Here is a 144,179-nt window from a genome sequence, read left to right on the forward strand (position 1 = left end):
AGTAAACATGACTATGTGAATAAAGTTTCCTAGATTTATCAGACACAGGGTTTTACTGATATGATAATCTACAACAAGAGTTTACTTGCATTTGGAGAAGTGCTATGTTCTTTCCAGAGCATTGGTTAAAGTAAAGCTCAGGTTGGATGCATGGAGTATGCATCGGAAGGGACCGATATTGAACTTTGACTTAGATTTGTTAAACTTACCGTAATATCTATTCAAGTCAATATCGCCTAGTTGATCCTAGATCAAATGATCTTAATCCTGTTATGATTAGGCTCAATCTTGAAAGGCTATTCGTGTTCTTTGATTTGTTAGTTAAGCCTACTTTTAGGTCAGGGTGATACGTACATTTTGGGAACACGGTAGTTCAATTGAGTGGGAGCGCTATCATAAACATGGAATCTATAGCTTCTATCTGGCGAATAGTAAGCAAAGGATGATCTCCTTCGAGCTTGACCAAACGAACATAAATGGTGGAGTACTCATTTCACATAAGCTGAAATATCATTTACACGGGGTCAAGTGTTTTAAGGAATAAATACATTGTAGGGTGTAACGGTAATTTAATCCCTTTACAGTGTAGATCATTCATATAGAGGATCATTGATCAAATTAGGATTATAACAATGGATAACTAATGATGTGTCTATATGGTGGAACATATAGAGCATTCTATATACTGAGAGTGCAATTCTAAGTTCTATGCGTGGATTCAACGAAGAATTAATAAGTTAGTAAATTTTAGTGTTAAATTCTTGATCTACTTATTGGAAGCTCGGTTATATAGACCCATGGTCCCCCCACTAGTTGAGATAATATTGCTTGCAAGACTCATGTAATTGGTTTTGATTAATCAATTATAATTCTCAAATTAGACTATGTCTATTTGTGAATTTTTCACTAAGTAAGGGCGAAATTGTAAAGAAAGAGTTTATAGGGGCATATTTGTTAATTATGATACTTTGTATGGTTCAATTAATAAATATGATAAATGACAATATTATTTAATAATTACTTATAGTTATTAAATAGTTAGAATTGGCATTTAAATGGTTGAATTAGGAAATTGGCATTTTTGAGAAAATCAGATACAAAAGGTGTTAAAATTGCAAAATTGCAAAAAGCAAGGCCCAATCCACTAAGTGTAGGGCCAGCCACTTTTGTAGGAAATTTAAGCTGATTTTTTTTCATTATTTTAATGCCATATAATTCAAATCTAACACTAGTAGGAATGCTATAAATAGATAGTGAAGGCTTCAGGAAAATTACACTTTTCTTCTGACTTTTTCTGATTCAGAAAAACTGAGCCTTCTCTCTCCCTATCTTTAGCTGACCACTCTCTCTCTTCTTCCTTGATAATTTCGAAATCCTTAGTGTATGAGTAGTGCCCACACACATCAAGTGATACCTCAATCATAGTGAGGAAGATCGTGAAGAAAGATCATCAAGAAAGGAGTTTCAAAGATCAAAGATTCGTAGAGAAGAGATCCAGGTTCAGATATTGATAATGCTCTGCTACAGAAAGGAATCAAGGGCTAGATATCTGAATGGAGGGAGTCATTATATTCCGCTGCACCCAATGTAAGGTTTCTTAAACTTTATATGTGTTTATTTCATCGTTTTAGAAAGTTCATATTTAGGATGTTAATAAACATACTTGTGAGTAGATCTAAGATCCTGGTAAAATAATTTCCAACAACTGGTATCAGAGCCATGGTAATTGATTTACTTACATGTAATTTGGACTTTAAAACGATTGTTTGTATGTTCTTTGGATGGTATCATGTTGTATTGAGTGTTATTTGATGATTGATTGATGTTTGTGAAATTTTCGTGAAAAATAATTGTGATTTCGTTTCTGGAATTATTTTTATTGGATAGTATGGAAAAAATTAAGCAAGTTAGCCTTTTACAGAACTCAATTTGGATTTTATTTGAATTAGTTATAATTTTTTGAAGATTTGACAAAATCGGAAATATCTTGATAGTTTTCTGCGATCGCAGAACTGTCCGTACAGTTTCGAATTTTTCCTATTTTCTTCAATTTTTCATACTTTTTCATGGAATTAGCTTCCAATTTTTTGTATGGTTTTGTATATATAATATTATTATTCCTAATTCAATTCTAATTATCATTTTGAATTAATTTAAATTTTTTTTAATTTAAATCAAGATATTAGTGTAATTTGAATTTGAATAGAATTAGTATTTATCTTTTTGCTTAAAAATCTATCTTATTTTTAAATTTGATTATATTTTTTTTTAAATTTAAGGTCAGATATTTTAAGATATTTATAATATCTTTTAAGATATTTAAAAATATCTTATGTTTTAAGATATTTATAATATCTTTTAAAGATATTTATAATATCTTTTAAGATATTTTAAAAATATCTTATCTTTTAAGATTTTTTAATTAAATATTTTTAGATATTTTGACCTTATTTAAATTTAAAATAAGATATTTATAATCATGTAATTTTAAATAGATGTAAGATATTTTGCTAATTTTTTTTTAAATTTTGTTATTTTATTTATTTAAATTACATTTAAAATTTGAAAAAGATATTTATTTATCTTTTCTAATTTTTTATTTAATTTTTATTTATAAAATAATATTTAAAATTTAAAAGTAGTTAGCAAATTTTTGAAATGATATTTAGGTTGGTTGAAACCTAATTTTTCAAAATTGTAGGTTTAATTTTAAATTTAAATATTTAATTAATTTTCGAATTTTTTTTAAAATTTTTTTTATTTTTTTTCGAAAATCTTTTTTAATAATATTTCGAAATTAATTATTTAATTTAAAATTAAATAAATCCTACATCCAACTATCCAGCTAACCCTGTTGCAGGAGTATGTGTTTTAGCTTGTTTGTAAGTTTTTAAAACCTATTATTACTTGATTGCAAATAGCCATGGTTACCTTTTGCCAGATCTAATGATCTGATGGCTCCCTTGGTCAAGATAATAATTTGTAACAGGTATATTTACAATCTTCTTTCATCTGTGTATGACCTAGCAACATGATGTGACCCATCCAAAGTGTGCCTGTGTGAGCCTATGTGTTTAATTTTATTATAGATGCATATAGGTTAATGTTGCTAAAATAAATTATCATAGTTATTGATAGAATTTATTTAGGCCCATTTAGTTTTTGGGCCTATTCAATTAATAACGCTTGTTCTTATTAAGGTTAAATTCCTCTCTTTTGGGCCTTGTGTGAGAGTTGGGAGCCATAGAAGTGGGTACGACATACCGAACCCAAGACACCCCCTCACACAAACCACCCCAATTGTGAAGGCCCATTTGCTCGATTTGAACAACTGTACTAGGTTAATTACACTAGTTTAACCTAATAAAATTGATTAGCAACATAATTAATTTCATTTATTTTGAAATTAATTTAAGAAAAATATAGTTTAAAGAATTTTTTTATTCTAAGCTAAACTATATGTATTTTCTTGTATTTAATTAAATATAGAATTATAACCATCTAGATTCTTTCTGGAGCTTAATTTAAATTTTTCATTAAATATTCCTATTTAAGTTGATATTTAGTTATCTACAACTAACCAACTTAAATCTGAATATCTTTTGAATTCAAAATTTCAAAATTAAGTTGAGGAATTTTAGGCATTGGTTATTAAGATTCTTTAGATATTTTTTAAGTTAATATCTTTTCGAATATTAACTTAAAATGGAATATTTTCAAATTAAGTGGTTACAACTTAATTTTTGATATTTAATTAAATTTAAATTTGAAAAATATTTAAGTTCTAGATTTTTTTCTAATACAACTTAAATTAGATATTTTTTCAAATTTTGTGGAAAAGATACTTAGTCAAATAAGATATTTTCTAGATAGTTATTTCTAGACTACTTATTATTTCTAATATTAAATAGGAAAATATTATACATTGTGAAATTAATTATTTAAATAATTAATTTTGGTACAATTTATTTTAAGTATATTTTTTCCTAGTATTAAACTAGAGATTAATAATTAAGCCTTCTCTACACTTAATTATTTATTTCTTGAATTTAATACATTTAATTAATTTGAAAATTAAATATCTAAGTTGATTTTTATCATCATACTTAAATATTTCTTTTTCATGACATTTAATTAAATAGAAAATTATTTTTAGTTGAAATTTATTTTTTCAACTAAATTTAAATAATTTTCAAAATATATTTTTTCTTTATTTTATTAATCAATTTTCGAAATTGCATTTCTTAAATGCTAGAATTTCGAATTTTATCTTGAAAAATAGATTAAGTTGTAAATTAATTATTTTAATTAATTCTTGGATCAACTTAAATCAATGATTTTTTCATTTATTGATTAATTTAAAATAAATTGAATTAAAGTATATTATTAGAAATAGAATTAATTAGTCAAAGGAAAATCTAGATAGGTGATATTTTTGCTTGAAGTATTTTTCTAGTGTATTTAATTAAATAGAAAATTAATATTTAAGTTGATTTTCATCATCATACTTAAATATTTGTAATTTTTCTTATATATTTAATTAAATAGGAAAATTATATTTTTTGTTGTAAATTAATTTTATTAATTAATTTTGGGCCAACATTAAATTAGAATAATTTTTTCCAGGATTTATTTTTTATTTTAATATGCATTTTTCGAAAATTGTATTCTTAAATACTTTAATTTTTCGAAATGCAATATATATATTTATAGAAAATTAAATTTGAGTTGTAAATTAATTTAAATTAATTTTGTAACAACTTAAATTGAATATTTTTCTAAATATTTATTGGAAATTATTACTAAGATGGAAATAATTCATGTTATTTTCATATCCATCTAAGTAAAATTTATAAATATTAAATTAAAATTTATATTTTGAATTTTGCATTCTAAATTGGAAATTTTAATTAAATAAATATATATTTAAAATAAATAGAATAAATAAAGAGAATCAAAGAAAATACAACTCACTTTAAATAATGAGCTTGATTATTATTAAGATATTCGATCTCCATTGTTGGTCTTACAAAAGTTAAATGTTTTCAATATAACCTCGAGACGCTAGACTTCGTCCCCCTATGGATGGTTATTCGTTGAACGCATTTAACACCGTAAGATTTCATTTGATAAGTGTTTTGTAAGTTTTCGTCTCTATTAGACTCTCCCCTACGGTGACTACTTAGAGATAAACTTATGAAACATGAAACAATGGTAGAGGCTCATAAAATGAGAATAACCTTGACTCTCGCCTACCGGGACAACGTTGGATTCTTATTTTGATCGAATAAAAGGTTGCTAGAATGGTTTCTATTTTAGATGAGCTGACAACTCTATTCAATAAATGATGCTTTGACTCTCGCCTACCGAGACACTGTATCAGTTTGTTGAAAACCTTGGAAATTATTTAGGATTGTATGTTTTAGTATTTTCACTAGTCATTCCTACTTGCTATATGCTTATAATTTCTGAATTGTGTATGAATTTATATTGAACCATGTTATTTTCTGTTATTAAGTTGTAGTTTAATTTCGAATCTTCATTGTTGGTCTAACATGTTTGTTTTTCTAATGAGATAAATCCCTAATGGATTTTCACCATTAGACATACATAATAGTGTAAGATCTCGAAAGATAAGTATTGTATATGCGACATCTAACTGTTCATCAATTGATGACACCTTAGACTAGTATTTTTACAATATGAAACAAGAAGATTACATAAATAAGATTACTTTGTCTTTCGCTAATCGAAGCATCGTTGGATTCTTATTTATAAACGAAATTATCCTAATTCCTCTTAGCTTATTCATTTCGAATTAGCTTCAAAACATATCATTGGATGAATGGTCTATAAATCATTTCATGTTATTCTATATTTTCTCTTAAGAAATTAGATGACGCATATGATTATAATCCCGAAATTCTATTCCCAATTGATATAAATCCTCAATCTTAGAAATCTCCTACTTGTATGGGCAAATCTGACTTAGAGTTTGTATTAGTAGTGGTGGTCCAAGAAAGAATTACTCATTATATTTGGTTGAATTTAAGTCTTTGACTTCAATTTTAGAATCCAAACAGAAATTTTCTTATATTTCTAACTCCAGATACAATACAGTTACACTTTCTCAAGTGTTTAAATGTCCATCTTTTATTAATGGATTCAAACTGTATGGAATATGAGTTAGGTATCCTGTGACCAGGATCCACTTGCACTATTCTAAGAACTCTTTGATGTAACTAAACCTATGTCATCAAAAGACACTACCACATTTTTTTTAATCGATGGCATTTGTATCTTGTTCATAGTGAATTTGACATGATCAATCTCTGCAAAGAGATAATATGCCTATATCCACTGAAAGTAGTTCATCTCATTCGCAGATGGATGTACATTCAGGGGTGGATATGAGTTTTTCGTTGTATTCTTAAGACGATAACTCTAGATTATACCTTTTAGCAAAGAAATTTGAAATGTTTGAAAAATTTCATTAATTTCTAGCAATGGTTAAAACCATTAAGGTAAGTGGTTAAAGATCTTGCGAACTGATAGGGGTGGAGAAATAGTTAGTAGATATGCAGTTCAAAGATCATTAAATTGATTTTTGAATTATATCCAAACTTACCTCCCCAGAAATTTCGATTTGCATATTGATGATTAGTTACTAGTCGTTGCCTAAGTCCTTCTATGGTAATACAATTTCAGAATGATGTAATGGTTGTATACTTAATGTAAATCATTACTAGATTCATGGATGACCTAATCAAAATCTTAAGAAAGGCTAGAACTGTTAACCATGGTTTGTTAGCTTTTCTAAGTGATTAGGGGTGGACCATCCCATTGTCAATAGATAAGAAAGTGTTTGTTCAAACAAATACTACTTTTCTAAGAAAATGACTAAGTCTGAAAAACAAGTAGCAAATAAAGGAGATATTTAATTCTTGATTCCAAAAGTGTTCTATCATCTTATATAACATATGATGATCCCACTGCCTCTGTTGTCTTGTCACAACCGAAGAGATCAATACCATTTAGTTTTCTTCGACATAATTCACGGTGCCTTGTTGTAGTGGGAGAGTTTCTAGGAACTCACCTTCTTATGACTTGGGAGACACTAGTGATTAAAATCCATTGTGAGTTTAAACAAGTAATGGATTGTCAAGATAAGAAACTAAGAAGAAAGCCAATAGAACTATGGTTTAATCCGTTCACATGGAATAACCTAAAGTTTTCTATTACAAGGACATAAAAGGAAATTTTCGTTTATAAGTCCATTCAATTGACTTAACAAAACTTCCTGTTCCTAGTATTATAGGTTTGAGTTTATCTAAACCTATGGCTTGTGGTATACCTGGTAATTACTTACTCTAATGCAAGCAACTTAAGTAAGATGCTGAAGCATTTTCTTTCTAATGGCAATCTATAGAAGCTTCACAACTTCTTAGGCATAGATTTTATTTATCTAAGGAAAAGTCTTAACTATTCCAGAAAAGATAAAGCCATGAAAGAATTTCTTACATCAACAGTGAGAGGTCTTAGATATGCTTTTGTATGCCTTAGACCAGACACCTGCTGTTGAGTGGGAGTAATGAGTAGGTATCAGATTAATCCAGGAGAAGAACATTGGAAGACAATCAAGTAAATCTTAAGATAAAGAAGAGGAACTATATGTTAGTCTATAAGAGTGTGTTTAAAAACTCTTAGACTACACCATATCAGATTTCGAAATTTGCCTTAGTGCTAGAAAATCTTTCTGATAAGATGGTGGTTACTCTGGGGTGGAATAGTGATTTTGGAGAAGTTTAAAAACCTATCTGAAGTCTCTAGGTCTACCAGAGAGAGACTGAATGTTAAAGCTGCAGGAAAGGTACTTATTCAGTCTAAGGAAAGTTCTATACATCTTTGGCACCATTCCAAATTGCCTTAAACTACTAGTGTTAATTTCCTGATTAACCAAAAGTAGTTGCCAAAGGTATAGAATCCAGTATCCCAAGAGAGTAGACATATAGAGAGGAGTTTCACATTATCAATGATTTTGTGATTAAGGAAGAGTAATGGTGGAGAAAAGGTTGTGGTTAATTCAACCTTTCAGATCCTATTACGAGGAGTTTACTACTACTACACTTGATTTGTATATCAAGGTGTTGAGATTATTTGAAACGCACTTTTTGTTTTATATTAGTGCAAGTGGGAGTTTGTTGGGTTTTATGCCCTAAATAAAACTCATTTCAATATAATCAGATTTACTTATTAATATAGATCAGAAATAACATTTAATGTTGCATGGTTCACATGATTTATTTCATGATTATATGTACATAATGTATAAATTCATCTGAAACCCTTTTCACATACTTGATCCTGTTTATTGTGCCGTCAACACATTGGAAAGTAAACATGACTATGTGAATAAAGTTTCCTAGATTTATCAGACACAGGGTTTTACTGATATGATAATCTACAACAAGAGTTTACTTGCATTTGGAGAAGTGCTATGTTCTTTCCAGAGCATTGGTTAAAGTAAAGCTCAGGTTGGATGCATGGAGTATGCATCGAAGGGACCGATATTGAACTTTGACTTAGATTTATTAAACTTACCGTAATATCTATTCAAGTCAATATCGCCTAGTTGATCCTAGATCAAATGATCTTAATCCTGTTATGATTAGGCTCAATCTTGAAAGGCTATTCGTGTTCTTTGATTTGTTAGTTAAGCCTACTTTTAGGTCAGGGTGATACGTACATTTTGGGAACACGGTAGTTCAATTGAGTGGGAGCGCTATCATAAACATGGAATCTATAGCTTCTATCTGGCGAATAGTAAGCAAAGGATGATCTCCTTCGAGCTTGACCAAACGAACATAAATGGTGGAGTACTCATTTCACATAAGCTGAAATATCATTTATACGGGGTCAAGTGTTTTAAGGAATAAATACATTGTAGGGTGTAACGGTAATTTAATCCCTTTACAGTGTAGATCATTCATATAGAGGATCATTGATCAAATTAGGATTATAACAATGGATAACTAATGATGTGTCTATATGGTGGAACATATAGAGCATTCTATATACTGAGAGTGCAATTCTAAGTTCTATGCGTGGATTCAACGAAGAATTAATAAGTTAGTGAATTTTAGTGTTAAATTCTTGATCTACTTATTGGAAGCTCGGTTATATAGACCCATGGTCCCCCCACTAGTTGAGATAATATTGCTTGCAAGACTCATGTAATTGGTTTTGATTAATCAATTATAATTCTCAAATTAGACTATGTCTATTTGTGAATTTTTCACTAAGTAAGGGCGAAATTGTAAAGAAAGAGTTTATAGGGGCATATTTGTTAATTATGATACTTTGTATGGTTCAATTAATAAATATGATAAATGACAATATTATTTAATAATTACTTATAGTTATTAAATAGTTAGAATTGGCATTTAAATGGTTGAATTAGGAAATTGGCATTTTTGAGAAAATCAGATACAAAAGGTGTTAAAATTGCAAAATTGCAAAAAGCAAGGCCCAATCCACTAAGTGTAGGGCCAGCCACTTTTGTAGGAAATTTAAACTGATTTTTTTTTATTATTTTAATGCCATATAATTCAAATCTAACCCTAGTAGGAATGCTATAAATAGATAGTGAAGGCTTCAGGAAAATTACACTTTTTTTCTGACTTTTTCTGATTCAGAAAAACTGAGCCTTCTCTCTCCCTATCTTTAGCTGACCACTCTCTCTCTTCTTCCTTGATAATTTCGAAATCCTTAGTGTATGAGTAGTGCCCACACACATCAAGTGATACCTCAATCATAGTGAGGAAGATCGTGAAGAAAGATCATCAGCAAAGGAGTTTCAGCATCAAAGATTCAGAGAAAGAGATCCAGGTTCAGATATTGATAATGCTCGCTACGTAAAAGGAATCAAGGGCTAGATATCTGAACGGAAGGAGTCATTATATTCCGCTGCACCCAATGTAAGGTTTCTTAAACTTTATATGTGTTTATTTCATCGTTTTAGAAAGTTCATATTTAGGATGTTAATAAACATACTTGTGAGTAGATCTAAGATCCTGGTAAAATAATTTCCAACAATAGGCGAAAAAATTATCTACCTTCGGGATATTTTTTTGTTTTAAAATATTTTTTTTAATTTATTTATATATTATTATTATTATTATTTTTAGGGAAATATATGCAAAATTTATTCTTATTCAAAATAGAAATTAAAGATAATAATTTTAGTTTTTAAAAATAATAATATCAGCACCATGTGGAAATATATACAAAAAAATAATTTATGTATAAAAAATAATTAATACATTAAAAATTTTTAAAAGTTCAAAAAAAAAAAATCAACATTGAACACCCAAATATATAAATAAAACAAAACTTTTACTTATTCAAAAAGAAACACTTTTTTTTTTTAATTTTATAATTATATGCCTTATAATTTTATTTTACTATTTACTTGCAATATTACTATTTCTTAAAGTTTAATTTTTTAATTATGTCATAATATTGCATTTAATATTTTTAACTTATACTATTATCAAATATTTATATTTGTAACAATATACCTTTAATTTTATTAATCTTACAATATTATAGAATTAAACAGTATAAATACCACAATTAACAATATCAATCCAACAACATATATGACAGGAAAGCAAAAGTGATAGCTAATTATAAGTCATTGATACATACAAGTCCATCCAAGCGTAAAAATAATTATGTTTTTTAGTGTAAGATTATATGCTCAAATAAATGACAACACTAAAAGCGTATAATTTAATATAATATACTTATTTCAGCATATAATCTTATAATTTATTTATTTGTAAAAACTATGTGTAATATAAAGTAAAATAACTTTTAAGATCTAATGTAATATAAATAATAGATTATTCTAAAGAGGTAACATTTCAAACTATATACTTATTTATTTATATAGTAATATCATCATTAATTGAAGACTAAAACTAACTTTTATAATTTATTTCTCTGAAAAAGATTAAATATATTGAAAGTATTTCTAATAAATTGTCAACTAAGTGTTGGATACTACAAATTTATGTTGATCAAAAGAAGATAAAAACTCAAAGATATATAAGAATTTTAATATATATTCTATTGAAGAAATAAAACAAGAAGAAATTGCTAAATTTTTATCTTAAATTATACATTGCATATAAGTAATAATTTAAAAATTATAATAAAAAACTTATCCTGTGTAATATTTTTTAAATGGGTAAACATCTTATCTTACAAAATATTTAATAAAATTTATAAATAATATTCTATTATTAAATTAAATATTTTACAAAAAAAAATCAAAAAAAAAAATATCAAAAACAAAATAACACGTGCCTCGCACGTAGTTGCCGCCTAGTTAGACATTAATACCCTAAATTTCTCTTATAAAAATGATCAGAATGTATATACAAAACAAAATATATTATAAATTTCTGTTATAATAATGATGACAATGTACATACAAAATAAATATATTATAAATTACCTTTATAATAATGATTACAATGTACATACAAAACAAATAAATTACAGATAATAAAAAATTGTGGAATTGATGTTCGAAGTTGAAAAAATGAATTAATATAGAAGTATAGAAATGGAATGTCAGGGACTACTGCTAAACCAAGAATCATAAAAGGGAGGCTGTTCATCATCATCGTCGTCCTCGTATTCTTCTTCATCATCATCACCATCATCATTATCACCATCGTCGACGTGTTCAGAGTCTTCACCATCACCATCACCATCACTATCACCATCACCATGATCTTCATCAGCGTCAATATCATTGTGATTTATTTGTTGATCACTTTCTTGGTGATCTTCTGAGAGAAGAAAGGGATGGTTTAGTAACATGTGAGCAGAAGGTCTATTATTAGGGTTCCTAGTAAAGCACTTGAACAAGAAATCCCAAGCATTCTTGGAAAGCCAATCCGAAGGTAAACCACTACATGGAGTGTCTATACTAATTATACTGGAAAGCTGATTTTCAGTGGGGTTATCATACCACGGCAGCACTAGTCCAGTCAACATTTGCAAAACCACACACCCAACTGCCCAAATATCACTCGCCTCTTCTTGAGTATTTTCTAATAAAGCTTCGGGAGAAAGATAATACAGAGTTCCTCCAACCTTTGACCTCCTCATGCACTCATCATCACCATTATTACTACCAACACTACTAGTCTTAGCCATACCAAAATCAGCAATCTTCGCCACAAAACCATCGACGCTATAAGGACTATTATCATCATCATCAGCCACCAGTATAATGTTTGCGGGTTTCAAATCACAATGCACCAAACCCTTTCCATGAATAAACTCAAGCCCTTTAAGAATGGAGCAAGTGTGTGCCTTCACTTCCCACTCACTCAATCCATCTCCATTATTCTTACTCTCGATCGCACTAGCCAAGGACCCACCTGATGCATACTCCATCGCCATATTTACCTCCCATTTATTATAATTATCTAATTGACCGTAGCACTTAACAATAAAAGGACTGGAACCAAGAGACTCATACACTTTCATCTCCCTAACTAGATCCTTTGAACAAGTATTATTTAGTGCAGATTTTACTGCCAAAAGCTCAGGCAAATCTTTATAGTGCGGTGGTCGAGGTTCTTTAAACTTAACCAAGTTAACACATCCAAAACCTCCCCTTCCGAGTAACTTTTCCTTCACCCATCCACCATACTTGCTACGTTTATTATTTCTAGAATCTTCATCTTCTCTTTGTCTCTTATTATATTTGATTACAAAAGTACCCTTCTCTTGACGATATTCGATCACCATTCTCATCATCTTCATATTTTATTAATTTGTTTCTTAGAAGAAACAATAATTTATTAAGAAAAACTAATGAATGCGTACAACTAAAACTAAGGTTGATATAGCCCCACTAAACTAAAGTCTAATTACTAATTATTTGTTTAAAAATATTCTCTCTCGTGACTAGTGACTAGTAGCTATATATAGATGTATATGTAACCTATTACTATTAGGATTAGGATTATAGTTATGTAATTTTGATTTTAAAAATGATTATGTTTTATTTTTTAATTAAATGATAGATACTTTTATTGGGATAATTTAATTATTTGTAGTTTTCGTGTTTTATGTATAAGATTTTTGTTTTTGAAATGATCATATTAGTATTAGGATTATAATAATTAATTCTGTAATTTTGATTTAAAAAATAATTAATATCTATCTTTTTGGACTAGACTACGACTGACCTGTGTTTTGACTTGGGCTTCGTCTTCGACTTTCTTCCAATCATAAGCTTCGTCTTTCTTCTTCCGATCATAATCTTCATTTTCATTGAAAAGTATAACAACCATTTTATTTACTTGAAAGAAAGAGGAATTGTAAAGATATTTTTTCTATTATAAACTTAAAATGTAATAAATTTACATTTATGACCTTAAAAAAGGAAATAAACAAAAATAGAATCTATAAAGTTGTTAATTACAAAAATGCCGGCCAAGCAAAACAGAACACCATCTTCTTCGTGACCCAGCCGCACCCTTCTTCGTGACCCAGCGATCCAACCCCAACAACCCAATCTCAACCATCTTTCTTCCAAAACCAGCAAAATCAAAATCTAAAAAAATGTAGAACTCCTAGGAAACAAGCTGAATCCCGAAAATCCAAAATCAAAAACGAAAAGGAAAAAAAAAACCAGGAAACCTCCATTGATGTACAAAAAAACTCAAAAACAACAATCATTGAACAAAGAAATCGCGATCAGAGGAGAAGAACCGAGTAGAAGGAGAGCTGGAAATCAAAGAAACTCACCCATGATTGAATCAGAAGGAGAATTGAAGGTAAACAAATTTTTTCAAGAACGTGAAAACATCTTTTAGTGTAGATGAATAGTAATTTGATATTAATTGATGAAAACCGGATTAAATTGAAATAATAATGAAATATTGATGAAGCTGAGAAAAAAACAACAACGGTTTGCATGAAAATAAACATTAACGCATATAAATAATTGCTACAGTGTTTTATTCTGAAAACTGTTGTTTACAAGTTGTTTTACAGTGGAATAATAGTTGTTTGGGATCTACAAACTACAAAATATGAATCTATTGTTATTAATTACTGATTGCTTTTAAAATAGCTGTTTGATAGTTGATTTAAGCTATATAAATAGTCGGCCAGCTGAAAGTGTTAGATGCATAAGTTATTGCTGGAAAGAGTTGTTTATTGGTTGTTTTGACAGATTAAAATAGTTGTTTGCAACTACAAAAACTGAACCAAGTAAATAATTTACATTATTTCAGGAAACAGAACCATTACAAATATTGGTGCAGAGCAATGGGCATTGGGATGACAACAAAAACTATGTTGATTATGAATCAAGTGGAGAATTAATTTCGACCAAGTGCACTTTTGAGGAACTAATGAGAATAATGATGGAAGAACTCCAATGCAACCATGAATCAACACAACTACAACTGAAATATCAACTGAAGGAAGGAGGCCAACCACTACAAATCAAGGATGACAAAAGTCTGTTGTTCTACATAAAGCTATTAACGAAGGAGGTTGATTTCACAAGGTACCCATTGTGTGTGAACAAAACCAGTAACACGGCACCACCTAACCAAAGAATGGTGTGGAACAATATGATCATGGAATCGTATGAGAACAACGCAGCACAGGAAGACTTGCAGCAACCTGGAAACAACACGGCAACAACTTCCAAGCAACAACTATCTGCGCAGACGATGGGATCTGGTGAAGTTGATACATTTTTCCTAGAAACAGGAACAGTGTCATCAGAATCAACCATACAACAACCAGAAAACAACAGAGAAAAAACTACAGCAGTAGATGAAGATTTCGACTTCACCGACTATGCAAAGCTTGTGGCTGCAGAAATGGTACAGCAACTCGAAAACAACCAGGAAGAAGAAGAGGAAGTGGACAACACAGAAATGATGATCATCAATGACAAACGACATGAAACAATAGAGAAGGGGCAAATTTACAAGGACAAAGAAACATTGATAAGTACACTATGCTACTTTGCAATCAAGAAGACATTTCAATACAAAGTAGTGAAATCTTGCACAAAAGAATACAACATAGTGTGTTTGGACACAAACTGCAAATGGAGTTTAAAGGCTACAAAAAATGGAAACACAGAAACATTCATAATAAGGAGCTACGAAGAAGAACACACATGTGCAGTTACAATAAGATTTGGAGATCAACGACAAGCTACATCAAAGTTGATAGCAGATTTTGTAAAACCAAAATTCTTGAACCTGAAAACAAAGTGCAGCCCTGCAGACATAAAGACAGAAATGAAAGACAAATACGGAATAAAGATGAATTACATGAAAGCATGGCGTAGTAAAGAGCGAGCACAAACCCAGCTACATGGAAATGCTAAAGAGTCGTACAATCTCTTGCCAAGATACCTGTACATGCTACAGAAAACAAATCCAGGTAAAAAAAATTTAAAAATTTTACTTTGAAAATATTTGTGAAAAAACAGTTGTTTTTGCGTTGTTATTTCGTTGAGTACATGTTGTTTGACAAAATCCTGTTTGATTAAAATTCAGGAACATTAATAGACATAGAGAAAGATAAAATTAATGATATGTTCACCTATTTAGAGCGTTGTATTTGCGTTGTTTTTGCGTTGCGTTTGAGTTTTTTTTCAAAAGTAGAACTATGACAGAAACTGTCCAAATTATAGGTACTCTACCATGACATCAAACATAGCTGAGGCACTGAACTCAGCAAATTTAGCAGCAAGGGAAACACCAGTGACAACATTAATGGAGTGCTTGAGGGCACAAATGCAAGAGTGGACATACAATAATAGAAAGGAGGCACAAAAATGCACAACAAGGCTGACACCATCATCTGAGAAAAAACTCATAGGGAACTATGTACAGTCATTGCGACTAACAGTAAGTTCAGATTATCGTTCGCATAAAGTAAAATAAAAACAGTTGTTTTTGCATAGTTTTTTGGTTGTTTTAAAGTTGGTTTAAAACATGCAGGTGAAACCAGCAAACCGTAACCCGTTTCGAGGTGATAGATGAAGACAGAACAAGAATAGTAAACTTGAAGGAGAAGACGTGCACATGCAATAGATTTCAAAAAGATGAAATGCCATGTAACCATGCAGTCGCCGTCATGAAGGACTTGAACATAAACACATACAACTACTGTGCACAATACTACACATCAAAAGCATGGCTGCAAACATATGAAGAAACAGTATACCCAGTTGGAAACGTAAGAGAATGGGAACTTCCAGAATTTTTTGAAGAAATCATAGTGTTGCCTCCAAAGGAGAGAATCAAGTCTGGAAGGCCGAGGAAAAGAAGAATGGCAGCAGCTTGGGAAACAAAGAAACAAAACAAGTGTGGCAAGTGTGGACAAAAGGGACATAACAAAAAGACCTGCAGAAGAATTACAGCATAGAAGTGGAAACAACTACACATCAACCAAAAAACAACTATATTAAAACATTTAGAAAACACATACTGCATATTACGATTGGTTGTTACATACATTTTATTATTGTGATTTTTTATGTGGAGAGATATTGATAATAGGGAATTGGTATTATTATCATTAATATACAAAAGAACATCAAATATTATAGTTAAATAATTAAATGAGTGGAAGAAGGTTGAAATTAATAAGAAGGAAAAATAAACTACATAAAGTGATTACAAATGCAATTTAGTTGTTTGTCAGATGGTTGTAATAAGGTTGTTAATAGTATGCTGTCATGACCAAGATGTGGTTCCACGCCAAAACGAAAAAGGGGGAACAATCTTATCCTTACCCTTCAAGTAAACCTTCTCCTTGTCATGCCTAACATTTTAAAAAAAAAATGAAACATAAATAGTAAAGTAAAAAACAAAAAATACAAAAACACAACAAAAATGCTGAAAATAAACACTTACGGATCTTTCTTCGATCGACGTCCTTCACCAAGCCACAAGTCAAAATCAATCTCGTCTTTATGTTCTACATCTTCACCAATCTTATCATCGAGAGGACACAACCCAGCCACATACTTAACAACTCCATAACCAGAACCATCTTTAGAACTAGAAATGGAAGAGTCATACTCCATAAACGGAGACGTCAGCGCTATGGGTTTCTTAGATTTCCTCTTGTCAACAAGAGGAGTTTCTTCAACGGGAATTGGGTCATCTTCAAGTTCAATGTTAGAATCAACATTGAGACCTGTTGGACCCATCTAATATATTTTTTCCACAAAAATGAAAGAAAATAGACAGTGTTAAACACAAAAAGTATGAAGAAACTAAAAAATAACCAAAAAAAAAAAATATACCTCAAAACAAACAAGACGACGATCCGTAACCTCAACATTTTCAGAAACTGAAATCTGTTTACAAGGATCACCACCAATTCCATCTGAAGACATCTGTTTATATATGGTATTAAAAAGGAATTAGAGCATGGTTAAAAAATAACAACCTTTACACAACCAAAAAACAACACAAAAGCAAAATTACCATAATCTCAACTGCTTTTACACCGGACTGAACAGTAGCCTCAACATCTATTTGAGTAGGGCCGTCATTGAAATCAACGAAATTCTTGATACAGAAAATAAAGGAAAAAGAAAATGGAAAAAAAGTGAAGTTATTTTTTGTGAAAGACTTCAACAACTAAAAAAAAACTACATAACAACTTAAAAACAAAATAAAAACAACAAGTAAAATAAGAAAACCAACAATAAATTGCGAACAACATAATCTACAAACACAGCCATATAAATAACATAATAAATACAAATAAATAGTCTGAAAAATAGTTGCAAATTTTTTTTTAAAAAAAAAAATAAAACATAACAAGAGACATAACAAGAACATAGAATTACAAGACCACTACCTAAAACGGACTTCACAAGAATTGCTCATATTTCAGGATTTTCCAAGCAAGCAATGCCTTTCAAATACTTGGGAATTCCAATATGTTATAAAAGAATATCTAAAGCAGATTGTCAATTGCTGGTGCAAAAAATGACAGCAAGGATCAAGCAATGGAGTTCAAGGAACATTTCTTATGCAGGGAGAATGGTATTGATCAATTCTGTACTCTTATCCTTTCATACTTATTGGAGCCAGATGCTTGTGTTACCAAAGAAAGTCATCTCAGAAATAGAAAGTATATGTCGAAGCTTTCTTTGGAAAGGGACTTGCTACTCAACAGGTCCTGGAAATGTGGCCTGGGAAACTCTCTGTAAACCAAAGAAAGCAGGAGGTTTAGGCTTCTTGAAGATCTCTGATTGGAATACAGCAGCTCTCATCAAACATGTATGGGCAATTGCTTCAAAGAAAGACAACCTATTGGTCAAATGGATTCATAATGTTTATATTAAGCATAAAAACTGGTGGGAATATAAGGGGAATTGCCAAGGGAGTTGGTATTGGAGGAAATTAGTAGAAATCAAAGAGAAGCTCAAGAACCGAATTGATACAACACAATTCAGCAAGCTGCAATATACTATAGCAGCTGGATATAACATGTTGCAGCAGCAGGAGCAAACTTGCCACTGGAGTAAAGAAGCTTGGGGGAGATTAAATGTTCCTAAACATAGTTTTATGTTATGGATTGCAATGTTAGACAGGTTGAAAACAAAGGAAAGACTTCACAGGTTTCAATTGGTGAATGATGATGAGTGTGTGCTGTGCAGAACAACCACGGAAACATCTCAGCATTTATTTTTTTCCTGCAATTTTTCAGAGCAGGGACTTCAGCAGGTTAAGAGATGGCTGGGGTGGAACATTGATTAGTGGTCAAAAATATCATTTTATTGATGTTAAAGTTTAAATTAAATTAAGTTTTGATTAATATTTTCATGAAATTAATATGATATGTTATATAATTGAAAATATTATTTTAAATTTAGTTTATGTTCATTTTGCAAGAAAGAAAATGATTTTTGGTAAAGTTGACAAAAGGAGAAGCCCAATAGCATAAACCCATGAGAAAATCTAAGATTGATTTTATTCTCTCTAGTTTGTACAACTCAATAGCAGTTGTAAAATTGGATCACATTCAAAGAGGATTAACAATTTTGATTGATTCCATTTCCCTATGAGTACGACATGTGGCAAGGAAGTTGGGGATTGTAATTTAATGGCCACGTTCAAGATTATCTTCTTTCTGATTTGGCTTAATCAAATTGTATATTTTCAATTTGATTAGTTGTTGCTGACAAGGAACGTCTTAAGCATGCCTCAATTGTGCGCTTTAAATTTCTAATCCCAAAAATTAAGCTATTTTCAATTTAAATTTATTCAAATTTTCCTTTTTAATTCTATGCATGGATTTTATTTCACATTTGTGTCTCCAAAAACACTATATAAAGGAGACCTCTTGTACACATTTGGTGTGTAATTTTTCATTGGCAAAAACTATAGTAAATTTTAGTTTTATTTTATCTATGTCTTCTCATATTTTCTTTTTAGATTATTGTGAGAATGACTAGCATTTTTGGCTAGTTTCCTAGATAAGGTAAAGGATGATCTTATATGTGAGGTAATATTTACTTGTGTTTTGATTCACCAAGTGCTTAAAGTTTATACATTTGAGTAGTATATTTTTCTTCTTTTTTTTTATCTCTATATTAATATATTTATCTATCTAGTATTATATAGAAATAGTCATGCTTTTTCTATGTGAATATGATTAGGATAAATATACATTAATATTATAATTTTATGATTAATCTCTTATTGCATTATTACCAAACAAAAGGTATATTGTCATTCTTAGATTTTTCATAAGATTATTTTCTACAATCTTAATGTGAGAGTTCTATATTACTCAAATACATTTTTTTTATTATATGTTCTTCAAGTTTTATCTTCCGATTAAATTATTGGGAAGTGAATAATTTAATTGTGTTATATGTGTGAATCAAAACCCAAATAAATGAGCCAAACATATAGGTGATTCTTGAAACCTTATCATTTTTTTTATTATAATTTTCTACCAATTTTATTTGCTTTAAATTTATTTTCAAAATTTTCTCAAAAACCACCAACGATTTATTTACTTTTTGCGCTTAAAGTTCTACTAATCACTTTTTGATAAGATATCTCTCTGTGGACACGACCGCCCATGCTACACTACAACAACCGCTTTGTGAAGACAAGTTTGGGCGTAATCAAATTTTGGCGCCGTTGCCGGGGAGATTGAAATCAAAACTTAGTGGACTTTTCAGCCAAGAGGTAAGTCATTCTATAATGTGTATATATAACACTTGTATTTTTTTTTTTAATTATTAATTTTTCTCTTTGTGTCTAATAACTTAAAAAAAAATTGTCATATTTATTATACGCTTATATATTTATATACATATATTTTTATTTTCTCTTTTCGTTCAATTATATATGTGGTATTAGTTATATATAATATATATATATTAGTCATTAATTTGTTTTTACATATTTTTCTTTTCTTTTCTACATTTATTGTGTTCAAATTATCATTCATTGTTAATTTTGTAATTATTTGTCATTTATTATTTTTTTCTTTAGCTTTAAATTTATAGATTTCAAATTATTAGGTTTAGTCCCTTAATTTGTGTAACCTTAGGTTTTAGATTAGCTTTAATTTAGGTTCCACCTCTTTATTTTTTTTTTTTAAAAAAAAAAAAATTCATAAAATTCTAAAATAAAATTATTCATAAAACTTTATAGTATTAGGAACAAAGTGTAATGCAACAAGTGGTAAAAACTGAGAGTATTCTGTCTAGAAAGATTGGCTTTTAAGGCTTGTGATAGAGTACCCTCTACACTTTCCTGGGAACCTTGGTTCTGTCTAGGAAAGTGTGGGACGAAGCGGTACCTTGGCAACCTTCCCAATCTACTCGGGAATATTTCTTGTGTATGCCCTTGTCTTATTACATTTTTGGACTTATTACTATTTAAAAAAAAAAACCAAGCTTGTTCCTTCAAAATAAGTAATTTATTTTACTTATTGGTCATTTGGTTAGAAATATTTGAATTGTGATTTTTCATACTCACTTAGTACCCCGGGGAGTCTGGTGAGGCATGTAAGATCATTTCAAATTGTCCAAATTTACCAAGAAACAAGTTCAACAAAAAAATAAAAAATAAAAAAAATAAAAAAAAATTTAAGTGAATGAATCGTCATAGAGATGAACTAGGGAGATTTGTAAGGAGACCCAACACCCCTAGTGATAACTCTTCCGATACATCAAGCATTGCCTCTCCCACCTCAACAATTGCTCATAATCCATTCGCCATGGCCCATCATGATGAAATTCAGCAGAGAAGTCTTAATGACTATCTCCATCCTACTCGCACTCCTACCCCTTCTTGTATCCTCTTTCCACCTAATATGCCCAATTTTGAATTCAAACCTGGCATGATTCAACTCTTGCCAAATTTCCATGGTTTAGAAAATGAAAATCCTTATGTGCATATTAGGGAATTCGACAATGTGGTAGCTACTTTTTATAACCAAGCTAATATCGCGGATACTGTGCGATTAAAGTTTTTTCCCTTCTCTTTGAAGGATAAAGCTAAAAGCTGGTTATACTCTCTGAGACCAAGGTCTATTGGAACATGGGAAGAAATGACATCATCATTCTTTCACAAATACTTCCCTAACCACAAGACCAATGGTTTAAAAAGGCAGATTTCTACCTTTTCCCAAAAAGACAATGAAACTCTTTATCAAGTCTGGGAAAGGTTTAAAGAACTGTTAACTCTTTGTCCCCACCATGGTTATGAAAAATGGCGCCTAGTTAGTTATTTCTATGAAGGCCTCACTAGTCGTGAACGCCAGTTTATAGAAATGATGTGCAATGGTGAATTCCTCCAAAAAGATCCTGAAGAAGCCTTTGAATATCTCAATGAGCTTGCAGAAAAATCTCATACTTGGACTGGTCCAAGTGCTACTGAAAGCACTAACAGAAATCGACCAGCAGGAATTTACCAACTAAGGGAGGAGGACAGTCTCAAAGCCCAAGTTGAGTCCTTAACAAAGCAACTTGAGGCCTTTAAAAAAAAAGTGGGCAAGGACTGAATATGGTTGCCAAAGCAGAAATACATGAGCCATGTTTTGTGTGTGGAGAATCGGATCATTTAGCTAAGGATTGTTTAGCCTTTAGAGAAATGAAGGGGGTTTATGAAGAGCAATGCAATGCCTTAGGGACCTACAATAAGCCATTCTCTAATACGTACAACCCTGGTTGGAGAAACCACCCAAATTTCAGTTGGAAAGATCCCAACCAAGCACAATCTTCCGGAGGGCAATGGAGAAATGAGCACCAAAATCAACCATCAAAAGCTCAGCCTGCTCCTCAATACAATTCTCCACCTCAAAGGAGTTCTCTTGAGAACACCGTTCAATCATTCATGGAGGAGCAAACTAAAATAAATCGCCAAATGATGGAAGAAATCAAAGAAATGAAGAGTCAATTTTCAAAATTGACTGGGTCCTTGGCTATTTCTGAAAGAGGCAAACTTCCTTCTCAGCCTCAATTCAATGCACAAGGGCAACATATGGCTCAAACCTCCAGCTCTAACGATCAAATAGTTAAGGAGGCTAATGCCATCACAACTAGAAGTGGTAAAACTTTGGAAGATCAACCAATAACAGCTACCACTTCAAAATCTCCACATGTTGTCCATAAAAGTGTGCCATCCAATGCTTCTGCAAAAGTTCCATTTCCTGTGCTTTGAGACCTGCTGGGAAAAATCTTGAAAATCGAGGAGAAATCCTTGAGCACTTGACACAAGTGAAGATTAATCTTCCTTTGCTTCACGTCATCAAACAAGTGCCAACCTATGCTAAAATCATCAAGGATCTTTGCACTGTAAAAAGGAAGCATCATGTCAAAAAGACTGCTTTCGACCGAGCAAGTTAGTGCGGTAATTGAACAAAAGACACCGCCGAAATACAAAGATCCCGGGCTGTCCCACCATTTCTTGTCAAATCGGGACTCATGAATTTAGTCAAGCTTTGCTAGACTTAGGAGCGAGTGTTAATCTCATGCCTTATTCTGTCTACTCGCAACTTAGTCTTGGTGAAATCAAGCCTACTTCTGTTGTCTTACGGCTTGGTCGATCGTTCTATCAAGAAGCCTCGGGGAATTGTTGAGGATGTTCTTGTTCAAGTTGACAAATTCTATTACCCCGTGGACTTTCTTATCCCGGATACTCAATCTCGTGGTTAACATGGAATCCAAAATCCCTATCATACTTGGAAGACCTTTCCTCGCTATGCCTAATGCCCTTATTAACTCGTAGGAATGGTCTAATGAAAATATCTTTTGGGAATATGACTCTTGAGGTCAATATTTTTCATGTTGCAAAGCAACCACATGACGATGATGAGTGTTATCAGACATTTTTGATTGACACGCTCATTTCTGAGGAGATTCAATTGCAAAAAAATTCTGATGATCTTGATGAACTCTTCACAAGCTTCGAAAGTTCCGGTTTTAATGAGTCAATTAATGAAATTTCTTGTTATAAAGACTCACAAAACGGAAGAGCAAAGTTTTGGCAGCCTCGATTTGAAGAGCTACCTGGTGAAAGGGAAAAGCCAAAACCTTCTACTGAAGAGGTTCCCACTGTTAAGCTAGCCCAACTACCTGAGGGTTTAAAACATGTTTTCTTGGGAGATGGTGATACCTTTCCTGTTATCATCTCGTCCAAACTTGATCCTTCACAGGAAATGCAATTAGTCAAGCTACTAAAGAAGCATAAACCTGCAATAGGTTGGACGTTTGCTGATATTAAAGGTATTAGCCCTTTAATTTGCTCCCATAGAATCAAGTTGGAGGAGGGAGCAATCCCTCGAAGAGATCCTCAAAGAAGACTGAACCCCACCATGAAAGAAGTTGTGAAAACTGAAGTGTTGAAACTTTTGGATGCTAACATCGCTTATCCAGTGGCTGATAGCAAATGGGTCAGTCCAATTCAGGTAGTACCTAAGAAATCGGGTGTAACTGTTATTGAAAATGATAAAGGGGCCCTTGTTCCCACAAGGACTGTGACGGGTTGGCGCATGTGCATTGATTATCGAAAGTTGAATGCTGCCACCCGTAAGGATCATTTCCCACTTCCATTTATCGACCAAATCCTTGAACGTGTGGCTGGGCATCCTTTTTATTGCTTTCTTGATGGCTATTCAGGCTATTATCAAATCGAGATTGCATTGGAGGATCAAGATAAGACCACTTTTACATGTCCTTTCGGTACTTATGCTTTTCGGCGTATGCCATTTGACCGTGTAATGCACCACCACCTTCCAAAGGTGCATGATGAGCATTTTCGTTGACATGGTTGAAAAATGTATGGAAGTATTTATGGATGATCTAACGCCTTTGGAAGTTCTTTTGAAACATGCCTTCTTAATTTAGAAGCTGTTTTAACACGATGTATTGAGAAAGGTCTTGTACTCAATTGGGAGAAATGCCATTTCATGGTATCTTCAGGCATAGTCTTGGGACACATTGTCTCCGAAAGAGGGATTGAGGTAGATCAGTCTAAGATTGATCTCATTTCTAATTTGCCCACTCCAAAGACTGTCAAAGATGTTAGATCTTTTCTTGGGCATGCTGGTTTTTATAGGAGGTTCATCCAAAACTTTTCAATGATTTCTCGTCCACTGTGCAACCTCCTCGCCAAAGATGCTAATTTTGAGTGGACACAAAAGTGTGAGGATGCATTCCGAACACTTGTTGCAAAATTAACGTCCGCTCCCATCATACAGTCACCTGATTGGAATTTGCCTTTTGAAATCATGTGTGATGCAAGTAATTTTGCTGTTGGAGCTGTTTTGGGACAACGAAGGGAGGGGAAACCTTTTGTTGTCTATTATGCAAGTCGAACTCTTAATAGTGCTCAAATGAACTATTCCACTACTGAAAAAGAGTTGCTTGCTGTTGTCTTTGCTCTTGACAAATTTCGAGCTTACTTGATTGGTTCACCTATTACGATCTTCACAGATCATTCTGCCCTTAAGTACCTCCTTTCCAAAAAGGATACTAAGGCGCGCTTAATACGGTGGATCCTTCTATTGCAAGAATTTGACATCACAATCAAAGACAAGAAAGGTGTTGAGAATGTCGTCGCAGATCACTTGTCTCGACTTGAATTTAGTGATTCTGCTGATGATCCACCTATTCGTGATGATTTCCCCGATGAGCAACTGCTTGCTGTGACTAAGTTACCGTGGTATGCACACATAGTTAACTACTTAGTAACAGGTGAACTTCCTTCTGAGTGGAGTTCACAAGATAGACGCAAGTTTCTGGTCGAGGTGCGCAATTTCTATTGGGATGATCCATACTTGTTCAAGTATTGCCCCGATCAGATCATACGAAGATGCATCCCTGATGATGAGGTGTCTAGTGTTTTGAACTTTTGTCACAATGATGCATGTGGTGGTCACTTCTCTGTGAAGAAAACTACTGCAAAAATCTTACAGTGTGGCCTTTATTGGCCCACTTTGTTCAAAGACACCAACGAATTTTGTCGTTCATGTGTGAGGTGCCAAAAGTTAGGCTCTCTATCTCGTCGTCACATGATGCCCTTGAACCCTATTCTTGTGATTGAGATATTTGATTGTTGGGGTATAGATTTCATGGGACCATTTCCATCATCTTCTGGTTACCTTTACATTCTCCTTGCTGTGGATTATGTTTCTAAATGGGTTGAGGCTGTACCTTGTCGAACCAATGATAATGCAACAGTTACCAAGTTCTTGAAGGAAAACATTTTGTCAAGGTTCGGTACGCCTCGTGCTATCATTAGTGATCAAGGCACACACTTTTGCAACAAGTCTTTTGAGGCTCTCATGCGGAAGTACGGTGTGCTCCATAAGGTTGCTAATTCTTACCATCCGCAGACCAATGGGCAAGCGGAGTTAGCCAATAGGGAGATAAAACAAATTCTGGAAAAAACGGTAAATCCTGCGAAAAGATTGGTCTTCTCGTCTTCGACGCTCGGGCATACCGTACTGCTTTCAAATCCCCTCTTGGGATGTCTCCCTATCGGCTTGTTTATGGGAAAGCTTGTCATTTGCCTGTTGAACTTGAGCATAAGGCATATTGGGCTGTCAAAGCCTTTAATTTTGATCTTAATGCTGCAGGCATTAATCGCAAACTCCAAATTTCGTCTCGAAATTGAGGAGTTGAGAAATGAGGCATATGATAATTCCAGGATCTACAAGGAAAAAATGAAAGCTGCTCATGATAAACAGATCCTGCGAAAGAATTTTGAGGTGAATCAAAAGGTGCATCTTTATGATTCTCGGTTGCATTTCCACCCAGGTAAGTTGAGATCACGGTGGACTGGCCCATTTGTGGTGAAAAAGGTTTTTCCGAATGGTTCTGTTGAAGTTGAGGACCCAACTGATGGGAGAATTTTTAGAGTCAATGGCCAGAGATTGAAGCATTACATCGAGAGTGTGAGTCATGTTGAAGAGGTCCTTCTTAAGGACCCTATCTATACACTCTGAGTTGTTCATTTCTTTTACATGTTTTATTTTATTTTATATATATATTTTTTTTTTACTTTTCTATTAGTTTTGTGTGTTTTTCGTTTTCGTTTTTGTTTGTTTTGGGTTTGTTTTGTGTTATCAGGTTGTTTCAATTACCGCCCCATGGATATTGTCATCTTCCAGGTGTTCTCTTTCCCCTATCTTTTTCATTGCATATTTATTTTGACATTGAGGACACTGTCTGATTTTCGGTTGGGGGTGGTAAGTTCTGGTGAGCTTTCATTTGGAGAATTACATTGTTGTGTTGAACTTTTAAGTCAAATTTTCTCAAAATTTTCTAAGCATGATTGAAATATTTTGTTTGAGTTGGATTTTGCTATGTTTAGCTATTAAGGAGTGATTTTCAGAGTTCTTTAATGCACTTTCCAAACATGTGGTAAGATGGTCGTTAACACAAATAGTTGAGAAAATTTTCAAGCTTAAAGTTTTCCATTTTTTCGGTGAGTTGTGAGAGTTGAGAAAACGACTTTTTGAACTTTTATTGATCATTTGAGTTGGTCAAATTAGATTTTTGGAATTTAAACATATGACATATACTGGAGGGATAATTTCATGTGTTAAAAGAGCCTTTGTTGTAATGTTATTTTTTTTCTTTTTATTCATGTATTTTTTATGTTGCCTTTTGTAAAAAAAAAAAACAAACAAAAAAATAAAAAAAAATATTAAGAAAAATAAGAAAAAAAAAATAGAACAAGAGCAATATTTCGTTATTGTGTTTTCTTTTTACAAAAAAAAAAAAAAAAAAAAAAAAAAAAATTGTTCCATATAAAAAATTGAATGAAAGAAACATCACTTCATGTGTTTCTTAAAAAAAAAAAAAAAGTGTTCCTTTCTAATATTTACAATTTTCTTTTAGTTGGCTCTTTATTCTTCAAGTCTCTTGTAAATCCCAAAGGTTGTTTGTCATTTAAATTCTAATTATTTGATTTTCCTATCTTATGATCAATATTTGTTCAAATTGTTTGTCCTAAAAAGTTTGTCTTCTCTCATTTGAGCGTTAATTGTTACAATTCCAACTCCAAGAGTGTCATCTCTCCCATAAAAAAAAATACTTTCAATGCCTGTGAGGAAATTGGAGTTGAGACCTTTACGCTTTTGAGATTTTTCGATGCTATTTGTGTTATGGCTTGTGGTAAGAAATGGATATGGTTTGGTGCACACACCCACAACTCTGGGGTTACAACTAAGTAGTTTGCTTAGCAATTTCTGATTTCTTGATGATATTTTAAAATGCATGGTTGGTTTTGATTGGTGTGACTTGATTATTCAGCTTGATAATTTTCTTCTCCGCTTGAATTGCTAGAGACTAGCAATAAGCTAGTTGGGGGTTGTGATTAGTGGTCAAAAATATCATTTTATTGATGTTAAAGTTTAAATTAAATTAAGTTTTGATTAATATTTTCATGAAATTAATATGATATATTATATAATTGAAAATATTATTTTAAATTTAGTTTATGTTCATTTTTGCAGGAAAGAAAATGATTTTTGGTAAAGTTGACAAAAGGAGAAGCCCAATAGCATAAACCCATGAGAAAATCTAAGATTGATTTTATTCTCTCTAGTTTGTACAACTCAATAGCAGTTGTAAAATTGGATCACATTCAAAGAGGATTAACAATTTTGATTGATTCCATTTCCCTATGAGTACGACATGTGGCAAGGAAGTTGGGGATTGTAATTTAATGGCCACGTTCAAGATTATCTTCTTTCTGATTTGGCTTAATCAAATTGTATATTTTCAATTTGATTAGTTGTTGCTGACAAGGAACGTCTTAAGCATGCCTCAATTGTGCGCTTTAAATTTCTAATCCCAAAAATTAAGCTATTTTCAATTTAAATTTATTCAGCTTTCCTTTTTAATTCTATGCATGGATTTTATTTCACATTTGTGTCTCCAAAAACACTATATAAAGGAGACCTCTTGTACACATTTGGTGTGTAATTTTTCATTGGCAAAAACTATAGTAAATTTTAGTTTTATTTTATCTATCTCTTCTCATATTTTCTTTTTAGATTATTGTGAGAATGACTAGCATTTTTGGCTAGTTTCCTAGATAAGGTAAAGGATGATCTTATATGTGAGGTAATATTTACTTGTGTTTTGATTCACCAAGTGCTTAAAGTTTATACATTTGAGTAGTATATTTTTCTTTTTTTTATCTCTATATTAATATATTTATCTATCTAGTATTATATAGAAATAGTCATGCTTTTTCTATGTGAATATGATTAGGATAAATATACATTAATATTATAATTTTATGATTAATCTCTTATTGCATTATTACCAAACAAAAGGTATATTGTCATTCTTAGATTTTTCATAAGATTATTTTCTACAATCTTAATGTGAGAGTTCTATATTACTCAAATACATTTTTTTTATTATATGTTCTTCAAGTTTTATCTTCCGATTAAATTATTGGGAAGTGAATAATTTAATTGTGTTATATGTGTGAATCAAAACCCAAATAAATGAGCCAAACATATAGGTGATTCTTGAAACCTTATCATTTTTTTTATTATAATTTTCTACCAATTTTATTTGCTTTAAATTTATTTTCAAAATTTTCTCAAAAACCACCAACGATTTATTTACTTTTTGCGCTTAAAGTTCTACTAATCACTTTTTGATAAGATATCTCTCTGTGGACACGACCGCCCATGCTACACTACAACAACCGCTTTGTGAAGACAAGTTTGGGCGTAATCAAACATGGTTTCCTTCTCCTTGAAGAACATTATCAGGTGGATTGAAAGGGCAAAAATAGGCAAATTCAAGAAAGCAGTATATTCAGCAGCTATTGCGGGATTGGTTTACATGATTTGGAAGAGCAGAAATGAAAAAATATGGAATGATAAAATAGTTCCAGTCGACACAAGTGTACAGCAACTTCAAATAGCAGTAAAGAATAGAATTACATGTGTAAAGCCAAAGAAGATACAGCAAAAAGATTTACAATGGTTTGATGCTTTGTAACTAATAGCATGTAGTTGAATACTCAGATGCTCTAGCAATTAAAATATACTGTAAATAGATTTGAGGCCTTGCTATATCAGGTGCTCTTAGATTGTACAAATTGTTTTTAGTAATGCACTTCATGACTGATTTACCAAAAAAAAAAAAAAAAAAACGGACTTACAACAAAATAAACCACACAAAGTAACTAAAACCTAGTTACATTGTCTACTTATCTACCTTCTCCTCACTATCAGTGGATTCATCATCACTGCCCTTATCATTTTTTTCTTTTGAGTCAGAATCTTCATCAGCTTGACCATCCTTCTCTTCACCTTCACTACCCTCACCTTCTTCATCACCCATAACATTCTCTTCTTCATTGTCATCAGTTTCTTCAGATTCATTTAAATCAAAATCTGCTTCATCACCACTTCCATCATCATCATTGGAAGAGTCACTGCCTTTGTCCTATATTGAAATTTCAAATTAAATTAGTATAAAACAACTTAAAAAAAACCGAAAAACAACTATTGAAAAACTAAAATACCTTGGCATAGGAATCGGCAAAAACAGTAGAAAACTGTGTCTGCATTGAAGCCATCTGAGCACCAAAAGAAACAAACTGTGCAGACACAAACTCTTTCAACTCAACCAAATCTGATGAAATCTTCTGTTGGGAAGTATGCAACAAATCGATCTTGACCTCCAACCCATCAAATTTCTCAGAAAAATCATCAAGCTTGACAGAAATGTCACTCTGAGCAACAGTTGGCTCTTCGGGAACAGGAAGACTCTTGTAAGAGTTGTAGTCAGTGTCAAACTTGAAACTGCTCAGTTTCAAAGCTTTGAACTCACCAGCCGTGGGCCTCATATTTGAAAGTTGCAGCTGATCAAAAAACAACAAAATGAAAATTTCAATTATGAAGATTATTAATAATGAAAAACAACATAAAAACAACTACTGAAAAACCAAATTACAACAAACAGATATACCTTATCTTTGGAAACATCAAAAATAGTAGTCTTCAAAACTTTGAAAGTAGGCTGACTATTGCATGTCCACTGAGTGATCCTTGGAATACGAGAGTTTTCCTTTTGGCAGTACTTACCTTTCATGTACTTACAACACTCGTAGAACCAAATTTGAAGAACATGAGGACAACCAATCAAAGTGTAAAAAATACTCGGCCTCTTTCCCGAACTCCTTGCCTTCCTAACACCCTCAACCCAACTATCAAGCTTACCCTTCAATGAGGAAATAGTCAATTCAAAAGAACTCCGGCCCCAAGCAAATTCATTGTACCTCCCACTATCTACAACATCTAAAATAGACTTAGGTACATTTTTATGCTTAGTGCCACTAAGCAAGAACCACTCCACAAAATACAAAACTGCCAACTTCACAGCATCCTCATCAGAATCACCCCACCTCTTGGTGGTAAAACATTCCCTAACAGATTCCTTAGTGATAGAGGACGAAGTTGGCCAATATTTTTCACAAAGACTATTAACGTCTTGCTTAAAATCTAAAACACTACAGTCACAGTCACAGTCTAACCCAGTAATCAAAGCAAACTCCTCAATGCTAAACCTAAGCCTAACACCGCGTATCATTACCCACAACTCAGCATCATTAGGTTGTTGAACCTCCCGGAGCAACAACCCGTGAAACACTTGGGGATGAACTTTAAAATCAGGAAGGTTAAGGAAATGTCCAAAACAGGTTTTGGAAAACATTTCAAGCTGTACATCTGAAAGACAAGACTTAATGTTCTCTATCACCTGGAAAGTAGCAGTCGAAAAGGCTTTCGCAATGAAGAGATTCTTCTGGTCATAAATATAATCTCATTCCTGTATCAATTGAAACAAAATAAATCAGGACAAAAACTAAAACAAAAACAGAAAACAAATAATAAAAATAATTTTTTTTAAAAAAAAAGGACACCTTAGGGGGATTTTTCTTTGGTAAGTCAAATCCTTCAACCTTCTCTGAGGTCCTAGCATGGACCTGCAAAAAAAAAAGAAATACAAAGTAAAACATAAGCAACAAATCTTAGATACAATAACAATGAAGATATAAAAATGCAGTAACCAAAATACAACCAATAAAAAACCTAAAAACAACGTTTATGAAACCCTTACAGTATGATAAATGTAAGAGATAAACAACTTTCAAAAAAATACAGTAACAACACTGTCACAACTTATAAAAAAACAACTAAAATATTAACAACACTGTACAAGCTCGTTGTTATGAAATTTTGAAAATGGTAGTCGATAATAGTAGTGTGACAAACAACCGAGAAAAAACTCACAATAAACATATACAAAACTAAAGAATAAACAACACTGAAAGATCTTGTTGCAATTGAAATTAGTAAAATGTTTCTCAATACTAATAGTGTGTAAAACAACCGAAAACAAATTCACAATAAACATATAAACAACCAATGGGGAAAAGCAATTCAAAACTGTAACAAAATACGAATTGAACTGGGCAATTTTTCAACAACCAAACAACAACTGAATAAAAACAACAAAACAACATCAACCACAATACATGACAGAAATACATAAAGAACAACAAAAAAACATAAAAACATCCTAATAAACACCTAAATCAGTGACCTAAAAAGCTCATGTAAAAATTAACACAATAAAATGAAACCAAGCAATTTTAAATTACCTTCGATTTAACTTTAGGCTTTTGGTCCTCAGCATGCACTTCATCCTCAAAATCAGAATCTGAGGAAACCTAGAACAAAAAATGGGGAAAACTTTAAATCATCAAATGTAACACCACAAATAAAACAACCAGAAAAAAAACTAAAGAAAAATTTAAAAACAACAAAGAGAAACTTACATCGCGTGCAGACTTGGAAATTTTTGCTCTCTTAGGCTTATGAGCATCGGCCTTAACTGGAAGGGCTCTTTTCTTAGTGCCCGATGTCTCTGGAACATCACCCACTAAATTTTTAGCAATTTTTTTTAACCCCATCTTAGCTTCGACTTTGGAAGTAACAGTTGGAGGCTTCTTCGATTTTTTAGAAAGTTTCTTCGCCGGAGATGGTGATTTCGAACCACTTCTAGTGGATGCCATTTATATAGAAAAAATATAGTGGAGCATGACAATGTAGGTTGAGGAAAACGTGGGTGAGGGCTTGGAGAAGGTGATCGTGGGAAGAAGAAATGGGTTAGGGCTTGATAATGGTGATCGTGGGAAGCTCGGTTTGAAGAGTGGAAGAATCAGATAAATGAAAAATTCAAAAAAAAAATAAGAAAGGAGTTATGAGGTGGCGTGCGTGTACGTGTGTAAGGAAGAAGGAAAAAGGTAAAATTGTAATTATGAAACTTTTTGAAAAGTAAAATTGAAAAATGTAAAAGTTAAAAAAGTTTAAAAAACCGTGTATTGATAAAAATGTAAAAAAGATGTCAATTTTGACATGAGGTGTAAAAATCTCAATGAAAAACATGTAAAGCAAGCATGAAAGGTGCAAAGAAGAATTTGAAGAGGAATATAATGCAAGTATTGTCCCTCGGACTCCGATCCAATCCAACAATTTCCCGATATTTCCAATGATCAACCATGTTGTCCCGCTACTAATAAAATTCTAAACCATATAAAAACGTGACTCTCTAATGGCCCAACGTCGCGTTCCACTGCCACTAGGCACAAAATACGATAAACAAGAAATACACATATATCATAAATAGCATAATCTGAATTCATATAAATCTCCACAAATGCGTAAATCATGATTTATAACTCAATCTCATAATTAAACTCTAATTATTTCATGATCTACTATATTAAAGTTAGGCGGTCTTTACATTGTTAGTGTTGTTAGCTCTAGCTCAATATATATAAAGCTTGTAATCTTTCATTCAAATAGATAAGAAAGAATTCTTTCGATTCTCTCTCATTCAAAACGAGGTGATACTTTGGGGAGTTTCAAATGAAGCCCTCCCTACAAGGAGTAGGTTGCATTTTTCTATCCATTGGAGGTAGTTAGGCAAAAAGTTCAAAGTCTTTCATGGATTTTGTTAAGTCTGAAGAATATTCTAGGTGAAATATTGAGCCCAGGAGACATAAGGAATGGATGGTTGGTGAACTCTAGCCATCGTTGATGGTGCTTTTTACAGATGCTACATGGAAGAATGGAGAAAGCAGGTTCAGCCATGGAAGCTGAATTAAGAGCAATTTTCCTTACAGTCCAATGGGTATAGCAGAAGTACAACTAGTTTGACAATTATTTTTTTTATGCTCAAGTGGTGGACTGGTGGAAGCTCTTTCCAAAAACATTTGGCAGCTTGTTTAAAATCTTTTTTTTTTTTTTTCAATTCTAAACTTTATAAGATCTTTTGATTGCTTTATATTTATAGTGCTAAAGGATTCTAGTCAAAATGTATTGCCAAATGTGAATAAAATAATATTTATGTTTCTTTCTATATTAACTAGAAATGGAATGTTTTTATTTCAAAATATAAATTTGTGTTATTTAGTTGCACATTGGTTAGAAATAGAAATTTTCTAGTAGAAAACTATATAAATATAGTTCATAGTAGGATTAGGAAAGCATACTAATACACAACACATATACAGATTCTCAACTCTCTTTAAGTCGAGTGTCTCTAATCTTGAGTTTGTCTCTAGAATCTTCATCTTCTCTTTGTCTCTTATTATATTTGATTACAAAACTAACCTTCTCTTAACGATATTTTATTACAATTTGTTGATGACAAAAAACAATTTATTAACAAAAACTAATCTGGAAACAAGAAACTTCTCTGCCTACAGCTAAAACTAAAGTGATCACCAATACCATAGGAGTACGGTATATATATATATATATAAGAAGAGTTTTTTGCTCACTAAACTAAAGACGGTTTCATAAAAAAAAAAAAAAGACTATCAGTACGGTATATATATCGGTTAGGATTTTTTTTTAAATCATATTACTATTAGGATTATAATCATTTAATTTTTATTTTAAAAATAATTATCTATCTTTTTCCTTTTTCAACGATAAATACTTTAGAGATATTATGAATATACCATTATACTTTTCTAATTTTTATTTTAAGAGAGTTATTTATGTTTTTCTTTTTTCAAAAACTTATTAATAATAATATCTATAGAATATGATTTAACTAATATATTTGTTCACGATTCTCCTCTTCTTCACCTCTGTTGATTTCCTCTCCGACTACGGCTGACCTCTGGTAGGACTTCCGTCTGCTTCGACTGTCCTCTGGTTCGACTTTCGTCTGCTTCAACTGTCCTCTGTTTCGACTTCCGTTTTGAGTTTGCCTTCGAGCTCGCCATTCAGTAATCGACTCATCTAAACTCTGTAGTAGAAGGTGTTTGATTCATAAAGAATCTAAGTACCTGTCTGTTTTTGCTCTGCAATAACATATCTTTAATATGTTTTCTCAGCCAAATGTGAAGCTGACAAAGCAAAAGAATCACCTACTTTGATTGTGGACGATCGTTATTGCGTATCTGACAAGGGTAATACTTTTTCTTTCATCTCAAAGTTGACATGCTTATGAGGATTATGGAGAAGCTTCAAATTTTGTTCTGCTATACACTTTTGTTTAAACCAAATTTATTTTGTTTGTTATAATTACTGAGTTTACAGATATCTTTATGTCTTTATGTCATTTGAGTAGAAGTTTATTAGAAACTGATCCTTAACTAAGTCACTATATTTTTAGTTATTTTCAAAATGTTTTAGATTCATTGTTTTTTAATATATGGTTCACTCATAGATTAGACCTAATCTTACTATGGAGTATGGAGTACCAATCCATTATATCTATGATAAATGTATTCTTAAGTCTTAGCCCAAGTTTATATAAATGTAAATTAAAAAAAAAAAAAAAGCAAAAAGAAAAGAAAAAGAAAGACAAGATCAACTTGTATTAAAATCAAAAAGATGTTTACTCAAAAAAAAAAATAATAAAAAAGATGCTTGAATTGGATCTAAACTCGACAGAAGGGTAGCCTATTGCTTACCATGGCCCTGATCCTATCCTCTAAAGTTGTCCAAATGCCTAAATTTACATTGTTTTCAATCAATATTTATTAACATATGCCAATTTTTAGTGTTTTTTGTGTAAATAATTGGTTTACATTTTAAAGTGTACAGCTTTCTTTGTTTTATAGTTAAAGATTTTGGTAAGTTTGTTTGAAGTATGAGTGGTCTTCTCGTGTTTTGTGTTTTTTTTTTTTTCCAAATTCTAAATATTAAATTTGAGTTAGTTATACTTATATGTTTATTTTGTGTGTGTTTAGATTACTGTGAATTTGTATGTAAATGAATAACATGTAGAGTAAGCATGAAAAGTGCAAAGAAGAATTTGAAGAGGAATATAATGCAAGTATTGTCCCTCAGAGTTTCTAATCTCATCGAGATAATACTTGTAAATAACTTCTATGGAATTTATTCTCTTAGCTTCCATTTTGTAAATATTTGCATTTCACATCTATGAAGTTAAATATTAGCTGTTTTTGTTTCATAAACTATACTTTTTTATTTCGAGGTTTAATTGTTTTCATTTTTTGAGATTAAGTGCTAGTTGTTTTCATTTTACAAACAATAGTTTCTATTTTGATATTAAATTGTTTTTTATTTTATATATATGAGGTTAAATACTAATTGTTTTGCATTTCGAGGTTAAATTATTTCCATTATTAATGTGAATTTTTTTTATTTTTTATGATATTATTTTCATTTTCAATATGAATTGTTTACATTTTTCATGATATTTATTTTTATTTTGAATTATTTTTATTTTTATTTCACATATATATAATATATGAGTTAGCTACTGTTTTTTTTTTATAAGAAAAACTTAATTGATTTATCTTAAATAATGGAAGATATTAGAGATATATTTTCAAACTCTTATTTAGACACACAACAAAGCCACTTGGAGACAAGTGTGCAAAAAAACTTCTAATACCTAATGTTAAATAGAGAGAGGTAACACAATAATATACATTTGTATATTCTAGCTACAATAGTTTCTTAGTCTAAAAACTATTGTAGTAAATAGGGTCTAGTTAAGGAGGAAAACTCGGAATTATAGTTGAGGTAAAAATTATAGTTTCTTAGTCTAACATAACATTTTCTTATTTCAACATTAGTTTTACTTTTAAGGACGAGATGACAATTCACCTTAAAATACTAATACTAAATAAATCAAAATTAATAAGTCAAACAAGATACAACAATTAGAAAATTGTTATTTATTGACCATTAGTAAGACCGTACAATAATTACAGATAAGCGTACCCCAAAGATAGAAGTGGTTGTTAGAAATGTATGGTAAAAGTTGTAAATGTTTATATAATGTACATATATATACGTGATCATTTCATTCCAGGTTAATTATCCAATATGAAAGTATTATGCCTTATTTATACAAAAACAAAAGTTCTCCTTCTCTTTCACAGAAAGATATTTTCTTCTATTTATCCCACAGAAGAAACCATCTAAAATTTACGCATTTTGTATAACTCGTTAAACACTTTAATCATAGTTTATTTTTTTAAAAAAAAAAAAAAAATCTTCTATTTTCATACATAAAACTATGTATAATAAATGTATCATGTATTGTTACAAACATATATATGTAGTTACCTAACTCTGCATGAAGTTTTATTCTTGAAAATATGTTGTACAGGTGAAGTTTTTCTGTAGAGAGCTAGGAAAGTTGGACAACTGTGATATATTTTTTTTTTTTTTGTTATTTATATTTTTTATTTTTATTTTTCATTATTTCTTTTCAAACAAAATGAAAATTGCTTCACCCAGCACCAAAAAGTTTGTCTCCAATTTTCAGCCTTTAACCTTGATCAAGCAAGGAAAGCATATTATTGCTCAGCCAAAGAACATTTACAACAAAATGCCATGGAGGGCACCCATTAATTACCATAAAAATAGTACTAGCACTACCACTATCGCTTCTTCTTCATCATTTAATGAAGAGGAGATGTTGAGGCCTTCAGACTCTGTCGATGGAGAAGAATCGTTGCTCGCTGGAAAACTATCTGACGGGGGACTTCCAGGCTCAGAGAGCACAGAAGTTCCGAAAGGGTATGTAGCAGTCTACGTGGGGCCCGAGCTGAGGAGGTTTTTGATTCCCACGAGCTGCTTGTCAATGCCAGATTTTAGGGGTTTGATGGATAAAACTGCTGAGGAGTATGGTTTCGAGCAAGAGGGTGCAATAGAGATCCCTTGTGATGAACAAGATTTCCAAAAAATTTTGTGCAGATGTCTGTCTTCTAAGGATAAGAAAAAAAAAAATGACCTAAAGGCTTGAGGGCAACCAATAACCTCAATCAATCTTACTAAGTAATGCGCTCAATTTGAACCCCACGGTTTGTTTTTCACTACTAATACTCCTCATTTGCGTGTTTCAACAGAGTATGGACTTGCTTGTAGAATGATTGTAAGAATATGTATGTATATATATTAACTGTAATGTACCGTTTGTTTTTAAATTAAGAGTTCATCTTGAAGCTCAAGTGAGCATATTAAAATTTAAGAGTGTACATCGGTCGGTGTGGTTGGGTTATAGTGTATTTTTACCAACCCAATATAAATGTCGGGTTGTAAATATCTAATTGTAATCTGTCCAATGAAAAAATGAAAAATAAAAGTGTAACCCGTCCAATGATTTTTGTCGGTTTGATCGGGTTAACTTGTTTAAACCGATCTTTCTTTTTTAGTTTTTTCATTGTTGTTAGTTTTTGTTGTTCAAATAATTGATTTGAAAAAATAAATGTATAGTACATGCCTTTTAAAGTAACAACAATATCAAAATGAAAAATAAATACGGTCAACTATAAAAAAAAATAAAAAAATATACTCATATGTAAATTCTAAATAATTATCAACTATAAATTCTAAATTTCAAAATAAACACTATAAAATACAAACTTTAAATGCAAAATAGTTTAACTATTAAACGTAATTTATTTATTATAAATAATTTTAGTAAAAAATATGAAAATCGGTTTATTCGGGTTATTTGAGCAGTTAAGAATAATATTCAACCCGCCCAATTTATTGGGCCGGTTGAATATTTATGGGGTAAGTTGAAAAATACCCCTTTCATTAATCAATTAATCAAATTTACCTCTAATATTATATTTATTTAAAACATACCTCTTTTTATATATATTGTACCTAAAATACTCTGACATAAGAGAGTCACATAGAGAGTATCTTAAAGTGACAGGAGCAAAATTAGTACAACGTTTAAAAAAAAATAGGTAAAAATGATAGACTTTAAAAAAGAGGGTAAAAATAAAAGAGAACAATATAAAAATAGTATAGAGTGTAATTTTCTCAATATTTATTGGCCGGTTTAAAATTTATTCAACCCCCCAATATATTTATTGGGCAGTTTAAAATTTTCGTAAAGTTATTCAAGTTGTATTTTTTGTCGGTTTATTCGGTTTGGACGGTTTATTCAAATTGAGGGATTTGTTAATTTTTTTGAGTAGCCCTATGTTAAATAATACCAATTCAGCTACAGAAATAAGAGAAATTTGCGCATAGTGACATAAATCTCAACTTTATTATATATATATATATATTGTTCAGCATTTAATTATTAAATTACCAATGTTGCTTGGTGTTTAGTTTGTGAGGCGGTAGTCAACATCCTCTTCTCCCGTTCTTATTCTACTTCTTTTTTTTTTTTGTTGTGTGACGCTCTCCAATCTCCATACATCAAATATAATCAATTATTACCATCCTCATTACTTTCATAAAGAAGGAAAAGATATTATTACTACATCTTCATTGCTTTCAAATGTAATTTTTAAGCTTTTTATTTAATTAATATATAAAAATCTCAACAAAAAAATAAATTAATTGCATTAGGCGACCAAAATTTAAAATTAATTGTCACAATATTATTGATCAATTAATTGGCACATATACTGTTCTTTTTCTTCTTCTTTTTTTTTTTTTTTTTGAGAAAGGGAGCCCACTAAAGAGAAAGAAACTCAATTAGATCACAGGGGTCATCGCCTATCCAGATCGCAACCTCATCTAACCCCAAGGCCCGATGTGCCAGCTTATCAGCAAGAGCGTTGGCACCACGATTGACATGAGAGAGCCGAGCGTTAGGGATAAGAGATAAGGCTTCCTTAATTTGACAAATAAGATCTCCAAAAACTGAAACATCTTCCTTGTTATTAGTTAGTGCATCGGTAATGGCTTTGCAGTCCGTTTCAACCTCTTGGACCAAGAAATGCTCGTCTATGCACCACCGTAAGATAGAGAGGAGGGATTTTGCTTCAAGAGTAGCGACAGCTCCTCCCCCAATATAAGGTTGGGCAAGGGCTGCTACTACCAAACCATCGCTATTTCTGATAATCCCGCCAAAACCCACTTTTCTGCTATTATTTGAGATTGTTGCATCCACATTTAACTTGAGAAGACCCGACGCCGGAGGGGACCAAGAGACCGGATTGTCTCGCGTTCTGGAGATGGGAACTGGAGCCGACTGGGAATCTTGAAACTCAGCTAGGTAGGAGTGCGCCAGATCGAGGATTGCGTGAGTCTGATCGTGAGATTGACCTTTTAGCGCTTTGTTCCTGTTAAACCAAATAAACCAAGCAGTGCAAACAAACAATTCTACTTCTTTCTTGGTTAGGGAGGTGTATATCATATCAGCTATATCATGAAACATAATCTCAGAAGAGCAAGAAAAAATGTAAGGATAAAATTGCGTACCTTTCTAGACTCTTCTAATGCTCTGACAGAAGAACAAAGCATGAGACACTGATTCTTCTGAGAAACCACAGCGATCACACCCCGGGAAGTGAATAATTTTCCTGTGGGCTAGGTTTTTAGCAGTAGGGAGGGTTGAGTTTGTGGCTCGAAAGGCAAAGTGTTTTACCTTGGCAGGGATATTAAGGTGCCAGAGGTTTTTCCACCAAGGGGAAGGAGAGGAAGAGGAAGGGATATCAGGGGGGAAGTAGAGGATAGGCTAAGGTGATAACCAGATTTGACAGAGTACACTCCTGACTTTGAAAATTCCCAAATCTGATCATCAGGGAAGGGGGTAAGGGGGAGGGGAATGGCCAAAATTTGCTCAACCACATGAGTCGGGTAGCATCTGTGTAAAGCGGCTATATCCCAAGTCATAGAACTAGTGATGAATGATTCAACTTTGTTAGGGACGGGGGAGATGGGGGTAACATGGCGAAAACCCGGGATCCAATGATCCCTGGTAGTACAAGTGTTCTCCCCATTACCAATTTTTGAAATAATTCCTTTGTGCAGCAGCTCTTTTCCCCAACAAATGCTACGCCAAACAAAAGATGGAGAGTGACCAGGGGAACTATTTAGGAAAGATGAGTGCGGGAAATATCTAGCAGACAAAATTTTTGACACTGTTGAGTTTGGTTGTTTTAAGATGCGCCAGGCTTGTTTTGCAAGCAAAGCTTGGTTAAAATGCACAAGAGAACGGAAACCTAACCCGCCATCCCGCTTTGACTTGCAGAGGTTTTTCCAGCTTTACCAGTGAGTCTTAGGGCGATTATTTTCGTTGACACCCCACCAAAAATTGGCCATAATGGACTCGAGAGAATGGCAAGTAGCTGCGGGGAGGCGAAAACACGCCATCGAATAGGTTGGGATAGCCTGAATGACAAATTTGAGAAGAGTTTCTTTTCCTCCTTTAGAAAAAACTTTATTCTTCCAGTTGTGTAGGTGGCCCCAGACTTTGTTATGAAGATAATGAAACAATTGCTTTTTTGTTCGTCCAATGTGCTGGGGGAGTCCCAAGTATTTCTCGAAGGAGGAACGGACCGGGATGCTCATAAAATCAGAAATTAAGGTTTGATCTCTGAGCTCGACATTGGGGGAAAAATAGAGTGAAGATTTTTGAAAATTCACTTTCTGACCGGTGGCCCTCTCATACAAGTGCAAGACTTCTTTGATGGTGTTACACGAGCTGATAGAAGCTTTGCAGAAAAGAAAACTATCATTCGCGAACAGGAGATGTGAGATTGGAGGGGCTCGTCGGGCAACTTTAAAACCCACAATGGCATTGTTTCTTTCTTGTTGATGCAGAAGGGAGGAGAAACCTTCCGCACACAAGAGGAAGAGATAAGGGGAAAGGGGATCACCCTGGCGAATACCTCTGGTAGGATTGACATTGCCAACAACTTTGTCGTTAAGGTTAAATTGAAACGTGGCTGTGGAAATACAGGCAAAGATCAAATGAATGAATCGGTGGGGAAATTGGAATTTCTGAAGTATGGCCACAATAAATGGCCATTCAACTCTGTCAAAAGCTTTGGCCATATCGAGTTTAACTGCCATCCATCTCGAATTCCCTTTGGATTTAAGCTTAATGGAGTGCACGACCTCCTGGGCAATGATGATGTTGTCCGAAATAAGTCTACCGGGGAGAAAAGCACTCTGGTTAGGAGAGATCAAACTGTTGAGGACGAGTTTAAGCCTATTAGCTATTGTCTTCGAGATAATCTTATAAACAATATTGCAAAGGCTAATAGGTCGGTACTCAGAAATAGATGTGGGTTGCTTGACTTTAGGGATTAGAGTAATGAGAGTGGTGTTCAGGGGAGCCACATCACCATTTCCATTGAGAAAACTTGAGGCAGCTTTAAGGACGTCAATTCTCACTGTTGACCAGGTAGCTTTGTAAAAGTTAGAGTTGAATCCATCCGGGCCAGGGGCTTTGTCCAGGGGAAGTTGAAAAAATGCTTTTTCAATTTCGTCCAGGGTAAAGTCTTCATTCAGGAGAGTTTTTTCTGTATCAGATAAATAACACGAGATGCCTTCCAGAGCTTTTTGCATATCCTCTTCAGCAGGTTGCGAGGATGAGAAAAGTTGGTCAAAGTGAGATTCTATCTCCCGAGTGATATCCTCCTCACTAGAAAGAACTCCGCCACTTGGCGAATGGAGCTTGTGGATTGAGTTGATCTTTTTCCTATGGGAGGCGTATCGGTGAAAAATTTTTGTGTTCTTATCCCCCTGAGCAAGCCATTGAGTCCTTGCGCGTTGTTTCCAGTAAGTTTCCTCCTTGTACAAGAGGGTCTCAAGATTGGCTTGGAGGTCTTTGATTTTTGCTATAGTGCTCTCGTCCCAGACGGGAGAAGAGCGGGCTCTTTCCAGATCTTTCTCGATCTTAGAAATGTGCTTTTTGAAATTGAAATCTTTCTTGTGATTCCAATTTCTAAGGCTTGTAGCACATATTGGAAATTATTTTACCAGGATCTTAGATCTACTCACAAGTATGTTTATTAACATCCTAAATAAGAACTTTCTAAAACGATAAATTAAACACATATAAAGTTTAAGAAACCTTACATTGGGTGCAGCGGAATAATATGACTCCTTCCGTTCAGATATCTAGCCCTTGATTCCTTTCTGTAGCAGAGCATTATCAATATTCGAACTCTCGGATCTCTTTCTCTGAATCTTTTATGCTGAAACTCCTTTGTTGATGATCTTTCTTCACGATCTTCCTCACTATGATTGAGGTATCACTTGCTGTGTGTGGGCACTACTCATACACTAAGAAATTTCGAAATTTCAAGAGGGAAGAGAAAGAAGAAGTGGCAGCTAAAGATAGGGAGAGAGAAAGGCTCAGGTTTTTCTCTGAAGGAAAAATAGAAAATTTTAGTGTAATTTTCCTGAAGCCTTCACTATCTATTTATAGCATTCCACTAGGGTTAGGTTTGAATTATTTTGCATTAAAATAATGAAAATATCAGTTTAAATTTCCTACAAAAGTGGCTGGCCCTATACTAGTGGATTTGGGCCTCACTTTTTGCAATTTTGCAGTTTTACCTTTTCTGCATCTGATTTTCTCAAAAACGCCAATTTTCTAATTCAACCATTTAAATATCAATACTAACTATTTAATAACTATAAATAATTATTAAATAATATTGTCATTTATCATATTTATTAATTGAACCATACAAAGTATCATAATTAACAAATATGCCCCTAAAACTCTTTCTTTACAATTTCGCCCTTACTTAGTGAAAAATTCACAAATAGACATAGTCTAATTTGAGAATTATAATTGATTAATCAAAACCAATTACATGAGTCTTACAAGCAATATTATCTCAACTAGTGGGGGGACCATGGGTCTATATAACCGAGCTTCCAATAAGTAGATCAAGAATTTAGCACTAAAATTCACTAACTTATTAATTCTTCGTTGAATCCACGCATAGAACTTAGAATTGCACTCTCAGTATATAGAATGCTCTATATGTTCCACCATATAGACACATCATTAGTTATCTATTGTTATAATCCTAATGTGATCAATGATCCTCTATATGAACGATCTACACTGTAAAGGGATTAAATTACCGTTACACCCTACAATGTATTTTATCCTTAAAACACTTGACCCCGTATAAATGATATTTCAGCTTATGTGAAATGAGTACTCCACCATTTATGTTCGTTTGGTCAAGCTCGAAGGAGATCATCCTTTGCTTACTATTCGCCAGATAGAAGCTATAGATTCCATGTTTATGCTAGCGCTCCCACTCAATTGCACTACCGTGCTCCCAAAATGTACGTATCACCCTGACCTAAAAGTAGGCTTAACTAACAAATCAAAGAACACGAATAGCCTCCTGAGATTGAGCCTAATCATAACAGGATTAAGATCATTTGATCTAGGATCAACTAGGCGATATTGACTTGAATAGATATTACGGTAAGTTTAATAAATCTAAGTCAAAGTTCAATATCAGTCCCTTCCGATGCATACTCCATGCATCCAACCTGAGCTTTACTTTAACCAATGTTCTGGAAAGAACATAGTATTTCTCCAAATACAAGTAAACTCTTGTTGTAGATTATCATATCAGTAAATCTAGGAAACTTTATTCACATAGTCATGTTTACTTTCCAATGTGTTGACGGCACAATAAACAGGATCAAGTATGTGAAAAGGGTTTCAGATGAATTTATACATTATGTACATATAATCATGAAATAAATCATGTGAACCATGCAACATTAAATGTTTTTTCTGATCTATATTAATAAGCAAATCTGATTATATTGAAATGAGTTTTATTTAGGGCATAAAACCCAACAGCACATCTGTCGAGAGAAGCAAGTAGATTTTGGATCGCATCAAGGTGGGCCGAGGGTCCGATTCAGGATTTATCAAACACATAGCTCCAATTCGAGTACTTTAACCAAGCATTTTCAAAGTGAAATCGTTTTCTTCTATCCTTCTGCAGGGAGTCCTGAGGGGGGAGGTGACTAACTCCAAGGCTCGATGGTCAGAACCAAAGAAACCCAAATGAGAAAGAGCGGCCTCAGGGAAGATGTCAGTCCAAGCACTATTAGTGATTCCCCAGTCTAAACGCTCTTGGATATTTCTAGGGGCAGCCACATTGTTATTCCAAGTGAGTGAGGGCCCCACGGGCTCGAGCGGGAAAATATTAAAAGACTCCATAAAGTTTCTGAAGTCAGCCGAGGGGCCCCTATCGGGATTACCACTTTGTTTGTCATGCAAATAAAGGAAAGCATTAAAATCCCCCATGATGAGCCAAGGGAGGCTGGGGTTATCCCTACCAATCCTTTTCAAAAGTTGCCAGGTATGTGGCCTGAGAGAAGCAGTAGGAGCGCCATAGAAACAAGTGAGGTGGAAAGATACATTAGTAAAAGCACACGACACATAACAATCAAAATGACTAATAGATTGGGAACGTAAGGTAACAGTTACATCATTAGTCCATAACAAAAGCAAGCCCCCGCTTCTACCTACCCTAGGTATTTCTAAGCCCGAATCAAAATGGAGCTTGATCTTAATATGATCGATAGCATTTTTAACAAGCCAAGATTCCATAACAAATAACAAAGTAGGATTACAAGAAGACACTAAACGGGAGAGATTACGGAATGCACGATCACTCCCAAGTCCACGTGCATTCCAGCTTACAAGCTTCATGGCGGCAGGCAGGCCTGCTTAGAGGCAAGGCCTGCACTTCCAGAGGAGGCTTCAGTGCCCGGAGGGTTGTCAGAGCGGGATCACTTGATTTGGTGACGGAGCTCTCCATTGACCATTTCAGTTTGCCTTTTGAATTTGTCCTTGGAGTCGAGCTTGTTCCTTTTCCTCGAAGCCTTTGAGCCCGTGGGAGTTGCCACACCTGGCTGGTAAGTGAGGTTCATGGCTTCAAGTCTTTTACTGGTATCCAGGAGAAGGATATTTTCTGGTAAAGGCACTTGACAGTATTTGGAGCTGGTGGAGTGTGAGCTACTAGAGTTCTGAGGGGTGACGGCTTGACTTGGGTTGGAAATGGGAGAGGCTTTTTGAACACTCGTGTTACTCATTGTGGCGTTGAGCAGGGCAGTATAGGAAGGCGTGATGGTCTCGAATGGGGGGTTGGGGATAATAGTAGTGGTGTGGGTCTCAGTCTGGGTCATTTGTGGATGATCTTGTGCGTATGTTGATGGGTCTGACTTGTATAAACCGACTTGTTGGGTTTGGTCATGCGGGGAGCAATGATTTTGGGAGCCATATGTGGGAAATGGTGGGGTGTTGTCGGGGGGGGGGGGCTACACACATAGCACTGGTCGGGTTTGTGGTCATAAAGGAAGCCACCGGGGGATTGGCGAAATTGAGCTGTTCAGGACACAACAAAGCATTAGTGGTAACTTTAACTTTACCCATGATGGTTTTGATGTCATACCTTAGCTCCGGAGGGAATGGGGCTTCATCACAAGCTTTCATATAATCCATGCACCCTTTGTTGTAACTGTGTCCCATTCGACCACAGAAAAAGGAAATATCTGGGAGGTTCTCGTATTTCAATTCAAGCTAGACGACTTTATTTATCCCCGTGAAATGAACTGGTATACCTCGAGGAAGAGGCCGAGCAACCTCGAACATGACCCTAAGTGGAAAATAGGGCCCCCAAGTTTCGCAAAAGGATGGCCGGTAGATCTCTAAGAGGTGACCGAGTGAGGAAGAGACCAGGACGGCTAACTCCTCCGAGCGTTTAAGGAACGGAGTGTTGAACACTTGAACCCAAAGCGGGATTTTGAGGAGACTATCACCATTGAGAACATCCAAGGAGTTTGGAATGTCCATTAGGATAGCTTGGTTAAGATAAGTCCAGGGTTGTTGCAGTAAAACCCGACGCCTATCTCCATCACAACCAAACTCAACCAGAAAGAGCCCGTTGGAGCGGTCGGTAATGGTCACGGGACTTCGAGAAATGTGGTTCCAATCTCTAGTCATTTTCTCAATAAAATTCTTACGGTTAAAAGATTTAACCGTATGAACTTTGATAACCAGATAGAGGGGAACGGGCTGGACCTCATTCTCAGGAACATTGGTGGGGGAGGGATCATGGAGCGTTTGGATAGTACACTTAGTGTCTGTGAGATTAAGGGCAATGGAAAGAGAGTTTGTTAAGTCATCCATTAAGTGGGCCGGTTGTTTATACTGGTAAGGCAGAGATAAAAAGATAACAAAATGATGTGGGGAAAGAAAAATAGTATAAGCCTTGATGAAACTACACCACAGATAAAACAAAAACAATATTTTTTCAGGTTGCGATTGAACTTTGGCAGTAGGATGTGTATGATTTTTGTATAAAAGATTCTGGTACAGGACGTAGGCAAAGAGTGTTTGATTAAGAAAAATCACAGAAGACCAAAAGATGCAACAAGTACTCGGCAACAGGTTTAAAGTGAAAGATGTTTGATTTAGTGAATGCAATAGAATACTAAGGATGTAACTAAGACCCAAGAGATGAGAAATATGGATAACCGAAACTGGGAAATACCATAAAAGATGCAACAGACAGAAAGAACAATATTTACTAAACTGTAACTGAGAGTGGTGTGTGCACAGGGTGACAAAACAGTGAGGACCAACAATGTTTTTGTGACGTTGGGGACTTAGATGCTGTGTATTGATGATAATAAAAGCGAAATGGTAAACCAAAGGGTACCTACGGGGAGAGTTAGGACTGGGTATGCATGAGTACCATCTCAGTTTGCCTTTAAATAGAAAGTTCCTCAGAGAACTAAGGCAAACCGATTTGGTAACTGTCACTTCTAAAGCATTTATATCAAAACAGAGATGCTGCACAAAGGATATACATATAGTACTAGGCAGATTACACTTGCAGATAAAAATTAATGCACCATTTAACCCCAATTCGACAAAAAGAATTAAACCTCTTCTGAGGATACATTTGAATTGATACCCATTACAGAAAAACCCTTTCAAAGCACAAAAGTCATACTGTAATTTAATTGGGATACCAAATTTGTACCTAAATTGTTCAATAAAAAACTTTTTCCTCTGCACCGATTTGACAATGAACAGGTGAGATTGGAGGGGGAATTGAATACCTGTAAGGGATTTATTGATATCCGTACGAATCGACGATCTGGGAAGGAGGCCGGAGTAAATGCTGATTCGACGGGGGTGGTTGGGTCGAGTTCGGCTGGTGTAGCTGGAGTGACTCGGATGAGTCGAGCTGCTCTGGGATTCATTTGAGGAGGAATCGGAGCCACCTAGATCAGCAGATCTGGGGCTTTGCATCGGTTTCACTCTGTGGAAACTAATGAGAGGGAGGTGTGAACGCTCTGGATATGAGGAAGAAACCATGTTCATACTTTGCATGGAGAGAGAGAGCAGAGCAGAAGAAGAGTCTCGAAGGCTAAAAATACTGTTCTTTTTCTTCTTGTAATACGTATATCAATAAAAATATATATATAGGGAAGATTTAAGGTAGGACCTATAGTTTTGTCCTCATACCATAGGGAAGTAAAATAAACCAATCAAAATATAGAAAAAATGAAATGTAAATAGAATCTTTTCAATGAGGTGTATGAGATCATGTCCATACTATTTTATTTTTTTTATTATTATTATTTTTATTTTTAAAACTTTCAAAATAGTTTATTCTAACTTATGTTAGAGTAATTCGTAATTCATGTTGTGTGTATTTTTTTTTATTTATTTGTAATAAAAAATAATTTATAATTACATGCAAAAATTTTTTTTCAAAAAATAAATAAATAATAAAATATCCCAACAAAATATTATAAATAAATTTAACAAGATTTTTAAGAAGAAATATCACCAAAAAATTGTTGTAGCAGTTATTATTGCCAGAAAAATCGTTGGAACAACCATTATCACTAGAATAGTCACCAAAGTAACTATCATCGCTAAAAAAGTCACCACAGTTTTTTATAGTCATCAGAAAAATTATCCTAAAAGTCATTGGAGTTTTTATCACTGTCAAAAAAAGAATAAGAATTTTCATTGTCACTAGAATTAGATATCTGAGTTTTTTTTTGGATGTTAGAATATGAAACAAATAAACTGGTTATGTTTATGAAGTAATTAAAAATTTAAGACAAAAAATAGTTCCATAAAGCAACTAAAAAAAACTAACACACAAAACTAGTTATATGAAATAACTAAATCAATAATCGGTTCCTTAAATTAAGTAAATCAAAAATCGGTTTTTGAAATTACTAAAAAAACTTGTTTCTTGAATTAACTAAATCAAAAACCAATTTCTGAAATAAATAGGGATATTTACACCATATACTAACTTTTGTCCAAAGTTTATATTTATATTTTGACAAAAGAATTTTCACATTTATACTTTATCTACCTATTTTTTTTTCTTTTTTACTCTTTTTTATTTATTAAAGTTTCTATAAAACTTTTTTTTCTTTCTTATATCTCTTTGAATTTTTCTTTTTATTGACTTTTTTTTCTCTTTTTCTTCTCTATGTTTATCTTTTTTATTTTCCAACTCTCTCTCCACACTAATTCTTTCTACCTTTATGTATATAAAAATATATAATAAGTGTACATTTTTATATTTTTTTTTCTAACACTTTTTCACTCTCTCACAAAATTTTATTTTATTATTTTTTTTAAAAAAAAATACAAACACTTATTATATTTCTTTTTCTATTTTTTTTTACATAAATATTTACACTCAAACTATTTCATACTATTTTTTTTAATTAACCATATTTTATAAAAAATCTTAACTAATTTCTTTTAACCTTTACTAAAATATGATTCTTATATTAGAATATTTTTATTATGGAAATTATTTTCTAATTAAGAAAATGATTTTCTATTTAAGGAAATAAATAAATAATTGATTTTCTGAAAAAATGAATATTTTATATTCATTAAATCTGGACAAAATCAATTATGTAATATTCTATATATGGTCAGATTTCTATATTCATTACCTGATTTGATTTCCTGAATTAATTGTCAAAATATTCTGACAATTAATGTGGCACAGATACTGATGGAGTATCTCACCTATAAATATAGGGTCTCGGTCCCCGAGCTCCTCACTCATTCTGAATTCATTCAGCAAATTCCATCTAAAGAGAGTTGAGAGAGCGAGGAAGCCCGAACTCCAATACTGAAGCTATCGCAGGGATTGAAGCTCAAAGATCAATGGCTGGAGGTACATCGATCCTTTCATTGCATATATTATAGATATGATTACAGTTTATTTTCCGCATTTCATATCATTATATATGCTATATTACATACACTATATATATAGTCTAACAGTTGGTATCAGAGCGGATTTATCTCTGCCTTGATTTTATTTGAGTTTCATATATATATATACATACATATACTATTCATATATATACATATTTGTTTTCGGTTCTGTATATATATATATATATTTATATTCATACCATTTATATTATATATACATCTTAATCAGTATATACATATATATATCTTTTATTGTTCATATATACATATATATTATATACTCATTCATACATTCATACTCGTACGTGTATATATATATTTTATATGTATATATGTTTATATATATATTGTATATTATATATATGTTTAGTCACATAATAATAATCATAATATTCATTTTGTATTATGTGATATATACATGCATATATATATATATACATGCGTATCACCATCGGTCCATGGTTTTGTTTTTTCCTTTTTTCATTTTTCGGTGTTTATTTTGAATTCTATATACATTACTATATTCGTATAGCATTATAGATCGATCTAAGCATTGAAAATCCATTGAAAAACTTAAAGATGGAAAAAAAGTTCAGTTAAAACTTTTTCGGACCCGATTAGTTTCGTGATATTAAAGTATATATTTTTTCGTGTTTTTGTGCATAAAATCTATGTGGATCTCTTTATTATTTGATTTAGAACCATTTAGATTTGAAAACACGCAATTTGGTCGTCGGAAACGCAATTTCCGATCGGGTTTGGGTCGGGTTCGACGGACCCGCGTGCAGAAAAACGGGTCAAAATCGACCCGGTTCGCTGAAGAAGACGACGCAAAACGACATGTCGTTTGGAGAAAACGACGTGTCGTTTGGCGTAAAACGACGTGTCGTTTGAATGGCACATTGCAGCTGTCGTTGTTGAAAAACGACATGTCGTTTTTCACATTGTGGAAAACGACATGTCGTTTATACTCTTGTGAATCAGCCTTGCATTGAAAAAACGACGTGTCGTTTTTCTGTTAGGGAAAACGACGTGTCGTTTTCTTCTTCATTTTCAGCCCTTCAAATTTTGGAAAAACGACGTGTCGTTTTGCTCTTTGCAAAAACGACATGTCGTTTGGCAGTATGGTTTTTTTTTCAAAAAAAAAAAAAAAAAAAAAAGAAGGGAAAAATTCCGAATTTTTTTTTTTTATAAATTTTTATTTTTTTTGGAATATTAATTATTTTCCCATTTCAGTGTTAATTTAGTCAATAAATTGCATTTAGTTAATTTTCCATTTTTGTTTAATACATATATTTAGTATAAATTGAAAATGGAAATTTGTTTAAATTTGGTAATTTATTACATGATTTATTTAGGCATGTAAAAATTGTGCTAATTTGTGCATTTAATTAAATATTACCAAATTTATGCAATTTATTGTCTAAATTAATTTTGAAAAATCTGCCATTAATTTCATATTAAGGAATTTGCATTTAATTAATGATCATACATTAATTGTATTATTTTGTATTTAATTGACAAATTTATGTTTAATGCAATTAATTTAGATTTGTATGATTTAAATGCTATACATAAATTCCTTTTATAGTGCTAGATATATTTAGAAATATTCAAACATTAAGATAGGTTGAATATTTTATTTAGCAATTAAGTTTCATAAAACTTCATAAAATTATTCATAAAATATTCATAAAACTTAATAAAATGAATAAAATATGAATAAAACGTAAGTAGTTTTGTGGTTTGACATAAGAAAACATGAACCTGGGACAAATGCTCATATCTAGAACGGTTTTTAATGATCTTCGGACGACCACACTAGGAGCACTAATCTCAGTGATTGTCTATTATGTTAATAACGAAATTACTTTTAGGTAGAGCCCAATACCTAATGTCTAAAGTGAAAATATAATTTTTTATAATTAGGGAGTAGCCACAGCATCTTTAATTATATAAAATTATATATTAATTAAAATTCACCTTAATGGACAAAACTTGTAATTAATTATTTGGATATAATAATTTTACCCCACAGGGATTTTATTATATTTTTATAATTAATTAGGATAATATATTAAGTTAAATTCTCTTAATTTACCCCACAGGGAGTTATGAGGATTTGAATTAATAGTGTTATCACAAATTTTAATTAAAGATAGATTTCATTCCTCCATTATTTCTAAATTAAATACTTCATTAAATCTATCATAAAGTTCATCTAATTTTATTAGATTTAAAATTTAGCCCACAGGCAATTTTAGATTTAATAAAATTTTCATCTTCATCATGTTTCTACATTGGTAAAACATGAATTCATTAAAGCCTCAATTCTTTTAAACATCTAAATTTTTGTAATCCTATTCTTGCAGCTATTTCATCCACCTCTAAATATGCTGAAATCACTAGTGAAATCCCTGAGCTTAGGAGTGACAACTTCAAAATCTGGAAGGAACGAGTTCTTCTCCACCTAGCTTGCACTGACATGGATTATGCAATAAGGAAAGATGAACCAGCTGCTATCACTGATACTAGCACCGCTGCCGAGATTGCACCGCGTGAAAAGTGGGAGCAATCTAATCGTCTCTGCATCATGTTCATTATGTCCAGAATTCCTATGGGAATGCGTGGATCGGTGGAGCCACCTGAGAAGGTGAAAGACTTTATCAAAGTTATGGATGAGCAGTTTGACACTTCAGATAAATCTTTATTCATCAACCTCATCCAAGAGTTCTCGTCCACAAAACTCACCGGTGTTAAAGGAGTTCGAGAACATATTTCTAAAATGAGGGACATCACTGCTCATTTGAAGAAACTCGACGTTATCATTCCTGATACCTTCCTGGTTCATTACATCCTTCACAATCTTCCTCCACAATATGGGCCTTTCAAAATTTCCTACAACACACATAAAGAAAAATGGACTATCAATGAATTGATGACCATGTGTGTTCAAGAGGAAGCCAGGCTCCTACAGGAGCAAGGAGAAAGTGTTCACCTGACCACTCAACCTAAGAAACGCAAGCCATTCAAGAAGAACAAAGGGAAAAAGCCCATGGCTCCCAAGGCTGCCATAAAGAAAGATTCCATCAAATGTTTCTTTTGTAAACAAAAGGGACATGCTAAAAGGGAGTGCAGCCAGTTCAAGAAATGGATGGATGACAAAGGTAATCCAATTTCCTTAGTATGTTATGAATCTAATATGGCTAATGTTAATCTTAACACATGGTGGATTGATTCCGGTTCAACAATTCACATAACAAATTCCTTGCAGGATATTCAAAATCTAAGGAAGCCAGTGGCAAGTGAGCAAAGCATCTTATCTGGAAACAAGATGGGCTCACATGTGGAAGCTATTGGAACATGCAATTTAGTTTTAAGTAATGGTTTTATTTTAAAGTTAGAAAAGACCTTTTATGTACCAAGTTTCTCTAGAAACTTGATTTCAGTTTCAAGACTTATACCCTTTGGTTTTTCCTTTACATTTTCAGACAAATATTTTAATTTATATTATAAATCTGAATGTGTTGGAAATGGTATTTTGTCTGATGGTCTTTACTGCCTTAATTTACAAAATAATACCACTAATAATGTTATGCATGTTCACGCTGGCACTAAGAGATGTGTTATGAAAGAGGATTCCTGTACATTGTGGCACCGGAGATTGGGACATATCTCCATTGATAGAATTAAAAGGTTGGTAAAAGATGGGGTACTCAATACCTTAGATTTTACTGATTTTAATACTTGTGTGGATTGCATTAAGGGAAAGCAAACCTCCAAGTCTGTCAAAACTGGTGTCCATAGGAGTTTTGAAATATTAGAAATCATACATACTGATATATGTAGTCCAGATATGGAGTCACATGGTCAGAAATACTTCATCTCATTCATAGATGATTACTCACGCTACATGTATATCTACTTACTTCATAATAAAAGTGAAGCATTAGATGTCTTTAAGATATTTAAAGCTAAAGTAGAGAAACAATGCAACAAGCAAATTAAGATAGTGAGATCGGATAGAGGAGGTGAGTATTATGGTAGATACACGAGAAGATGGACAAGCACTGGTGCATTTGCGAAGTTTCTTGAAGAAAATGGGATTGTTGCCCATTACACCTTGCCGTACACCCGAGCAAAATGGTGTTGCGTAAAGAAGAAACCGAACATTAATGGACATGGTGCGGAGTATGCTTAGTAGCAACTCTAACCTTCCTAAATCCTTGTGGACTGAAGCATTAAAGACATCCGTGTACATATTAAACCGAGTTCCAACAAAGGCAGTCTCAAAAACTCCTTTTGAATTATGGAAAGGTTGGAAACCAAGTTTGAATCATGTACGCATTTGGGGATGTCCATCTGAAGTCAGAATATATAATCCACAAGAGAAGAAATTGGACCCAAGGACCATAAGCGGATTCTTTATAGGGTACGCTGAAAAGTCTAAAGGTTACAAGTTTTATTGTCCATCTCATAGCACAAGAATTGTGGAATCAAGGAATGCAAAATTTCTTGAGAATGCCTTGATCAGTGGGAGTGATCAATCAAAGGACTTAGGTCCTGAGAAAGATCCTTCAGAACCTTCCACTTCAAAAGCAAGATTGATAATGGTTAACACTCCTATAGTTCAAACGAATGTTGAACAACCATTACCAATCACTGAAGATCCACAAGTTGGTAATGATAATCCAGTAGATCAAAATGTTCAAGAGTTGCCTGCAACTGTTGAACAACTCCGCCGAACCCGTCGCCGCTCCACAAGAGCCTGTTGGTGAAGTCTTAAGAAGATCTACTAGACCTATCAAACCAAGGATTTATAAAGACTATGTTGTGTATTTATTAGAATCTGATATTGGAATTGGAAATGATCCAGAAACGTTTTTACAAGCTATGAACAGTAGAGAATCAAAATTGTGGTACAATGCTATGGATGATGAAATGAATTCTATGAGGTGCAACAGAGTCTGGGAACTTGTAAAGTTGCCTAATGGGGCGAGAGCCATTGGCTGTAAATGGGTCTATAAAACTAAGAAAGACTCATTAGGCAACACTGAGAGGTACAAAGCGAGACTTGTTGCTAAAGGATTCACTCAAGAGGAAGGAATTGACTATACGGAGACTTTTTCTCCTGTATCAAAGAAAGATTCCCTCAGAGTCATCTTGGCATTAGTTGCTCATTTTGATTTAGAGCTGGAGCAGATGGATGTAAGAACTGCTTTTCTGAATGGTGATCTAGAGGAGGAGGTATACATGAAACAACCAGAAGGATTCACCTCTAGTGAAGGTCAGGATTTGGTATGCAAGCTCAAGAAGTCCATCTATGGATTAAAACAAGCATCCCGCCAATGGTATTTAAAATTTCATGATGTCATCTCTTCCTTTGGATTTGAAGAGAATGTCATGGATCAATGCATATACCTGAAGGAAAGTGGGAGTAAAATTTGTTTTCTTGTTTTATATGTGGACGATATTCTTCTTGCATCCAATGATAAAGGGTTGCTACGTGAAGTGAAACAATTTCTTTCAAAGAACTTTGAGATGAAAGACATGGGTGAAGCATCCTATGTCATAGGCATTAAGATTCATAGAGATAGATACCGAGGTATCTTAGGTTTATCTCAAGAAGCCTACATCAACAGAGTTTTAGAAAGATTTCATATGAAAGATTGTTCACCGAGCGTTGCTCCAATTATGAAGGGTGATAAATTAAATTTGAGCCAGTGCCCAAAGAATGATTTTGAAAGAGAACAAATGAAGAACATTCCTTATGCTTCTGCTGTTGGAAGCCTAATGTATGCTCAGGTGTGCACAAGACCCGACATTGCTTATTCTGTCGGAATGTTAGGAAGATTTCAGAGTAACCCGGGGATAGACCACTGGAAAGCTGCAAAGAAAGTAATGAGGTATCTTCAGGGTACTAAGGATTACAAACTGATGTTCAAACGAACTGACAATCTAGAAGTAGTTGGCTACTCAGACTCAGATTTCGCTGGTTGCAGTGATTCACGTAAATCTACATCTGGTTACGTGTTTATGTTTGCTGGTGGAGCTGTGTCCTGGAGGAGTAACAAACAAACTTTGACTGCTACTTCTACTATGGAGGCTGAGTTCGTTTCTTGTTTTGAGGCTACATCACATGGTGTATGGCTAAAGAGTTTCATTTCAGGCCTTAGAGTGGTTGATTCCATTGCAAGGCCGCTAAAGATGTTCTGTGACAATTCAGCTGCTGTTTTCATGGCTAAGAACAACAAAAGTGGAAGTCGAAGCAAGCACATCGACATTAAGTACTTAGCTATTAGAGAACGTGTTAAGGAAAATAAAGTGGTCATTCAACACATTAGCACTGAATTGATGATTGCCGATCCTATGACAAAAGGCTTGCCACCTCATAAATTCAAGGATCATGTAGAGAACATGGGACTTGGTTCCCTTATGTAATTTGTACAAATAAAGTTATTATTAATGAAACTCTTATTTTGATTTTTCTCATATTTATGCGCATCTTAATTTTACATTTGAGAAAAATTTCAGAGGACCTGAATAAACATAAGGTTTAGGGTTTATTCACTTAAGTACATTGCCACATAAAGTACATTGTTATATAATAAATGTATTGTAATACATGGAAGATAATACTCGATTCATAATGAGGACATGTCGCTATGATTCGTATGTTTATTATATAATGAGGAACGTTGGGTTTGAATATTTTAGTTTAAATGCTGACCAAGTGGGAGAATATTAGAATATTTTTATTATGGAAATTATTTTCTAATTAAGAAAATGATTTTCTATTTAAGGAAATAAATAAATAATTGATTTTCTGAAAAAATGAATATTTTATATTCATTAAATCTGGACAAAATCAATTATGTAATATTCTATATATGGTCAGATTTCTATATTCATTACCTGATTTGATTTCCTGAATTAATTGTCAAAATATTCTGACAATTAATGTGGCACAGATACTGATGGAGTATCTCACCTATAAATATAGGGTCTCGGTCCCCGAGCTCCTCACTCATTCTGAATTCATTCAGCAAATTCCATCTAAAGAGAGTTGAGAGAGCGAGGAAGCCCGAACTCCAATACTGAAGCTATCGCAGGGATTGAAGCTCAAAGATCAATGGCTGGAGGTACATCGATCCTTTCATTGCATATATTATAGATATGATTACAGTTTATTTTCCGCATTTCATATCATTATATATGCTATATTACATACACTATATATATAGTCTAACATCTTACACTTTCACATTTGTTCTCATATTTTTTTTAACACTGTTTCCCTATCTTAAAAAAAAATTAAGAGCACTCTTCTTATATTTTTCTCTCTTTTACATGATTAATAAAAGTATTATTTTTTGGATGTTTGGTAATTTATTCGAAATTAATTTATGAATGACTTGCATATTTTAACAAGATTTGATGTCTTGTTATTTTTTTTTTATTGATTTATAGCTATCTTTTTATTTTTTATAATTATTTTTATGTATTTTTTGTACAATTATTGTTTAGTCTATGTGTATTTTCTATAGTGTATATTTTTAATTTATTCCACACAATTTTTTAGTTATATATATGTGCATTTATTTTGTTATTTTTATGTGATTTTCAGAATATTTTTTGTTCAACAATTATTTTTAGTTGTTTTTATTCATGTATATTTTTTTATGGTATATATTTTTAGTTATTTCTTATATTTTTTTTATTGTATGTGTGTTGCTATGCAATTTGAATACATATATTTAATTTATTTTTCTTACACATATTATTAAAATACAGTGATAAGATTTTTTATTTTTTTTAATTGAGACAATGTGCAGCTGTAGATATTGTCATATTAATTGTATATTACCCATTATATTATATACCCCATTATAAAATCATAAAAATTTATTATTTCTATTATTAATGTAATTATGTATTTAACTCTTAAAAAATAAATTATCATTTTAACTGTCACTAACCCAAAAAAGAAAAGAGAGAAAAAAAAAGTTAAAAGTATGAAGTTGTAACAACAAATTTTATGAAAATATAATATAGTAATACAAAAAGATAGATCAAGATAAATTTCAAAATAAATGATAAAAGTATATGACGATATATGCTTAAATGAACCAAAAAAAAAATGCAACACTGTTAAAACCATAATATAATATAATAATATAGATTATTCACTAATTTATATGAGTTTATAAGTTTAAATACAAAATAAGATTCTAAAATTTACTCTCCAACTATAATCACTATCCTAAGATGTTATAAATTAGGACTTAACTCATGTAATAATTCAGCTAAAAAGTAAAACACATTTAATAGAACCATGAAATTATAAAATAGATGGTACTTTTACAATGACCGGGTTGGCCTGGTCAACCGTCAACCCATTATTTTATTATTATTTTAAAAAAAAAATCAAATTTTATGTAATTTTTTTTATATATTAAACTAAGTATATAAGTTATAAACTTATAACGCCATAATTTATATTCGTTAGATTAAAATAAAATAAAAAATGTATTAATTTTAAATCTACAATACAAAAGTCAAGTTCCAAACTATATATAATATATTATATATTGTTATTTTTAATATATTATCTATGTAATAAAAATAAAATAATTTGATTTTAGAGTTTTTTTTAATATATTATATATGTAATAAAAATAAAAAATAAAAAATAAAATAAAAAGTGATGGGGTTGGCGGGCCGGTTCGGGTTCAATCCGAAACCAGGTAACCATAAAAAATAAACCCGCAAACCTGTCCGATGGTGTACCGGGTTAAACCCGACTCGCCCGAACATAATGGGTTTTTTTTAAATTTTTTTGGTTGAGCAGGTCGGGTCCGGATCAAATCCAGAAAAAATGTTCAGTCCTAGTTGGCACAAGTGTAGGTGATTATTTTCTTTAATTTTTTTTTTTTTTGAAATGGATGTGATTATTAATTATTTCATTACTTTCACTCTTATTATTTTATTTATTAACAGCTACTATATTCGTTGGCTGCACCCTATAGTTTTCCATAATTTGTTGTGAAGTAACACACCTTTTAATTATTTTGGTTTAGGGTAGAGAAAGTTTGCTCACATCATATAGATATTTAAATACAAAAAAAATACATATTTATATATAAAGACAAAAAAAAAAAAAAAAGATGTTAGTGTAGAAACTCATAAAATTCATTAATCAATAAAATAAAAGAAAAATAGAAATTTTCGCTCTAATTACTGATGTTTTTATTGTAAATTTTTAAGTGTAACAAATCACTTTGTTATAATATTAATAATAATAATAATAATAATAAAAAGACAACGTAATATAACAGTCAAAATTGATATAAAAAATGACTTGATGTAAAAAAAAAAATCCTTTAAAATTCATTGATGAATAAAAGAAAATAAAATTTCTTAGCAAAAAAAAAATAAATAAATAAAATGAAAGGAAAAAAAAAGAACACACTAGTTTAATAGAAAAAAAAATAGAACAACAGTGATATTGGTGCGGAAATTGTGAAGATTTATATGAGAGAACTTAAAAAAAATAATAATAATTCAAATTAAAAATTAATATTTTTTTTAATTATTATTTTATTTTTAAAATAAATATATAATTAAATATTATTATAATATGTATAAAGTTTTAATTGTATACAAGCAGTCTTATCGTAAGAGTATAAACCTTATATCTTAATAACCACATGATCTAAAATCAATGATCAAAAAAGCTTCCCTACCGGTAGGAAATTTATGCTAAGTCCTACCATAGTCTTGCCCTATATAAATATATATAAATATAAATATATATATATATATATATTTTCTTCAATGTTACCCTGACCTACACACTTTCTTTAGCTTTTTCTTCTTTTTTCTGTCATTTTTTTTTTCTTTATTCTCCATCAATATATGACATATCATCATTATATAGTATTATGGAATTATTTCACAAATACACAAAAATAACAAAAAAAATTATAAAAATACGATTTCACCGAATTTTAAACAATTTTACGATTTTTTTAATTTTATTTACAGAAAATATTATCTTTTTATAATGTATTCTTGTTAATTTATTGTTGATTTTTTGTTATCTGCATGTTATTTTTTATTGTTATTTTCATGTTACTTTTATATAGTTTTTTTATTATTTTCGTATTTTTTTATAGAAAACCATAAAAATGTCAAAAAAATTCTGTAAACATAAAAATATAATTTTTTTACAAAAAATAATGCCTCATGTAATAAAACATTTAATATTTATTAAAAAATAATTAAATTTTTTAAGATTTTTCTTTTTATTTTAAATTTTTAATTTAAAAAGTGAATAATATTTAAATCAGTATATATCGAACAACTTCATAAGTTATTAAAAAATATTTTTTTTTATATTTTGTTAAAAAATAAATAAACAATATTTAAATTTAAATAATATTTGATAACTAAAATATATTTTTTTATTTTAATATTTAGACATTACAAGATTAAATAAAAATAAACTTATTTTTATAAAACTGTTTTAATAAGTTTATAAAATAATTTGTAAATAAATTAAATAGTATTTAAAACATCATATGAGTTACATTAAAAAAAAATAACTTCAAAGTATTTTAAACAATAAAATAACATAACATAGCCTAAAATATAAAAAAGAAACAATTTTTTTTTTTTAATATTAGTTGTCTCCCTTTTGGAGACAGAAAAATATATATTTCTCACATATTAATAGTTGTTTTTTTCAAAACTCTCAAAAAGCAAAAATTTTCCAATTTTTTTCATGGTATGTATGTTGATGTGGCACAATAGAATTTGTGTAAATAATTTTTTTAAAGATATTTTTGTAAATAAAATCAATTTTAAGTATAATATTGAAAAAAAAAAAAAAAAAAAAAAAAAAACCAAAAACCAAAAATAAACCTAAACGAACATGACTCTACTTTGGCTCTTGTAGAATTGCATTTATCATTTAATGATTCTTCCCTTGACTTTGAGGAGTTATGAGAAGATACCACACCTTAAGCAAGCCATCTAAACTAACTTCATTTGATATCAAAGGTGAACAAGTTTAATTTTGAATTTAAAGCTTGAAACAAAAAAATCTGGCAAAGGGAAAACCAAAAGTGTTTCAGCTTTTACATAATAGAGATGTGCACCTAGAGTACTTTCAATTTTACAAGCTTTCTATTTCTATCTAAAATATTTGTCGAGTTTTGAACTGATTAACTAAGGTTGATAACTACTTCTTCATTTGCTTTCTAACTAAAATATTTGTCGATTTTAAAGTGAAACCATCACTTTATTGTCGTTTTTAAAGTGAAACCATCACTTTATTGTCGTTTTATAATTAGACTAACGTTATTAGGGTTGAAAATCCTAGAACGAATAATGCAAACCAATCGAAAAAGTTTCATTCAAAACATTCTTATATATGGTGCCTGTAGTTCATTGAAGAACTTAAGTACAAATGATGTCCTTATAAATGATATTTCAAGACATAAATTTTTCCCTAAAAAAGATTTCTCAAAAGCAAATCAAAACTCAATTCTCAGAAAACTAAGCTTATAAGAACCCAAAAAAAACTACCAAAACTCATAACACGCAGTTATAAATTAGAACAAGATTGCATGAATGTATGAATCAAAATCTTTCTGCTAATCTAGCAGAAACTGCTCTTAGTTTCGAGTATACCTTTCCAGCAGGGGAACCGAGAATAAGGCTGCAAAGGGAATCTCTAGCTACCTTAATATTTGCAAAAGACCCCAATATGTGAATCTTGGTATCAGCAATCACAATTCTTGTCTTAGTAGCATTCTCAATTGCAAATTTCGTTTTACCACCTTTCCCAGATAGTCTACCTATTGCACGAGACAAGTGCTCACCACGGAGAGTTTTAACATCCTTTATCTCAAAGGACTCAACATAGAGCTCATCCATACGAAGAAGGGCAATGGCATCAATCACTTCAAAACCGAGCATGAAAGCATGAACAAAATCAGCACACTTCTGTAGATTACTAACATCAGGTGTGTCTTGTCTAGTCTTTAATTCCACCTTCCGAGCCTTAAGATTCATTCGTATGTCGATCTTCATCTGCTCGTATACTGGTGTGTAGATATCCAACCATAGTTTCTTGAGAGGTGAATAACGATGTGGGGGGACAGACACCTTCCGAAATTGAACTCGGCCATCAGACATCTCATGAGCCATTAAAGGCTCAAACTTTGGTTTTGTTGGCAGAGAAGCGGGTGCAGAATTCATTTCAGAAGGTACTGTCTCAACTTCCATCGAAGAAGAAGTAGCTTGGTTAGACTCCATTTATAATTGCGCTTGCTTTAACCTGAAAGAGATTTACAAAGGATGAATAATTCGTATACTCACATCAGATATCAAATGCAATCCACAGAGATAAAAACTTCAAAGCTCTAATGAATGCATATGACCCTTTTATCTCTACCATAAAACGAACTATTTCACATACTTAAAAAAAAAAACAAATTTTACATAGTTTTCAAGTATTTTATGAAGAAAAAACCTACTGCAAGCAAATATTTCCCAAAATCAACAAGAACAATAAAAATTCTAATTCACCAACAATATACTCTACTTAAAACTCAAAAGAAAACCGAGAAAAATAAATCCTCGCCTAAACATAATAACCCCGAAATTTTTCAGCACAAAACATAATTGAACAATTAAAATATTTTTGAGTTTAGAATACATCATATTCAAACTAACTAATGGAGATAAATAGTACCATTGGAAATACAAAGCATATTCCTGAAATGAATGAAGCAATATTATATCATGACACTGGGATAGAACACTACTATTCAAATAAATAAATAAAATAAAACAGAATCGAAGGAGAGAAGCCACAAAATTATTTAGAGGGACAACGAAATCTCTGTATAATTAAAAGATGAATACTAGTACGAAAGATAGAGCTGTAGTTTCCTATTCACTCCTTAGAATCCTCATAAACACACCCGTAAGAAAAGCCAATTTATATTGTATACACAGGAAATACACAATTTTTCTGCAACCAACCCTCACAAGCAGTGCCCAAAATTCATACCTGTGAGTGAAGTAATGATTGTTTATCAGCGCATACGGTGATGAACCCAAGTTCGACAACCCAACGACCTATGCTACCAACCCCGTATCTAAACGTAATTCCTTTTCTCTGATAAGTTAGTGGCAGAAGAAACCCAATGAGGTCGACAGAGAGATTTGAGTAACTGAGAGAAGTAGAAACTTGGTTCCTTTGATTGGGTTATGAAACCCTAAAAAGATGCGTAGAAAAGAGTAGTTCTGGTACGAGAAAGGAAGATATGAAATTTAGAAGGTAGGTTTTCTTTGGGGGTTTTAGTCTGCTACTGAAGAAACCCTAACAAAATGGGTTTGGGCTTATGTAATGGGCTTCGTAAGAAAAAACAGGAAATTACATAAATATTGGAAAACTTACAAAAATACTGTTTTTTCCCCAAATTTTACAATAATACTGCCACACGGCAATAATTTCTTTTTTACTGTTCAAGCCATTTTTTTTTCTTTCATACTGTCTAGACCCAAAATATTTACTTTTATACTATTAAAAGTTACAAAGCACAAACGGCACCTCCTTCGTGGTTGGGGACGGACACATCAACACCAAAACCATAGAAATACTAAGAAAAAACCATAAAATCCAGCGAAGAGAAAAAATTACTAAACCAACAACAAATCAAGAACGAACAGCAATATTTACATATATCATTCATCAAAACGATTAATAATGTACTATATAAAAATCAAGGTTGTTTGAAAGTTGTTTTTATCTTATTAACACAAATTTATTGCTAATTATAGGGATAAGCCCAATAATAAAAAAAAAGAACACCAGAAAACGATTTGTGTGCATTGTTTTGTAGTATTATTAAACTGTTGTTTTAATATAAAAAAAAAGGCCACATAAATAAAATATTGTGAAAAATGACAGGACATGAAATCTGTACCAGTTCTCATAAAGAACACCAGAAAACGATTGTGTGCATTGTTTTGTAATGTTATTTTACTGTTGTTTTAATATGAAAAAAAGGCCACATAAATAAAATATTATGAAAAATGACAGGACATGGAATCTATACCAGTTCTCATAAAGAGCAATGGACAATGGGAAAAAGAACATAATTATTTCAAGAGAATGTGGCAATGCTCGAAAACAACACAACAATACTTGAAAACAACACAGCAACAACAGAATCATACACATTGAAACACCAATCAGAAGAAGGAGGAGAGTCAAAAACAAGAGAATTTGAAAACGACAAATTCAACATAGTTGACTATGCGAAGCTGGTTGCTAAAAAAAATAGTAGAAAAACTTGAAAACAACAGAAAAAAAACTAGATCTAGAAATCGAGAACAACAACACGAAGCTAATAACAAACAACCATTATCCAAAAGTAGATAAAAGTCAAGCATACAAGGACAAGGAAACTCTGAAGAATTTTCTCAACTACTACGCACAACCAAAGCGGAGGAAAAAACTATATTTTTAGTTTGATTGGTTAGATAACACTATATTTAGTGGCATTTACTTTTTATGTCATATTTATCATAACCTTAATAATTTTTTCTATATTTTTGAAAATAGCCTCAAAAAAAATACAAAATTGGGCTTAGGATAAAGCAAGGGTGCAAGAGCTTTTTCAAGAGGAATTTACAAATTTTAAAAGTGGTTTATTTAAATATTGTACTTTTAGGTTTGACGAATGTACATGGTATTTTTTTTTGAGATTTTTACACCTCATGTCAAAATTGACACCTTTTTTACATTTTTATCCTTACACGGTTTTTTAAACTTTTTTAACTTTTACATTTTTCAATTTTACTTTTCAAAAAGTTTAATAATTACAATTTTACCTTTTCCCTTCTTCCTTACACACGTACACGCACGCCACCTCATAAATCCTTTCTTTTTCTTTTTTTTTTTTTTTGAATTTTTCATTTACCTGATTCTTCCACTCTTCAAACCGAGCTTCCCACGATCACCATTATCAAGCCCTAACCAATTTCTTCTTCCCACGATCACCTTCTCCAAGCCCTCACCCACGTTTTCCTCAACCTACATTGTCATCCTCCTCTATATTTTCTCTATATAAATGGCAACCACTAGAAGTGGTTCGAAATCACCATCTCCGGCGAAGAAAGTTTCTAAAAAATCGAAGAAGGCTCCAACTGTTACTTCCAAAGTCGAACCTAAGATGGGGTTAAAAAAAATTGCTAAAAATTTAGTGGCTGATGTTCCAGAGACATCGGGCACTAAGAAAAGAGCCCCTCCTGTTAAAGTAGATGCTCCTAAGACTAAGAGAGCAAAAATTTCCAAGTCTGCACGCGATGTAAGTTTCTCTTTGTTGTTTTTAAATTTTTCTTTAGTTTTTTTCTGGTTGTTTTATTTCTGGTGTTACATTTGATGATTTAAAGTTTTCCCCATTTTTTGTTCTAGGTTTCCTCAGATTCTGATTTTGAGGATGAAGTGCATGGTGAGGACCAAAAGCCCAAAGTTGAATCAAAGGTAATTTAAATTTGCTTGGTTTCATTTTATTGTGTTAATTTTTACATGAGCTTTTTAAGTCACTGGTTTAGGTGTTTATTAGGATGTTTTTATGTTTTTTTTGGTGTTCTTTATGTATTTCTGTCATGTATTGTGGTTGATGTTGTTTTGTTGTTTTTATTCAGTTGTTGTTTGGTTGTTGAAAAAAAACCCAGTTCAATTCGTATTTTGTCACAGTTTTGAATTGCTTTTCCCCATTGGTTGGTTATATGTTTATTGTGAATTTGTTTTCGGTTGTTTTACACACTATTGGTATTGAGAAGCATTTTACTAATTTCAATTGCAACAAGATCTTTCAGTGTTGTTTATTCTTTAGTTTTGTATATGTTTATTGTCAGTTTTTTCTCGGTTGTTTGTCACACTACTATTATCGACTACCATTTTCGAAATTTCATAACAACGAGTTTGTACAGTGTTGTTAATATTTTAGTTGTTTTTTTTTAAGTTGTGACAGTGTTGTTACTGTATTTTTTTAAAAGTTGTTTATCTCTTACATTTATCATACTGTAAGGGTTTCATAAACGTTGTTTTTAGGTTTTTTATCGTCGTAATTTGGTTACTACATTTTTATATATTCATTGTTATTGTATCTAAGATTTGTTGCTTTTGTTTTTCTTTTTTGTTGCAGGTCCATGCTAGGACCTCAGTGAAGGTTGAAGGATTTGACCTACCAAAGAAAAATCCCCCTAAGGTGTCTTTTTTTTTAAAAAAAAAATATTATTTTTATTATTTGTTTTCTATTTTTTTTTTAGTTTTTTTTGTTTTTGTCCTGATTTATTTTTTTTATATTGATACAGGAATGGGATTATATTTATGACCAGAAGAATCTATTCATTGCTAAAGCCTTTTCCACTGCTACTTTCCAGGTGATAGAGAACATTAAGTCTTGTCTTTCAGATGTACAGCTTGAAATGTTTTCAAAAACCTGTTTTGGTCATTTCCTTAACCTTCCCGATTTTAAAGTTCAACCCCAAGTGTTTCATGGGTTGTTGCTCCGGGAGGTTCAGCAACCTAATGATGCTGAGTTGTGGGTAATGATACGCGGTGTTAGGCTTAGGTTTAGCATTGAGGAATTTGCATTGATTACTGGGTTAGACTGTGAAGGTGACTGTAGTGTCTTAGATTTTAAGCAAGAGGTTAATAGTCTTTGTGAAAGATATTGGCCAACTTCGTCCTCTATCACTAAGGAATCTGTTAGGGAATGTTTTACCACCAAGAGGTGGGGTGATTCTGATGAGGATGCTGTGAAGTTGGCAGTTTTGTATTTCGTGGAGTGGTTCTTGCTTAGTGGCACTAAGCATAAAAATGTACCCAAGTCTATTTTAGATGTTGTAGATAGTGGGAGGTACAATGAATTTGCTTGGGGCCGGAGTTCTTTTGAATTGACTATTTCCTCATTGAAGGGTAAGCTTGATAGTTGGGTTGAGGGGGTTAGGAAGGCAAGGAGTTCGGGAAAGAGGCCGAGTGTTTTTTACACTTTGATTGGTTGTCCTCATGTTCTTCAAGTTTGGTTCTACGAGTGTTGTAAGTACATGAAAGGTAAGTACTGCCAAAAGGAAAGCTCTCGTATTCCAAGGATCACTCAGTGGACATGCAATAGTCAACCTACTTTCAAAGTTTTGAAGACTACTATCTTTGATGTTTCCAAAGATAAGGTATATCTGTTTGTTGTAATTTGGTTTTTCAGTAGTTGTTTTTGTGTTGTTTTTCATTATTATTAATCTTCATAATTGAAATTTTAATTTTGGTGTTTTTTGATCACCGCAACTTTCAAATATGAGGCCCACTACCGGGTGAGTTCAAAGCTTTGAAACTGAGCAGTTTCAAGTTCGACACCGACTACAACTCTTACAAGAGTCTTCCTGTTCCCGAAGAGCCAACTGTTGCTCAGAGTGACATTTCTGTCAAGCTTGATGCCTTTTCTGAGAAATTTCATGGGTTGGAGGTCAAGATCGATTCGTTGCATACTTCCCAACAGAAGATTTCATCTGATTTGGTTGAGTTGAAAGAGTTTGTGTCTGCACAGTTTGTTTCTTTTGGTGCTCAGATGGCTTCAATGCAGACACAGTTTTCTACTGTTTTTGCCGATTCCTATGCCAAGGTATTTTAGTTTTTCAATAGTTGTTTTTCGGTTTTTTTAAGTTGTTTTATACTAATTTAATTTGTAATTTCAATATAGGAAAAAGGCAGTGACTCTTCCAATGATGATGATGGAGGTGGTGATGAAGCAGATTTTGATTTAAATGAATCTGAAGAAACTGATGAAAATGAAGAAGAGAATGTTATGGGTGATGAGGAAGGGGAGGGTAGTGAAGGTGAAGAGAAGGATGGTCAAGCCGATGAAGATTCTGACTCAAAAGAAAAAAATGATAATGGCAGTGATGATGATGCCACTGATAGTGAGGAGAAGGTAGATAAGTAGACAATGTAACTAGGTTTTAGTTACTTTGTGTGGTTTATTTTGTTGTAAGTCCGTTTTAGGTAGTGCTCTTGTAATTCTATGTTATTGTTATGTCTCTTGTTATGTTTTATTTTTCAGAAATTTGCAACTATTTTCAGACTATTTATTTGTATTTATTATGTTATTTATATGGCTGTGTTTGTAGATTATGTTGTTCGCAATTTATTGTTGGTCTTCTTATTTTACTTGTTGTTTTTATTTTGTTATGTAGTTTTTTTTTAGTTGTTGAAGTCTTTCACAAAAAATAACTTCACTTTTTTCCATTTTCTTTTTCCTTTATTTTCTGTATCAAGAATTTCGTTGATTTCAATGACGGCCCTACTCAAATAGATGTTGAGGCTACTGTTCAGTCCGGGGTAAAAGCAGTTGAGCTTATGGTAATGTTGCTTTTGTGTTGTTTTTTGGTTGTGTAAAGGTTGTTATTTTTTAACCATGATCTAATTCCTTTTTAATACCATATATAAACAGATGTCTTCAGATGGAATTGGTGGTGATCCTTGTAAACAGATTTCAGTTTCTGAAAATGTTGAGGTTACGGATCGTCGTCTTGTTTGTTTTGAGGTATATTTTTTTTTGGTTGTTTTTTAGTTTCTTCATACTTTTTGTGTTTAACACTGTCTATTTTCTTTCATTTTTGTGGAAAAAATATATTAGATGGGTGCAACAGGTCTCAATGTTGATTCTAACATTGAACTTGAAGATGACCCAATTGCCGTTGAAGAAACTCCTCTTGTTGACAAGAGGAAATCTAAGAAACCCATAGCGCTGACGTCTCCGTTTATCGAGTATGACTCTTCCATTTCTAGTTCTAAAGATGGTTCTGGTTATGGAGTTGTTAAGTATGTGGCTGGGTTGTGTCCTCTCGATGATAAGATTGGTGAAGATGTAGAACATAAAGACGAGATTGATTTTGACTTGTGGCTTGGTGAAGGACGCCGATCGAAGAAAGATCCGTAAGTGTTTATTTTCAGCATTTTTGTTGTGTTTTTGTATTTTTTGTTTTTTACTTTACTATTTATGTTTCATTTTTTTTTTAAATGTTAGGCATGATAAGGAGAAGGTTTACTTGAAGGGTAAGGATAAGATTGTTCCCCCTTTTCGTTTTGGCGTGGAAGATGTTGCAACCAAGATGTGGTTCCACAAGCTTGCATATCCTGGCCAATGTTTGACTAATTCTGTAAGTTAATGTATTTTTTCTTTTGATTTTTTTCAAAAATTTCAGTCTATAGTTTTCTTCATGTTGTTTGTTGGTTGTTTTTTAGTTGTTGAAATATAATTCATTTTCTGATTTTCGAACATTTCTCATTTTTTATTGTTCAACATCTGGACATCATTTTTTACTATCTACGTAAAAAAGGAAAGTATGCAAAGGAGCCAAAGGTTAAGTTCACAACCACCGATTGCTTATTCTTCAAAACCATTCATGCTTTGTATGAAAAATTTATTGCATAGAAAAAAAATCTTTCTTTGATAACTGCCCAGCATGCCATTACTGATTATATAAGAGGTAGAAAAATGTTATGTGGTTCCCCTTGGCATTTGTGCGATCATGTTTTCTTTATCATCCATATGGAGACGGAATCACATTGGATTCTTGGTCGATTGAATATTGAGGAAAGGCGTGTGTACATGTACAACTCCTTGTCGACTGCTATGAAAGATAGTGCTGCTATCAAAGCTTGTCAGCCATTTGCGGTGTTGTTGTCCCACTTTTTTGCTTTGTTTGATGAGTTCAAAAAGGAAAACAAACCGGTTTGTTTAGACCCTTTCGAAGTTGTTAAGGTTGATGGTTTGCCTCAACAAACCTCGAAGTAAGTTGTTTTTATTTTTTATTTTCAAATGTTTTTAAAATTTGTAATGTTATTTTCCTTTTTTAAGTTTTTCTGCTGTTGTTTTTTGGTTGTTTTGCAGTGACTGTGGTTGTTTCGTTGCATCGTTCGCCGAATACTTTATTGATATGAAACCGATTCCTCCCATATTTGATGTTGAGAAACACCGTGATAGGCTTGCTGTGTTGTTCTATAAGTATGCTCGCATGAAAGAAGTGGAATTTATTGATAGTGAAGATGAGGCTCCTCCAAAGGGTCCAAAGAAGAATTTGTCTTAGTTATCTATTGGTTGTTGTTGGAAATACTACTTTTTTTTTTATGTAGCTTTTGTTTTTTCTATTACCAGATTATGTTCATAATCATAGACAAGTTGTTGTTTCTATCATGTTTTTTTCTTAATTGGAGTTGGTTTTTAATTTGTTCATATTTTTGGATTTTTAATCTTTATATTTACTCTTAGTCATGACAGCATACTATTAACAACCTTATTACAACCATCTGACAAACAACTAAATTGCATTTGTAATCACTTTATGTAGTTTATTTTTCCTTCTTATTAATTTCAACCTTCTTCCACTTATTTAATTATTTAACTATAATATTTGATGTTCTTTTGTATATTAATGATAATAATACCAATTCCCTATTATCAATATCTCTCCACATAAAAAATCACAATAAAAAAATGTATGTAACAACCAATCTTAATATGCAGTATGTGTTTTCTAAATGTTTTAATATAGTTATTTTTTGGTTGATGTGTAGTTGTTTCCACTTCTATGCTGTAATTCTTCTGCAGGTCTTTTTGTTATGTCCCTTTTGTCCACACTTGCCACACTTGTTTTGTTTCTTTGTTTCCCAAGCTGCTGCCATTCTTCTTTTCCTCGGCCTTCCAGACTTGATTCTCTCCTTTGGAGGCAACACTATGATTTCTTCAAAAAAATCTGGAAGTTCCCATTCTCTTACGTTTCCAACTGGGTATCTTTTGTTTCTTCATATGTTTGCAGCCATGCTTTTGATGTGTAGTATTGTGCACAGTAGTTGTATGTGTTTATGTTCAAGTCCTTCATGACGGCGACTGCATGGTTACATGGCATTTCATCTTTTTGAAATCTATTGCATGTGCACGTCTTCTCCTTCAAGTTTACTATTCTTGTTCTGTCTTCATCTATCACCTCAAACAGGTTCTGGTTTGCTGGTTTCACCTGCATGTTTTAAACCAACTTTAAAACAACCAAAAAACTATTGAAAAACAACTGTTTTTATTTTACTTTATGCGAACGATAATCTGAACTTACTGTTAGTCGCAATGACTGTACATAGTTCCCTATGAGTTTTTTCTCAGATGATGGTGTCAGCCTTGTTGTGCATTTTTGTGCCTCCTTTCTATTATTGTATGTCCACTCTTGCATTTGTGCCCTCAAGCACTCCATTAATGTTGTCACTGGTGTTTCCCTTGCTGCTAAATTTGCTGAGTTCAGTGCCTCAGCTATGTTTGATGTCATGGTAGAGTACCTACAATTTGGACAGTTTCTGTCATAGTTCTACTTTTGGAAAAAAACTCAAACGCAACGCAAAAACAACGCAAATACAACGCTATAAATAGGTGAACATATCATTAATTTTATCCTTCTTATTAGTTTTCACCTGTTGTTTTCTGAATGATACCTTGACCATTTTTCATGGCCAATTTTCTCCAGGTACGGTCTTATGCGCTTATCCAAGTTGTCTAGCTCCCTCATATGGAATTAAAACTCCATTTCTGTGTAAGCTTTTGCAGCTGCAAAGAATGGCACTCTGAAATGCTTTGCATTTTCCTTGAATTTTGTTTTGAGGTTCGACAAGAGGTGGAAGATGCAGTAGCCATGTGTTATTTCAGGGAACACTTTCCTAGTTGCTTTGATGATGCTTTCATGTCTGTCTGATATTAGGCATTGACATTCTCGAACCCCGAATGCTTCTCTTATTTTTTTTAAGAACCACTCCCACGATTTATCGTTCTCAGAATCAACTATGCAAAAGATGCTAGTGGAAAAATTTTAGATTCTGCATCTTGTGTGTTGGCAGTGAGCAACGTGCCTCCATACGCGGCCTTTAGGAATGTACCGTCTACCACGATGATTGGTTTGCAGTTTGGCCAACCTTTTATAGCAGCATTCAATGCAACAAATGCATATTTGAAACTGTCATCATCATCTTTCTCTATGTCTATTAATGTTCCTGAATTTTAATCAAACAGGATTTTTTCAAACAACATGTACTCAACGAAATAACAACTCAAAAACAACTGTTTTTTCACAAATATTTTCAAAGTAAAATTTTTAAATTTTTTTTTACCTGGATTTGTTTTCTGTAGCATGTACAGGTATCTTGGCAAGAGATTGTACGACTCTTTAGCATTTCCATGTAGCTGGGTTTGTGCTCGCTCTTTACTACGCCATGCTTTCATGTAATTCATCTTTATTCCGTATTTGTCTTTCATTTCTGTCTTTATGTCTGCAGGGCTGCACTTTGTTTTCAGGTTCAAGAATTTTGGTTTTACAAAGTCTGCTATCAACTTTGATGTAGCTTGTCGTTGATCTCCAAATCTTATTGTAACTGCACATGTGTGTTCTTCTTCGTAGCTCCTTATTATGAATGTTTCTGTGTTTCCATTTTTTGTAGCCTTTAAACTCCATTTGCAGTTTGTGTCCAAACACACTATGTTGTATTCTTTTGTGCAAGATTTCACTACTTTGTATTGAAATGTCTTCTTGATTGCAAAGTAGCATAGTGTACTTATCAATGTTTCTTTGTCCTTGTAAATTTGCCCATTCTCTATTGTTTCATGTCGTTTGTCATTGATGATCATCATTTCTGTGTTGTCCACTTCCTCTTCTTCTTCCTGGTTGTTTTCTAGTTGCTGTACCATTTCTGCAGCCACAAGCTTTGCATAGTCGGTGAAGTCGAAATCTTCATCTACTGCTGTAGTTTTTTCTCTGTTGTTGTCTGGTTGTTGTATGGTTGATTCTGATGACACTGTTACTGTTTCTAGGAAAAATGCATCAACTTCACCAGATCCCATCGTCTGCGCAGATAGTTGTTGCTTGGAAGTTGTTGCCGTGTTGTTTCCAGGTTGCTGCAAGTCTTCCTGTGCTGCGTTGTTCTCATACGATTCCATGATCATATTGTTCCACACCATTGTTTGGTTAGGTGGTGCCGTGTTACTGGTTTTGTTCACACACAATGGGTACCTTGTGAAATCAACCTCCTTCGTTAATAGCTTTATGTAGAACAACAGACTTTTGTCATCCTTGATTTGTAGTGGTTGGCCTCCTTCCTTCAGTTGATATTTCAGTTGTAGTTGTGTTGATTCATGGTTGCATTGGAGTTCTTCCATCATTATTCTCATTAGTTCCTCAAAAGTGCACTTGGTCGAAATTAATTCTCCACTTGATTCATAATCAACATAGTTTCTGTTGTCATCCCAATGCCCATTGCTCTGCACCAATATTTGTAATGGTTCCGTTTCCTGAAATAATGTAAATTATTTACTTGGTTCAGTTTTTGTAGTTGCAAACAACTATTTTAATCTGTCAAAACAACCAATAAACAACTCTTTCCAACAATAACTTATGCATCTAACACTTTCATCTGACCGACTATTTATATAGGTTAAATCAACTATCAAACAACTATTTCAAAACTGATCACTAATTAATAACAGTAGATTCATATTTTCCAGTTTGTAGATCCCAAACAACTATTATTCCACTGTAAAACAACTTGTAAACAACAGTTTCAGAATAAAACACTGTAGCAACTATTTATATGCCTTAATGTTTATTTTCATGCAAACCGTTGTTGTTTTTTTTCTCAGATTCATCAATATTTCATTATTATTTCAATTTAATCCGGTTTTCATCAATTAATATCAAATTTCTATTCATCTACACTAAAATTTTTTTTCACGTTCATTAAAAAATTTGTTTACCTTCAATTCTCCTTCTGATTCAATCATGGGTGAGTTTCTTTGATTTCCAGCTCTCCTTCTACTCGGTTCTTCTCCTCTGATCGCGATTTCTTTGTTCAATGATTGTTGTTTTTGAGTTTTTTTTGTACATCAATGGAGGTTTCCTCGTTTTTTTTTTCCTTTTCGTTTTTGATTTTGGATTTTCGGGATTCAGCTGGTTTCCTAGGAGTTCTACATTTTGAATTGAATTTGATTTTGCTGGTTTTTGGAAGAAAAATGGTTGAGATTGGGTTGTTGGGGTTGGACGGCTGGGTCACGAAGAAGGATCGGCTGGTCACGAAGAAGATGGAGTTTCCCTTTCCGTTTTCTCAGCCGACATTTTTGTAATTAACAACTTTTTAATTTCCATTTTTGTTTATTTCCTTTTTTGGGGTCATAAATGTAAATTTCATCTATTTTTAGTCTATAATAGAAAAAATCTCTTTTTTTCTTTCAATTTTTTAGGTATTTTTATGGTACTTAATATGTTATATATATGTAAGTTAATTTTCAAAGCCCATATTTAATGTTTTTATTTGTTTTTAGGCAGCTTTATAGAGTAATTTTTTCGAGCAGCTCTGTTTTACCGTAATAGGGTTGCTTCATTTTTTTTATTGTGTTTTGTCTTTAATTTATTATAAGTTTTCTATTATAAATTTTAATTTTATATAATCAAAACTAGTTTCTTAATGAAAAAACTAATTTCTTGATAAAGAAACCAATTTATTGATGAAAGAATCAATTTCTTGATGAATGATCTTTGATGATTGATTTTGATCACACGAGAAACTAAGCAATTTGAATTGCATGAGAAATAAAAAAAAATCTTATCTGGCTAGAGAGAGTAGTTTGATTTTTGTATTTTTTTGAGCACTTCTATTGTACTGTAATGGGATTGCTTCATTTTTTTATTGTATTTTGTCTTTTATTTTATTATTATAAGTTTGTCATATTATCTTTTTATAGGATCAAAATTGAATTTATAGATTTTTTTGCTATAAAGTTTACTTTTATACAATCAAAACTAGTTTTTTGATGAAAAAACTTATTTCTTAATGAAAAAACCAGTTTCTTAATGAAGAAAGTAATTTCTTGATGAAAAAATTAGTTTCTTAATGAAGGATCTTTGGTGATTGATTTTGATCGCATGAGAAACTAAGTAATTTGAATCGCAAGAGAGAGAAAAAAATATTGTGTGGTTGGAGAGAACGTAATCGTATTTTAAAAAATTGATCATCTTTTTTTAATGCTTTTTATGGTATTTTTTATTTAAATACCCATATATTTAGTTAGTTTGGTTTTAAAATACCATATTTAGTGGCATTAACTTTATATGTCACATATATTAAAACTTCTATTTCTTTTCTCATTTTTTTGTAAATATGCCCTTCTTCAATATTATACATTAAAAATTATTTTATTTATAAAAATACCTTCAACAAAATTATTTATACAATTATCGAAGTGTCATATCAGCATAAATATCAAAATTCAAAATAATACCGAAAATAGAAAAATCTTGCTTCAAGAAAGTTTTATTTTTGCATGTTTTAAAAAAGCTATTGCTTTTAATATAAATAAAATATCAATTTGTTACTTTTTATTAAAGTTATATATAATGTGGAGGATGTTTCAATGATTATATTTTTATTGTAACCATCATGATTATATTTTTTTAAGCTATTGAATTACTATTAAATAGTTGTGATTAATTTAGAAATTAAAGAAAAATAAATAATAAATAACTTGTAACCTAAAAGTAACCTGATAATTTATTTCCTTATAAAACTTTAATTAGGATTAATTATATTTTAAAATTAAATTAATTATAATTATTAATTAATTTTTTACAATTTATTACTATATAAGGATCTTTTAGTAATTTATTTTTTTTGCACTTAAATTATTTATAATTTTATAGCAAAACTTTTTATAATTTAAAATTATACATATATAATTTCATAATTTAAATTTTATTATACTTGTAATCTTAATTTTAAATTATTACACTTAACTATTTATTTTTTTAATTTAAATATTTAAAAAGTAAAAAGTGAAATAAGTTGAAGAATTTTCTAGAAAAAAATGGCCACACTCGTTGAAGAATTAAATATTTAAAGTAGCTCGCAATTTCTTTCCTTTTCTTAAAATCTACGAAAGCGTCTATAGTGTGCATCAGATGATATGTCGTCATCAGGTACATAACAACTATATTTTACAGTTGTTTTGTAACTTATTGCTTGTTCTAATTGGTCGTATGATCGTTTTATTTGTGTTCATAAACATCCAATAAAATATTTTGTGTTAGCCATGGAGTTGGTGAATAATTTTCAAATATTCAAAGAAGTATTTGAACTCTATGAAAAGTAGTCACTTTCTTTTTAGAGTGTTCTCATAGTGTTGTAGAGGAAATAGTTTGTTGTTGGGAAAAGTCCTTTGAGACTTGTCTAGGCCTTGAGTTGTTCGGCAAAATACTTTGAGAATTGAAGCCTTTACGCATATATTCTGCTTAGAAAAAATCAACCACAGCTTCATAAAAGTCTTACCCCAGAATATGTCAGTAAGTAGTATTTAAAAAATAACTAACAAACTTTTCTGGCAATGTGCAAATTTTGAATCAAATCAAGTACACTATATTGAGAAAATATCTTTATAATAAGATTATGTATTTCAATATATATATTTGAGTTAATCTCATAGTTAGCATAAAGCATGAAGAAAATAATGTGAGAGTGATAGTTCAACTACATTGTGCTTAGAAGAGATTTTGTCTAGACACAGGGCCGACCCTGAGAATATATAGGCCTAAGGAGAATTAATTTTGGGGCCCTCAGAAATATATATATAAAAAAATTTAAAAAGAGTGTTATGGGATTTGGTCCCATGACATTGTATAATATGTCATACACCTCAACCAACTGACCTATGACTATTTGTTGTTTACAATACACTTAATTTTAGTTTAATAAAAGTCTAATATTTTTTTTTTTATTTTGGGCCCCCGAAATGAGTGGGCCCTAAGCACAGGCCTAGCCCGCCTATGCTTAAGGTCGGCCCTGCATATATAATTGTCCAAGAGATATCAAGAAATGCAACAAATGCAAGCACTGCATTTGGAAATAAGCTCCACAGGCGCTTGTATGAATGAAAATAAAACCAAAGACTTTACTATTTGTTATCCTTGGAATAAGTAATATTTTTAGATAATAAAATCGATTTTTATGGTTAAGTGTTAAAAAAAATGTGTGAGAGTTTAGATACGTTATCTAATTAAAAATGTAGAAGCCTTTTGATTTTTTTTTTTTTTTTAGTTTAATAGCATATATATTTATATTTTGCTCAGCATTAATAAGAATTTTTTATTAGGGTGGATTCCAAAGCTCAATTTGAGCTATAAAAATTTCTTTTAGTTTAGTAATTATTTTATTAATAATAAAAAAAAATTGTGAAAAAGTAAAATAAAAATTCGAATCTAAATATAAAAATAAACTATTTACTTAAGAAAAATAGTTCGGCGAGTAAAGTATGATAAGAATTTGAGCATAACACGAAAAACTAGACGTACAGGTCGTATAAATTTACCTTTTTTAAAAATATTAGTATGATGCGATCCGCATTTTTTATGGCACCACGATCGACCCATGTAATTTGAAAAGAACCAAAAAGTTTGAATCAAGCTAGCACGAGAAGTACAGATTTACAATACTATTCACAATTATATTTATAGGGATAACATTGGAAAGCAAGTGTGAAATGACGTGGTTTCAATTTTCCATTGGTTTCCCATTCAAAATAAACAAACACCTCTTTTAATTAAGACTAACAACTATGCCTTTTTTGAAAAAAAAAAAGAAAAGAAAAAAAAGTATGGAAACTTTCTCAAAAATTATCTAATTAAAAGACCCCTTATGATATATGATTGTCCAAGAGATATCAAAAAATGCAACAAATGCAAGCACTACATTTAGAAAATAAGCTCCACAGGCGCTTGTATGAATGATAATAAAACCAAAGACTTTACTATTTGTTATCCTTGGAATAAGTAATATTCTTAGATATATTTATATAGCTGATATTCTTCTTGATGATGATAAATTAATCATTATCTTTTTAGTAATTATCATTCATGCATATTAGAATTTGGGAAAAAGATGAATGAGGTTCTACCTCAAAATCAATTGGCAATGGGAGGAGTAGCTCATTCATCTTATATATCATAATTTATTTCCACACATTAGCAATGTGAGACGAACTCTTAATATACCCTCCTCACGTTTGGGCCTGGAAAATGTGGGTATAACGAACGACCTTCAAGAGACCACAGGACCGAACGTGATATTTGAAAGAATCTCACAAGGCCAAATATTGAGAAATTTGTGGGTGTACACGTCGGAAAATTTATAGATTTTGAAACAGGTCAAAGACCCCCCGAAATCTAATCAACCCGCCCGATGTTCAGCCCTATAAGCCAGAGCTAGTTCTAGCTAGCTAGTATAAATTTATGGGAAATTATAAAGTTGGGGTCTCACATTGTTTCCCATCATAGACTTTTTGCAGCTGGTTTCTCAAATAATTAGTATTCCATCCAAATTTTTAATGCTCCACACTCTTCTTCTTCTGTAACTTTCAATGGCCCAAAAGTCAGATAGACCATTTCTTCAACATATATGCAGGGGCAGCCTTGAGAATATATGGGCCTAAGGAGAATTAAATTTTGAGACCCTAAAAAATATATATAAAAAAATTAAAAAAAGTGTTATGGGATTCGAACCCATAACATTATATAATATGTCATACACCTCAACCAACTGAGTTATGACTATCTGTTGTTTACAATACACTTAATTTTAGTTTAATAAAAACTTACTAATTTTTTTTTTTTTATTTTGGGCCCCAGAAATGAGTGGGCCCTAGGCACGGGCCTAGCCAGCCTATGCCTAGGGCCAACCCTGTCTAGACATATGATGTGAGAAAGAAAAATACTCAATAATCTTTAAATATATATATAAATTCAAAGTAATATCATTTCAAACTTTTGTGAATTATGGTCAAGGGAAAACTTGACAAATCTTTCAAACTGTAAAAAATTTAGTAAAAATAACATCTAACTAGGGAGATAAAACTAAATTACTAAATAGATTAACTAGTAATGACAAACTAGACAATGAATGTGTGTATTAACTTTAAAAAGAGAAAAATGAGATGTTAGAAAATTAAAATTATACCAATATATAGATATATAGATAGATAGATATATAAATTTTGTTATCGATTGACTAGCTTAAGGCCTCATACTTAGTCCATCTAATTGTAACACAATAATTAAATATCATTTAAAAATAGTTAATTATTTAAAATTTTATTATAAGAAGAGAATTTTAATTTGTGTAAAAAGAAGTAAAATTTTTGTAAAAAAATAAAATTTTATTGTAAATATTAAAATTGAATGGTTTAATTGTTAAAATAATTAGAGTAGGGATTTAAATATAAATAAAAAAATTATTTATAATTATTAATTGCTAAAAGAAGTCTTGTTAAATCTTTAATTAATTATTTTAATAAAATAGTTAATTATAATTAATTAATTTTAAAAAATGAATGTTTACCTATTAGTAACCTGTAATTACAGGTCAAAGAAAAATGTAACCATGATGGTTACAATAAAAGGGTAATCATTGAATAGTCACCCTATATATATACTAGATTAGAGTTACGTGGCAAGCCACGTAAATATTAGTTTTATTTTAAGTTCTTGTGGTTTTTGTTTAAGAATTTAGTGACTAATTGTAAATTATGTTATAAACGATATGTTTTATAAAACTAATTGTTAAGAATGCTATAATTGTGTACATAAACCTATAATATACACATTGTTATTCAAATGTTTTATGTTATAAACGATTTTTTTTTATAGAGTTTAAATTTTATATTGATGATTGCTATTTAGGGTGGGTATCGGTGTAGTTTTTTTTAATTTTAAAAAAAATTATTTAATTTTTTGGGTTTAATTATTGGGTTTAAACGTTTAAATAAAGATTGTTTAATTTTTTGGGTTTAAAAAAAAATCGTGTAAGCCTAATTTGTAACAATATTAATATTAATATTTTTTTGGTTTAATTATTGGGTTTAAACGTTTAAAAAAATATTGTTTAATTTTTTGGGTTTAATTATTTATATATTTTTGAAAGTTAATGGGAGAATCAAACCTACTAACATCGTTAAATTTAACAGAATATTCTTTTATGTTTAAAGTATATTCTGTTAAACCAAGAAATGCCGTTAGATAAACACTTTTAATATATAAAGATATGTATTTCATTCTAGGTTTAATTATCCAAATATGAAAGCATTATGCCTTATATATACAAAACTAAAAGTTCTCTTTCTCTTTCACAGAAAGATATTTTCTTTTACTTATCTCACAGAAGAAACCATCTAAAATTTACGCATTTTCTATAACTCGTTAAACACTTTAATCATAGTTCTTTTTTTTTTAAAAAAAATTATTATATTTTCATATATATATATATAAACTAGGAAATAAATCGCGCTTCGCGAGCGATTATTTAAATTTTTTACTCACAATATTAATAAAAATTAAATAAAAAATAATAAGTAAAAAAACATTGCCAATATATCAATAATCTATTAATTTATATTATGTTATTATTAATGTAAAATCCTTATTTAACTTATATAAAGCTTAGGGTTTAATATTATGTTATTATTAATGTAGAATCCTTATTTAACTTATATACTTATTTTTGAATCTTTATAAAAAAATACACTCTACATTATCTTAATTCCAATAATATATATTTTTAGAAGTTATAAGAAATAAAATATTAAATAATTGATAAATCTATAGAGGACACTAAAGAAATCTAAAAAAAATCAAACATGATTGATAAGCACTCGCTTATAAAATTAAATTATTGTTATCATCATATCTGACTTATAGTCATCACTATATTTAAAACTTATGTCATCACCGTATCTCATTCGTAGTTTTTTTTTTAAAAAAATATATATTATTATATGTGTAGTAATTTTCTTAACAATAATTTTGTTATGGTATTTTTTTTTTTGAAAAATGCGTTTATAAATAAAATTGTTGACCGAGATTTTCGGCAACTATTAAAATATGATTATAATAAAGAGCTATAAGAAAGTGAGATGAAGGTTTTTTACGTGGTTGGGGCGTTAATGAGCCTTAGTCCACGAGTCTCTGTTATTAATGGATGTATTTAATACAGATTCCACACTTGAGAGAATGTCTTTCTCTTAAATACAGAGAATGTTCTTGGTGAGTATTTTCTCTTCTTGCTCTTTTGCAAACTAAGATTCTCGACCCCATTAAATGAGCTTTGAGGGGGTATTTATAGTGTTTTGGTGGGGTAATTCCTAGAATTGCTCTTACACATGTATCTGTAAGTATCCATAAAGTTGGGCATTTCCAATGAATATACCATGGGTGATGCATGGTCAAATCCCTAGGTGGTGTAGGGCTTTTATGAAGAATGTCCTTTTTGCCTTGTGATTGACGTGACTCTTCGCAGAGTAGCCGTCACTAGACTTAAATGATCATCACTGTAGCACTGCTGTTTGGGGGTTGTGCCGTCAGACTTTATTGCGTGTTGCAGTCCCAACACGCTTCCTCCCATGCAGCATTAAATGCGACTTGATTGCTCGGGAGAGACCTGACATATCCCGGAGAGCCTTCACGCTATACAAGCTTCCTGGAGTACCTTGTACTCCGGGTGCCTCCTCCGGGACCCATGCTAACAGCGCTTCCTTGTGGCGCACAAAGACTTAGCAAATGTTTACAAGTTATCTGATCCACGTGTCCCCTCTCGACTGGTCCACGTATTTTGGGTGAATTCTGGAGCAACATTTACCCCCCAAGCCTTGTTTACTTAGTAAAAATAAACCAAGGCTTGTTCAAGTGTCTCCGGTCGACTCCTCGTTTCCCTGGCTCAAGCCTCGAGCGCGTGGAGGCAAATTTAATGATGTCATTTAATGCAGCGATTTGCTTTTTGCAGGAATGTCTCCAGCCGCCTCCTCGGTCTTCTGATACGAACTTGGGGCGCGTGGAGGTGCGTCTGATAATGGCATTAAATGCAGCGATTCGCTTTTGCAGAGGTCGATTCGTTTCACGCCCCATGATTGATGCGGCGCATTAATGGTGTCAGACGGATACTCAAACGTTTCCACCGCCTTTATGGCAGATTGATCTGATCCGTTGATTTTCGGGAATTCGAATCGTGCGTCTCCCCTACCGTGCGATTGGTAGGTGATGACGCCTGTTCCTCATGCGTTTTTGCCTATAAAAGCCACCACTTTTTCTTTTCTTCCGGGTTCAGGGCCGTGGACCATCCGGAGCTTCTCACGGAGTGGGTGCGGATCCCACCTTACCAGCGGACGCTTCCCACTCAGGCTTTCCTTCGAAGGGCCCAAGCCTTCGCCTCCTATGACCACGCCGATCTTGATGTCGGGGGCCTAGTCACCACGGAGAATTGTAGAAAGGCCAAACTTATCCTTTCTCACCAATCCGTGGATGACTCCAACCTCTCACGGGTCATCTGCCCCAATGTGAGGGCGCCGGTTGCGGAGAAGGCCTTCCGGGACGAGCTTATTGCCACGGCAGAGAAGAAGTACCAAGATTATCTCTACCGGAAGGCCCAGGAGAAAGCGTACTCTAAGGCCCAGGCTGCCTCGGGGAGAGGACTTCGCGTGGGGAGTCCGGTGGTGCGGAGGAGCCAAGCCATTGCTGGGAAGTCCGAAGCTAAATTTTTTGACAAGATACTTCAAGAAGAGATTGGGGATCGTCCTGCCAGGAGGCCCCTTCGTATTGAAGATTCTTCCGAGAAGCAAACTTCCCGGCCACAGCCTTCGGCCCCCGAACCAAACTCGGGTGCTCCCGGTGCTAGCACCTCCGGTGCCGGCGGTAAGTCTCCCTTGATAATTCGCTATGTTCCTTCCGTTGATGAATACACCAGTCATAGGCCCGTAGGGTTCGACGAGCGTCTTCGTAGATTTAAGATGCCGTTGACCCGGTGGGGGGATCGTTTGAAGGAATTTTATTTTTCGAACTTAGGAGATTACCTAGGTTGGTCCCGGATGGGCTCCGGCCCTCCGGAACCTATTCCCTTAGGTCCATCAGCTTACATAACGTCCAGCTGGTTTCGGCCCTCGGACAGTTATCTCGGAGATGACGCCGCCAGCATTAAAGTACAGGACTTTGCTAGGGCCGAATTAGGAAGTTCGGGTAGGAGTAGCTTATTTGCTGTATCTTGTATAAGCGGTTCCTCGCGGACTTCTAACACTTGCTTATTTTTTGAAACAGATATCTCCATGGATGCCATCCTGGAACAGCTTGCCGGGGTTCATACTCCCGTGGCTCCTCCGGCCTTCACCTCTTCTCCCCCGGCCCCTTCCTTGAAGGTTTCTTCCAGCGCTCCACCCGACACTATTGACTTAGTGGATGACGAGGAGGTGCTTCCGGGAGAAGGCCAAGGGAAAGGGTGGGACTTCTCGGAGGAAGCCGTTCCGGAGGTAGCAGAGGAGGACGAGGAGGAGCCTGAAGTGGCTCTGATTCGCAAGCGTAAGGGCAAGATGGTTGCCCAGGATGAGCCGAAGAGGCCTCGGAGAGCCGACACTCCTACCCATGGCCTAGACGGCGGGGTCTCCCCGATGGAGGAAAATCCTGCTCCTCCCCACATCGAGCTTACCCCGATTCCGGGGGACGAGGTGAGGCAGGAGCTTCGCATAGCCAAACATAACTATGCTATGGACGAGTACTCCCGGGGGTATGCCGAAGTGGAGGCCCTTAGGAGGATTCTGCGAGCTGAGGTTGAGGCGAGCATCAACCATCCGGAATACCAGGATCCGTGGGACCTTAATCTGGACCCCTTATCGGACTGGTTCCGTCGCTTCCTAGGGCCTACCTTGGCTCCTTTTGCCGCGGAGATGACCGGCGAGTTCGCTTCTCAGCTCACACGTTGCGCGCCCAAGCGGTTTGCCACTTGCGCTTCCCTGAACTCCATCTTCCAGGTTCAAGACCTCAGCCATTCTCTCACGGTGGTAAGTACTTTGCAATTTTCGCGTTTCCTTTTATTGTTTGCATTTTGTTTTTTTTCTTTGAGAAATTTCTCCTTATACTTCGTTATGGTTCAGCTTGCTGCTGAGGCTGGCCGCCTCTCCAAGAACATCATAAACCATGGCTTCACTCTGTCCGACTTCGGGGACATGAATGACGTCAGGAAGGTCCTCCAGGACCTCACAGCGGAGAGGCAGATCTACCAGGAGGCTGCCGAGCGCCAGGAGGCAGCGGCCAAGGCCAAGGAAGGGGAGGCCAAACGGAGGGAAGCTCAGGCGGAGGCCATGATCCAGGACGAGGCTCAGAGGAGAGACAGGATGGAGGCCCATCACCAGGAGGAACTAAGGGCTCAAACCGAGGCTGCTGAGAAGGCCAGGCGAGATCTCCGGGAGGCCAGGGAGGCTTTGGATGAAATGGTCGCCAAGGTGAGATCTTTAGAGGAGACTCACCAGTCGGACATTGAATCCAAGGCCGCTCTAGCTGCGGAGTTGAAGGAGCTTAGGGATTTCAAAGAACAATCCACCAGGAAGGCCAAGAGGGCCGAGCTCCTTTCTCCTGTTTCCTGCGCCCGGTGCCCGAAACGCTTCGATGATGGTGTCTATATGGCTTGGGCCACCAATGATCAAAGTATCAAGCTTACTTTTTATCCCAAACCCGAGGAGATGATTGCCAGATTTCGGGAAAAGGAGAAGAAGCTTGATGCCGCGCTTGAGGCACGGATTGGACCTCGTCTTTCTCCGCGGGCCGACTGAGCTGCCGTATTATTGACCCGGATTCTATCCATAACTTTCTCTCTCTTTTTTTTTTTGTTTGTACACATTTGCTGCTGCCTTAGAACAATTTACATATAGGTGGCAGCTTTCATTTGAAGGGGAGACAATTATATTTTAAGGCCTGTCCCCGGGCCATATGTATATGACCTGCCCTTTGGGCTAGGATATTTTTTTTTATGCGATCTTTATTTGTCACACTTATATATTTTAACCTGTCCTTTGGCTCAGGGTTTTTATACTTATGCTTTTTATTTTTGTGCATACTTTTTGACCTGCCCTTTGGGTCAGGATATTTTACTTAGTTTGTTTTTGTTTGTCCGTGCAGTATACCCTAGTACCCCCCTGAGTGGCATAGAAACTTTGTTTTTAAGGCACTCAGTTTTATTTAGTATAGAGGAGGTATACATTTGGACGGTACAAACCCTTTGAACAAAATCTAAGTTTAATTCGCTACTGGTAATATTTTCTGAGGTGATCGGCATTCCAGGCTCTTGGGACGGTGGTTCCGTCCATTCTTTTTAGTTTGTAAGTGCCAGAACCGATTTCGTCCTCGATCTCATATGGTCCTTCCCAATTTGGTCCAAGTACCCCCACTCCGGGTTCTTGGGTGGCTGGAAAAACCCTTCTTAGGACCATATCCCCAATAGCGAATTTTCTGTTTTTAACCTTGGAGTTAAAATACTTGGTCACCTTCTTTTGATAAGCAGCCATCCGTATTTGGGACTCATCCCGAAGTTCTTCGATTTGATCCAAGGCCTCTTGGAGCAGTGCTTGATTGGTGGCCGGATCATAAGTCGTCCTCCTGTGGGATGGGAATAATGTTTCCACCGGGACCATTGCTTCACAACCGTACGCCATTGAGAACGGCGAGTGACCGGTTGTGGTTCTGGGGGTCGTCCGGTAGGCCCACAATACCCTTGGCAATTCTTCAGGCCAGTTATTTTTACAGGCCAGTAGCTTCTTTTTCAAGGTGACCTTTAGGATTTTATTGACCGCTTCCGCCTGACCGTTTGTTTGAGGCCGGGCTACCGCGGAGAAGCTTTTTACCACTCCGTGTTGGTTGCAAAAGTCAGTAAATTCCTCGCAATCAAATTGCTTTCCATTGTCTGAGACTATTTTGTGAGGCAAGCCGTATCGACACACTATGTTTTTGATAACAAAGTCCAATGCCTTCTTAGCAGTTATTGTCTTCATAGGCTCAGCCTCTGTCCACTTGGTGAAGTAGTCTACTGCTACTATTGCATACTTTACCCCTCCTTTTCCCGTAGGTAGAGACCCGATGAGATCTATTCCCGTACCGCGAAGGGCCAGGGGCTGGTCATCAAAGTGATCTCATTTGGAGGAGCTCTCGGTATGTTCGCGTACCTTTGGCACAAGTCACACTTTTGGACATAGTCTATACAATCTTTTTTCATTGTTGGCCAGAAGTACCCTTGCCTCAATATTTTTTTTGAGAGGCTGGGTCCTCCCGTATGATCTCCACAGAACCCTTCATGGACCTCTAGCATGATTTGTCTAGCTTCAGGGTCCGATACACACCTTAAATAAGGCATGCTGAGTCCTCTCCGGTAGAGAATTTGGTCCATCATTACATAACGATGAGCTTGATACTGAATCTTTCGAGACAGTGCCCTCTCTTGGGGCAACTCACCTGTGGTTATGTACTTTATGATGGGGACCATCCAGCTGGGTTCTTGCCCAACCGTTAGTGTGGTCTCTTTTATTTTGATGCTTGGCTCTGCCAAGCGTTCCACTGGTACTACCCCCAGTTCTTCGATTTCACTGTCCGAGGCTAACTTAGCCAGACAGTCCGCATGAGCGTTCTTCTCTCGGGGGATTCTTTCTATTTTGTAGTCCGTGAACTCTTGGAGCAGTTCTCGGACTATTGCTACGTACACGGCCATCCGTTCGCCGCGAGTTTGGTATTCTCCGGAAACTTGGTTTACGACTAGCTGAGAGTCACTGTAGACTTCCATTCTCTTGGCTCCTACAGCTTTAGCCAATTTTAGCCCTGCTATCAGGGCCTCACATTCGGCTTCATTGTTCGAAGCTGTGAAGTTGAATCGGAGTGCTGCCTGGAGCCGCAATCCAGTAGGTGATATCATAGCCACTCCGGCTCCTGAACCGTTCTCATTAGAAGCTCCATCTACAAATACTCTCCAAGTGGGGATTGGTGGTTCCGGTGTATTGGCTGTTGCCTCGGCATCATTGCATTCGGTGATGAAGTCTGCCAAGGCTTGGCCTTTTATGGAAATCCGGGGCACGTAATGTAAGTCGAATTGACTCAGCTCCATCGCCCACTTGAGGAGTCTTCCAGATGCTTCAGGCTTCTGGAGAACTTGCCGGAGCGGATGATTGGTCAAGATTCTAATCGGATGGGCTTGGAAGTATGGTTTCAACTTCCTTGATGCCATCAGGAGGCAGAATACTAATTTTTCAATGACCGGGTACCTTGTCTCGGCCCCTACCATGCGCTTACTAACATAGTACACGGGGTGCTGAATTTTTTCTTCCTCCCGGACCAGTGCAGCGCTGACCGTGTGCTCGGAGACGGCCAAGTAAAGGAACAAGTCTTCTCCAAGGACGGGTTTTGATAGGATAGGAGGTTTGGCCATGTGGTCTTTTAACCTTTTGAATGCCTCCTCGCATTCATCTGACCATTCGAACTTTTGGCATTTCTTCAGTATGTTGAAGAAGGGTATGCACTTGTCCGTGGATCGTGAGATAAAGCGGCTCAGTGCGGCTACCTTTCCGGTCAAGCTCTGCATGTCCTTATGTTTCTTGGGGGATGGCATGTCCAGGAGAGCTTGGATTTTCTCCGGGTTCGCTTCGATCCCCCTTTGGCTGACTATGAAGCCCAGGAATTTTCCCGACTTGACCCCGAAGGTGCATTTTTTTGGGTTGAGCTTCATGCCGTATCTCCGGACGACTTCGAAACATTCTTCTAAGTCGCTTGCATGGCTGTTGCATGCTTTGGATTTGACGAGCATGTCGTCTACATATACCTCCATGTTTCGTCCCAGGAGGCTTTTAAACATCCGGTTAACCATTCTTTGATAGGTTGCTCCGGCGTTTTTCAGTCCGAAAGGCATGACTAGGTAGCAATATACCCCTTTATCGGTCCTGAAGCTAGTGCACTCCTGGTCCGCCGTATGTATTTTTATTTGGTTGTACCCAGCATAGGCATCCATGAAGGACAACAGCTTAAATCTGGACGTGGCGTCTACCATCTGGTCGATCCTGGGCAGCGGAAAGCAGTCCTTTGGGCAGGCTTTGTTTAGATCTGTGAAATCTATACAAACCCGCCAAGTCCCGTTCGGCTTGGGCACCAGGACTGGATTGGCCAGCCATTCCGGATAGTACACGTCGCGGATCATGCCATTGGACAAGAGTTTGTCCACCTCTTTCTCTAAGGCCTCGGCTTTCACCGAGTCGAGCGGGCGTCTCTTTTGCTGTACAGGGGGCATGTCCGGGTTGACATTGAGTACATGGGTGATGACATGAGGGCTGATGCCGGTCATGTCTTCTTGGCGCCATGCAAAGATGTCGATGGCGCCCTTCAGTGTTTTTATTATTTTATCTTTTTCCTCCGGATCCAGGCTCTTCCCTATCCGGAGTACTTTGGTGGAGTCGTCGTCGCACACTGGTATTTCTTCGACGTCCTCCATTGGTTCCACGACCCTTTCGGATCCTATGTGAGGATCCAACTCATCCTCTTCAGCCTTCTCTATCTCAGGGGGCCCCCGGACCATGAGTACTGGTAAGTGGGTGGCAACATTATAACATTGCCTGGCCTCTCCCTGATTTCCCCTCACCGTTCCGACTCCGGCTTCCTGGGTAGGGAATTTCAGGCATAGATGTCGGATTGAAGTAATCGCACCAAAGTCGACGAGGGCCGGTCGGCCCAGGATCGCGTTGTAGGCTGTTGGACAGTCTACCACCACGAAGGTGCAATACTTAAATGTGCTCTGGGGGGTATCCGGGCATAGGGTAACTGGGAGCCTGACTTTTCCCATCGGGATTAGCGTCGTCCCGTTAAACCCTGTGAGCTGTGATCCACTAGGCGAGAGGTCCCGGTCGGTCAACCCTATCGCAGTGAAGGCTTCTTTGAAGAGCAAGTTCACGGAACTCCCATTGTCAATCAGGACCCTAGCCACCACTTTATTTGCGATGGGGGTCTCTATGACCAGCGGGTCGTGGTGAGGGAAACGCACCGTCTTGGCGTCTTCTTCCGTGAACGTTATGGGCTGGTCCATTAGCCGAGGCCTTTGAGCCGAGAGTTGAGTAACCTCCCACACCTCACTGTGTTTTGCGGCCTCGGCATATCTTTTTCGCTCCTTGCGAGTGTTTCCTCCGATATGGGGACCTCCGGAGATCATGGCTACCCGTCCATTAGGCCGGGGCGGTAGCCCGGGGATATGCTGGGTGTCACTGCGGGAGCGGTGGAGGCAATACTCTGCTTGTACCCCTGGCGTTCCCGGAGGCATACCCCCGGCCACCTGCCCTGGATTAAGGTGGGGCAACCTAGTTTTGATCCACTCATAGAGGTGGCCCAAGCGGATTAGATTTTCAATCTCGTCTTTGAGATTTTTACACTCGTTGGTGCTATGACCAATGTCGTTGTGGTACTCGCATCTTTTACTTGGATCTCTCCGGGAGCTATCTTTGTACAACGGCTGGGGTCTCCGGTAGTGCGTATTTTGCCTAGTGGCAAAATATACACGTTCCCGAGAGTCCATGAGCTCTGTGTACTGAGTATATTGGGGTGTGTACCCCTTCTTTTGGCGCTTCTCTCCCGTTCGGGTGCTGCCCTTGGAGGACCTTTTGCTCCTCGACCCTTGGGTAGGGCCTGTTAAGCTAGCAGTCGGGGCAGCCTGTGAAGGAGTTCGTCCGTTCACCCCGGACGGGTTGCCGTAATGGAAAGATGCCGGTGCCAAAGCTTGTCCCTGGCTGTATCCGGGAGTAGCGGAGAACTGTATGCCACTCACTTGTGGAGTTGCGGTCGGGACAGTACCCGAGGGCGACACTCCTGGCACGTATCCTGCTATCCCGGTGGGATAGTAGCCTCCGTAAGCCACGATCTGGGCTTCTTCGAGGTTAATATATTTTTGGACTCTCTTCTGAAAGTCCTGAAGGCTGGCAGCGCCTTCTTGCTGCAACTCGTTACAGAAAGGAGTCCCAGTGCGGATTCCTGCTTGGAGAAGCGCAAGCTGTTGTCCGTCGTCGACCTTCTTGGTCTTCGAGGCTTCCTCTCGGAACCTCTTGATGTAATTCTTCAAAGTCTCGGTGGGCAGTTGTTTGATGTTGGTCAAGGCACTAACCTCCAAGTTAACCTTCCTGGCGGCGACAAATTGTCTCCGGAAGTTGGTTTGGAGTTTGTTCCAGCAACCCACCGATCCTGGTTCCAGTTTTTTGAACCATTCCTCTGCTGATCCACTCAGAGTGAGGGGGAAGCACAAGCACTTGGCGTCATTGCTGACCCGCATGACTGTCATGACACGGTTGAACCGCGACAAGTGATCACTGGGGTCGGAGTTCCCAGTATATGCCGCCATTTCGGGCATCTTGAAGTTTTTAGGGAGTTCCGCCTCCAGGATATGCTTGGCACAAGGCTCCCGATCCTCACTGTCCGAGTCGGAGTCGTCTCCCTTCTGCCTCCGGGAGACTCGAGCAATATCTTTTCGAAGTATGGCAAGTTCCGCCATAATCCCTTCGTTTACAGTGCCCGAGGGGACCACGGGCCTGTATCTTTTTTGGTCAAGGTGATCCCGGAGGTCACCTTGATTCCCATTGATTTGATTTCTCAGATCAATGGGAGGACATCTCTGTCCTCTTCTTCCTCTACCCCCTGGTTCCTGGTGCACGGAAACGCTTTTCCGGTCCCCTCGATCCTGAGGGCCAAGACTCCCTCTTTGGAGCTTGCCCCTCTGCGGACCTTTCCCTTTAGGGAAATCTGAGCGGACCCTTCGCGGATCCTGCACCTTTTTCTTTCGCCCAGGGGTAGAAGTAGGGTTTTTTGTTTGGTTTTCCTCAGCAGGGTGCCTTATAGGGCTAGGTTCCCTAGGTCTTTGCTGCTGGGAATTAGGCGAAGACGTCGCTGGCTCCCCGTCGAGCCCAGCGGCCATCGCCTTTGGATGTACGTGAATACCAGCTGCCTCCATGGCTTTCTGCATGGCTAGCATCACTTCCTGCATTTTTTGATTTTGCGCTTTCTGAGCTTCGATCTCCGCTTCATGATCGATAGCTTTTTGTCTAAGGAGCACCAACTCCGAGTAACTTCCTCCGTCGTAGGCATACTCGTCGAGGTTTTCATCGTAGTTCTCGTCGGGAACTATCTCTTCTTCTTCTTCCTCGGACTCCTCTGCTGCTCTTGAGGCTACATCTTCCTCATTGGGATCTTGAGCGTCTTCTAGAGGGCGAGGATGACGTGTACTTCTTGTCTCCACCATTGTTGTGAAGTCAAATGCTTGTTATGTAGCAGCTTTCCTCAGCTCTCAATGAAAGCACCAAAATGTTGACCGAGATTTTCGGCAACTATTAAAATATGATTATAATAAAGAGCTATAAGAAAGTGAGATGAAGGTTTTTTACGTGGTTGGGGCGTTAATGAGCCTTAGTCCACGAGTCTCTGTTATTAATGGATGTATTTAATACAGATTCCACACTTGAGAGAATGTCTTTCTCTTAAATACAGAGAATGTTCTCGGTGAGTATTTTCTCTTCTTGCTCTTTTGCAAACCAAGATTCTCGACCCCATTAAATGAGCTTTGAGGGGGTATTTATAGTGTTTTGGTGGGGTAATCCCTAGAATTGCTCTTACACATGTATATGTAAGTATCCATAAAGTTGGGCATTTCCAATGAATATACCATGGGTGATGCATGGTCAAATCCCTAGGTGCTGTAGGGCTTTTATGAAGAATGTCCTTTTTGCCTTGTGATTGACGTGACTCTTCGCAGAGTAGCCGTCACTAGACTTAAATGATCATCACTGTAGCGCTGCTGTTTGGGGGTTGTGCCGTCAGACTTTATTGCGTGTTGCAGTCCCAACACGCTTCCTCCCATGCAGCATTAAATGCGACTTGATTGCTCGGGAGAGACCTGACATATCCCGGAGAGCCTTCACGCTATACAAGCTTCCTGGAGTACCTTGTACTCCGGGTGCCTCCTCCGGGACCCATGCTAACAGCGCTTCCTTGTGGCGCACAAAGACTTAGCAAATGTTTACAAGTTATCTGATCCACGTGTCCCCTCACGACTGGTCCACGTATTTTGGGCGAATTCTGGAGCAACAAAAATAAAATTAGAGTTAGACCTCATGGTCATTACAAAAGATATTAACAGGTATAGTAGACATCTCTACCATGCCCGTAACATAATTTTGTTATAGTATAAATATATATTTTTATACTTTTAATTTGTAGTCACTAAATTATAATTTAAATGGTGTTAGATATTAATTAACAAATTATAAATTTAAATGTTTGGTATGGTATCGTCAACTAACATTTTTTAGTTGATGATATTATTAATATTTTCTTATTTGCTACAAAATAATATAATAACATATTTATTTTTGTCTCTGCTTTTACTCTTATTCATTAACTTTTTTTTTTTAAAAAAAAAAACTAAATTAATAATACTTTAAAATTAACCATAGATTTAATTAATAACAATAAATTAGAAAAGTTAAATAAAAAATGAGAAAATATCTAATCTAATGGGAATTCAAATTTAACATTAATTAAAATTTTTAAAAGAAATGTTAAATTTAATTAATGATAATAATTGAGAAAAAAAATAAAATAATAATAACAAAATATAAATTGAAATTCATATTTGAAACTAAAAAATCATAGTAAATTTTTTAAATATAATCACCTATCACCTATCACGTTTTTTTTAAAAAAAAAAAAATAACAAAGCACTAATATAAGAAATATCTCTAAAGAAACCTAATAGAAGTCTAAAATATTAATTTTTTTTTTTTTTTTGAAATAATAACTCTAAATCGATCACATATCACTTAGCTATCACGTTTTTTTTTTATTTAAAAAAAATTAACAAAGCACTAATATAAGAAAGATCTCTAAATAAACTTAATAGAAGTCTAAAAAGATTAATAAAAACGTAAGAATAAACTTAATAGCTTTTTAAACTTAGAAACTAAATTTTTTCTTATTGTTGCATGCATTAGATTTTCTTTATAGGATATATGGTAAACACATTGAGTATTTAATAATTGATAAATGATAAAAAAAAAACCAATAGAGGGAAAATATGAATAAATAATAATCACCTTAGTATTAAGAGACTCTCACATTCTCAAAACTCTAATCTTTATGTTCCATCATGAGAGAAGAAGAGAGAAAGTAAGTAGTAAACTGAATTATGAATTGAAGAGAAATAGTTTAGGATATATATAAAATAGTAAGTGATATAGAAAAAAAGCCATAAAATATATCATTTTAAAAATTTAATTTTCAAAAAAAAAAAAATGATAAGCAAAACATGAGATTTTTTAAGAAAATATATAAAAAAAAACCAAAAAGAAAAAAGATAAAAAACGTGGAATGATGATGTTTTTTTGATTAGTTATTTTTTTTTTTTTGAATTTTTTTTATTAATTATTAAATTAATTAATATTTAATGTGATTAAAAAATATGAAAAAATGAGAAAAATTCTAGAGTAGAATAAAATTATTTTAGAGTGCCACATCACCGCCTCTTACTTCTTCTTTATATATATTTAATTTAATTCTAGAGTAGAATAAAATTCTAGAAGAAAGTTTACGTGCAATGCACGTATATTTAATTTTATTTTAGGTTATATATATTTATTTATAAATGTCAAAGTTAAAAATAAAGAATATTTAATACATAGTGCTAAGAGAAAAATAATACATTAAAGTAAGTTAAAAAAAAAATTAAGTAAAATATTGTATAAAATTTTAAGAAATAAAAATTAAACACAACTATTAATAAAATATATTAAAAATAACATTAATAACATTATGAAATTGAAAACAAAATAATATAAGAAGTTTTGAAAATAAAAAAAATCTTAAAGTTTTAATAAATGAAAGAAATATCGTATAAAGTTTTGTAAATTAAAAGAAAATATTGTAAAAAAATTAAAAATTAAAGAACTAAAAAAGAAAATATGTTTTGTTTTTTTTTAAAAAAAATTTTTAACTTGAATGACAGAAAGAGAATTAAGATATTTGTGTTATATATAATTGTTGCAATACATAACGAAAATAAAGTAATTCTTCCATGCATAGCCAAATTAAATTATAAATAGTCGAAACAAAATAAAAGTCAACCATATTGAAATATAATTTCTTTTATAAACAAATCAAATATATATATAACTTATCAAATCAACAATCAACAATCAATATTATCAAATCAACTCATTACATTCCTGAACAAATAGAGAATAGCAGCTATGAAAAAGAGAAAGACAATATTATAAATTACTGATTAATTTCCCAAAAATAAAATTATGAAGAATGAAAATGCAACAATAGATTTTTCATTTATTACTTCCAATTTTTCCACTTTTGGGAGCGAAAGTAGTGTAGTGGCAAGATAATTGGTACCTGCGAAAGAAATAAGATGAGGTGGTAAATACGACGTCGTGGGAGTGGTAAGTTGAAAAATTTGAAGAAGAGAAGAAAGAGGTTTCAATTGAAAGGGAAAGAGCTATTTTTGAGATTAATCCCCGGTTGTTTTCTTTTTAAATAAGTTGTGATTCTCGAATATTTAATATCACTTCAAATATTAATAGGATTTATTTTATTATTATTTTATTATATATAAATAATATTTTATTATTTTATTAAATAAAAATTAAAAGTCACCCATGAATTTTTCATAAACCAAGAATTTCAGTTATATAGGCACACTTTATATAAAATAGATATATATATATTTATATACTAGCAAAAAGCTACGTGCAAGGCACGTATACTAAATTTTATGCTAGTTTTTTCTATGTTAGTTGAAAGTGATACAATTAAAAATTAAAGAAAAAATATTATTAGTTATAAGGTGAGATTATTATTATGTGTATCTAAATATTATAGTTTATAATGTTGTCAATTAAAAGTGAATACCGAATGCAATATATTAATGTTTAAGAAAGCTTAATGATTTAAATATGTTCTTAAGTTAATCCAAAAATAAATTAAAAATTGATGTTCCAATACTTAAAGAAACATTACTTAAATGAGTGTAAGATAAAAAGAAAATTAAAAATGAATCTCTAAATTATTGATAATTGAAGATAACATTTGTCTAAAAATTGTAGATAAGAAAACTAATGATAGTCATTGGTAGATTTCAATCTTCATTTGTTTCGATAGAGACAATAGTGTAATTTTTATATTTTGCACTTTTCATTCTAGCCGGGTTCGTATATATCTGGATTGTCTATTTTTTCGTTGATAAATTGAATATGGTAGTGTCGACAAAACGGCGGTTGCAAACCGTGATGTATTTTCATTTAAAATGGTTAGACATGGTGCGCATAGCTTATTTAATTAAAAAAATCAACTTATGAAAGACATGTAAAACTATTTTATTTTTTTTAAAATTACACATTTGCAGTATATTTCATTAGTTGGGCAGCAGTACACGGAAATATTTTTTCCACAGTATCTGCGAACATGACAGCAGATAGGCTCTTTGTATTGTCATCAAGTTCAACATATGCTATAGCACTGTAAAATGCATAATAAGATTGTTAGTATTTTTTTTTTAACTTAATTTCAATAACATCATATATTTTTTGTAATATACCATGGTGTAGGAAATCCTTCCTGGCCGCATGTTGGCTTGTCACATATAATTTTTTCATTGCGATTGTATAAATCTATTTTTTTATGACATGCGTCACATGACATGTAATAAAAACTCTGGACAGTATCAGTTATTTTTATTGCCGCCTCAATCCAAAAATATTTTTTCAACATCCAAATCAAATGGTGTTAATAATAGTAAGATATTGAAACAAAAGTTTTATAAAGTAAATATTGTAGTAGTTTTTACCTCATTCAGTTGCAGATTTTTCGTCAGCTCTGAAATTTGGATGTTAGTCACTATTTCGCTAATATATTTAATTGTGCTTCTAATTTATGAGCACGTGATCAAAAACAGTGCTGTAATGTACTCTCTGATTTGTTTTTTTTTTTTTTTGCATATCTTATGCCTCAGGTTTAATTATGATAAGTTTTGGTGGGTTTTAGTAAATGTTTTTCTTTTTCTAGTTTGCATTAATAGCTAGAACATGGAGAAATTAATAAGATTGGCATTCTTTTTTGTCGCAGCATGTACAAAGCAACATAATTACAATAATGCTTTAAGTTGCTTTTATTTTTATTTAACAGAAGATGCAATTATAAATTTTATGGCTTCTTAATTATACTGTATGTGCTAAAATATAGAGCATGTTTGGTATTGTTTTATGTTTTTTGTTTTCAAAAAATTATTTTTAGAAATGAAAACAAAAAATAGTTTTTAAAGTTTTTAAAAAACAAGTCATGTTTGGTTAGTGTTTTTTAAAAACAATATTGACCAAAAGCGAATTGGTTTTTAAAACAGAAAACACATTTTGTTGTTTTCAAAATTCTTGTTTTTTGTAACTTTGTTTTGTGAAAACTGTTTAAAAAAAAACAAGGCCAAACAAGCCAAATTGTTTTCAAAAAACAATTTTCTATTTTTAAAAACAAAAAACAGTTTTTTAGTTATGATGCCAAACATGCACTAACTTTTTCTTTTAATGAGAGTTTTTATACGAAAATAGTAATTCTAGAAGAGAAGAAGAAGAGAAAAATCGTAGATGTACAACAGCAAAACCCAATCGTATTTTTTTTTTTGAATTTAATGGGATTTATTTTATTTATTTTATTATATATAAATAAAAAGTGACCCATGAATTTCTCAAAAAATATTTTATTTTTAATAATAAATCATTTTATTTTTAATATAAATAAAAAGTCACCCATAAATTTCTCATAAACCAAGAATTCGTTATTTTGTTATATATAAATAAAAAGTGACCCATGAATTTCTCAAAAATTATTTTATTTTTATTAATAAATCATTTTATTTTTAATATAAATAAAAAGTCACCCATGAATTTCTCATAAAACAAGAATTCGGTTATATAGACACACTTTATATAGAATATATATATATATAAATATATATAATAAATGTACCATTTATTTTTACAAATATATATATATGTAGTTACCTAACTCTGCATGAAGTTTTATTCTTGAAGATATGTTGTACAGGTGAAGTTTTTCTGTAGAGAGCTAGAAAAATCAGACAACTGTGATATAATTTTTTTTTATTATTTATATATTTTATTTTTATTTTTCATTATTTCTATTCAAAAAAAAAAATGAAAGTTGCTTCACACAGCACCAAAAAGTTTGTCTCCAATTTCCAGCCCTTAACCTTGATCAGGCAGGGAAAGCATATTATTGCTCAGCCAAAGAACATTTACAACAAAATGCGATGGAGGGCACCCATTAATTACCATAAAAATAGTACTAGTACTACTACTATCGCTTCTTCTTCATCCTTTAATGAAGAGGAGATGTTGAGGTCTTCAGACTCTGTCGATGGAGAAGAATCGTTGCTCGCTGGAAAACTATCTGACGGAGGACTTCCAGGCTCAGAGAGCACAGAAGTTCCGAAAGGGTATGTAGTAGTCTACGTGGGGCCTGAGCTGAGGAGGTTTTTGATTCCCACGAGTTGCTTGTCAATGCCAGATTTTAGGGGTTTGATGGATAAAACCGCTGAGGAGTATGGTTTTGAGCAAGAGGGTGCAATAGAGATCCCTTGTGATGAACAAGATTTCCAAACATTTTTGTGCAAATGTCTGTCTTCTAAGGATAAGAAAAAAAATGCCAAAAAGGCTTGAGGGCAACCAATAACCTCAATCAACCTTACTAAGTAATGTGCTCAATTTGAACCTCACGATTTGTTTTTCACTACTAATCCTCTTCATTTGCGTGTTTCAACAGAGTATGGCCCTGCTTGTATAATGAATGTAAGAATATGTATATATATACTAGATAAATGTTGCGTGGCGAGTCATGTATTGTTAGTTTTATTTAAGATTTTGTATTTTTTTTACGTGCATTACACATATGCTTAGTTTAATATAATGTTAAACTTATTATTTTTTAATTTCATATGTAAGTAATAAATAATATTTGATGTTGTCCATTCTCGGTCTCTTGCTGGAACAGGTCTGCCGTGTCTCTCTCGTCTTCAAATTGCACCAGTTTTTTCGACTGGTTTGCTGAAAACTGGTCTCGGCATGGTGGAGATTATATAGCAGAAATCCTAATGGTAAGTTGGTCTATATGGAAAGCTCGCAACAACCTCATTTGGAATAATCGTGTTAGTTCTGCAGCTGATGTAGTTTCTACAACTCACCAATCACTTGGACAATGGCTTTCTGCACAAAGCCTACGGTTTGAGCCAATATTTCTAAATTCCAATTGCACCAGCAGCTGCAATTCCTGGTCCAAACCAGCCGAAGGAATGACCAAAATCAATGTTGATGGAGCTACATTTGATGCTACCAACTCTTTTAGCACAGGATTCATAGCTCGAGACTCTAATGGGGCTGTTATCTTGGCTTCTTCTACCTACTCGTATGGCTTCTCTAATGCTCCTTTCGCTGAAATAATTAGCATAAAAGAAGCCTTGAGTTGGATAAAAGACTCACAACTGACGAATGTGGTGATCGAGACGGACTCCCTTACTGCCGTTCAAGCTTTGCAAAGTCAAATTGATATGCCTTCAATGTTTGGAATTGTTGTAAAAGACTGCAAAGTTTTATTGTCTTCTTTATTTAATGTAACTGTTTCTCATGTTAAACGATCTGCTAACAAGGCTGCCTATTGTTTGGCTCGTGGCTCTTGTTATTGGTCTGATCGTAGTTTTTCGGAGAGTACTCTTCCTAGTACTCTCAAATCGATTGTGATTGCGGATTTGAATTAATAATATTATCCATTCCCATTCAAAAAAAAAAAAAATAAATAAATAAATAATATTTGATTTAGAGTAATAAGTAATGTATTGTGAAATGTTTTAGAAAATAAAATTTAAATTAAAAATGTTAGTAAAATATATTAAAATCTTTAGTAATAAACTTATGAAATTGAGAGCAAACTAATGCATAAAAATTTAATATTGAAAACAACAGTAAGGAAATACCTAAATACCCAAATCAACATATCCTCATAGATTAAGTTGAGGTACTACAGTGCTGAACAATATGACAAACAAGAAAGATCTTGGTCTATAAATGCCTAAAAATGAAGGTTGAAACTATCAACACAAGAAAACTTAATAGTTGTAAACATATAATCTTTGTAATAAAATTATTAATATTATGTAAATAAATTACAAAACATATGTATATATTTTATTAAGATGTAATTATTCTTATATAGAGGTATACTTTATTAATACGAGCCTTAGAAAATGTATAACTAATTACAATTTAGAGGTTATTCTTATTTATAACTGACCCAAATTGGAACTTGAATAGAGTATTCTTAAATAGAGTAACTACTGTATATATAGCATATAGCAGCTAGTTGGCAGGTTCTAAAATAATACCCCGATTTAGGGCCTAAAAGTAATTAACGTTAGTTGCATAATGGTGTTTTTAGAGTCCTAAAATAAAACAAATACACCAAATCTTAAATAAAATTAACATTTACGTGGCTCGGCAAACTAAATAAATAGTTAATGATGCAAGCAAACTATGACTTAATTTTAATCAAGTTAACTGTGAGGAATAATAGCATTGAGGAGGTCTCCATCATCAAAGTGAAGATGTCAATCATCAAGACGTGCTATAGTGAACTTCATCCTTATTCCCATGCACTTCACCTTGTTAGATCATTCAAGATTTCCAAGCAGAAAGGCTTGTATTAGAATAGGTAGTGCATCATGAAACCCCAGTGAAACAAGAAGTAATATAATATGATAGCATGTTTGTTAATCTTTAGTTTTGAAATATTTTTCGAGAAAAGTAAAACCATTAAAGTATCTAAGATATATCTCAAGCTAAACTTTAGTTTTTTTCTTCAAGCATTTAAAATCATTATTTTGCAAAGTTTTCTAAGAAATAGTTATATAAGTAGTCCCGTTTGGTTATTGGAAACTATGTCTCTTTTTGTAATAGTCACTCTTCTTTATTTTCTAATTGTATCTTCTCTAATATTAGCAGGACTTGTAATTTTATCGTCCATAATGTGGCTAAGTGGACATTTATCCACAAGTTATTTGGTGATATTTCGCTATCCACCATCCCTTCAAACATTTTATGTAATGACCGTGAAGTCTAACTTGTTATTTATTAATCAAATACGCTTTTCTTCAAAAAAAAAAAAAAAAAGTTGTACCATTTTACAAGCAACAATAAGACAAATATAAGGAAGAAAAAGAAAATACAATGAACCCACCTTGCAAGGGAAAACCAATGTCTTTATCATTCCAAAATGTCAGATGATAATGAACAGCCTCTTAGTTGCATAATATCCCAAAATTATATCAAGTATACAATTACTATGTGTGCACCTATATGACAACATCTATCTACAAAATTAAAAAAAAAAGCATGGGTGAAGGTCATTAAAATCATTTAGCCTAAGCCAAACAAAATATAGGTATACAAGTGTGTGTGAAGGCAGTCAATGTTGTGGTTCCACATGAACTGTTAATGCTACTTTATTCAATGCAAGATCTGCAAGAAAAAAAAATACTTTCCTATGAGAATTTTCCAACTCAACTCTTAAGAAAATGTCATCGATGTTTGTCATTTGTGGAAGGAAACTCGAAATCTTCAAAAAAATAACCTCATATAACATTTTTCTTGATGTGTGCAACTGCATAAAATGCACTTAGCATTGAACAACGAAATTGAGATTTCAGGTGGCCAGATAGATCGTCAATGATGAATATGTGTTCATCATCCATGAAATCTCTTGGTCCAATCTCAGCATGACTACCTGAACGAATGTTTGGAACAAACTTGACTATAGATCAACAACATCATTATTAATAGCTTCCAAGCAATTAGCAACCTAATGAAACAATCTAAAGTAAGTTGTGTTATATCTCAGTGTATGAAAATTTGTCTATCCAAATTTATAAATAAACAAAAACTACAAAGAATCAAATTTTGTTATGGAATATTTCTAATTTATTAATTAAGAACACTTTTTCTTCCTCACAAGACCCTGTAATCTATTATAGAAAATTACCAAGCATAAAAAAATTATCCATGACTTTCATCCCTTCATGAAAACCTATAGATAAAAAAATAATCAAACTATAGATCAAAAAAGATAAAAAAAAAAAGGGCTATTTACAAAAATATGGGAAAATAAAGAAGTTTTGATATATATGGCATAAAAACTTAATTGCACTAAATATGGCATTTTTTAAAAAAACTTACAAATATGGGAAAAAGTCTTGAGGAATGCCATAAAAAACTTTAAATTTGTGTTTCTTTTTATTTATTTTTTCTTTTTTTTTTAAAAAATAAAATACTAAAATAAATAAAAAATGATCTCAACTATAGATATTATTTTTTTTTACAGAAATTAAACTTGTTTTTTTTTATTTAAACTACTATTTTTTTTCTTTATTTTTTTGTTAAAAACTAATTATTTCATTACAAGCAGCAGAAAAAAAAAACAAAAAAACCAGTTTCATCAACATCATCCTGAAGAAAAAACAATATAAAAAATTATAATCTAAAGATAATATAAACTTTAAAAATCAGTTTCATCAACATTGAAAGAAACTATTAATTTCATTAAAAGAATAAAAAAAAATAGTTTCATTATGTTATTAGAATTTTTTTTCAAGATACTTTTTTATTATTTTGTTTCTAGGTTGGAAACTTACACTTATATTTTGTTATTAAATTATTGGTAAGCATTATGTGTTGTTTTGATTATATTTGTGATTAGTATTTTTTTTTTTGTATATTTGTGTGTGTATGTTTTTATTTGATTGTCTGATGAAACTGGTTTCAATTAACTTTATTATTAACATTTGTATTTTGTTATGATTTTTTATAATGTCAAAACTGGTTTCACATGTAGAAAATAGTTTCACAGGTTTTAACTGTTCTGTAATGGGATTGCTCAATTTTTATGATATAATTATATATTTTTTAGTTTGTATAAAACCAGTTTTATTATTGTATGATATTTGAACAGAAATTTTTATTTTATTTTAATTAATCAGTTTCTGACACACATATTATTTTATTATTTTCATAACTGATTTTTTTAAGTAACTAGTTTTTATAACTAATTTTTTTTTTTATTGTTGTTCATAATTGAGTTTTATTCAATTTTTTATTAATTTATTTCAAGAAACTGGTTTTTATTTGTTTGTTTATATTTTGGTTGTTTTACTAACTGGTTTCTCACATTCCACTGTTTTTTTTTTGTTATTCTTTTATGGTTTTTATTGCACTTTTGTCTCTTTAATTTTCTTTGCTTCTTTTTTTTTCTCTTTGATTTTAATTTATGATTCTCTTTGTTATATTTGCTGCATATTGTATGTTTAAATTAACTCTAATTTTTGAGCAAGCAAATAAAAAATTAAATGCCAAAATAAAGAATGAAGTTAGAAGTTTGATTATTAGGTATTGATATAAAATTTATATGTTCGAAACTGGTTTTTAAATTTAGTATCGTTAATTTGTAAAAGTTTAGTTATTAGGCATTGTGTATTTTTTATTATGTTATTGATGAAACTATTTTTTTTTTTTTTGCCTCTTTTAATGAAATAATTCGTTTATTTTAATATTGATGAAACTGGTTTTTAAAGTTAGTATCGTCTTTAGATTGTAATTTTTTTTATTATCTTGTTGATGAAACTATTTTTTGTATTCTTTAAATGAAATTATTAGTTTCTTTCAATGTTGATGAAACTAGTTTTTAAAGTTTGGATTCTTTTTAGATTATGATTCTTTATATTGTTTTTTTTTTTCAAGATGATGTTGATGAAACTGGTTTTTTTTCTGCTGTTTTTAATAGAATAATTAGTTTTTAACAAAAAAAAAAACAAATAGTAGTTTAAATAAAAAACAAGTTTAATTTTTGTAAAAAAAAAAATGAAATATAAAAATGTACACTTATTATATATATTAAGAGAAAAAAATTAAGTTGAGAAAAAAAAATTAAAAAAAAAAGAGAGACACAAAGAGAAATTAGAAAAAAAAAATAGAGAGAGATAAGCGAAAGAAAGAAAAAAAAAAGTAGCAACGGACTTAAAAGTTGAAAAGAAAAAAGAGAGCCGAAATTGACTAAAAAATATATAAAAAAGACAAAAAAAAAAAAACTTTTTGAAGTTTCAATAAGTAAAAAAGAAAAAAAAAATTAATAAAAGTATAGAAGTAAAATGTTCTTGTCAAATTAAAAATGTAATGTTTGAAAAAAAAAATGTAGTATTTGGTGTAAATTTTTCAAATAAAAAGAAACTCTAAAATGTAAGTGTAAAATAAATTAAAAAATAAATAAAACTAATTAAGCTAAAAACAAAAACATAAAATATGGGATTGGATAATAAGTTTATAAAAATATGGCATATCAAATACCATAAAAAAATTTAAATGTGAAAAAATGCCATAGAAGAGTGACAAACCTAAAAATGCCATATTTTTCTAACTTTATTATGAAATCTCATATTTCATGTAATTTTCACAAAAAAAAACATATAAAGTAACTTCTAAGCCCCTTAACATAAATCCAGCATCATTAAGACCAATTTTCACAATATGATCGTAAACGAACTCTAAACTACAATATCTCAGCCAAACAGATACATAATATCTATATAAACCTAAAAGAATCGATAGAGATAGAGAGAAGAAGGAAAAAAAAATAAAGCATACGAATTCCAAGGTGGTTATATTGGAAGCTAGTTGCGGCGATGAGGATAATTCAGTGAGTTCTTGAGTAGGAACACACAGATAGTAATATGATTTCTCTCAAAATTTAATGAGCATGAAGATCAGGTTCAATCGTTCCTCCAAAGCTCAAAACGTTGTGATGGGGTTGATAGGCGGTTTTAGGATTTAGTTTATATTTTAGGGTTTAATTTATACTTTTTTTAAGGTTAACTTGAGAGTTAACATCAATTTAATTTAATAAAATAAAATAAATAAAACACCAAGAATTACCGTTAGATAACCACTTTTAATATATAAAGATATTAACTGTAATGTACCTTTTGTTTTTAAATTAAGAGTTCATCTTGAAGCTCAAGTGAGCATGTTAAATAATACCAATTCAGCTACAGAAATAAACCTAAACGAAGACTTTTTACTATGGCTCTTCTACAATTGCAATTATCATTTAATGATTCTTCCCTTGACTTTGAGGAATTATGAGAAGATACCATACATTTACCTTAAGCAAGCCATCTAAATTAACTTCATAATGATATCAAAGGTGAACAAGTTTAATTTTAAATTTAAAGCTTGAAGCTTTGGACTGAAAAATCTGGCAAAGGGAAAACCAAGAAGATCAATAACTACTCGTGCATTTCAAAACTGATTACCTAAGGTTGATACTGTAGTCCATCACTTTATTGTAGTTTTATAATTAGACTAACGTTTTTAGGGTCGAAAATCCTATAACGAATAATGCAAACCAATCGAAAAGTTTCATACAAAACATTCTTATGTACGGTGCCTGTAGTTTCATTGAAGAACTTAAGTACAAATGATGTCCTTATAAATGATATTTCAAGACATAAATTTTTCCCTGAAAAGATTTCTCAAAAGCAAATCAAAACTCAATTCTCAGAAAACTAAGCTTATAAGAAGCCAAAAAAACTACCAAAACTCATAAATTGCAATTATATACTAGAACAAGATTGTATGAATGTATGAATCAAAATCTTTCTGCCAATCTGGCAGAAACTGCTCTTAGTTTCGAGTATACCTTTCCGGCAGGGGAACCGAGAATAAGTCTGCAAAGGGAATATCTAGCTAACTTAATATTTACAAAAGACCCCAATATGTGAATCTTGGTATCAGCAATCACAATTCTTGTCTTAGTAGCATTCTCAATTTTAAACTTCGTTGTACCACCTTTCCCAGATAGTCTACCTTTAGTACGAGACAAGTGCTCACCATGGAGAGTTTTAACATCCTTTATATCGAAGGACTCAACATAGAGCTCATCCATACGAAGAAGGGCAATGGCATCAATCACTTCAAAACCGAGCATGAAAGCATGAACAAAATCAGCACACTTCTGTAGATTACTAACATCAGGTGTGTCTTGTCTAGTCTTTAATTCCACCTTCCGAGCCTTGAGATTCATTCGTATGTCGATCTTCATCTGCTCGTATACCGGTGTGTAGATATCCAACCATAGTTTCTTGAGAGGTGAATAACGATGTGGGGGGACATACACGTTCCGAAATTGGACTCGGCCATCAGACATCTCATGAGCCATTAAAGGCTCGAACTTCGGTTTTGTTGGCAGAGACGCAGGTGCAGAATTCATTTCAGAAGGTACTGCCTCAACTTCCATCGAAGAAGAAGTAGCTTTGTTCGACTCCATTGTTAATTGTGCTTGCTTTACCCTGAAAGAGACTTACATCAGATATCAAATGGAATCCTCAGAGATAAAAACTTCAAAGCTCTAATGAATGCATATAAACCTTTTATGTCTACCATAAAACGAACTATTTCATATACTTTTTTTTTTAAAAAAAAATAACAAATTATCCATAATTTTCAAGTATTTTATGAAGAAATAAAATACCTACGTTATGTAGATGCAAGCAAATATTCCCCAAAATCAACAAGAACACAAAAAAATCAAATTCAACAACGATATACTCTACTTAAGATTCAAAAGAAACCCGAGAAAAATAAATCCTCGCCTAAACATAATTACCCCGAAATTTCACAGCACAAAAACATAATTGAACAATTAAAATACCTTCGAGTTTAGAATACATCATATTTAAACTAACTAATGGAGATAAATAGTACCATTCGAAATAAATAAATAAAATAAAACAGAATCGAAGAAGAGAAGCCACAAAATTATTTAGAGGGACAACGAAATCTCTGTATAATTAAAATATGAATACTAGTACGAAAGATAGACCTGTAGTTTCCTATTCACTCCTTAGAATCCTCATAACCACACCCGTAAGAAAAGCCAATTTATATTGTATACACAGGAACGAAGAAAAAATAAGACGAGTCAGATACACAATTTTTCTGGAACCAACCCTCACAAGCAGTGCCCAAAATTCATACCTGTGAGTAAAGTAATGATTGTTTATCAGCGCATAAGGTGATGAACCCAAGCTCGACAACCCAACGACCTCTGCTACCAACCCCGTATCTATACGAATTCCTCTTCTCCAATAAGTTTGTGGCAGAAGAAACCCAATGAGGTCCACAGAGAGATTTGAGTAACTGAAAGAGAGGTTAATAGTAGAAGCTAGGCTCCTTTGATTGGGCTATGAGAAAGGAAGATATGAAATTTAAAAGGTAGGTTTTCTTTGGGGGGTTTTAGTCTGCTAGTGAAGAAACCCTAACAAAATAAGTTTGGGCTTAGTCTTCGTAAAACAAATACAAAATTGGACTTAGGATAAAGCAAGGCTGCAAGGGCTTTTTCAAGAGGAATTTACCCTCAATGTGAGATTTTAACAAGGCTATTTATAAAAAAAAAGAGAAATTACACTCTATATTCTTTTTATATTGTCCTTTTTTATTTTTACCTTCTTTTTTAAAGTCTATTATTTTTACCTTTTTTTTTCAATATTGTACCAATTTTACCCCTGCTACTTCAAGATACTTTCCATGTCACTCTCTTCTGTCAGGGTATTTTAGGTACAATACATATAAAAAGATGTATGTTTCAAATAAATATAAAATCAAAGGTAAATTTGATTAATTGATTAATAAAAGTGGTATTTTTCAACTTAGCCCTTATAAAAATATAGGAAAAGAAAATAAGTTTTAATATATATAACATAAAAATTTAGGGTTGAGATGCAAAATGGCCCTAAATTTGGTAACTAAATTAGTAAATGTCCACTTTTTAAAAAAATTAAGAAAATGGCCAAATCTAATAAATTAGCTAATAAAAATTATAAAAATAGATTTATCACATATTTTTTTTAAAAAAATATATATAATAACAAAATTAAGTTACATAATTTTTTTTAGTATTGCATATTATTATATTGTAACAAAAATAAATAAATATATTAGATCATTTAAATATATACCATAGTATTAGATATATCGTAGTACAGAAAATTAATATACCGTAGTAATAAAATTATATACCACAAAAAAATTATAACAATACTAAATTAATACTCAAAAAATATATATATCATGCTAACAAAATTATATATATCACCATTAAAATATGAATACATACCAAAAAATTTATATACAATAAAATAGAAACTAAATATCATATTAAATATAAATAATATATTATAGACAACAAAAATCATATACCATACAATAAAACGTATATACCTACAATAAAAAATTAAACAAAATAATATAATATTATTAAAAAAATTATATATATCATATTAACAAAATTATATATCACCTTTATGTATACTAAAATAAAAACTAAACATGCATTATCTAAAATAAAATGATATATTATACAATAAAACTTATATACCATATAACATAAAATATATACCTTACAATAAAAATATATATAATAATAACAACAAATAAAAATAAAACTATATAGGATGCTAATAAAATTATATATCATGTCAACAAAAGTACAATAGAAAATAAAACTTAAATATTATTTAAAAAAAATTATATACCATATAACAAAAAATACATATACCATACACCAAAACATATATACAAAAAATAATAATAATAAAAATATAGATTACTAATATATATATATATGTATGTATAATATGCTAACCAAATTATATACCACAATTAAAATATATATACCATGACCATTGTATATAATAAAATAAAAACTAATAAAATATTATTTAAAATAAATAATCATACAATCAAAAAATATAAAAATAATAATTAAATATATGTAGCATGGCAATAAAATTATATACATACATTAAAATATTTTTATTATGCTAATAAAATTATATACAACTATTATACATATCATAATAAAAAATAAATAGCATCTAAGAATAATAATATACCATACAACAAAATAGATATATACCGTACAACAAAATCTATATACCAACAACCCAAAACAACTCATAAAAAATTAAAAAAATTGACATAACTTTAAAATAAAAAAAAAAAAATTTAACAAAACTAATATAGATATACCATAATGTTTAAATAATTTGCTTCTAATTCTAAAAAAATAAAAAAAAAATTAAAATAAGGACATTTACTAACATAGTCTTATGATTTAGGGTCATTTGCTATATTTTTCTGAAAAGAGGACATAAACTAACATACTCCTATGATTTGGGGCCATTTACTATAATTTCCCAAAAATTTAATTACACTAAATATGTTATTTTTAAAAAAATTTACAAATATGGGAAAAAGTCATTTTATATAAAGAAATGCCATAAAAAACTTAAATTTGTATTTGTATTTCTTTTTATCTTTCAAAAAATAAAACACTAAAATAAATAAAAAAATGATCTCAACTGTAGATGCTTTTTTTTTACAGAAATTAAACTTGTTTTTTTTATTTAAACTACTCTTTGTTTATTTTTTGTTAAAAACTAATTATTTCATTATAATTAGCGGGAAAAAAAAAATAATTTCATCAACATCATCCTGAAAAAAAAATAATATAAAAAATTATAATCTAAAAATAGTACAAACTTTAAAAACAAGTTTCATCAACATTGAAATAAACTAATAATTTCATTAAAAGAATAAAAAAAAATAGTTTCATCAACAAGATAATGAAAAAAAAATTATAATCTAAAAACAATACTAACTTTAAAAACTAGTTTCATCAATGTTAAAAGAAACTAATTATTTTATTAAAAGAGTAAAAAAAAATAGTTTTATCAATAACAAAATAAAAAATACACAATGCCTAATAACTAAACTTTTACAAACGATACTAAATTTAAAAACCAATTTCAAACATATAAATTTTAGGCTAATTAGGATTTTTTTTCCCTAAACTTTAACATGAACCAAATCATGCCCCCTGAACTTTTTTGGTGGTTAAAAATTCCCCCTGAACTATTGAGATTTTAGATTTAAGAACTTTTGTCTAATTTCATTCAATTTTACTGTTTCAGTGATTGTTTATGTACTAAATCATGCTTTCCAAACTTTAATATATACCAAATTATACCCCTCGAACTTTGACATGTACTAAATTATGTGCCCTGAACTTTCATACATGTTACAATTTTTTTACTAAAATTGGACAAAAGTCCTTAAATCTAAAAATCTCAATAGTTAGGGGGCATTTTTAACAATCTTAAAAGTTTAGGGGGCATGATTTGGTACATGTCAAAGTTAGGGGGAAAAAATCCTAATATGCCTAAATTTTATATCAATACCTAATAACTAAACTTCTAACTTCATTCTTTATTTTAACATTTAATTTTTTATTTGCTTTCTCAAAAACCGGAGTTGATTTAAGCATACAATATGCATCAAATATAACAAAGAGAATCAGAAATTAAAATCAAAGACACAAAAAAAAAAAAACAAAAAAAATTAAAGGGATAAAAATGCAATAAAAACTATAAAAGAATAACAAAAATAAACTGTGGAATGTGAAAACCAGATAGTAAACAACCAAAATAAAAACAAACAAATAAAACTAGTTTCCTAGAATAATCAAATAAAAAAATTGAAACTTAAAACTCAATTATGAACAACAATAAAAAAAAAAAAAAACCAGTTATGAAAACTAGTTACTTTAAAAAAAAACACTTATAAAAATAATAAAATAATATGTGTGTTAGAAACTGATTATTTAAAATAAAATAAAAATTATTGTTCAAATACCATACAATAATAAAATTGATTTTATACAAACTAAAAAATATACAATAACATCATAAAAATAGAGCAACCCTGTTACGAAAATTCTGTTTATTACGCAAGTGTACGTATCAAGTAGTATCTCACGCAAGTGAGGTCGAACCACAGGGAATTGGATTAAGTACTACTAAACTATACTTATGATTCTATTCGGTAAAATAATAAGATTGCAATTTTGAAAGTAAATAACTCAGAAAATTAAAGAGAAAATAGACGACGATTAATCAAGATGAGAGATTAGGGAGGTGAATCCTGTTGATAAGCTACCTATGTTAATACCTAATTGCTATCCTTGTCTCAATGTGAATGACAGATTATAAATTAACCTAACTCTTTTCAGATCTTTTAGGTTCTAAATAATATGTTCTCTAATTAACTTCTTAATTAAATCAACACAAAATCAACATTAAGCAATAATCTTCTAGTCACTGAGGCTATGTAAATACTTTCGTTTTACATCAGAACCTAGACTATCCAAATTTTAGCATTCTCAATTCTCACTTTTCAAATTTCGAATTGAGATCATTAAACATGTAAAAGGTGATCAAGCTTGCACATGGAATTAAACACAAATAAAGATAGTATTCACACATAAGATGAAGGAATGGCAATTATTTATTAACTAGGCATAAACTTAAACAACAATCATCATCCTCCCTTATTGGGAAATTTAGTTCATAATAACTCTAAAAACATCCATGATTAATTCAGAAATAAAAACAAACATAAAGAAGAATAAAAAGGGTAAAAGAAAGAAACTAGAAGGTGGTATCGCTCCGGGTCTTCAAGATAGCTTCCTCTCCACTTGCCTCCACTATTAGGTCTGTTTTTGCTTGGTTCTGACCTTCAATGTCGTATTCCTTATATAGGGATGAGTGGTGTGCCTCCAATTGAGTGAAAAATCAAAATTAGGTCAAATCTGCGATTTCCGTACCTAGTCGCGACTAGCATTTAAGCTGGTCGCGACTACAAGCAAAACTCGAAAAACCGAGTTTCTGCCAAACTCTCGAAGTCGCGACCAGGGTCGCGACCAGGAAAAAGGGTCGCGACCTGGCTCTCTGGAGGTCGCGACTACTGATGCGTCTGGAGCCGAATTTTCCAATTTTTTCCAAGTTTGTCCCAGTTTTTCGCCATTTGACTGAATTCGAACTTTAACACCCCGGGAACCTGAAATAATGAAAATCAAGCGTAAAACTGCTCCAAAAGACACCAATAGACGAGATAATGCTAACTTTAAAGACCCGAAATATAGGTTAATTATAACCTAACAAAATCCCCCAAACTAGATTCTTACTCGCCCCCGAGTAAGATAAAAAAAAAAACTAACTACGCTATCAGATAATTACTACGCTGCTGACTCATGCTCTGTTTTCTTCCTTGCATAAACTAGAATTTTGATCCTACTAACTCTAACAATTAACTCGGATGCTCAATTAATAACACTATGTACAACTGCAACAATCTACTCAAATGTGAAACATTGTTATAAAAGTTTTACTCTTTCCATTAATTCCACAATCCGATAACTCATAAGCTTGCATGCTTACCTTTCTCCACTAATGTTGACAGTATTCTTTGGAATCATTAGGTCTTTTCAAGGCTTAGGTAGTATGGCTCAGATATTCAGGGATAGGCAAAAGACAATTTTGGCTCAAGATATCATAAGCACACAAACAAAACCCCCAAGCATTTTACTTTTCTTTTTCTAAAACCCTATACTGTTCCCAAGTTTACCAAGATTGAGAGAAGATATATTCATTATTTTCCAACATCACTGAAATCATATTCTTAACTCTTTTTTCTCAATACTTTTGTTTTCTTTTTTTTTTTTCAGTGACATTGAATTACACAATTTTTCTCTTTTTTTTTTCCTTTTCTTTCTTCTCAATCTTACAAAAAAATTTTTTCCTCTCACTATTTCGTCACACTAAATGTTTCTTTTCCCCCAAACTAATCATATAGCTTATGATATCATGGATAATCATGGTGAGAACAAAAATTAATAGTGTGGTTGCAAAATTTCAAATCAGTGGGTGAAAACACAACAGGTTAAGGCTCAAAAGGGTAACTAGGGATACACATTATGGTAGGCTTGAAAGGCTCAAACTATCCAACAAATGCCTAAGTCATATTCCAATTGAACACTATCAAGGATTTCGCCTCAAAAGAATAAACATGCAAGTTCTAAGCTATCCTGTCAATCTTACCACAAACCATAGTAAAACAGTTATAACAATTTTCACAAATTGAGTATTTGCAGAAAAACACAGGTTTCTAAGCATCCAAACTAATCCAAAGAGTTAACAAAATCAAGCACACAGTTATTTTACAGTTTCAGATCACATCACACTAATCAGCAGTATACAACTATCATCAAGCTTATTGCCATTCCTTAACTAAAACAAAAACTAAAACAGAAAATTAAAATGCAGAAATTAAAGTGCAGAATTTAAAATTTTTAAGTCTCTCCCCCCAAACTAAATATTACATTGTCCCCAATGTATACAGTAATATGCAGAGAGAAGAAACTTACCTGAGACCCTTTCAGAAAGGGTTGGGTGGTGGCGGCTGGTCATAGGGATAGAACCGAGGAGGTTGTGCCAAGTAGTTCGGGTCATCAATCCCAATGTTCATTCTGTTGATAAGAGAGTTGAGTTGCTGAACTTGTCCCTCATCATAGATACTCCTCTGCACCATGTATTGTTGCATGTGGTTGTTCTGCTGAATTATATAACTCAGCTGTGCATGAGTGTATTGTGTTGTAGGATCGATGGGCCCACGTAATTGTAGTGGTTGCTCCTCTTCTTCTTCAACACTAGGCTCACGTTGCCGCCTACGCCCTTGCAGTGCATCAGGTGGTGGCTGGCCATAGGGGTGTGGCTCTTTCAGCCTGTTGACAAAGGCGATGTCCATCTTGCGAAGTGGCAACACCGTGTTGTCATACTCTAACTGGGGAACTTCATATGCCCCGCAGAGTTCTGTGATAACTCCCGCCAAACCAAAACCACCTCCCGTGGCTCCTTGCACGATTTGGTCAATGCTTTGCCTTATGACTTGTCCAATGTTAATGTTGTACCCCTTCATTATGGCGTACACATATTTTAGGCGATCCATTTGGACATCGGAAAAATGCTTGTTGGGCACTAACCGAGCACTCACAAAGTACAGCCATGTTTTTGCCACCGGGTTCAGCTCACACCGGTATAGAATATTGGGCGACCCCTCGGTGCCATCATTGTCATGGAACCTCAACCCAGGAAATCCCACTGTCTCTGCCACATCCACCATATCAAACTGCTCTTCCTCCTCAATAATTCGGAGGTGTTGTTCCTCCCTAGTGTAATCTGGGACAGAGAACATCACATTGAATGCATCAGCAGTGGCGGGAACTTTCTTTCCACGCACCTTCACTTCCCCATTCCGGCGGTCGGGCCAATTCGCAAGGAATTCACAGGCCATAGTAACATTAGCCCGACCCCGAGTATCCACAAAGCTTCCCCACTTCATCCTTTCAATTTGCGCTCTGATTGTTTCAAACCGAGGTTGGCGCCTCAATGGATTTTCCGGGAATTCAATACCCCGATCTTCAATATAAGCTCTATTCTTCAACCTTACGAAGCGATTGTGGGCCTCGATACTGCCAAAGCGGGTTCTATCAAAACCCGTTGGTGGTGGGTTTGAAGACGAACCTTCCTCAACATTCCTAGTCCTCTTTGGTGCCCTTTTTTTTTCTTTTTTTTTAATTTTTTTTTTCACGCTTTTCACGATTCAATAATGTCTGGTACTAATCTAAAAATTGAAAATACTAACTATATTAAAGCAGACTAAAACATAATCAACAGTCTAACTAAAATAGTTGGGTTGCCTCCCAGAAGTGCTGTCTTTATCGTCATACAGCTGGACGCTGAGCCTTGCACTTCAAAGTGGCGCCAAGATCATGGCGGACTTGGCTTGGTCAAACTGACCTCCCAAGTAGAGCTTTAAACGCTGTCCATTAACTTTGAAAGTTGTTGGAGTTTCTCCTTTTAACTCCACCGCTCCATGAGGAAACACCTTGACCACCGTGAATGGTCCCGACCACCTTGATTTTAACTTTCCAGGAAACAGTTTCAGCCTTGAATTGAAGAGTAACACTTGCTGCCCTGGTTGAAACTCTTTCCGTATTAGACCTTGATCGTGCCATTTTTTAGTTCTCTCCTTGTATATCTTTGCGTTTTCATAGGCTTCGTTCCGAAACTCATCTAGCTCATTCAGCTGTAACAGTCTTTTCTCCCCTGCAGCTTTTAGTTCCATGTTAAGAGTCTTCATGGCCCAAAAAGCTCTATGCTCTAACTCCACCGGTAAATGACAAGCCTTTCCAAACACCAACCGATATGGGGACATGCCAATCGGTGTTTTGAAAGCAGTTCTGTATGCCCACAGTGCGTCATCTAACTTTCTTGACCAATCTTTCCTTGATCTTTGCACTGTTTTCTCTTGAATCATCTTAATCTCCCGGTTAGAAATTTCAGCTTGGCTATTACTTTGGGGATGGTATGGTAAAGCAGTTCGATGTCGGACACCATATCTTGAAAGAAGTGCTTCAAACTGCTTGTTACAGAAGTGGCTCCCTTCATCGCTTACTATTGCTCGAGGAGTACCAAAACGAGTAAAAATGTTCTTTTGTAAGAAGCGGAGAACTGTCTTTCCATCATTTTGAGGTGTAGCTGAAGCTTCGACCCATTTAGACACATAATCAACAGCCAAAAGAATGTACTGATTGCTAAAGGATGAAGGAAAAGGACCCATAAAGTCTATTCCCCACACATCAAACAATCCAACTTCTAAAATTCCTGTTAAAGGCATCTCGTTTCTTCTTGAGATATTACCTGTTCGTTGACAACGATCACATGCCTTTACAAAGGTAGTAGCATCCTTGAATAGCGTTGGCCAAAAGAATCCACTTTGCAACACCTTTGCAGCTGTTCTATTTCCACTAAAATGTCCGCCACATGGTAAAGCATGACAGTGATTTAGGATAGAATACATCTCCTCTTCAGGCACACATCTCCTTATAATCTAATCAGCGCAGTGCTTGTAGAGGATTGGTTCTTCCCAATAGTAATGTTTCACGTCAGAAAAGAATTTCTTCAATTGTTGACGCGAAAGCTCGGGTGGAGTTATTTTTGCAGCCAAGAAATTAACATAGTCAGCGTACCACGGTACCATCAGGTTTTCCCTCACACTAAAGAGTTGTTCATCAGGAAATTGCTCATTTATTTGTACCTCCTTTGTATTCTGACTCTCTTGCAGCTCTAATCTTGACAAGTGGTCTGCTACCAGGTTCTCGGTGCCCTTTTTATCTTTTATCTCTAAGTCGAACTCTTGAAGTAAAAGTACCCACCGAATCAGTCTTGGTTTTGCGTCCTTCTTGGTCATAAGGTATTTGATTGCTGAATGATCTGTGTAGACAATTACCTTATTTCCAATCAAGTAGGGTCGAAATTTGTCACAAGCAAACACTATTGCCAGCATTTCTTTCTCTGTAGTGGCGTAGTTTAATTGAGCATCATTCAGAGTTCTACTAGCATAGTAGATTGTGTGGAATACTCTGTCAACTCTCTGACCCAAAACCGCTCCAATGGCATAGTCACTAGCGTCACACATCAACTCAAACGGCAGTTCCCAATTCGGTGAAGTTACTATCGGTGCTGTAATCAATTTCTCCTTTGAAATCTTGAAAGCTTTTAAACAATCTTCTCCGAACTCAAATGGAACACCATTTACAAGTAAGCTAGATAAAGGTTTTGAGATTTTGGAGAAGTCCTTGATAAATCTGCGGTAGAAGCCAGCATGTCCTAGGAAACTCCTCACTCCTTTTACAGAAACTGGAGGTGGCAAATTTTCTATTGTTGAAACCTTTGCCTTATCCACCTCAATTCCTGCTTTTGAAATTTTGTGCCCAAGAACAATTCCTTCTGTTACCATAAAGTGGCACTTCTCCCAGTTTAACACCAAGTTAGACTTCTCGCACCTTGTTAGTACTTTTTCCAGATTTTCCAAACAATGATCAAAGGAAGAACCAAACACTGAGAAATCATCCATAAAAATTTCAATACAAGATTCAATCAAATCTGAAAAGATAGCCATCATACCCCTTTGAAAAGTAGCAGGGGCGTTGCACAAGCCAAAGGGCATTCTTCTGAAAGCAAAGGTACCATAGGGACATGTGAAAGTAGTCTTCTCCTGATCTTCAGGTGCTATAGCTATCTGGTGGTATCCAGAATATCCATCAAGAAAACAGTAATATTCTTGCCCCGCTAATCTGTCTAGCATTTGATCAATGAAGGGCAAAGGGAAGTGATCTTTTCTTGTTGCTTTGTTGAGTTTCCTATAATCGATGCAGATCCTCCAACCAGTGACTGTTCTTGTAGGAATCAACTCATTCTTTTCATTCTTGATCACCGTCATTCCACCTTTCTTCGGGACCACTTGCACCGGGCTAACCCACTTACTATCTGAAATAGGATAAGCAACTCCAGCATCCAACCACTTAACTACTTCTTTTCTGACAACTTCTTTCATGGGTGGATTGAGTCTTCGTTGAGCATCAATAGTTGGTTTGGCATTGTCTTCCATGAGAATTCGATGCATCACTGTTGAAGGACTGATTCCTTTAACATCACCCAGTGTCCAAGCGATGGCCTTATTATGAGCTCGGAGTACCCTCAAAAGTCTATCAGTTTCCACATCAGAGAGAGAAGCTGAAACAATAACTGGCAGCTTTTTATCTTGACCCAAAAATTCATACCTCAAGTGACTAGGAAGCACCTTCAATTCAAGTTCTGGAGGCTTTTCAGTAGATGGCTTTAGCTCTTTTGGAACTGCTCCCAATTCCTCAAAATATCTTCTGTTCAAGGGCCCATAGGAATCAAGCCACTTCACATAACCCATGACCTCTTGTCCTTCTTGCTCCGTCAATTCATCTTCAGTTAGACTTAGTTCAAGAGGATCATCTAGCAGCTTTTTCTCACTCACCATTTCATCAATCAAGTCAATGAAGAAACAGTTATCACTTGCCTTTGGGTACGTCATAGCCTTTAGCACATTAAAGACCACTTCTTCTCCTTGGACTCTCAGCTTTAATTCACCCTTCTGAACATCGATCAAGGCTTGGCCAGTTGCCAAGAATGGTCTCCCCAAGAATAATTGGGACATTGCTATCTTCTTCCATATCCAAAACGATGAAGTCAGCTGGAAAGATGAACTTGTCAACCTTAACTAACACATCCTCAATGACTCCTCTAGGATGGGCTAGTGATCGGTCCGCCAATTGGAGAGTTACTGTTGTTGGCTTTGCTTCACCCAACTGCAATCTTTTAAACACCGATAGAGGCATCAAGTTAATGCTGGCTCCCAAGTCACAAAGTGCATTTATTCCCTCAATTTTTCCAATAGTACAAGGAATAGTGAAACTCCCTGGATCTCTAAGTTTAGGAGGGAGTTTCTTCTGTAGGATGGCGCTACACTCTTCAGTTAGAGCCACTGTCTCATAATCCTCCATCTTTCTCTTCTTTGACAAGATTTCCTTCATAAACTTCACATAACTTGGCATGTTCTCTAAAGCTTCAGCAAAGGGAATGTTAATGTGAAGTCTTTTGAAAACTTCCAGGAATTTGGTGAACTGCTTGTCTAAGCTTGACTTTCTAAGCCTTTGAGGGTATGTTATTTTTACATGGTGATCACTATTAGTTGGTGGGGACAGCTGTGGTTGTGTTCGACTTTCAGTAGCCTTCGTTGAAGTGGGTGTTGGGGTTGGCATTGGTTGCTCTTCATTCTCCTTTTCTCCATTCACTAGTTGTGGCATTTCAGGACCATCATAATTTTTACCGCTTCTCAGGGTAATTGCCTTGCAGTTTTCCTTGGGGTTTACTTCAGTTGTGCTAGGCAAATTCCCTTGAGGACGGGTTGCTACTTGAGTTGCTAGTTGGCCCATCTGTGTCTGCAGGTCTTTGATTGAAGATCTAGTTTCAGTCATGAATTGAAGCAGTAAATCTGTCTGGAAACTAGAATTTCCACCAGAGGTTTGTTGCTGATTAAACTGTTGATTCTGATTCTGGTTCTGATTTCGTTGCTGATAGAACCCACTGTTTCTTCGGTTATTACCCTGGTTGAACCCATAGTTGTTGTTGTTGTTCTGTGAATAATTCCCAATGGCTTTAGCTTCATCCATTGGCAAATCATCCACATCAGCTTGACATTCTGAAAAGTGATGGCTTCCCCCACATAATTCACACACAACTTGGGCTTGTTTAGCTTGCCCTGCAATTATCTTTGTCAATGCCTCAACCTGTGCTGTCAACTTTGTGATGGCGTCAACCTCTAACACACCAGCTACCTTCTTTGATTGACTCCTCTCAGTTGGCCACTGTTGATTGTTTAGAGCCATCTCCTCCAATAGATCATAGGCCTCATTAGCACTCTTCCTCATAAAGGCTCCTCCAGCTGCTGCATCTATTAAAGTTCTTGTGTTTCCTACCAACCCATTGTAGAAGTTGTGGACCAGCATCCACTTCTCTATACCATGGTGAGGGCACTTTCTGATCAGATCTTTAAACCTCTCCCAAGCCTCATGGAGAGATTCATTATCTTGTTGGCAGAAGTTATTGATTTCTCCTCTCAGCTTTGCAGACTTGGCTGGAGGAAAGAACTTTGACAAGAATTTCGTTGCCAGATCATTCGAGGTGGCGATAGAGTTGGGTGGCAAGGAGTTTAGCCAACTCTTGGCTCGTTCTCTAAGAGAGAATGGGAACAGTCTCAGTCGAATAGCATCGTCACTAACTCCATTAACTTTAAAAGTTTCACAAAGTTCCATGAAGTTAGAGAGATGCAGGTTAGGATCTTCAGAAGGGAGGCCACCAAACTGAACTGAAGACTGCACCATTTGAAGTATGGCAGGTTTAATCTCAAAGTTATTTGCATCCACTGCCGGTGGCCTGATACACGACTGCACTCCCGTCAGAGTAGGGAGAATGTAATCTCTCAAGCTGCGGCCATTAGCTTGATCTTCTACTGCGCCACCATTGTTACCGTTATTGCCTCCATTGTTTGCAGCATTAGCAACCATGATGTCTGAAGTTTCAGCAGTTGCTGAAACTCCCTCTTGCCTCTTGTTCTTTCGGTTTCTCCTACAAGTTTTCTCGATTTCGGGATCAACTGGTAATATCACAGCTTGTCCTTGACGGCGCATACACTTATGATTCCTGAAATAGATCACGAAAATATTGCAAGAAAAAGGTTAGAAAAATCAGCAAGAGAAAATATACCAAAGTAGAAGTAAGTATAATTTTGTGTAATGTTAATCTTTAAACAATTCCCCGGCAACGGCGCCAAAAACTTGTTACGAAAATTCTGTTTATTACGCAAGTGTACGTATCAAGTAGTATCTCACGCAAGTGAGGTCGAACCACAGGGAATTGGATTAAGTACTACTAAACTATACTTATGATTCTATTCGGTAAAATAATAAGATTGCAATTTTGAAAGTAAATAACTCAGAAAATTAAAGAGAAAATAGACGACGATTAATCAAGATGAGAGATTAGGGAGGTGAATCCTGTTGATAAGCTACCTATGTTAATACCTAATTGCTATCCTTGTCTCAATGTGAATGACAGATTATAAATTAACCTAACTCTTTTCAGATCTTTTAGGTTCTAAATAATATGTTCTCTAATTAACTTCTTAATTAAATCAACACAAAATCAGCATTAAGCAATAATCTTCTAGTCACTGAGGCTATGTAAATACTTTCGTTTTACATCAGAACCTAGACTATCCAAATTTTAGCATTCTCAATTCTCACTTTTCAAATTTCGAATTGAGATCATTAAACATGTAAAAGGTGATCAAGCTTGCACATGGAATTAAACACAAATAAAGATAGTATTCACACATAAGATGAAGGAATGGCAATTATTTATTAACTAGGCATAAACTTAAACAACAATCATCATCCTCCCTTATTGGGAAATTTAGTTCATAATAACTCTAAAAATATCCATGATTAATTCAGAAATAAAAACAAACATAAAGAAGAATAAAAAGGGTAAAAGAAAGAAACTAGAAGGTGGTATCGCTCCAGGTCTTCAAGATAGCTTCCTCTCCACTTGCCTCCACTATTAGGTCTGTTTTTGCTTGGTTCTGACCTTCAATGTCGTATTCCTTATATAGGGATGAGTGGTGTGCCTCCAATTGAGTGAAAAATCAAAATTCGGTCAAATCTGCGATTTCCGTACCTAGTCGCGACTAGCATTTAAGCTGGTCGCGACTACAGGCAAAACTCGAAAAACCGAGTTTCTGCCAAACTCTCGAAGTCGCGACCAGGGTCGCGACCAGGAAAAAGGGTCGCGACCTGGCTCTCTGGAGGTCGCGACTACTGATGCGTCTGGAGCCGAATTTTCCAATTTTTTCCAAGTTTATCCCAGTTTTTCGCCATTTGACTGAATTCGAACTTTAACACCCCGGGAACCTGAAATAATGAAAATCAAGCGTAAAACTGCTCCAAAAGACACCAATAGACGAGATAATGCTAACTTTAAAGACCCAAAATATAGGTTAATTAAACCCCATTACAGAACAGTTAAAACCTGTGAAACTAATTTCGACCCTGTGAAACCAGTTTTGACGCTATAAAAAATCATAACAAAATATAAATGTTAAATAATAAAGTTAACTCAAACTAGTTTCATAACCACTTGAGGCTAGCTCAAGTGGCCATAGAATAGTGCGTGTGTGTTGGAGGTCCTGGGTTCGAGTCCTAGGTTATGCATGGTTGTAATATATAAACGCTTAAATAAAAAAAACAAAAAAATCCAAACCAGTTTCATCAGACAATCAAATGAAAAATAAAAAAAATAAAAACACACACGAAAACATAATAATTTGAAAAAATACTAACAAACATAATCAAAAACAACACAGTACAATAATTTAAGAACATAATATAAATGTGAAAACCAGTTTGAAATTTAGAAGAAAAAAATAATATAAAGAAACTTAAATTAAAAAAATCATAAAATGAGGCAATCTCATTACAAAACCCTCAAAACCTGTCAGCATCTAACTTCTTCTTAATAGTATCTTTTAAAATTTTATTAACAACTTCTACTTGTCCATTTTCCTGAAGCCTCGATACTGATGAGAAGTTCTTAATAATTTTATTCATTTCACAGAATTCAGTGAATAGTTCACCATCAAACTGAGTTCCATTGTCAGATACTATTTCAATTGGGATGCCAAACCTACAAAAGATGTTCTTGATAACAAAATCAAGAACATTTTTGCAAGTTATGGAAACTAGAGGTTCAACCTCTGTCCACTTTGTGAAGAAGTCGACTGCCACAACTGCATACTTTGCTCCTCCTCGCCCTGTGGATAATGCCCCAATCAGATCAATTCCTCATATTGCAAAAAGGTATGGCGAGGTCATCATTCTCAACTCGGTTGGTGGTATGTGAGGTATATGTGAAAACCTTTGGCATTTGTTGCATTTCTTAACAAATTCATGTGTCTTTGTTGATTATTGGCTAGTAATATACTTGACGGATAATCTTCTTCGATAGACTCTGCCAACCTACATGATCCCCACAGAAGCTTTCATGGATTTCTTTGATAATTTCATTTACTTTTGTTTTTAACACACATCGTAAGAGAGGCATTGAATAACCTCTTCTGTATAATTTTCCCTCAACCATCGTATAGTGAGGTATTGAGTATAAAAGTTTGCGTGCCTCGATTTTATCTGTAGGAAGTTCTCCACTGACTAGATACTTGACAATAGGTGTCATCCATGTTGGTGAAGTATCTATCATCTCGATTTCTTCCTCTTCATATATGCTTAGGTTGTTTAAGACTTCCAGAGGTACCAACTTCAACTTATCAAGATCAAATTGAGATGCTAGCTTCGCTAGTGCATCTGCATTAGATAATTGTTCTCTTGGTATTTGTTCGATTTTAAAATAATTAAACTTTTCCAAGTTTTTCCAAACTTTCTCTAAATATTTAGCCATTTTTAGGCCTTTCGATTGGTATTCTCCCAAGACTTGGTTTACAATTAGTTGGGAGTCACTATAGCATGTAAGATTTTTGACCTTTAGTGCCTCAGCTATTCTCAAAGCTGCCAACAAGGCCTCATATTCTGCCTTGTTGTTCGAGGTATCAAATTGGAATCTCAATGCGTAGTAGAATTTGAAGTTATCAGGAGACATCATTATAACTCCTACCCCCGAGCCATTCTCATTTGATGCCCCATCAACATGTAACTTCTATGTTTCTGCCTCACGCTCAACATCTGAGCCTTCTTCTGAGTTTACTCCTTCAATTAGAAAGTCAGCGAGAGCTTGTCCTTTGATTAATACTCTCTGGTGGTAAGTTACGTCAAATTTTCCCAACTCAATTGACCATTTTATCAATCTTCATGAAGTATTAGGTTTTGATAAAACTTGCCTTAATGGCTGGTTTGTTAAGACTTTGATTGGATGTGCCTGGAAATATGGCAGTAATTTGCGAGATGCATGAATGAAGCATAGTGCAAGTTTTATAAGAGGTGGGTATCTCGACTCTGCCCCCAGTAACCTTTTACTGACATAGTAAACAGGTTGTTGGTGCTTATCCTCTTCTCGTACTAAAGCCGCACTAATGGCATGCTCCGAGACAGCTAGATAAAGGTATAAAGTTTCTTAAGTTATTGGTTTGGCCAAAACTGGGGGGTTGACAGATGTTTCTTTATGCCTTTAAAAGCTTCCTTGCATTCTTCTGTCCATTCAAATTTCTTATTGCCTCGTAAAACATTGAAAAATAGAAGGCATTAATCTGTTGACTTCGAAATGAACCTATTAAGCGCTGCCATTCTTCCTATCAAAGCCTGAACTTCTTTTGGCTTTGTTAGTGAAGGCATCTTGATCAAGGCCTTTATTTTCTCCAGATTGGCCTCAATTCCTCTCGCATCAACTATGAAACCTAGAAATTTTCCTAAGAAAACCCCAAAAGAACATTTCTTAGGATTAAGTTTCATGTCGTATTTTCTAAGAATGTTAAAACATTCTGCAAGGTCCTTTGTGTGATCCTCGCTTTTTACTGATTTCACTAGCATATCATCGACATAGACTTCCATATTCCGTCCAATCTACTTCTCAAACATACCATTTACCAATCGTTGGTATGTTGCTCCAGCATTTTTTAATCCAAATGGCATGACTTTATAACAATAAACCATGTTTGTTACAAAGATTGTATGCTCTTGATCAGAGACATACATTTTAATCTGGTTATATCCAAAATATGCATCCATAAAGGTCATTAACTCGTGTCCTGCTATTGCATCCACTAACTGGTCAATCTTGAGTAGTGGGAAACAATCTTTGGGATATGCTTTGTTTAAATCTGAAAATTCTATACAAGTTCTCCAAGTGCCATTTGATTTTGGGACAAGGACTTAATTTGAGATTTACGAGGGATAAAATTCCTTGTGGATAAATACATTAGTCAACAATTTGTCAACTTCTTCTTTGAGTGAACCTTGTCTCTTAGAATTTAATGGTTGTCGCATTTTTCTTTTTGCTGGGTAATTGGGATCAATATTCAGATGATGGCAGACTATCTTTGGATTTATTCCCACCATATTCGAGTGGCTCCAGGCGAACTGATCCTGGTGTACCTTTAGAAAATAATTAATTGCTATTTTAGTTCTTCCTCCAAATTCTTCCTAATGTAAACACATTTTTTGGGATTCTTTGGATCTAAAATAACTTCTTCAAACTCTTCAATTGGTTTGAGCTGGTTATTTTCATCTTGAATTCTTGGGTCCAAATATTTTTCCTCCCTCTCACTTTCTTCAGTCAGGATTACAATTAGTTGATGGTTGGCTCTCCTATTCTGAAGTTCTATTCAATAACACTCCCGAGCCAACAACTGGTCACCTCTGACTACTCCTATACCTGTCTGTGTTGGAAAGTTTAAGGACAAGTGTTTGATTGAGCTTACTGCCCCCAGTCCAATTAGTGCTGGGCGACCCATCAATACGTTGTAAACTGATGGAAGATCAACAACTAAGAACTCCTACATTTGTGTCATTGATAAGGGTAGCTTTCCTACAGTCAATGGGAGCTCGATGATGCCTAGGCTGGCGACACTCTCGCCTGTAAATCCACATAGGCTCACCATGCATGGTTTCAACTTTGCAGCCTCTAATCCCATTTTTTTCAATGTATCCTTGTAGAGGATGTTGACTGAACTCCCATTGTCCACCAACACCCTTTTCACCCTTTTATTAGCGAGCTGGACTGTTATGACGAGGGGATCAACATGTGGATATTGTACATATTTTGTGTCTTCCTCTGAGAAAATAATTGGAGGTTCATTTGATTTTGCCTTTTTCAGTGGGTCTGGAGTAAATGTCGATTGTCCATTCTTTATTTCATTTATATACCTCTTCTGGGCATTATTATTATTTCCAGCGAGGTGTGGCCCTCCCGAAATGACCAAGATATACTTGCCCTTAACAGGAGGAGGTTGCATTCTCTAGTTTTCGGGTTATTAGGGTTGTTAGGCTGGTTAGGCTCGTTTCCTTGGTGTCTTACATACTGCCTAAAGTAACCTTGCAAGATTAGGCTTTCTCTTTCGTCTTTTAATTGTTTGCATTCCTCAGTGGTATGCCCTATATCTTTGTGGAATTGGTAGTATTTTGTTGAATCTCACTTATGCCTCGCGTGCCTCATGGGCTCAGGTTTGCGAAATGCAATCCTATTTTCATTAGTGAGAAATATGTTCTCGCGAGTTTCATTCAACTCAGTATATATCAAATAAATCGATACATACTTGTCATGCTTTTTCTGCTTCTTTTTATTCTTGGATGATTCTTTTGAGTTATCCTTTCTTTTCATGTTGGAACCACTAGGATTGTTAACTTCTATCGAGACTTTCCTTGCTGTTGCCACGGTACTCGTGCGGGGTTTACTTCCTGAGCCAGTTTTCAACAGCTTCATTTCATTTCTTGCTTCCTCCTTACGCACAGATATGAATGCTCTTTCATTTAATTCATTAATGTTTCTCACAGAGGGACCCTGGAGATCACCCCATAATTTACCTTCAGTCGTGGACAAGTCAGTTGTTATTCTTGCTTAAAGTACTGTCAATTGAATACTATCATTTAGGTTTCTGACTTTTGTAGAGGCTGTGCTAAAGCGACTTAAATAAGCCTTAAGTGACTCGCCTGGTTATTGTTTTATATTGGTTAAGGATGATGCTTCTGGTCGTCGGTCTCTTGTAGCTTAAAATTAAAGTCCCTAGACAATTGTTCCCAGGATGTTATGGAATGATGAGTAAATTTGTCGAATCAGCTGCTCGCAGCTCCTGTTAAGGAGGTTGGGAATAAAATGCAACGCAAATTATTCGAGACATTACTGGCTCGCATGATAGTGTTAAAGTTGTTTAAGTGAGCGACTGGGTCTGTGGTCCCATCATACTGCGAAACATGTGGGTTCCTCATCCATGGGGAAACTCAGATTTAAGATATCAGGATGGAATGGCTCGGTTTCCTCATCCGAGTCATAGCCTGGCAACTTACCATGTTTTCCATCTTGATATTTTCTGAATTTATCCTCTAGTTCAATTATTCGTAGTTGGATGGGGTCCACTTGTTGTTGATTTGCATTTTGATTAAGTTGATGGCGCAAATTATGTGTATTTTGGTTCAAACGCTTGCGAAGATCTGGCTGTCTTTGATTTAGGTGATCGCAAAGATCGGGTTGCCTTCGCTCATAATTACTTACAGATCTTGTCTCCGAGTAACTCTCGGATTGATAGTTTCATGAATTACTCATGCTTACTTCCTTCTCGTGTTTACCTACTCAACCAATTGTGCCATCGAGACGTTGAGCGTCCCAAGCTTTAACTTGCTTCATCTTGTACCGGCCTTCTACTACGGAAGAGATTAGATACATGTCCTTTATTCAACTATGTGTATACATCCTCCCTATCTGCTCGAGAAAGACGTTGAGGATGTCTTAGAGGTAGCCTAGTTAACCTTGGTTGATTTCCAGGGTTTCTCTCATTATTGCGAGGGATTCCCTGGTTCGCTAGTCGAGGCTTCCTCGCCTCTTAATTCTTGTGAGATGCCTCTGGCACGTCAGCTCGTTCATTCCCTTGGTTAGAAAATCCATGGGAAGTTTAAGGAACATCTCGCCTTTGTTCTGGATTTCTAGTATTATTAGGATTTGTTTGATTATCCATTAGGACATTCCTTGTATCCCTAGGTTGTTCTTCCTGGGCATTTTGGGGATTCCCCTGGTTTGTCTCTTGTCTCCTAGTTTTGGAACCTCAAGGTCTTCCTCGTGGTCTCCTTATCGTTGGATCAGGTTAGTTTTGAGGAATTGTTCCCTGTGCTGCCCTGGCTACTGCAGCCTCTCTCTCCAACTCAGCGTTTCATCGGTTAGATTTGGCCAATCGTTGTCGGATTTGTCTATTCTCTAACTCCACAAATGTTACACACCTAGTTGGACCATAAGCATCCTCACTTCTAGGCACATATCTGGCAGAGTCATTGGCATCCTTGTTTCTCCTTTCTGAATTTTGATCATCATTACCATTGTTCCTCCTTGAACGTGGTATTTCAGAAGTGTGGGGACTTTGAGATCCCATGGGCTCTTTTCCTAGACGATGGGTTGTTTCCTCAGGTTGATTATTGTTGTGTGGATCATCACCAGCCATTGAATATGAGTAGATTAAGTTTATAAGCAGAGATTTTTTTGAGTTTTTATCACCAAGGTTCTAAATATAAGCACCAAACTGTTAACGCAGATTTTTTGTTAACTAAATTAAATAGCCTTTTCGTAATAAATACGCTACAAAAATAAATAAGTAAAAAATCATGAGATAATACCAGATATTTTTACGTGGTTTTGTAGTTAAAATCTACATACTCCACGAGTCCTTATTATTAGGGATATTTATTGAGTTTCGAATACAATATCAGAATTTGAATAATAGTATTTTTCTCTCTCAAATTTACCTTTCTTTTTCCTATGGATTCTGCCTCTATTTAGAGGAATATAGGTCGACAGTTACTCTTTTTGGGATTGATTCAAATATAACCGTTCATAAAACGTGGACAATCCCCACGTTTCATTTAATCACATGTGGGATAACATCTAATAACTACCCAACCGTTCTTTATCTTTATGTTTTAAACAGTTATCGCTGATTTGGAAGGTTATATCTCACTTGATATGAGTTATCCTCCTTGTCCATCTTAATAAGGAAAAAAAATGCTAAGTCTTGGGAGGTTGTTTATTTGATCGCATCCCTTCATTTGAATCAGTATTGCGAGGTGACCGTCTTGTTATGTGTAACGCGAGGCTGTTGTATATTATTATATTTATTCTACTCGAGTGGATGAATATCCCCTTCTTGTCTGTATATTCTGAGGTAGACATATTTCTCGTCAATCTCAGCTTAATAGTTATTATCTTTATCTCGCTTAAGACTATATAGTCAACGAGTTTTGAATATCATCTATCAAATATTTATTTAATAATAACAAGTTATCCAATTTGCATTTAATGATATAACATTATTATATCATTAGAGTTGATTCATATTCTCTCTGTTGGACACGTGTCAGCTTCTGGAGTATAGTTGAATTTCAAGTATAACATAAACAATTAAATATTTCACAAAATAACTAATTTATGATTTTGATTTTTTTTTTTAAATTTGTGAAAAAATATCGCAAAAAATCAATTTTGGGGTGAAAATACCTTGGCTGCCTAGAAGAGGTTGCACGCGGCCTCTTTCGCCCGCGTTGGGTGAAGCGTACAAGGTGTTTAGGTCGAGATTCTTTAGCACCTGCAGTATCCATGTGCGAGCTTCACCGTGTCTGAACTGAGCTGACCCACCGCTTCAAACAGGAAATGTCTAAGGCAGCGCACGAGCATCTCCTTGTCCAAGTGCTCATGTGCGTGCGATTGAGCCATCTCGACACCATGTGCACCCGGATTTCAAACCTTCATATCATATTTAATTTTCATCGGAATCGAGTTCCGTAAAAACCAAAATTGCTTAATTTTTCACAAAGAATCCGAAAAATTATTTTTAGAATGAAAATAAAATTATTTTTATGGAAAAAATTTTGTAATTCACATTCAATCATCAAATCACACATAAACTAACATGAACACATCCAAATCAACAAATTCATTGTTTTAAATTCATATTTCATGAATGTAAATCATTATTATGGCTCTGAGGCCAGTTGTTGGAATTTATTTTACCATGATCTAGATTTACTAACAAGTATGTTTCATTAACATTCTAAATATGAATTTTCTAATACGATGAAATTAAATACATAAGAGTTTAGAAAACCTTACATTGATTGCAGCGGAATAATATGACTCCTTCTGCTCAGATCTCTAACCCTTGTTGCTTTCTGTCAGAGAGTAATAACAAGATCTAAGCTTGGATCTCCTTCTCTCCTTTGGGTTGGTTACCACCATCTTCCGCACTATGATTGAGTACTTGACTTGATATGTGTGGGCATGACACTCTATCACTATGGCTCGAGTATGAAGACTGATGAAGGAGGGTTCGAAATCACTATAGAAGGTGTCTCTCATCTACTAGTTGTCAGAGAATGAAAAGTAGATTTAGTTTGGTTGAAATGAATAGTTAATTCAGTTGGATGAGATGAGAGCATCATGTTCCTTTTATAGTATTTCAACTAGGGCTTAGGATTGATTTATATGGATTAAAAAAGAATAAAATGATGAATAAAATTGCACACTAGTGGTCAACCATACATGGGCCTCTCTCTAGTTGTAATTTTGCCACTTTATTCTATCACTTATTTTTCTTTCAATAATACCATATTTTCTAATTTCAATCATATAAATGCCAAAACTATTTATTTAATAATTATAATTATTTATAAAAAAAAATGCCATTTATATTATTTATTAATTAGACCATGCAAAGTCTCTTAATTAACAAATAGACTCTAAAACTTCTTTTCTTCACAATTAAGCCCTTGCTTAGTGAAAATTCATAAATAAGACATAGTCTAATTTTTGAATTATAATTGATTAATTAAAACAATTAACTGAGTTTGGAAGCAGTATTATCTCGACTACTGATGGGATCATGGACCTATATAACCGAGCTTCCAATAAGTAGATCTAGAATTTACCAAATAAATCCCTTAACTTATTAATTCCTTCTTGTGCCACTATAGATTCGGAATTGCACTTTCAACTATATAGAACGCTCTATATGTACCAAGATATAGATATGTTATGATTATTCATTGTTACAATTCAAATAGTCAAAGATCCTCTATAGATGATCTATATTGAATATGGACAAATTTACCGTTCTGACCTTCAATGTATATCATCCTTAAAACACTTAGATACCTATAAATGATATTTCAGTATACCAATATAATTACTGAAATGAGGCATCAATCATTTATCTCTATCAAGCCAAGCTTGAAGAAAATCATCTTTTTCACTTTTAAATACTTATAGAAACTATAGATTCCATATTTATGATTAGCGCTCCTACTCAATTGAACTACCATGTTCCCAAGATGTAAGTGTTTAGCTGACTAGACTTTAACGAACAACTCTAAGAATATAAATAATACAACTAAGATCGAACCTAACCATATCAGGATTAAGATCTATAGACCTAAGATCAACCAGTGATATTGACTTACAAAGATATAACGATAAGTTTATGATATCTTATCCAAGTTCAATATCGGTCCAATCCAATGTATACTCCATACATCTGATACTGGTATACTTTGTCAATGCCATGGAAAGGACATAACAACTTATCAAAGGTGTAAGTATACCTTATTGCTAATTATCATGTCAGTCTACATCCAGTATACTAATAAATAATGGGACTTAAACTTTTGAACATATAATCATGATTATATTACACTGTGCTGACAACACTATAATCATGAATAAATACATGTTCTTGACTTCATAGAATTTATACATTAAACATATGATCATGAAATAAATCATGTGAGCCATGCAACATAAAATAATTTCTGATCTTTAATTAATTAGTAAATCTGATTATATTGAAATGAGTTTTATTTAGCGTAGAAAACCCAACAGAATATTGTATCACCTATGTGATTTTTACCTAAAAACTAATGAGTCTCATTGTAAGCTCATCGGAATCCTTTGAAAAATTCAACAAAGGGTTCACTGAAGCAACTGGAAGTGGACCAACTTCAAAATATAACTGCTCATTAATCCTTAAAAGGTTGGCAAAGAGTTCAAAAAAAAAAAAAGGATCGAACATTCACTAGAAAATAAGTTTGTGGGTTTAAGAACTTCTCTCTCTGAAAACTCAAAAATTTGAAAAATGGCTAAAACTGCAAAGTGATCTCTTTGGGCCATATTTATAGTGAATTTTTTGACAATTATTGTGTCTCTGATCTAAGGGCTCAAATTAAATATGAGAAAGTACAAATCCTACCGATCCAATAATCTGAGAATATAAAAGGGTGTCATTAATGCACTTATCACAATCAAAGAAACTCTCATAATTGATGACATTTGTCTCGTTTAGAATGTTGGCATGAATCAGCCATAAGTATGGTTCCCTATGCGACATGTGCCCCCAACTAATGGTTACCTGAGACGTGGAGAACACCAATAGAATATAAAAAATTCCAAGGTTTTCCCACAATATCTCAAATAGAATACCAAAAGTCCGATTCAGTTCGTGGTTGGGGATACTATCTCGAATATGGAGGAAGGTGGTAAGCCTCCATTATTCCTGAGCCACAACGACTTAGGGGAAAATGTTATTTGTGATTTTGCATAGATGACACATGATCCCTTGCAGAGGCTCATTACAAATACCGGGCCCATTTACTAGCCCAATGTCGATAACTTTCTCATCCAATCTATTAGGAATGGGAAAAATTAGACTGATGGTCCGATCTCTATATCGTTTCCCAATGATGAATCCAGACAATAAGTCTTAGAAACTAATTTTTTACTTTGCAAGCAAATAATGTGAACTCATCAAGGAGGATACTCCTAGGGTGTTGGGTTTTATGCCCTAAATAAAACCCATTTTAATATAATCAGATTTACTTATTAATAAAGATCAGAAATAACATTTTATGTTTCATGGTTCACATGATTTATTTCATGATTATATATATAATGTATGAATTCCATTTAAGTCCAGAACATATGAATTTGTTAATGATTATAGTGTTGTCAGCACAGTGGAATATAATCTTAATTATATGTTTGAAAGTTTATTCCCTGATTTGTCAGTTCACTGGATTTAGACTGACATGATAATCAGCGATATGTATTCTTACACCTTGGATATGTTGGGTTTTATGTCCTAAATAAAACTCATTTCATATAATCAGATTTACTTATTAATAAAGATCAGAAATAACATTTTATGTTGCATGGTTCACATGATTTATTTCATGATTATATGTATATAATGTATGAATTCCTTTTAAGTCCACAACATATGTGTTTGTTAAAGATTATAGTGTTGTCAGCACAGTAGAATATAATCTTTATTATATGTTCAAAAGTTTATTCCCTGATTTGTCAGAACACTGGATTTAGACTGACATGGTATAATCAGCGATAGGTATTCTTACACCTTGGAAAAGTGTTATGTCCTTTCCAGGACATTGGCAAAGTTTACCAGTATCGGATGTATGGAGTATACATCGGAAGGGACCGATATTGAACTTTGATTAGATGTGATAAAACTTACCGTAATATCTATTCAATTCAATATCACCTGTTGATCCTAGATCACATGATCGAAATCCTGATATGGTTAGGCTCAATTTCAAGAGTGTTACTCGTGTTCTTTGATTTGTTAGTTAAGCCTAGTTTTGTATCAGGGTGATACGTACATTTTGGGAACACGGTAATGCAATTGAGTGGGAGCGCTAACATAAATATGGAATCTATAGCTTCTATTTGGCAAATAGAAGTAAAGGATGATTTCCTTCGAGCTTAACCAAACGAAGATAAATGGTGGAGATCTCATTTCACTTAGGTGAAATATCATTTATACAGGGTTAAGTGTTTTAAGGATAAAATACATTGTAGGGTGTGACGGTAATTTAATCCCTGTACAGTGTAAATCATCTATATAGAGGATCATTGATCACATTAGGGTTATAACAATGGATAACTAATGACGTGTCTATATCGTGGAACATATAGAGCGTTTCTATATGACTGAGAGTGCAATTCCAAGTTCTAAGTGTGGATTCAATGAGGAATTAATAAGTTAGGGAATTTACTTGGTAAATTCGGTTCGACTTATTGGAAGCTCGGTTATATAGACCCATGGTCCCCATACTAGTTGAGACCATACTGCTTGTAAGACTCAGTTAATTGATTTTAATTAATCAATTAAAATTCTAAAAGTTAGACTATGTCTACTTTATGAATTTTCACTAAGCAAGGGTAAAACAGTAAATAGAGAGTTTAAAGGGTATATTTATTAATTGGGAAACTTTGATTAGTTTTTATTAATAAATAAAATAAATGACAATATATTATTTAATAATTAATTATAGTTATTAAATAATTAGATTTGACATTTATGAAGTTGAAAGAGAGAATTGGCAATTTTGAGAAAATGAGAAACTAGAAATGATGAAATAGGAAAGTTTGAAAAGTGGAAGGATTTGTTTTCCTCAATGAATGGCCGGCCACTTAATGCTTCTATTTCTCATTTTATTTTTTATTTTTAAATGCCAAATAATTCAACTTTAACCCTATGTGGTATTCTATAAATAGAAGGTAAAGGTTTCAGGTTTGAGACACACACACTTTATCGTTTATTCTCTCAAACACTATGAAACCGCCACTCTCTCTCTTTCTTTCTTTCTTCTCTATTTTTCGAATTCCCTTGAGTGAATGAGTAGTGCCCACACACATCAAGTGGTATCTCAATCATAGTATGGAAGAATATGGAATTTCTGCATCAAAGAAGGAGAAAAGAAGATCCAGGTTCAGATCTTGGTGATGCTCTGCTACAGAAAGGAATCAAGGGCTAGAGATCTGAACGGAAGGAGTCATATTATTCCGCTGCACCCACTGTAAGGTTTTCTAACTTTATATGTGTTTATTTTCATTGTTTTAGAATTCATATTAGGTTGTTAATCCAACATACTTGTTAGTAAATCTAGATCCTAGTAAAATAATTTCCAACAACTGGCACCAGAGCCATGGTAATGATTTACTTTCATGTAATATGAATTAAAACGATGATTGCATGTTTCTGTGTTGATTTGGATGGTTTCATGTTGGTTTATGTGCTTATGTGATGAATGTTAATGTTGTACGAAATTTTTCCATGAAATATATTTTTTCAATTTTTGAAAATATTTTATTTGGGTTCCTTGTGAAAAATTAAGCAATTTTGTTTTTTACGGAATTCGATTCCGATAAAAATTGAGAAAGATATGATTTTTGGAAAATCGGGAATGATGGTTGTTGAAGCTAGGTGCACACGTGCACCAGGTGCTTCGGACAACCTCCCATCCGCGCGCGTACCTCGGTCAATCACCCAGGTGCACGCCCGTGCGTCTCGCTTGGGAATCCTGCAGCCCATCGAGTTTTCTCGGCAGATGGGGCTGCAATTCCCCTTGTCCGCGCGCGCAAGGCTGGTTTTGCGGCCTATCTAGGCTGCAGTTGCAGCCTACTGGGCAGCCCTTGTGGCAGTTTCCCAAAAGTTGCGATTTTTGGGGTTTTTTCCCCAAAAATCTAATTTTTTCATGGGATTGTTTCCCAAAATTTATTTTTCCAATTTTAAATATTTCTAAATTGAAATGTTTCCAATTTTAAATATTTTCAATTTGGAATTTTTCCAATTTTTAAATATTTCTATTTTGGAATGTTTCTAATTTTAAATATTTCCTATTATGGTGAGATTTAAAAATTTGTTAACTTCTTTAATATTTATTTATTATTTAATTATAAGATTAGATATTTTGATATTTAAGATATTTTAAATTAAAAGATAACTTTGTCTTTTTATTTAAAATATTATATTAAAATTATCTTATATGACAAATTAAATAATTAATAAATTTGAAATTAACATAGATATTTTTATAGATATACTTACCATAATGTTTTTCAAATTCAAAAAATTTGTTATTCTGTTAAATATTTAATTATTTATAAATTATAAGTATAAAAATGATATTTTTTCTATATATATCATTTTTTCCTTATTAGAAATTTATAAATCATACTTTAAATATTTAAATAACATAGATATTTTTGTAGAGATTTGAATATTGCTTAATTTGAGATATTTTGACATATAATTATGGTAATTATTATTCATTTATTATTTTATTCCTAAAATAATAATTATCTAACCAAATCTATTTTAAAATTGGTTTATTTTATTAAATTATAAGATCTGAAAGTGATATTGGAGATTCTTTCCTTTCAAATCATTGATCTTATTAGATATTTAATTTGATTCAAATAAACTTAGATATTTTAAAATTAGTTTCCTTTATTTGGTTAGTTTAAGAATAATAATTTAATTATATTAATATCTTGTTTTCACATCTGTTACATGGACAATGTTTGTTTATTAATATTGTTTATTCAAAAACTTTTTTTTAACAAACCTATTATTTATCTGATCTAAATTGCTATGATTAACTTGTTGACAGATCATGATCCAATGATCTGATTTTAATCATAGTCCAATTGACGATAGATCTTATAAATAATTTGTAACAGGTAAATTTTGTACTTCTTTCATCTGTGTAAACCTAGTAACATGATAGGGCCCATCCAAATTATTTGACCTGTGTGAGCCTATATGTTTGCTTTTGGGCTTAAATGCATATAGGAAGCCCATTTAAGTTTTTACTAAGTAAATGGACTAGGTTGCTAAAATAAATTTTGACATAAGGAAATTTATTTAGGTCCAATTAGATTTGGGCTTATTCAATGAATAATAATTGTTTATTTTAAGGTTAAATTCCTCTCTTTTGGGCCTTGTGTGAGAGTTGGGGGCCATAGAAGTGGGTACGACATACTGAACCCAGCTCCCCCTCACATGAACTACCCCAATTGTGAAGGCCCATTTGCCTTATTTAAATAATTGTATTAGGTTAATTATATTAGTCTAACCTAATTAAAATTGAATTAGCAACATAATTAACTTTTAAAATATATGAAATTTATTTTTCATTGTAATATTTTAAAGTTAATTTTAGAAAAACACTTAGTCAATGATATATTCTAGATAGTTATTTCTAGTACTAGTTATTATTTCTAATATTAAATAGGAAAATATCATTGATTGTGAAATTCATTGTCTCTTAATTAATTTTGGTACAATCTAAGTTTAGTATATTTTCCTAGTATTAAACTAGAATTAATAATTAAGTTTCCTCTATACTTAATTATTTATTTCTTGAATTTAATACATTTAATTAAATTGAAAATTTCCATATCTAAGTTGATTTTCATCATGATACTTAAATATTGTTATTTTCATGTTATTTAATTAAAGTTGAAAATTATTTTAAGTTTGGAATCTTATTTCAGAATAACTTAAGTTTGAATAATTTTCAAAATATATTTTATTTTATTTTATTAATCATTTCCCAAAATTTTGAAATTGCATTTCTTTAATGCAGAAATTTCGAATTTTATTTGAAAAATAGATTAAAGTTGAAAATTATTTATTTAATTTTGGACCAACTTAAATCATTGATTTTTTTCATTTAATGATTAATTAAAATAAATGAACTAAAATATATTATAATTAGAAATTGAATTAATTAGTTTATGAAAGTCTAGATAGATATTATCTGTTTTGCTTGAAGTATTTTTCTAGTGTATTTAATTAAATAGAAAATTAATATTTAAGTTGATTTCTTAATCATGATACTTAAATATTTGAAATTTTTCTCAGATATTTAATTAAATAGGGAAATTATATTTTTGTTGAAAATTAATTTTTATTAATTTTGGGCCAACATAAAATTAGAGTAATTTTTCAGGATTTATTTTATTTTATTTTAAAGCATTTTCAAAAATGCAATATATATTTATAGAAAATTACATTTGAGTTGTAAATTAATTTAAATTAATTTTGAAACAACTTAAATTGAATAATTTTCTAAATATTTATGGAAATTATTACTAAGATGGAAATAATTCACGTTATTTTCATATCCATCTAAGTATAATTTATAAATATTAAATTAAAATTTATATTTGGAATTTTTCATTCTAAATTGGAAATTTTAATTAAATAAATATATATTTAAAATAAATGGATTAAAATAAATATTAGAAGAAAATACAACCCTTCATTAAATAATGAGCTTTATTATTATAAGGATATTCGATCTCCATTGTTGGTTTTACATAGCTATTGTTTTAGTGAGTAATCCTCCCTAATGGAGGAACGTTCATTAGCAAGTTAGCACCGTTTAATCTCGAAAGATAAGTAATCTTGTAAGTTTTTTTTTTTATATATAGTTTATGCTCACCCTAATGGTGGCGACTGTATAAGACTTGCAAGAATATGAAACAATGGTGGATGCTCATAAGATAGAATAGCCTTGACTCTCGCCTAAACAGGACAACGCAGATTCACATCTTGATCGAATAAAAGGTTGCTAGAATGTTTGACATTTTAGATGAGCTGACAACTCTATTCAATGAATGGTAGCTTTGACTCTCGCCTAAACGGGACACTGATATCAGTTTGTTGAAAACCTTGGAAATTATTTGGGATTGTATGTTTTAGTATTTTCACTTGTCATTCCTACTTGCTATGTGCTTCATAATTTCTGAATTGTGTATGAATTTGTATTGAACCATGTTATTTTCTGTTATTAAATTGTAGTTTAATTTCGAATCTTCATTGTTGGTCTAACTTAATTTGTTTTTCTAATGAGATAAATCCCTAATGGATTTTCACCATTAGACTAACATAATAGTGTTAGATCTCGAAAGATAAATATTGTATATGCAACATCTAGCTGTTCATCAATTGATGACACCTTAGACTAGTGTTTTACAATATGAAACAAGAAGATTGTATAAATAAGATTACTTTGACTCTCGCTAATCGGAGCATCGTTGGATTCTTATTTAAAACGAAATTATCCTAATTCCTCTTAGCTTATTCATTTCGGATTAGGTTAATGACATATCATTGGATGAATGGTCTATAAATCATATAAAGTCATATTTTCTCTTAAGAAATTAGATGACGCATATGATTATATTCCTGGAATTCTATCCCAAAATGATATAAATCCTCAATCTTAAATATCTCCTACTTGTATAGGCAAATCATAGAGTTAGATTAGTAGTGGTGGTACAAGAAAGAATTACTAATTATACAGTAACACTTTCACAAGTGTTTCATAACCATTTTCTATCAATGGATTCAAACTGTATGATTTAGTATTCTGTGACCAGAATCCACTTGCACTATTCTAAGAACTCTTTGATGTTGATATAACTTAAGTCATCAAAAGATACAACCACATATTTTATAAATCTATGGCATTTGTATCTTGTTCATAGTGGTTTTGACAAGATCATTCTCTGCAAAGAGTTAATATGCCTATATCCACTGAAAGTAATTTCATCTCATTTGTAGATGGATGTACATTCAGGGGTGGATATGAGTTTTCGTTGTATTCTTAAAACGATCACTCTAGATTTTACCTTACGCAAAAGAAATTTGAAATGTTCGAAAAATTTCATGAATTTCTAGCAATGGTAAGTGGTTAAAGATCTTGCGAACTGATAGGGGTGGAGAAAAAGTTAGTAGATATGCAATTCAAAGATCATTAATTTGATTTTTGAATTATATCCAAACTTACCTCCCCAGAAATTCGAGTTGCATATTGATGATTAGTTACTAGTCGTTGCCTAAATCCTTCTATGGAAATAAAATTTCAGAATGATGCAATGGTTGTATACTTAATGTAAATCATTACTAGATTCATGGATGACCTAATCGAAGTCTTAAGAAAAGCTAGAACTGCTAACCTTGGTTTGCATGTTTGTTAGCTATTCTAAGTGATTAGGGGTGGACCATCCCATAGTCATTAGACAAGAAAGTGTTTGTTTAAACAAATACTACTTTTCTAAGAAAATGACTAAGTCTGAAAATAAAGTAGCAAATAAAGGAGATATTTTTTTCTTGATTCCAAAAGTGTTCTATCATCTTATTTTACAAGATGATCCCACTGCCTCTGTTGTCTTAACACAACTGAAGAGGTCTATACCATTTAGTTTTCTTAGACATAGTTCACGGTACCTTGTTGTAGTGGAAGAGTTTCTAGGAACTTCACCTTCTTATGACTTGGAAGATACTAGTGATTAAAATCCATTGTGAGTTTAAACAAGTAATGGATTGTCAAGATAAGAAACTAAGAAGAAAGCCAATAAAACTCTGGTTTGATCCATTCACATGGAGTAACCTAAAGTTTTCTATTACAAGGACATGAAAGGAAATTTTCATTCATAAGTCTATTCAATGGACTTAACAAAAATTCTTGTTCCTAGTATTATAGGTATGAGTTTATCTAAACCTATGGCTTGTGGTATACCTGGTAATTACTTACTTTAATGCAAGCAACTTACTTTAGTAAGATGCTGGAGCATTTTCTTTCCAATGGCAATCTATAGAAGCTTCACAACTTCTTAGATATAGATTTTATTTATCTAAGGAAAAGTCTCAACTATTCCAGAAAAGATAAAGCCATGAAAAAATTCTTAAGTCAACAGTGAGAGGTCTCAGATATGCTTTAGTATGCCTTAGACCAGACACCTGCTGTTGAGTGGGAGTAATGAGTAAGTATCAGATTAATCCAGGAGAGGAACATTGGAAGACAATCAAGTAAATTTTAAGATTAAGAAGAGGAATTATATGTTAGTCGATAAGGGTGTGTTTAAAACTCTTAGACTACACCACATCAGATTTCGAGACTTGCCTTTGTGCTAGAAAGTCTGCTAATAAGATGGTGATTACTTTGGTGGTGGAGTAGCGATTTTGGAGAAGTGTAAAAATCTATCTGAATCACTTGGTCTACCAGAGAGAGACTGAATGTTAAAAGTTGCAGGAAAGATACTTATTCAGTCTAAGGAAAGTTCTATACTTTTGTGGCAGTGTTCCAACTTGCCTTAACTACTAGGGTTACTTCCTGAATAACCAAAGAGTAGTTGCCCAAAAGTATAGAATCCAGTATCCCAAGAAAGTAGATATATAGAGGAATTTCACATTATCAAGGATTTTGTGATTAAGGAAGAGTAATGGTGGAGAAGAGGTTGTGTTTAATTCAACCTGTCAGATCCTATTACGAGGAGTTTACTACTATTACACTTGATTGGTATATCAAGGTGTTAATGATTATTTGAAATGTACTTTTTGTTTTATATTAGTGCAAGTGGGAGTTTGTTGGGTTTTATGCCCTAAATAAAACTCATTTCATATAATCAGATTTACTTATTAATAAAGATCAGAAATAACATTTTATGTTGCATGGTTCACATGATTTATTTCATGATTATATGTATATAATGTATGAATTCCTTTTAAGTCCAGAACATATATGTTTGTTAAAGATTATAGTGTTGTCAGCACAGTGGAATATAATCTTTATTATATGTTCAAAAGTTTATTCCCTGATTTGTCAGAACACTGGATTTAGACTGACATGGTATAATCAGCGATAGGTATTCTTACACCTTGGAAAAGTGTTATGTCCTTTCCAGGACATTGGCAAAGTTTACCAGTATCGGATGTATGGAGTATACATCGGAAGGGACCGATATTGAACTTTGATTAGATGTGATAAAACTTACCGTAATATCTATTCAATTCAATATCACCTGTTGATCCTAGATCACATGATCGAAATCCTGATATGGTTAGGCTCAATTTCAAGAGTGTTACTCGTGTTCTTTGATTTGTTAGTTAAGCCTAGTTTTGTATCAGGGTGATACGTACATTTTGGGAACACGGTAATGCAATTGAGTGGGAGCGCTAACATAAATATGGAATCTATAGCTTCTATTTGGCAAATAGAAGTAAAGGATGATTTCCTTCGAGCTTAACCAAACGAAGATAAATGGTGGAGATCTCATTTCACTTAGGTGAAATATCATTTATACAGGGTTAAGTGTTTTAAGGATAAAATACATTGTAGGGTGTGACGGTAATTTAATCCCTGTACAGTGTAAATCATCTATATAGAGGATCATTGATCACATTAGGGTTATAACAATGGATAACTAATGACGTGTCTATATCGTGGAACATATAGAGCGTTTCTATATGACTGAGAGTGCAATTCCAAGTTCTAAGTGTGGATTCAATGAGGAATTAATAAGTTAGGGAATTTACTTGGTAAATTCGGTTCGACTTATTGGAAGCTCGGTTATATAGACCCATGGTCCCCATACTAGTTGAGACCATACTGCTTGTAAGACTCAGTTAATTGATTTTAATTAATCAATTAAAATTCTAAAAGTTAGACTATGTCTACTTTATGAATTTTCACTAAGCAAGGGTAAAACAGTAAATAGAGAGTTTAAAGGGTATATTTATTAATTGGGAAACTTTGATTAGTTTTTATTAATAAATAAAATAAATGACAATATATTATTTAATAATTAATTATAGTTATTAAATAATTAGATTTGACATTTATGAAGTTGAAAGAGAGAATTGGCAATTTTGAGAAAACGGGAAACTAGAAATGATGAAATAGGAAAGTTTGAAAAGTAGAAGGATTTGTTTTCCTCAATGAATGGCCGGCCACTTAATGCTTCTATTTCTCATTTTATTTTTTATTTTTAAATGCCAAATAATTCAACTTTAACCCTATGTGGTATTCTATAAATAGAAGGTAAATGTTTCAGGTTTGAGACACACACACTTTACAGTTTATTCTCTCAAACACTATGAAACCGCCACTCTCTCTCTTTCTTTCTTTCTTCTCTGTTTTTCGAATTCCCTTGAGTGAATGAGTAGTGCCCACACACATCAAGTGGTATCTCTGTTGTGAAAAATTGTGTACGCAAGTATACGCAATCGTAACAAGTAATAAAGTGATAAATCGAGTATCGTCTCCACAGGGATTGAAAATTGGAAATTAATTTATAAAACTAATTACTCACAAATTGGTTTCAACAAAAATAAAATAAAGTGATGAGAATATGTAAAAAAATTAACAAACACAAACTACTAAGAAAGCAAGCTAGAATTATTAAATTGGCCTAAAAAAATGCAAAGTTGATATAATAGTGCTAATGAGTATTGTTGTAAATTGATAATGTCAACTAGGAATTTAAAATGTCATATTCCTTTTTCCAAAGTATTTATGGTTTGAATTCTCTAACTAATTAGCATATTCCTATGCCCAATTAATTTTAAGAATACCAATTTAAGCACAATTCCTTCAAGTCATACATGGTAAATAACATATTCCTATGCCATATACAAACCACATTTTTCCAAAGTGATATTCATGCATCATTCAAGCAATTCCACTAACCCTATTTTTTCCAAAATCAAGATTAGCTAGTACTTACTAATGGTGATCAAGCAAAAGTAAGCAATTGCACAATAAACACACTTAAATGAACAAAATCAATTCACTAAAACATAGCAATAAAATATCAAATCACAATTCAAGTTAATAAAATAATTCTAGCAAAAGAAAAATTAACTCATAATAGATTGTGCAAAAATTACAAAATTCCAAATAAGAGAGGGATGAAAAGAAAAACCCATATTAGAGTTGTCACAATACTCCAAGCTTTCTTTGCCAAAATCCTCTTTTTCTTCCTCTTGATTTTTGCAAATCTCCAAAATAAAATGTTAGATTAAAACCCTAAATAAAACTCTCTCTTTTTTTCTTTTTTTCTTCTTTTTCTTCTTCTTCATTCTCTTCTTTTCTTACTGTAGGTGTTCCTTGGATTGGAGTAACAATACTGCCGCCCCTTTTTCTTCTTTTTGTTTTCACGCCTACTGCCCTCTTGTTCATATAATATATATATATATGATTTCTCCATTTCAACTTATCACTTAATTTTCTTTTGGCCCATTCTTTCTTTGGGCTTTCTTTTTTTCTTCTTTTTTTTTTTTTGTATTTCTTGCCCAACATCATGGCCCATAACACTTAATATCAATTTTGCATTTAAATTCCTACAACATCACACACAATTGTATTTAATTAATTGGGAGACTAAATAAACAAATAAAAATTAAAAAAAATTAATTAAAACTAATTTCAAAATACTAAAATTAATATTTATGCAAAATTAAAGAAAACCAAATAAAAGTCACTAAAATAAACTAAAAATTCTTGAGAACAAAACTAATTTAATGCCCAAAAAGATATAAATAATTCTATTTTCATAGAGTTATCACACCCCAAACTTAAAACTTTGCTTGTCCTCAAGCAAAAAGAAAAAAATAAACTAAAATAAATGTAAAACAATAGGCAATATGACACTAAAGTTGGTGATTTCCAAAATTTCCTTAGAGATTGATAAGTGAACATAGCTTAGAAAAAAATAAAAAGATTGTCCAATGATTGTGAAAAATTCAAGCACAAGTTTCATTCCAATTTTGATTACTCCAAGTGTGTGTGATGCCTTTTCTCAAAATATTACTTGCAATTTAGATCAATTTATGTAAATATGAATTAAGCACAAAATCTCTAAAATGACAAAGTCTCATAGGTTTATTTTTCATCTCTCTCTCCACTAATGTAGACAAACACAAAACCAAAGATCAAAAGGACTTTTTCAAGCTTGTAATGAAAGGCTTAGGTGAAGGTAGTTAAGAGAAGTCATTTTTGGCTCAAATCACCTAAAAGCACCTTAATTTTCCTAAGACCAAAATGAGACCTTACACTTACTTCCTCAAAAAATATCCCACAAAAAATTTGAGTATTAACATTGCCATTATTTATTGCCCCAAAATTTTCCAAAATAATGTGCTCCCAGGAGTTATAGCAATGCTTTAGCATAGCATTTTTTTTTCTGTGTCTCTGCTTCAGAATGCTGAAGCAATGCTATAACACCTGAGACTTCAAGCTTCTAAAAAAGATCTTGCTCTTTTTTTTTTTTTTGTTTTTTCAAGGGGTGGCACACCCCAAACTTAATTTTAAACATTCTTTTTTTTTTTTTTAAATAACTAACAATAAAAATATAATAATGGCAATATACACAAAATATGGTAATTCTCCCCCAACTTAAAATTCAACATTGTCCCCAATGGTGAGAATAATAAAGTACCACAATGAAAACACTCACCCAATTACCACGCTACAAAAATTGCACCCCTCCCATCCCCTTCATGACACAACAAACAAAATCTTGGAATAATAAGGTGCTCAAAGGGTATATGGTGAGAAGATTTGTATTTAGCTAGGCTTACATATGGTAAAAAAAAAATAAAGGGATCAATTATGCTCAAAGGGGGTGACTAGGGATGAAATAATACTATGGTTGGCTCGAAAGGCTCAAACGGTCCAAAATGGCCTAAATCATGTCTTTGGTTAAGCATTGTCTAGGATTTCGCCTCAAGAGAGAATCAAACAAAATTCTAAGACTTGTGAGATCACAAAATCATATATTTACACAAACTTTCACCAAATCACACACAATAAAATGATCAAGGCATTCGTGCTCAAAATTAGTCATATCTCAATCAAAATGAAACTAGCACAAGAATTAGTCACAAGCTCAAACAATATTTACATTTTTCAACAAGCTATGCACACTATCAATCATATATTAGAATGTGAAAAAATCACCAAACCAAAGCACATATGCCTCATTTTTTTTTTCAAACAAGCAAAATAAAAGAAAAGAAGAAAAAAAAAAATATATTTAGTTTCCCAAACCATTGTATGCACAAAATTCTCAAATATGTGTGAGCAAGTTTAAAATTAATAAAGAAGAGTTAAAGAGGAACTCCCTTTCAATGATGTGCAAACTCGCTAGTGTCAACCTCCATAAGTGCGTCCAATTCCACATGACTTTATGCTCGCACCTAAAAGAGAGAAAAAGAAAAGAAAGAGAGAAAAAAAAAACTACAATGCACTT

At 33.1% G+C, this 144,179-nt stretch overlaps 13 protein-coding genes and 2 non-coding genes across 22 annotated transcripts; 7 read left to right on the forward strand and 8 right to left on the reverse strand.

Moving 5' to 3' along the window:
* Positions 1-11,643: 11,643 nt before the first annotated feature.
* On the reverse strand, positions 11,644-13,382 carry LOC133036813 (mitogen-activated protein kinase kinase kinase 20-like). The gene is made up of 2 exons (XM_061113564.1): positions 13,278-13,382; positions 11,644-12,843 (listed from the first exon to the last, which is right to left on the reverse strand). Exons 1-2 carry the CDS (start codon positions 13,380-13,382, stop codon positions 11,644-11,646), a joined length of 1,305 nt encoding a protein of 434 aa, XP_060969547.1.
* An 8,328-nt stretch (positions 13,383-21,710) lies between these two features.
* Positions 21,711-21,818, reverse strand: LOC133037574 (small nucleolar RNA R71). The gene has a single exon (XR_009687666.1). It is a non-coding gene; the product is annotated as a small nucleolar RNA R71 (small nucleolar RNA).
* Positions 21,819-29,728: 7,910 nt separating this feature from the next.
* On the reverse strand, positions 29,729-34,345 carry LOC133036689 (uncharacterized). Of its 2 annotated transcripts, XM_061113354.1 has the most exons (5): positions 32,433-34,345; positions 32,256-32,324; positions 30,563-31,577; positions 30,117-30,455; positions 29,729-30,037 (listed from the first exon to the last, which is right to left on the reverse strand). In XM_061113354.1, exons 3-5 carry the CDS (start codon positions 31,304-31,306, stop codon positions 29,795-29,797), a joined length of 1,326 nt encoding a protein of 441 aa, XP_060969337.1. In that variant the 5' UTR covers positions 31,307-31,577; positions 32,256-32,324; positions 32,433-34,345; the 3' UTR covers positions 29,729-29,794. The 2 variants fall into 2 exon arrangements, with proteins under 2 accessions (XP_060969337.1, XP_060969336.1); XM_061113353.1 differs by having other exon boundaries at positions 32,256-34,345.
* A 1,459-nt stretch (positions 34,346-35,804) lies between these two features.
* On the forward strand, positions 35,805-38,295 carry LOC115713401 (protein SMALL AUXIN UP-REGULATED RNA 51-like). The gene has a single exon (XM_061113355.1). It carries the CDS (start codon positions 37,373-37,375, stop codon positions 37,898-37,900), a length of 528 nt encoding a protein of 175 aa, XP_060969338.1. The 5' UTR covers positions 35,805-37,372; the 3' UTR covers positions 37,901-38,295.
* Positions 38,296-39,580: 1,285 nt separating this feature from the next.
* On the reverse strand, positions 39,581-45,562 carry LOC133036814 (uncharacterized). Its single transcript, XM_061113566.1, has 4 exons — positions 44,877-45,562; positions 41,120-42,808; positions 40,496-40,903; positions 39,581-40,190 (listed from the first exon to the last, which is right to left on the reverse strand). The coding sequence occupies exons 1-4, from the start codon at positions 45,560-45,562 to the stop codon at positions 39,581-39,583; spliced, it is 3,393 nt and encodes a 1,130-aa protein (XP_060969549.1).
* Positions 45,563-61,542: 15,980 nt separating this feature from the next.
* LOC115713959 (uncharacterized) lies at positions 61,543-106,373 on the reverse strand. Of its 3 annotated transcripts, none has more exons than XM_030642450.2 (2): positions 106,234-106,373; positions 61,543-62,474 (listed from the first exon to the last, which is right to left on the reverse strand). In XM_030642450.2, the coding sequence occupies exon 2, from the start codon at positions 62,450-62,452 to the stop codon at positions 61,775-61,777; it is 678 nt and encodes a 225-aa protein (XP_030498310.1). In that variant the 5' UTR covers positions 62,453-62,474; positions 106,234-106,373; the 3' UTR covers positions 61,543-61,774. The 3 variants fall into 3 exon arrangements, with proteins under 3 accessions (XP_030498310.1, XP_030498309.1, XP_060969340.1); XM_030642449.2 differs by lacking the exon at positions 106,234-106,373 and adding an exon at positions 63,294-63,502; XM_061113357.1 differs by lacking the exon at positions 106,234-106,373 and adding an exon at positions 63,213-63,502.
* LOC115724024 (uncharacterized) lies at positions 64,282-67,485 on the forward strand. Its single transcript, XM_061113356.1, has 4 exons — positions 64,282-65,517; positions 65,625-65,693; positions 66,361-66,423; positions 66,530-67,485. Exons 1-4 carry the CDS (start codon positions 65,281-65,283, stop codon positions 67,451-67,453), a joined length of 1,293 nt encoding a protein of 430 aa, XP_060969339.1. The 5' UTR covers positions 64,282-65,280; the 3' UTR covers positions 67,454-67,485.
* On the forward strand, positions 67,531-68,337 carry LOC133036687 (spore wall protein 2-like). The gene is made up of 2 exons (XM_061113350.1): positions 67,531-67,833; positions 67,912-68,337. Exons 1-2 carry the CDS (start codon positions 67,780-67,782, stop codon positions 68,152-68,154), a joined length of 297 nt encoding a protein of 98 aa, XP_060969333.1. The 5' UTR covers positions 67,531-67,779; the 3' UTR covers positions 68,155-68,337.
* LOC133036686 (uncharacterized) lies at positions 68,438-70,998 on the forward strand. 5 transcript variants are annotated; one of them, XM_061113347.1, is made up of 4 exons: positions 68,438-68,570; positions 68,662-68,754; positions 68,848-70,004; positions 70,105-70,998. In XM_061113347.1, exons 3-4 carry the CDS (start codon positions 69,709-69,711, stop codon positions 70,298-70,300), a joined length of 492 nt encoding a protein of 163 aa, XP_060969330.1. In that variant the 5' UTR covers positions 68,438-68,570; positions 68,662-68,754; positions 68,848-69,708; the 3' UTR covers positions 70,301-70,998. The 5 variants fall into 5 exon arrangements, with proteins under 5 accessions (XP_060969330.1, XP_060969328.1, XP_060969329.1 ...); XM_061113345.1 differs by having other exon boundaries at positions 68,438-68,754; XM_061113346.1 differs by having other exon boundaries at positions 68,662-70,004.
* LOC133036815 (uncharacterized) lies at positions 70,985-72,033 on the reverse strand. The gene is made up of 3 exons (XM_061113567.1): positions 71,670-72,033; positions 71,321-71,537; positions 70,985-71,227 (listed from the first exon to the last, which is right to left on the reverse strand). Exons 1-3 carry the CDS (start codon positions 71,762-71,764, stop codon positions 70,985-70,987), a joined length of 555 nt encoding a protein of 184 aa, XP_060969550.1. The 5' UTR covers positions 71,765-72,033.
* LOC133036816 (uncharacterized) lies at positions 72,034-74,134 on the reverse strand. Its single transcript, XM_061113568.1, has 3 exons — positions 73,996-74,134; positions 72,360-73,533; positions 72,034-72,242 (listed from the first exon to the last, which is right to left on the reverse strand). Exons 1-3 carry the CDS (start codon positions 74,020-74,022, stop codon positions 72,034-72,036), a joined length of 1,410 nt encoding a protein of 469 aa, XP_060969551.1. The 5' UTR covers positions 74,023-74,134.
* On the forward strand, positions 97,300-97,824 carry LOC133036688 (protein SMALL AUXIN UP-REGULATED RNA 51-like). The gene has a single exon (XM_061113352.1). The coding sequence runs from the start codon at positions 97,300-97,302 to the stop codon at positions 97,822-97,824; it is 525 nt and encodes a 174-aa protein (XP_060969335.1).
* Positions 97,826-98,915, forward strand: LOC115704284 (uncharacterized). The gene is made up of 2 exons (XM_061113351.1): positions 97,826-97,953; positions 98,156-98,915. Coding segments are annotated over exons 1-2 (762 nt in total). The 5' UTR covers positions 97,826-97,951.
* On the reverse strand, positions 104,615-106,370 carry LOC115713960 (uncharacterized). The gene is made up of 2 exons (XM_030642453.2): positions 106,234-106,370; positions 104,615-105,545 (listed from the first exon to the last, which is right to left on the reverse strand). The coding sequence occupies exon 2, from the start codon at positions 105,521-105,523 to the stop codon at positions 104,846-104,848; it is 678 nt and encodes a 225-aa protein (XP_030498313.2). The 5' UTR covers positions 105,524-105,545; positions 106,234-106,370; the 3' UTR covers positions 104,615-104,845.
* A 12,171-nt stretch (positions 106,374-118,544) lies between the features above and the next one.
* Positions 118,545-118,651, forward strand: LOC133037528 (small nucleolar RNA R71). The gene has a single exon (XR_009687615.1). It is a non-coding gene; the product is annotated as a small nucleolar RNA R71 (small nucleolar RNA).
* The last annotated feature ends 25,528 nt before the right edge of the window (positions 118,652-144,179 follow it).

The sequence above is a fragment of the Cannabis sativa genome, chromosome 4, assembly GCF_029168945.1.
Source record: "Cannabis sativa cultivar Pink pepper isolate KNU-18-1 chromosome 4, ASM2916894v1, whole genome shotgun sequence".
Taxonomy (NCBI): Eukaryota; Viridiplantae; Streptophyta; class Magnoliopsida; order Rosales; family Cannabaceae; genus Cannabis; species Cannabis sativa.

Coding starts and splice junctions, on each gene's coding strand:
- LOC133036816 (XM_061113568.1), bottom strand. CDS start 74,022: ATGATTGAATCAGAAGGAGAATTGAAG. Junction 73,534..73,995: donor AATCAGAAGGAGAATTGAAG/GTAAACAAATTT, acceptor ACATTATTTCAG/GAAACGGAACCATTACAAAT. Junction 72,243..72,359: donor GCTACAGAAAACAAATCCAG/GTAAAAAAAAAT, acceptor ATTAAAATTCAG/GAACATTAATAGACATAGAG.
- LOC133036689 (XM_061113354.1), bottom strand. CDS start 31,306: ATGTTTTCCAAAACCTGTTTTGGACATTTCCTTAACCTTCCTGATTTT. Junction 30,456..30,562: donor TTGATGTTTCCAAAGATAAG/GTATATCTGTTT, acceptor TTTTTTGATCAG/CTGCAACTTTCAAATATGAG. Junction 30,038..30,116: donor TTGCCGATTCCTATGCCAAG/GTATTTTAGTTT, acceptor ATTTCAATATAG/GACAAAGGCAGTGACTCTTC.
- LOC133036815 (XM_061113567.1), bottom strand. CDS start 71,764: ATGAGGGAGCTAGACAACTTGGATAAGCGCATAAGACCGTACCTGGAG. Junction 71,538..71,669: donor TATCATTCAGAAAACAACAG/GTGAAAACTAAT, acceptor TCCAAATTGTAG/GTACTCTACCATGACATCAA. Junction 71,228..71,320: donor TACAGTCATTGCGACTAACA/GTAAGTTCAGAT, acceptor TAAAACATGCAG/GTGAAACCAGCAAACCAGAA.
- LOC133036813 (XM_061113564.1), bottom strand. CDS start 13,382: ATGGTTGTTATACTTTTCAATGAAAATGAAGATTATGATCGGAAGAAG. Junction 12,844..13,277: donor AAGCCCAAGTCAAAACACAG/GTCAGTCGTAGT, acceptor TAAAATATGAAG/ATGATGAGAATGGTGATCGA.
- LOC115713960 (XM_030642453.2), bottom strand. CDS start 105,523: ATGGAGTCGAACAAAGCTACTTCTTCTTCGATGGAAGTTGAGGCAGTA.
- LOC115724024 (XM_061113356.1), top strand. CDS start 65,281: ATGGCAACCACTAGAAGTGGTTCGAAATCACCATCTCCGGCGAAGAAA. Junction 65,518..65,624: donor TTTCCAAGTCTGCACGCGAT/GTAAGTTTCTCT, acceptor TTTTTGTTCTAG/GTTTCCTCAGATTCTGATTT. Junction 65,694..66,360: donor AGCCCAAAGTTGAATCAAAG/GTAATTTAAATT, acceptor TTTTTGTTGCAG/GTCCATGCTAGGACCTCAGT.
- LOC133036687 (XM_061113350.1), top strand. CDS start 67,780: ATGGCTTCAATGCAGACACAGTTTTCTACTGTTTTTGCCGATTCCTAT. Junction 67,834..67,911: donor TTGCCGATTCCTATGCCAAG/GTATTTTAGTTT, acceptor ATTTCAATATAG/GAAAAAGGCAGTGACTCTTC.
- LOC115713959 (XM_030642450.2), bottom strand. CDS start 62,452: ATGGAGTCTAACCAAGCTACTTCTTCTTCGATGGAAGTTGAGACAGTA.
- LOC133036814 (XM_061113566.1), bottom strand. CDS start 45,562: ATGAAGCTTGTAAGCTGGAATGCACGTGGACTTGGGAGTGATCGTGCA. Junction 40,904..41,119: donor AATCGCCCTAAGACTCACTG/GTAAAGCTGGAA, acceptor TGTTTGGCGTAG/CATTTGTTGGGGAAAAGAGC. Junction 40,191..40,495: donor ACCTTAATATCCCTGCCAAG/GTAAAACACTTT, acceptor TTGGTTTAACAG/GAACAAAGCGCTAAAAGGTC.
- LOC133036688 (XM_061113352.1), top strand. CDS start 97,300: ATGAAAGTTGCTTCACACAGCACCAAAAAGTTTGTCTCCAATTTCCAG.
- LOC115713401 (XM_061113355.1), top strand. CDS start 37,373: ATGAAAATTGCTTCACCCAGCACCAAAAAGTTTGTCTCCAATTTTCAG.
- LOC133036686 (XM_061113345.1), top strand. CDS start 69,709: ATGTTATGTGGTTCCCCTTGGCATTTGTGCGATCATGTTTTCTTTATC. Junction 70,005..70,104: donor TTGCCTCAACAAACCTCGAA/GTAAGTTGTTTT, acceptor GTTGTTTTGCAG/TGACTGTGGTTGTTTCGTTG.